The sequence below is a fragment of the Boleophthalmus pectinirostris genome, unplaced genomic scaffold (genome assembly GCF_026225935.1).
Source record: "Boleophthalmus pectinirostris isolate CB_2022bp ecotype Guang Dong unplaced genomic scaffold, ASM2622593v1 HiC_scaffold_4, whole genome shotgun sequence".
In the NCBI taxonomy this organism is placed as follows: Eukaryota; Metazoa; Chordata; class Actinopteri; order Gobiiformes; family Gobiidae; genus Boleophthalmus; species Boleophthalmus pectinirostris.
The window spans coordinates 2,892,623-3,034,725 of NW_026571353.1; the positions used below are offsets into that span (position 1 = coordinate 2,892,623).

Consider the following 142,103-nt stretch of genomic DNA (forward strand, 5'->3'; position numbering starts at 1 on the left):
ACTTCACTGTGCTGTTCTTCTGAGCCAGTGTATTGTTACAAACCGTCCTTGATTATGTGGTCCAGACAGGTTTATTACGAACCTTCCCACAATCACATGATGAGTATGAAAAATGCATAGAGAAAAATGTATTACTCAAGTAGAATTACAAAGTGGCAGTCCAAGCATTTGGGAAAAGTACTACTCAGGTAAGAGTAACTTAAAGAGTAACTGTTTTGATGTATCATCTGAATTATAATTTGAAGTGAATATCATAACAAGGACAAAACTTGAAATAATTCACAAAAAGATACTCAAAATAAATGTAACCCAGTGTTACCCACCTCCGTGAGAATGATTCAAAGCAAGTTCATACGAAATATAACAAAACAAACAAAATCTATTTTTTCTTTAGGTCATGTTATAATTGAGTTACCTTATCAAAAACAGACCTGGAGTTGTGTTTTGTTTCATTCACATATGTTTGAGTAACTCTTTATTAGTCTGTCTACATCTCCAAAGCTCAAAATCATCTGTTCCACCGTGTGATGTCATGTAGTGGTAGTTTTCAAGTGAACAACTACATTTTATATTAAGTTCAATAGAGATTATCCAAATTATTCTAGTGAAGGTCTGTAGACTTTAGAGAAGCACTTTCTATAGACTGTTACCATATGACGTCACAAGGTGGAACCTAGTGTTTTCCGTTTGAGAGAAAAACTCTCTCCTGCCTAAATATGCAGGGTTTGTGTGAGTGAAAATAGAGTAATATGGGCCCTTCAAAGTCAGAGGTGGGATCAAGTTGTTGTTTTGCAAATCTCCAGTAAGTCTTAAGTCTTTGACCTCAAGTCCAAGTCAAGTCCCAAGTCAAATACATGCAAGTTCAAGTCGAGACTCAAGTCACTAGCCCATAAGTCCAAGTCAAGTCCAAGTCGTCTGCTTTGAGCTTTAGGTAATTTCAAGTCTTTAGAATTCTGAAATGTATATTACTTTTATATTAAATTGTTCTTTAAAAGTTATGGTATATTTATATATATGAGTATTTATATAAGAGTTGTAGAAATGCTAGTTTTTCCTTTTGAAATGTCTTGACAAGATCTGAGTGTGAATCATTACAGTCAGAATAGAAAGAATTGAGGTTTAAAAGTGCTTCATAACAGTTATTTTATTGTGAAGGCTGCACTGAAATGGAAGGATCATGTTCTATGTAGTTCCCAGTTTTACTGTAGTGTAATTTATATACTGTATTGTACTGAATATTACTGTATTGTACTGTATATACTGTAGTGTACTGTATTACACTGTATTGCACTTGTATACTGTATTGTACTGTATATACTGTATTGTACTGTATATACTGTATTGTACTGTATTGTACTGTCTATACTGTATATTACTGTATTGTACTGTATATACTGTATTGTACTGTCTATACTGTATATTACTGTATTGTACTATATATACTGTAGTGTACTGTATTACACTGTATTGCACTTGTATACTGTATTGTACTGTATATACTGTATATTACTGTATTGTACTGTACATACTGTATTGTACTGTATATACTGTATATTACTGTATTGTACTGTATATACTGTATATTGTACTGTATACTGTACTGTATTACTGTATTGTACTGTATTACACTGTATTGTACTGTATATACTGTATTGTACTGTATATACTGTATATTACTGTATATTGTACTGTATATACTGTATTGTACTCTCTATACTGTATATTACTGTATTGTACTGTATATTACTGTATTGTACTGTATATACTGTATTGTACTGTATTGTACTGTATATACTGTATATTACTGTATTGTACTGTATATACTGTATTGTACTCTCTATACTGTATATTACTGTATTGTACTGTATTACACTGTATTGTACTGTATATACTGTATTGTACTGTCTATTGTATATTACTGTATTGTACTGTATATACTGTAGTGTACTGTATTACACTGTATTGTACTTGTATATTGTATTGTACTATATTGCACTGTATATTACTGTAGTACATTTGAGGATACCACAGTACACACAGTATTACAGTTCGATCCAGAGTACCAAACAGAAGTGTGAGGGACATGTTCCAGTTTGTTCCTGTAAAATTCAGTGCTGCATTTATCAACTGTAAAGAGAAAAGTATTTTCTAAGAACATATATTTTTTAGGAGAAACATAAGTCTTGATGCTTCTCCTAAAGTCACAGGGCTCAAGTCCGATTCAAGTCCCAAGTCACTGACCTTCAAGTCCAAGCCGAGTTCCAAGTCTGCCTCGAGTCAAAGTCCAAACCTCTGGTCAAAGTAAATACTGCACTGAAAATGAACACAAAATCAATCAACCAATGACAAAAAGGCAAAGGGGAAAAGTTAGAAATCCCCGCCCACTTGTTTCCTGTCCAGACTTTTCACAATAAAAAGTAAATTCATTATTTAATTTTTCAAACCGTCATTATACATGTACACTAATACATGTAATGATAAAAACTGGCATTTACTTATATTTTTGTACCTAATCTCTTTCATGTACGTACATATTGCGAGAGGTACAATGAATGAATTTGACTTTTGTGTTAAACTTTACAGTCGACATTTTTCCGTGTCAACTTCCGCTGTTCAGAAAGCTGCTTACTCCGCCACTCTCTCCTCACTACCTCGAAGTTTGTTCCTCTGATTACGACAAACGGTACATTTTAGCTGTGTTTGTTTTGTAGTTTCATATTAGATGCTGTTTTTATAAGAGAAACCATATATCGTCCACTCGACCGTAAATGGTTGAAGTCGCAAAGCAAAAGTGAAGGGATCTTTTTAAACGAGGAAGTAACTTGATTTTCCGTGGAACAGGTGAGTCTAACCTTACGTAAGTGTGATCAGATGTTGTCTAAAGTGCATAGACGAATTACTTTGATTAAATGAAATAGCATTAGTCTATATTTACATACTGTGTGTGCTAACATTAGCCTGTTGCTCCTCTAATCTCCTTCCATCAGCTGACTGTCATGCTGGAGGGATTTAACCTTCAACTTTTAGGGGAAAAAAGTACTTAAAATATGCATTCAAGGTGTAGGTATTAGACTGCCTTGCATATGTTGACATACTCTGTCTTGATCACTTAATCCGTGCTTATTTGATCAATTTGCTATCTATGAGTAGACTAGCAAAAACAGTACTCAAGTAAGAAGTATAAAGTAGTAGTTCAAGAAATTAGTGAGTAAATTCTGCAGTGAAAGGCCTGTCCATGTACTGAGAATGAGTAAAGCTTGGATGTGTCCTCTATCTGCAGGTTAAGAGTCTGGCAGCACAGGTTACAGTTATGATTGTAGTACTTTAAAGCAGTAAGAGTTAGGGGTGTGCAAAAATATTGAAATATCAATATATCATATTGTTTAATGTAATGATACAGTATCGATATATCACAAAGAGTATTCTTTGGTGTATTTTACTACATTATTTTGTTACAGCGCTACAGTTTTGGTGCTTGTTCAGAGGAAGGAAACTCGTTTATGTGACACATTTGACATTTTTGTTGTTTTAATGATTAAAATGGATGTTTCACATGAACTTTGCACAAGAAGTGGTTTAACAAAGACTTTTGGTGTCACAGCCATGATTTAGACTTTATTTTTTATTGAACCGTATCGATTTGATTTGAAATATATATCGTATCGAATCGAAAGCTCACTGTATCGAGATATGTATCATATCGTGCCCTATGTATCGAGGTATGTATCGTATCGGCAACTTCTTAATGATACCCAGCCCTAGTAAGAGTGCAGACTACATACAGTTCCTTTAATATTGTCAACATAAAACTGTCACTTGTAGAGTTCTTCACAAGGGGGAAAGTACCTAAAACGTCCCATACTTTCCGATCCAACTGACGGTAAATTCAAATTTTAGGTTTTAAATTTGACTTCCTAGTTGGAAATGATGTGATCAGGCTAGGGAATTTCATGAGGGAATTCCATAATTGTTAAGTAGTAATCATGCTGTGGAGTAGGCCAAAACTCCTCTAATGTAAACAGAGGTTACTATTTGACAAATACAATTATGAATAAACTTCTTTATCTTATTGAAATAATGTTTAAAGTATCATAAAAATTTGTTTGTCATGTAAATTGTGCCGAACATTTGGATAGCATTCTCCCAGACTGATGTTATCAATATGAAACTCTCTAAAATAAAACTCTCCATCCTGTAATCCAGAATATAAATCAATTGAACGTATTTTTTATGAATGTATGTTAAGTTTTTTTGGTGTGAAATTAAAAATCTTTGTGTGGTGTGGGAACTAAGCTTGGAAAAAGGTATATTTTATTTATTTTAATAACAATATTGATAACTAATTTGGAAAATATGTTCTTTTTTGTTATAAGAGAAATAATACCATTCCTAATATCTTTCAATTCAAATGCAATCTAAAATATTATTTTAAATAATGAGAAAACCTTCCACATAAACAAGCTAATTACATGTTATCAATTTATGAAGAACTGAAAATATCAGTCTGAATCATTTAACTGCCCCTATGTCTTGTAATCTCTGAGTATATTGTTCATCTGTTTTATTGTATGTTTATAATCATTTTTATGTATATATGCAATAAATTTGATGGAAAAAAAACAAACAAAACAAAAACAAAAAAAGAACTCTACTTCCTGTTAATTCCAACATATTTTTTTAACCTTTCTTTGCAAATTGCTTCTTTATTGGTGTAAAAACTTTCATTTATATTTACAACAGGTTATTTCTCACCATATTACGACTGAGCAAAAAATTTATTAAATTGAATAATCTAATTTAGAGGTAAAATAAATTTGTTTGGAAGAAAATTTTATTTTATTTCTCTCATTTCATTTCTTGCCTTTGAAATTGCATAGTAAATGCAAGAAAGGCTGCTCACTGCATCACAGGGAGCAGAGTTTCTTTCTTCGCATTTTCCTCATGGAAGTTTATCACAAGGCAATGCTGACTGCTCTGAAATCACATCTGCTCCATGTTTAATGCAGCCCCAACACTGTTCGAATGTGTTTGTTTGATCTCGCTCATTAAATGGAGGTTGATTTCTGCCGATGGGTTAAATCACTTCTGATCACTTCTCAACTTAATGTTAAAGTAACACCAGATGCTTTAGTTGCTTTTAGAAAGACCTGTTACGATTTACTTGCACTACAACTTGAATTATACACCTTTTTTTGTTTTGACAATGTTTGCAGAACATTTTTTTGTGGAGAGACAATTTTATTTTTAGGCAAAATCACCCACCTCTAAACCAAATGAAGCGTAAATGAGAGAATCATCCAAACCTGTTATACTAGAGTGACGAGACATGCGTTTGTCTCTGAAGATGTCTAAACTCTTAATGATCTGTTTGAATTCTGTTGTTTAAAGCTGCACCATGTGGACGGATAAACCGAGGGGCATCCGCGTGTCACAGCAGGAGCTCATGTGTAAGAAGTCATGTGGTTTCTATGGCAACCCTGCATGGCAAGGCTACTGCTCCAAGTGCTGGCGAGACCGTGCCCGTGCCCCCGGAGCACACCCACAGGACAGCAGGTACGGGGTGTGTACACCAAAACGCATGACTACCACGGTACAAGTCTTAACCTATGCCTCCGTTTGACCTGTAGAGCCAGTAGTGATGGGACACCAGTCACCTTCTCCAAGTTTGAGGAGAAGAAGAACACTGAGAAAAGCCGTCGCATCCATACAGTGAGAAAGCTGTTCTGGGGAAACCCGTCTTCAGCTAAACCAGGTAGTGGGGTGAATCCAAACAAAACAAAATCACTATTTGAAAGGTCATAATTATTAAATTCCCAAAAACTGTACTTGTTAAAGAAGTGACATAATTCCCTCTGCAAGTAATGAATGACCTGTCTTCTTTTATTCTGTGTAAAAGCTGCAAACCCTGTAGTTTAGACCTCTACAAACGTGTTCTGAAATATCCCTGTGTGTCAGATGCCCTCCCTGTGTTTCCATGGGGTCTTACTCTGTGTAAAAGCTGCTAACTCTGTAGTTTAGACCTCTACAAACGTGTTCTGAAATATATGAGATGCAGTTCAGATTTCAGTCATTCAAATTTAAACCCTACCAGGCATGTTTAAAATTTAAACAGAATCTTTTTTTTTTTAAGGCCATATGTTATGTTTTTTCAAAATAAACTAAATTAATGATAAGCTAAATTAATGATGTTAATTGATGTTTTTATTGCACTGAAAAACATATAATCTTGTACAGTATGGCAATCAAAAAGGGCAATATTGAGCCAACTGTAAAAGCTGCCATTATTTATATAGGGAATATGTGTATATACCGTATCCTACTAAATGCAATCCATTTTAGATGTAAGGAACTTATTTATTTTTATTGGTTTAATTTTTGGTCTCTGTTAACATATATCTCCATTACCTCAGTGCATGTCACATCTGCTGTCCATGTTCAGTCAGGAAGTAAAATGATAAACTTCATCAAATTAAAAAAATAGAAAAACATCTAAAGCATATAATGATGATGATTATGTGACTGTGTTTTAGTGAAAAGACTAGTCTAACCTGTCTTATGCTCTTTCAACCTCTGTGTCTCTGTACACTGGATGCACTGACACAAACCAACACACACTGTGTTGTTTAGTGGTTCATAATTCACTCTACTGTAAATACAATCTATAAATATACATCTACAATATAAATCCAAGTGCAGATATGAAGAACACTTATGCGTTGACATGTGCACACAATAATCTTGTTTTTTACATTTTCTTGCTAGATCCAATAGACATCCGAATCAGCCCACTGAAGGCCTACCAGAGCCTGGAGCCTGGAGACTTCCCTGGTTTCCTCAAGGTTCTACGAAGCCCTCCCTCCCAGCGCCTGCAGTCCCGCTGTACGGCCTTCCTCAACACTATGGAAGCCTATCATGTATGTACCATGTATGGTAGTAGTGCTACAAGTACTACATTTCAAACGTGCCTGTGAGTTTTAACGTGCCTTTTCCTTCTGTACAGGACCTGCCAGTGCAGAAGCAGTCCGATCTAGTCCAGGATTTTTACCAGAATTTTGCTGAATGTTTTAATGGTGAGTAAAGAGAGACTGCACCCAAAGTTTAAAGGGACAGTCCGGAATTTTGGACATAGGGCCTCATTTCCTAGTGAGCCAGATTGTTGGAGATGTGTGGAGACATTTTTTGAAATATTCCGTCCAGTCCTTGTATTTGCAGGGGTTGCTGGTGCTAGGCTAGTGCATGTCAATGGCCATAGTCTTACCCACTCCACAAAACACGCAAAGAATCTCTATTATTACTCCAGACTGTCCATGTGAATGTCTGTGTCGATAGAATAATTTTAGTAGTAAAACCAACCTTGCATTTGAAGGATTTCTGTGTGAGCAGCAGCAGCAGTGAGTTGTACTTCCTGATAGAAAGCTTGGCAGTGGCGGACTATTATCACCTAGTACCGATCTTACCGGCAAAGTAAAATTCTGCTGCTGCTGAGAAAATAGTCCCTCAACATGCAACGATTCATGCGATGCAAGGTTAGTTTTATTTCAAACATTATTCTATCAACACAGACATTCACATGGACAGTCTGGTGTAATAATAGATTTGCTTCAGGTGTTTTGTGGAGTGGGGAAGACTGTTTTTAGTGGCAGGATAACTATGACCATTGACATGCACTAGCCTAGCATCAGCGACCTCTGCAAATACAAGGACTGGAAGGAATATTTTTTAAAAGTGTCTCAAATACTCTGACTCACTAGGAAATGAGGTTTAAAGTGCAGTTTTAAGTGCCTGTAGTTTCAAATCGAACGTGAAAATAGAATTTGTGTCTGGCCTGGCTGTCAAAATGCTAATATAATAATAATTAGGGCTGGTTTGAGGCTAATATACAGTATATATCAAATCATATTTAATCTCTAGGCCTGTCCTTGTGAAACCAATTGCGGAAAGTTTCTCTTCCCTTTTCTTTTGGTATTATTCAGTCTCTAAGATTTTGTTGTTTTCAACTGAAATTACATTAAGCAACAATATTAAAATTGTCTTTGACCAAAAGTATAACAAAAATGATATTGTTCAACATTTGTGGATTTCAATTTGAATATTTCTTTCAAAACAGTGAGGTGCTCATAGAGTTAATAGAGTTATAAAGGTTCTCCATGTGAAATGAAAACATTAACTTCTTGAATGTGGAAAACACAACCTGTTTAGTGTGTTTTTTGTGGCCTTTCCAGAGGTCGAGATTATGTTCTAGTTTATGCTGAGTCTGGTCTCTCTGTCTCTGGGTGATCTCCAGGCCTGCCGGAGTCTCAGGTGCATCAGGTCATGGAACACGTAGAGAAGCTGATAATGACACGCCTGCACAAGTGGGTCTTCTGCCACGACTCGTGTGACGACGAGCAGAGAGACCTGACTCTGCAGAGGAGAATACGGTCAGTCCTACAGGGCACTCACTGTCATACAGGTCACTTTATGAATCCCTTATTTGACCCATCCCTCAATGCTGCTGCAGTACAGTGCTCTGGGACTCATAACCAAATTTTAAGATTGGCTTGTTTTAATCTCCAAGTGCAGCAAGACTTATGCGTCTCAAATCTTAGCTCCTTTTAAGATTTAACACTAGACAGAGTAGACCGGATTCTTTGTGTGAGTATGGATTGTATGATCTTGATAGGGCGGGGCAAATGCTGGGTTCAGATGATCTCTCAACATTCTACAGGCTAATAATATTTAATACAGATGGGGGCAGCTAAAAGTAATACTCTTCAAATGCTGATTAGGGTCTAACATTTGAGAACCTTACCTCATGGATATTTCACAAGAAATTACAATGTAACTCATAAAGCACTGAGTCTTAGAGACAGTTTGGTGTTATGATGTCACTAAAATATGTCTTTTAATGTTGTATATGTGTGTATTGACAGGTCCTTAAACTGGGTCACTCCTGAGATGTTAGAGGTGCCTTTCCCTGAGAGGAAGACTGGAGTCACTGGAGACCCCTTTCTGCCTGCTATCACTGGTAACTTTGCATACACGCACACCAAAATCTGATTATTATCTGATGTTTTTTAAATGCACCTAAATTACAACACCTGATGTGAGTGAATGATCAGAGGAACCATGATCTCAAAGAAATTAGATGATATTACTGTTTACATTTCATTTGAATCATCTTATAGCTCTAAAAAACTTACAATAATCTGATATTGAGTGTGCATGTAATCATAGCCACTGTCTCTCATTCCTCAGTTTAGAACAAATGACACCACACAGACCAGACTAACCATAAAGCCCTTGTTTTTTTCTCAGCTATAATCGAGGTGGATGCCAAGCGCGCCCCTCAGGACAAGCTGGCCTGTGTGTCCAAATGCTGCCACCACATCTTTGAGGCTCTGGCCATGTCCAACAGTGAGCCAGCTAACGCGGACGACTTCCTGTCCGCTCTGGTGTATGTGCTGCTCAAAGCCAACCCCCCGCGCCTCCACTCCAACATGCAGTACGTGATCCGCTTCGGCCTGCCACACAGTCTGATGGCTGGGGAGAGCGGCTACTTCTTCACTAACCTGGTGAGTGCAGAGCTACAATTATGCCTGGCACGATAACATTTTGAAGTACAATACGCGTCCAGTTAAAAGTTTGGACACACCATCTTATTAAATATTTTTCTCTGTATGTTACCTACTTTCTAAATTTTCTATGCTACATTTTCTCTTTCTTTTGTGTAAATTGAGCTAAACTTTTGGACAGAATTCGCTCTAGTGTGATGCCACCAATATGGAACTCTCTGAAATAGAAAGGAATGAAAAATGAAAGATTTCACTGTTGTTTAGTTATGTGTCATGTTTATTCTCACAAGAATCTAAACACTAATTTGATATTGTGACATCTAAGCCTGTAAGAGTGAGAGCCATAAGTGCTACATGATACTGTTGAGAGGAGCTGCAGGGTCTCAGGTTGTTCTGTAAACTTAACTGTAAACTATACTAGAAATGAAAACAGACTTTCTCACCTGCTGTGAATGTCTGTTGCAGTCTTGTGCCGTGGCCTTCATTGAAAAACTGGATGGTCCATCTCTGAACCTCAGCCCAGAGGAGTTTGAAGGCTACATGCAGCACAAGAGAGCGCCCTCTGCTGGACACCGGAGGAAACAGGTGGCTAAAAGCAGCCAGCACTTACTGGAGGAACTCAAGGCAAGGCAGGAGAGCCTGGACCAGGGCATGGATGCCCTCAGCACACAGCTGCACCAATGGATGGAGACAGTTACAGCTCAGATAGATGAGACTATGGCCACTTTCGCTTTGGTTCATAAGGAGATTAGGGCACAGAGCCAAGACTCTCCAAATGCAGAGGAGAGAGGCAGCCCCAGCCCTGCACAGACGGACTGTTAAAATCCCTGTGCTACAGTACAGTGTAGGTCTGTTTGTTAGAGCAGCTCCTAACTTCAGCTGCTCTCGTTTATATTCATGGGGAACACTTCACCAGACAAGCTCCCTGCACTGACCTCACATGGACCAGAACACAGCAGGGAACACTAGATCTTGACCTTTATGGTATTTGACTGGTCCATTAGTGCTAACAAACAGCTTGTACATAGGACTGCGCTGTAAGGTACATGTCCACTTGTTAGAAATTTAACATAGGATTAAAAGCCGAATCTGTTTTACCACTATTTCAAATGTAAAGGTCAGATTGTACAGTCATTTGAACAGGAAAAACAATATTGCACTATTCTATAAAGATCCCTGTGGACTACAATATTTCTCCTAATCAATGTAAATTGGTGTACAGCATATGTGATTAATGTGATTTTGCACGTATCCAAACATAGGTGGGTCTGTGGTAGGATATAAAGGCTTAGACAAAGTAGCTTTTCTAAAACAAAAAATTGCACTTTTTTCGTGGGTGAAAATGAAGGTATAACTATGTAAAAACTCCACAAATGTGATATTTCTCATGATCTCCCTGTGGTGTCAGGGCCAGCCTCTCTGTGCCTTTCCTGTGTCTATAGAAGAAGCAAAGTGTTAGTACTGTTTACACAGTTCATATAAAGTATAGTTTAATTATAAAGACAAAGCTGACTCATTCCTTACTGACTTTTGTGTTTTCTTGAGGATGTTTTCTATTGATCTAATAATAAAATAATATAAACAGCCAAATAATGCTGGTCACTTATTTTGAGCTCTTGTTTACCTTCTCTGTTTGAACATATTTAATTCTTTTAGCTTGGCGAGTGATTTGGACAAAATGGTTAAAATGGCAAACACTCCATACAACACAATGTGAGACTCACTTTGTAACTTTTTAGCCTAAAAATAAAAAGTAAATTGTTTCTATGATTTATTTTTACTTAAAATTTCATGATGAATAGTCAAACTCTGTCAAATTATAGTCATTTACTTTTTGATACATGATTATATTAGTTATCACTTTTCATTTGGATTCAGCCTCAGTTAGTCCCGTTTTCCGTCGACTGGATCTTTTCCGTGTTACGTTTTATCATTTAAACAGTCATCATTAATAGACTTCAAGTACTTCTTTGCACTTTTCCTTCTATATTTGTACGTTCTTTGTTGAAGTACTTAGTCAAATATTATTCGCCTCACCATTGTTGTTCTATTTATTTTTCATAGCATTTGTTTGTGTCTCCACAGCGCCACGGATCTGTCATCCCATCACTGTCTCGTCCCATCATTAACCTTTATGTTCAATAAAAAAGAGTGATAAAGTTATTGTAATAGATCCATGCCACTATCCCAAAGTCCTTCCTAACCTCACGGGGGCAGTGTGTGCGTAAAGGCTGCTTTCTATGTAACTGCGGCAGGACGTACAGGAGAAGAAGAGTGTTGTTTCGGAAGTAAAAAACTGTCAAAACAAAACGCAAAGCACCAAGCTCACGGATCATCACACGGAGATGAGGCTGACCGAAGAAGCGGCCTGTGACCACCCGGACCTGACCATGGATGACGTCCGAAACCTGATTAAAAAGAAAGATGAGATAGAAGAACAGATCAAAGCCTATTATGACGTACTGGAGGACGTAAGTGTCACTGTCTTGACATAAACTGCTAAATGCTAAGCTAATCTCTGAGCTAACTTGTGTGACGTTTGACAGAGTGAGTGACCATGTTTATTGTGTGTGTAACAGCAGGGCGTGGGCGTGGAAGGGCCTCTGGTGGACGCGGAGGGTTATCCCCGTGCGGACGTCAACCTGTACCAGATCAGGACGGCCCGACACCAGATCGCATGTGAGTCAGCGAACCTCTGTGAAGCAGCCACGTTCAGCTCATCTCTTGATCAGACAGAAACCTTATGACAGGGAGGGCTGCAGCCTGCAGTCCACTAAAGAAATGATTCTGTGCTCTGAGAACTGCTCAGTATTTCTATGACGTCTCTAGATGCAATAATAACTATGAAAAGTACTTGTAAACAGCATCTCTAAGTCACATTTCACTCCCAATTGAAGGGAAGGCACCACTGACCGTTTAATAGACTAAAGGGTTAGCTACACGTCTAAGGAGTAGGGAATGGATGGATTAGTGACAGAGCAGAAAGAACAAAAGTTTAAGACACACAACTTTTTTAAACTCCTTAAACATCCATCCACCCATTTTCTTCCACTTATCCAGGGCTGGGTTGTGGGGGCAGCATTCTAGGCAGGGACTCCCAGACTTCCTTCACCCCAGACACGTCCCCCAGCTCCTCTGGGGGACCCCCGAGTCGTTCCCAGGCCAGCCGAGAGACATAGTCGGCTGGCCTGGGGGGCCTCCTTATACATTACAGATGAAAAGTATGGTACCATTTTAAAGGTCCTAATTACACAAAATTGATTTTTGTGAGATTGAAGCCATGTTAGAAAACACTCAAAAACATAGCTGGAGTTGTTCTTGTTGTTCTTGTTGTCTGTGTACATCCCCAAAGCTCAAAATGCTGCTCAAAATACCTTATGATCTCATATAGTGGTATTTTTCAAGGTAACAGCTTCTTTTTACCTTTAGTTCAGTAGAGATTGGGACTTTCAGGTCTGAAATCATCCACGATTCTAGTGAAGCTGTGTGGAGTTTAAAAATACAGTGGTGCACTTTCTGTGTTACCACATGACATCACAAGGTGGAACCAAATGTTTTCACTTTGAGGGAAGAACTATAATTAAATATGCAGGGTTTATGTTTTAAACATGTGAATGAAACAAAACAAAACTCCAGGTATGTTTTCGATGAGGAAACATAACATAGAGCAGAAAATAGTGTAATCTAGGCCCTTTAACTACTAAAACATCAAAGACCAAAACAAAACAATGAAGTAAGAATTCCACCCTCTCTTGTTCATGTGTTGTAGGCCTGCAGAATGATCACAAGGCCCTGATGGCAGAGATTGAGGAGGCCCTCCATAAGCTCCATGCCCAGGAGAAGGAGAAGAGAGGTTCGGGGCCTGCACATGATGACCCCATGGAGCAGGAGCCCAGCTTGCCTGGTGCCTTCGCCAGAGTGGACACTGTCACTGCAGGCTCCCCCGCGCACACAGCGGTCCGTCCCTCTTTTTCTTGTATAATAATAAAATATTTTATTTATTATTAAGTGCCTTTCTGGCACCCAAGATCACTTTACAAGCATTAACACAATAGAAACAGCATTCAAGAGGGTGTGTTATACAAAATCCACATTTGTTCCTTCATCAGCAACATGCCTGCACAGGATTTAGATGTGATTCGTCCATGTCTCAATAATTAACACTCATGCTCCCCCCACAACAATAAATATATAAGAGTAGGATACTAAACAGTACACTCCAACTTCACAACCCTGATGTGATGTGCAGTAGTTTCATGAGCGGGCATGCTGATTGTGTTGTGACAGTGGGGGAAGGGGGAGTGACTTACCCCATGAACATGTGAAACATTTTAATACATAGTTTTTTAGTGAATATAGCATTTTCAAAACAATAAATATGATATGCATTAGCAGTTAATAGAAGTGTAATATTCTACCTTATTTTTTATTTTGTTATGTTTTGTTGTATTTTTGGTTTTACAGGGACTCAGAGTTGGTGATGAACTCGTTGAGTTTGGTTCAGTCAACTCCAATAACTTCCAAAATCTTCAGAATATTGCTTCTGTTGTGCAACACAGTGAAGGGGTAAGGACACTCATCCAAGTCATGTTTTTAAGTGTGTGGAATAAAATGTAAATAAAATGCATGATTGTGAATACTTTAAATGTGAATACAGAAAGCATTACGTGTGGTGGTGGTCCGCAATGGAGAAAGATGTCCAATGACTCTGACTCCTCAGAGGTGGTCGGGCAGAGGGCTGCTGGGGTGAGTGAACTAATCACAATAGAAAAAAGTGAAGGAAAAAAGTAACTGAATAATACTTTTGGTACAAAAACATGTGTCTTGTTTCAGGTGCAACATTGTTCCTGTGCATCGGTAACTGCTGTGATCTCAGTTTAAATAAAGTTTGTTTGTACACTGCAGAAAATGATTAGACAGTTATTGTACCCTTTCAATATTCACAAAATAAAACCTCAACATTTGTTAAAAATTATTTTTGTAGTAGAGGTAGGGCTGTGCATTATTAGGAAATTTTGTGATATGCAATATGGCTGTTAAGAACTGCAAATCGATATTTTTGTGGTATTTTAATCAAATTTAGACTATAATTTCAGTTATAATGAAACAAAAATACAGATGGTTTAATTTACTATTGAAAGTTTTATTTTAACAGAAACAAAACCAGGAATAATTAAGGCTAATTTTGGTATCGACTTTATATTACATATTCTTAAAAAAAAGTGCTGTGTATATGGTGTTTTAATAAGATTATCTACTGTTTATGGTCATTTTTACAGCCATTTTAGAGCAAACTAGGTATAGTAAATATGCAGCTTTCTGGTCAAAATGTATAACACTGTGTGCTGTCCCCAGTGGCCTAAGCAACTACTTACAGTAGTACAAACACCTGGCTACAGGGGTGGAATTTGAAGTGTGGATACCTCTTAAACCTATCACTCTGTTCCTTGTACCTCCAAACCCCGCCTGTCCTACCCTGTCACTCTCCTCTTTAGTAAGAGTACTACCCAGTTTTCACTGCTCTAATGTCCCACTTTAAAAACTCAAACTCACACAAAACCAGCTTTTGTATTTTAATGAAAAAATGTAGCAGTTGCAGTTTTTAAATACCAAAATAAAACAGACAGTAAAAAGTAATGTCCTCCTCAAGACGGCTTTAGCTTCTTCTTCTTGGGCTTGACCATCTGTGGGAGTTGGATCTTGAACGCTGTCCTGGAAAAAATAAAACAAATTGTACAGTTACCTCTCTCTAAAGCAGTCGTTTATTTTCAACATTAGAAAATCTGAACAAACTTACTCGCAGGTTGTGCAGATGGGGCTGAAGTTGCAGAATACTTCAACAAAGAAACACAGTGTAGGTGAATGAGCATTTAAAGTGCGTATGACAGGCTAGACCACTAATTTCTCTGCAATACAGTTAACATAATTATGTTTTAGTTTTAACACATATCTTGCCAAATGTTTTGTAGTTTTAATTACATTTTGGTCAAGTTAATAATTTCACTTTCCGGTTGTACAAGGGAAGCAGACATTAGAATAGTTGTGACCAAGCTAATAAAAAATAAATGACAACACCTTTGTTTTTTCAAAGGTTCTATATTACACTATGTTTTGATCTATGTTAGAATGTTTCTTCACCACAAACAGACCTGGAGTTGTGGTTTGTTTTTTTCACACATGTAAAACACATAAATCCTGCAGATTTATATAAACCCTGCATATTGAGTTCCTCTCTTGAACTGAAAGCGCCCTGTTCCACTTTGTGATGTCATGTGGTAGCACAGGAAGTTCTACACTGTGTTTTTAAACTCCACACACCTTCACTAGAATCACTGGGATCATTTGAGCCCTGGAATTGCCAATCTCTGAATTGGCACTGAACAAACGAAAATGTAGCTGTTAACTTGAAAACTACCACTACATGACATCATAAGGTGGAAACAGAGCATTCTGAGTTTAGTTGGAAAGGATTACTTAAACATGTGTGAATGCAACTCCAGGTCTGTTTTTGAGGAGGGAACAATATTATAACATTGCTTAAAGCTCACAAGAATTTATTTTGCATGATATAGGACCTTTAAATAAGGTTTAAACAGTCATAATAATGAGGTGAGGTAGAGGGATTCTGTTTTAAAATTTACAGCTACTTGCTGTATTTTTATACTTTTTGCCACTTAACTGATGTTAAACTGAGAAATATTGACCACAGGTACTATCCCACCAAATCAAGTCACTATTAGAACAACATGAACCCTGTCCTGTGCACTTTAAAGCAGGGTTGGAGCCTTACTGGACAGGCAGACAGAGCACACGTATCCGATCTCGATGAGGTTGCGGTGGCAGAAGCAAGCTGCTCTGTAATCCACGTGAGCTGGAGGAGGTAACACCAGCTGACTGCGCTGCTCCGAGTCTGGCAGGAACACCCACTGTGGTGCAGGAGAGAAGGGTCGGCTTAGGGATGCTGCCATTATAGGCTCATTTTACCATTAAAGGTGTACTATGGAACTTTTCTCCTGGCAGGCCTGCCACCAGCTTGTCTCCATGGAGATGTACAGCCCCTGACAAAAGTCTTGCCGCTTATCCATTTTGTAGAAACAAAAGCTTATAACCTGACTTTAAATTAATTGATTGGTTTTAGAAATGTTTCATATGAAAGCTAAAACCCTCCCAAATTATGCTCAATATACTAAAATAAATTTGCTTCACTGAAGAAAGATTGATAATTTAATGAACACAGAAAGGTCATAAAAATATGTTGCATAATGTCAGTGAATGAAGTAGTGGTGCTGTGAGATCCATATTTAATATCTTGTATGACTTCCATGAGCTTGAAGGACGCATCCATGCGGTTCGACAATGATTCATACAATTTGTTGATGAAGTCATCAGGAATAGCAAAGAGAGCGTCTTACATGCCTCCCAGAGTTCATCAAGATTCTTTGGTTTTGCCTTCCATGCTTCCTCTTTCATTCTACCCCAGACATGCTCAATGATGTTCATGTCTGGTGACTGGGCTGGCCAGTCCTGGAGCACCTTGATCTTCTTCACCTTGACAAACTTTGATGTAGAGATAGAAGTATGCGATGGAGCACCATCCTGCTGCAAAATTTGACCTCTTTTATGGTTGGGAATGTAAGAGGAGCTAATACTTCTTGATATTTGAGGCTATTGATATTGCCTTCCACCCTGCAAATGTCTCGCACACCCCCAGACTGGATGGAACCACAGACCATGATTTTTCCACCACCAAACTTAACTGTTTTCTGGGTGAATCTTGGATCCCTGCGGGCTCCAGTAGGTCTCCTGCAATATTTGCAGCGGCTGTGATGTAATTCAACTGAGGATTCATCTGAGAAATCCACCTTCTGCCACTTTTCCAGTGTCCATCCTTTTAGCAGGCTGTGGGCCTTGGCAAATGCCACACGGTTTTTTAATTGCCTTTTGTTTAGTGCTGGTTTCTGTGCACTGATTCGACCATGGAGGCCATTTTGAGACAGAATTCTACAAACTGTTGTGGTTGACACAGGGACTTGAGGTGACCAGGCCTGGTGGAGCTCTGCTGCAGTGGAAAAGGGGCTGGCCTTGGATTTTCAAATCAACAAACAGTCCTCCCGAGCAGTTGTCTTGCGGGGTCTGCCGGACCTGGGCTTGTCAAAAACATCTCCAGTCATTTCAGATCTTTTTCTTATTCTTTGTACTTGACGCTGAGACACATTTGAAGGTGTCAGCCACCTCAGCAGTGGATCTGGTCTTCAGATCACACCCACTAATTGATTGATCAGTAACTGATCACAGGTGAGGCTGTAATCTAGGATTGGGTGTAGGGATCGGAATGATTAATCGATTAATCGATAATTGATCATTAAGAATTTCATCGATTACGTTAATTTTAATCGACAAACCGAATGTAGATTGCTGTGCGTAGCGTGACCAAACAGGGGTCCGTACATGTAGTTCTCTGCACTCAGAAGGAGCGAGCAAACACAAACAGTAGGTCAGCCTGCAGCGTGCCAAAGCACAAATGTGTATTTAACGATGATTTGTACAAGAAATTCCACGCTTTCTGTTGCGTTCGGGACAAGTGTGAGGCCATGTGCACAGTGTATAAAGCAGCACATATGTTTCGGTGTCCAGTGGGAAAAAGCTTTACCGGGTGTGAGTCGCGCAATGTCGATGACGACTCCCCACCTCCCTCCCCCCGTACGGTGTCCTGGTTTTGACAAACGCAAATATGGTCACACTAACCTGTATTCCACTGAATCATGTCTTTTAATCCGACAGATATTGACCGCATCAGTGACACAAGAGGTGTAGTTTTATCTTCGCTTAGTTTATGCAAATTAGCGATGCGGTTTTAAGTTTTGTTTCTGTGAGAGTTACACAAAACTGAATTAAACACATTATAATGTCAAACGGGCTGATGTGGCTCTAGAGTCGTTACGGTTTATATGTGATAAAGTTGAATTTATTTATGCAGATTAGTAGTGCAGATAGTAATAATAATGATGATCTTTTTAATATAAAAACGTTAATGATTAATCGATAATCGATTGTTAATTCTTCCGACGATCGATTAAGAAAATTTCATCAAATGCCCATCCCTAATTGGGTGCATCATATGACAAGGCGACAAGACTTTTGTCTTGCCAAAATCTGACCTTTCTGTGTTCATTAAATGATCAATCTTTCTTCAGTGAAGCAAATTTATTTTAGTATATTGAGCATAATTTGGGAGGGTTTTAGCTTTCATATGAGACATTTTTTGTTTCAACAAAATGGATAAGTGACAAGACTTTTGTCAGGGACTGTATTCCCTAGAAAAATGGCTCTCAAACTTTTCACACCAAGTACCATCAGAGAAAAGATCTGGCTTTGCGAGTACCACCAGACCTAAACCAGGTCTATAACAGGACTATTCTAGGACCAATCTAAGACTAAGTCAGGTCTGAAAGTGCACTACATAATTTCCAGTATAGTTCCACTAGGAGGACAAAAAGTGGATAAAGTGGATAAAATGAAGGCAAACTCAGAAACTGAAGTGGAAGGTTTGAGAAACATTGGCCTAAAATGTTATTGCTCAAAAATTAAATGTTCATCACATCTGACCTTGTGTTGCCAGAACCTTAACCTGCAGATACAGGACATATTCAAGTTTGTCTCATTCTCAGTATGTGGACAGGCCAGGCCTCATGTGAAAGCTCAGAACCTCCAGAATTCCCTCACTGAGCTGCAGAGGCTGCACTAGTACTGAACCAAGTTTCTTCTAAAACACAAAATACACATTTGCTCAAAAGCCACATGTGAAGACTCACCAGCAGGTACTGAGCCAGAGCCACTTTCTGAGGGATCTTAAGGTACAAGCCTCCGGTGATGTCACAGGCCTGAAAGATGAGGACTAAAATCAAACATGGTACACTGTGTAGATGAAAGGTACCAAACATTTTTCTCGTAAGGAACAGTAACTCTTAACCATACTTTGAAAAAAATGGTCTTAATACTCATGTTTGTAGTTTACCAGGTTAACTTGCACTGTATTTTTAGAGTAAAACACATAGATGGGTGTAGACTACAAAAAACAAGTAAAATTCCGGTACAATATTTTTCTCCGGGGCGTGGTACCAGTTGGGCCGTGGTCCATTTTTATAGCAGTGGCTGGGGACTCTTGTAGATATTACAATGAATAAGGTGGGTTGTCAAAATGGTTGTTTCAAAAGTATACAAAAGATACTTATAAATATAAAATAATAAAGCAAACAGTGCAGATGTGAGGGGCTGGTTAAGAAGAAAGAGTTAAAAATCAGCATTCATGGTAAAATAGTATCATGGTATTTCAATAGAAATCTTAACAGTACCTGTTGAAGAAGCCCTGAGTCGGAGTCAAGCACACACGCATCAATCAGAATGTTCTGTCAGGAAAAAGGAGAAGATGTGTGTATCATTATTATAAATATTTCCTTTCTTTAAAAGAACCCAAACATTGTGCATACAGCAGCTCAAAGGTCATACCTGTTTCTGAGCTGCAAAAATCACATTCATAAAGTTCATGTACTGCAGAGCACAGTCACCTGCTGCTTTGATCACCTGTACAGACACAAGGACCCGAGGGAGTGAGAGGTGCTGTCGCCTGTTCACAGTCAAACCCATATAAATACTCATATGCATAATGTAGTGCTGTAGGAGTTCAGTTGTTTAGTCGAGTAATCGGTCGATGGTGTCTCAGTCAACCAAACCTTGTATTAGTCGACTAATCACTTTATTAAGTTATAAGGATTTCTATGGAACAGCAGTGGAAAGGAGATGTTAGTGAGGGAGTAAACTCCAGTTTTTATATTTTTTGCTATTTATAAGCAAAAAATATAACTAAACTCAAGAAGTTTAATCTGTCTTGACATAAATACATTGTTTCCTAGTACTTTTTCTGCACATATAGATTTGCATGAACTTCCCCTGCAGGTTTAGTCTTATGAGTGCTTGTTTGGGTCAGATACACCGAGAGCTTCATGCCCCCATTTTAGTTGACTAATCAAATTGCAGGACATGGCTTTAAAAGACCTAGAATTTCTTTAGTCAACTGCAGCCCTAGTATAAGGTAAAAAAGAAACAAAGTTTGAATGTTACTCACAGTTGGAAGCAAGTACTGTTATTGTACAATATATTACTCAAGAAGTAAAAGTATGGTGTCTTAAATATACACTGAGAAGTTTTAAATATAAAATAAATAAAAGTTACTCACGTAAATGTAGCTGTGTAAATGTAAGTACTAGGGTTCTCTAAAGTATCAAAAATCTGATACTAATCCAAACTAAAAATAGAATTGAAACTAGACACTCTAAAAGTAAAAAAATGAACCCTTCCTGAGTAGCTTTAGAGTGATCTGGGGCTGTATCAGAACAAGTACCACTATAGAACCTATCTGGACCACTGAGGGATTACACACATATAAGACCATATGGGAATAGAAAAGCATTTACTATAATTTAACAGAAAATCACATTCTTTTGTCTAAAGAGTGTTTGTTATTATCACTGTGGTATCAGAATCTGTATTGAGTAAAGAGTATATCTTTAGTATCCGAATAGAGTTTGAAATTTTAGTATCGTGACAACACGAGTAACTTTCCACCTCTGTCAATATGCAGGTACCTAAATTAACTACCTACCTAAACCAAATCGTTGCTGTTATCTTTTATTAGCACTATAATTCCAAAAACTCCACAAATGTAAACGAGTCCAATGACACTGTTCGTACTCACCAATATCCTGGACTTGATCTCCTGCCCGACTAGAACAGAGCCACACACAGCACAGTTAGCGCATTCAAACATCTATAGATCAGATTATACAAATGATCCTTACCCTCCATATCTTTGGTCATTCGGTTAATATCTGAACATTTGAGTTAAGAAAAAACAACATCAAAATGAAATGGTGTTTTTCCACCTTCAAGGCACTCAAAGTGCTTTACAACAAGGAACCACTCACCCATTCACACACAGAGTCATACACAGAAACTGGGTGTGACGTGGGTTAAGTGTCTTGGACACAACGATTCATCTGTGGGAGCTGGAATCACACCAGTCACCCTGTGGGTCAATGGATCTGACCGCTCAACCAGTGATGTTTATGTCGAGAGTGGGATTCGAACCTTTGTATCAGGACAAACACTGAGCTACCGTACAGTTCACAGGATGAGTTCTTCTTTTAGGTGTATAAGTCCCAAAAGTCTTTATTCATATTTGAAGGATACAACAAAGTGCTTTAGCGAGGGACCCAGCCAGCATGGTGTCTGTGGAGTTTCCTTTTACTTCAGCTGCAAGCACAAGGACAGTTAAGAACCAGAACTAACTTACATTTGTAGACCTAACCAAAGTATATGCAGTAGAACAGTTAATGTAAACTAGTTATGGCTAATACAAGGTGTCCACAGGTTTGACTACCCCAAATTTAAGACTTTTTTTAGACCTTTTAAAGACCACTTAAATGAAAATTAAGACTAACATCTCACCCATTATGCAGGCGAAAAACACCTGATACAATTTTAATAATGACCAGCCAACTACTATATCTAGAACAGGTTTGCCCACACTTTTTCAGCATCTGAGCTACTTATAAAATGACCAAGTTAAAATAATCTACCGACTACAAAGCCAAACACTCTGCGCCTTTCTTTTGGACCCTCACCCACAGTTTGAGAATCTCTTCTTTAAGAGAACTTCCACTTTCACTTAACACAAAACTGTGAAAAAAGTAGGTAGGGTTTTTAAACCTGTTTTTTTTTTTTTTTTCCAAATTCCAAACTGAAGTTACATTCTCTTACTGGGTGGGGATTGGGGGGGGGATTTAGCCTCTGCACATCGTGACAAATACAGATGCATTTTTGCACTTTTATGAGGTAACTTCAGCTTCACGTTGTTTTTTTTCTTTTCCTCCCTCCATTTATTTTCTTCAGGGAGCTGTTTGTGCTTTGTCTAGAATGTTTCAGTGTGGCATTAAATCTTTCTATCCTCATGGAGAGCAAACCAGACAAAATTTACAGGTCAGATGTGTGGAGAGGCGACCCCGCTCAGTCAGAATGTCTGTTTTTCTAGGTATTTCTAAGGTATAAACCACCTGTAATTGAATGAACATAAAAAAGAGCTGTTTAATGTCATACTGTGGAACATTCCAGGCAGAGCAATGACATCTCCATAGAAACAAGCAGGCGACAGACCCCCAACCAAAAAGTTACATACATAGTATGCCAGTAAAGAGTACTTGTCCTCACATTTGAGCATGACGTTGCGGATCTCGTCGGCGATCAGGTTGTTGGCCACAGAGAGCAGCTCGTACTTCCCGTCTCCACTGGACGAGGTGTCTTCGTCTCGGCCGTCCCCTCCCCTCCAGCTCTTACTGGGGTACAAGAAGTGGCTGGAATAGAAGCCATTTTACATAGACTTTAAAACATGTGCACCTGACCCCATGGAAGACTATTAAGTCACCATAATAGGGTTTAGGTCCTGTTCACAACATTGTACATTAGAATACTGATGTGAACATGTGACAGGGGTCAATCCAATTCACTTTATTTCTATAGCACAGTATACTGTAGCACAGCACAGTTTCCAAAGTGCTGCACAATACAAATAAAACATATCCAATAGAAGTATAAAATAAAGCTCAACTTAGCTCCACTAGTCAAATAAAAGCAAGAATACCAATAAATAATAAAAAGGTAAAAAACATCAAAATAAAATGTGTGAAGAATCCCTCACTCGTCTAGGTAGAATCCATGAGGATAAAAATTCAGTTTGTCGACTGGACAAAAATTAGTTTGGTTGAAGACGTTTCTCAGCTCATCCAAGCTGCTTCTTCAGTTCTGGTCAGACGCTGGTGGACACTTCCTTATATCTGCAGGGAGGAGCTAACTACACTGAAACTAACACACACTTGTTTACACTTTCTGTTTGTTAGTTCGGCCTATTGACCTGTACAGGGTGTGGGGTCTAATTAGCAGAACAATTAATGGCCATAATGAAGCTTCCACACCTCTTGACCTGACCTGCTACAGCTGTTGTTCTCTTGTTTGTTTTGATTTAGGTTTGAGGATGGAGTTGTAAATGGGAGATAGATGGTGTCTGAGGCCTCCATTTCTGTTTAGAGAAGGATTCTCTTTCTTAACAGAGAGAAAATTTGGTTTGAGAGGGGAGTGAAAGAAGCCATTTTTGTTAAGAAAGAGAATCCTTACCCCACACCCTGTCCAGGTCAATAGGCCTGACTAACTAACAGAAAGTGTAAACAAGTGTGTGTGTGTTAGTTTCAGTGTAGTTAGCTCCTTCCTGCAGATATAAGGAAGTGTCCACCAGCGTCTGACCAGAACTGAAGAAGCAGCTTGGATAAGCTGAGAAACGTCTTCAACCAAACTAACTTTTGTCCAGTCGACAAACAGAATTTTTCTACTCATAAAAATAAAATGAAAGACAGAGAGGACCACACAACTCACGCAGTGTGAAAAAAGTGGGGCTTAAGATGAGACTTAAAACTCCACTGTGGGTGCTATTTGGATGTGGGAGGGGCAGAGTGTTCCAGAGTTTGGGGCCGATCCTGTCCTCTCTGGTTTTAAGTCTTGTCTTAGGCCCCACAAGCTGGAGCTGGCCCTCGGACCTCAGAGTGCGCAGGGGTGTAAATTTGGATGAGATCTGAAATGTAACATGGGGCCAGTCCATTCAAAGCTTTAAAAACAAACAATAAAATCTTTAAATCAATTCTAAAATGAACTGGAAGCCAGGGCAAGGATGCAGAAATCAGGGTAATGTACTGATGTTTTTTGCTTCAAGTTAAAAGGTGAGCAGCAGAATTTTGGACAAACTGTAACTGGTAAAGTGCATGGTGACTGATGCCAGAAAAAAGTGCATTACAGTCATCTAAACGAGAGGAGATAAAAGCTTGCATGACTCTTTGGGTGTGTATAGATTGTTAAAACAAATCAATACACATTCATTGACTTCAGAATATATTCTTTACATAGTCCAGTCATTTACCCTTCTGCTGATTATTTTTTACACTTTAAATTTGGAATATTACTTTGTCTCATTACCTGTCCTGACAGTGACTTGCCATGACGCACAGTTTGTTGGTTCTGCTCATGGCCATGTGAGAGTTCCCCATCACCATCACAGCGTCTATGCACTTCGACAGTGTGAACTGAAATACACATGGAACATGTAGTACATCATTATCTTGCATTTATTCAATTTCAGGTGTTTACAAGGCTAAAAACACCACGATCCTTACTTTTCCACAAAGATAATTTGTAACTTGACATTTAACATGCCTTTAACATGTATTTTTACGTGGCTAAAAAATACCAGATATTTTGTGTCCTGTAATTTAACATGGTGAGGCAATGACATTTCACTTTACTGGGGTGACCAGAATTTCAAAATCAAAAACTGGGACACTCTTGCTTTGCGGTGGTTGGTAATAATAATATTGTAAAATGAGTGTGTAATTAAGAAAAACTGTCCTGAACTCTACACTTTCATGACATGTGAGGCAGTGTAGTCACATTTTCTTTGTGTTTTGGTCATTTATAAGCAGCTTTTCTGTATTTTACCTAAAAACTGACAATGTATGCCTCTCTTTACTGCACATCTTTGGGGGCAGGAGTGCTACTTGGATATACAAAAATTATGCAGAATTGTCCTTTTGGTGCTCTTCAGTGTAGGGACACCTCGGACATTCCTTGTATAAAACTGGGACAAATCTGCTGGGACAGGGGACACAGAGCTCAAAACTGGGACTGTCCTGGGTAAATAGGGACGTCTGGTCATCCTAAGTAACATTTCAATGCAATAACATTCTCCATGGAGACAATATGACATACTCTCCAAAAGAAAAGTGACACAGTGCATCTTTATATCCTTATTAGTAGTAGTGCAGTGTAATGTTGGTTGTTGGTTCTACCTCCGGGTCCCGTTGTGCTTGCTGTCCCCACCATATCGGGTTTACATCAACTACAACAACCAGCAAATTCACTTCATCCTCTGCAAAAAAACAAAAAAAACAAAACAAAACAAACAAAAAACAAAGAAACCAACAATTAAAAATCAAACAACAAAATCAAATTCAACTACTTTTAATGACCATTCAGAACTACGTACCCGATGCCATGGTTGCAAGATGGACTTTACGTTGTTTGGTGTTTTTAAAGTGTGTATGATCAAATGTAAATGTGCAGAAGTGAGGGTTATATTTTATTTACTAAAAGAATCCGTGCACCACAGGCGCCGCCATGTTGGAAATGTCATGCGTCATCATCTACGCCACAATACCGCCACCTACTGGAGACAAGTGCCACTCGCACCGCTATGGAAAGAAGTGTAAAATACTGCAATCCTACAGTTTAGGCTCCTCAGTACTTCAGAATGTTTACAGTTCAGTGCCAGCTAAAAACTCCTTGGGCAAGACACTTGCTAATTTTGCCTTTGTAAATACAGTATGTTGCTCATATGTTCAAAATGAGAAAAAAATATTTTGATAACAAACCCTGAACAACCTCCCATCTTTTTGTTCATTTTACCTTCAAAAAACAACACACAAGAACTTTGTGTATTAGGTCTATTAGCCAGCTATGGTACTACTAACTACTATACAAAAGTACTTCACCACTGAGCCGCCACTGAAAAATGATTGAAAGATAGTATTGTAAAAAATGACCCATAGTTATGATCAGTTTAAATAAATTGATAATATAATAATGATCAGTGGTGGGTAGTACTCAGTTACTTCAACTCAGTTACATTTACTTGAATAACTTTAAAAAAATTACTTCTTTTAATAGTTTTTAACCTGCATACTTTTACGTACTTGAGTAATATATTTGACAGTGTGCACAGTGGTTAGCACTGGCTCAACAGTGGAGGTTTGTGATCCTACAGCAAAAGACAGCAACAGTACTTTTACTCTACAAAGGCTTTATGGTGACAATATGAAATGATTTGAACATTTTTGTTTCTTGCACCGCTCCTTCAGATATTATTTAGTTTTGCTCATTTTTGTGTTCTTTGAAAATATCAGATTTTGTGCATGATTTAGTGTTTTGCTTTGTCTTTAGAATTAAATCATCTTCAAATAAATTAGAAGCTGCATCCAGACTGTTACTCCAACAATTACTCTTACTTGAGTAGCTGTTTTCCAAAAACGTATTACTCTTACTTGAGTCATTTCTTTTAATACTACTTACTTGAGTTCTTTTACATAGGCATTATTATTTTGAAGTAACATCCCTCTTGAGTAGAATTTCTGACTACTCTACCTATCTCTGACAATGACTAATAAAGTAATATTAAGTAATAATAAACAAAAATGCAAAAGACGTATATTTTATTATAAAGGTCCAAAATATCCACACCATATTATGTGTTGTTTCTTGTGTGATCTTTACAGAAGGTAGTCCTGTATTTGTCGGTCTGGTACCGGTCAGACTCCACATCCTCTGCGCATGTGTTCAGGGTCACATACACATGACCTCTGACCTCTGTGACTTGGTGCACACGCTGCTTTACGCCTTTAGAGCGCCACTCTGTCCTCAGAGGCCTCACCGTAGGATCCTTCACTGCTTGGTACAGGCCCTCTCCTTCAGCCAGGGTGATCTTGTACTTATGCCATGGACACACGATACATAACCTGCCATTGAACTCCTGCACAAGAAAAAGGGAGGGAGGAGTTTAGCAAATACACAAGACACACATGCGTACTCAAAACACACAAAAGTCTGACACACTACATACTGACCTCTATGTCTCCATGTTGTAAAACACCTCCAGCATCTATGAGGAAGATGGAGAAATACAGTAACTAATATATATATATATATATATATATATATATATATATATATATATATATATATATATATATATATATATATATATATATATATATATATATATATATATATATATATATTGTAGATTTATTTATTTAAAGGAGCTGTATGTAGCCTGAACTCTTACAGCTTCAAAACTATACTACAATCGCAACTGAGCCTTAACCTTGAGATAGCAGATAGAGGACACATCCAAGTGTGTCTCATTCTCAGTTTATGGACAGGTCTCATGTGAAAGTTCAGAACCTCCAGAGTTCCCTCCCTGAGCTGCAGAGGCTGTACTAGCACTGACTCACGATTGGCTGCAGGTCCTGGGGTTTAGGTAGTGACCATTCAAAGCAAAGAGAGGCATTTTAGGTTTAAACCAACTGGATGTCACCATTTTTGGCAACCCAAATGAGAGACTCATGTGAGGCTCACTCTGCTTTCTGATTGGATAATGATCTAGTGAACAAAAGTAACACAAACAATTTGGCCATCTTGTCCAATGTTAAGAATAAATAAGCATTACAGTTGTTATCAGTATCAGATTTGAACATGTTCAGTGTGCATCTGTTCATTAAGAGTCTTGACACCATCTAAAAATTCAGACAGGTGGAGCTTACGGTAACAACGCATGTCCATAGCGTAGAGCTGTCCCTGGTGGTGCAGAACGAGGACATCTCTGGAGCCGTTCAGCAGTCTGGTCACTCTGCCCACTTTTACTATGTCCTCCTTCCTCCCAATGTAGTGAGAGTCTGCAGGAGGAGAGGAAGAGGAGGAGGAGGAGGAGGAGAGAAGCTGTGGAGCGTCTTCATCAGAGGACATTCTTCTAGAAGACCTGAAAATAACAAGGTTAAAGCTATTATTTGACATTTCAGCCAAGAATGACATTACTTCAAAAATAATGTAACATAGATGTTAAGTAGAAGTACAAAGTAGTGGTACAAGAAATTACTTAAGTAAGAGTAAAAAAGTAATCGGGAAAACTACTACTAACATACGAGTAAGGTAAGAAACACAAATTTTCAAATAATTTCATAGTGTCAACATAAAGGTTTTGTCACTTTGTAGACTTACTCACAGTGGGAAGGGGAACCACAACTTTTACGCAGTTAAATATTGCTAATGGTAGGTGTAAAGTGTGCTGCTAGAAAGGTACTCTGAAAAGTACAACTTCTTTAAAAAGTAAATGTTACTGAGTAAATCTGACAAAAGTACTACATAGTTCACACTCACATAGACAAGATTCCTGGAGGTTAGATAAAAGTGAGATTCTTTGAGATCCAGTCAATAAAGGAATTCATTCAATCAATCTACATCCATCCATCGTATCTCAGAAAGAACAAGTACAGAACTATGAAAACGAAACATATCAGAACAACAAACAGATTTTCACAAATGCTAAAAGAAGAAAGAAAACGAAAAAATCAGCTGGGGCCATAAAACTATAATAAAATGATTATAGAAACATGGATATGGCTGTTTTGTTATGTGTTGCTTTTAAATGGCTTCCCCAAGAAACAGAGGAAATGAATTTTGCGTTCCGCCACTGATAATAATGATAATTGTGGAGAATACATTTAAATAAAAAATATTAACGTTATCTTACAGTTTTTTACAAAGCCTGTTATAACGCTAGAGTGAATCTGTAATGCTTAAGGAGTTTGTACAACTTTTTTTTTTTTATAATGCAATTGGCAAATACAGTGAATTATCATAAAACACAACATGTACGGCCAGGTCACTGGGATGTATAATTACATATGCCTTCAAAACAATTGTTAATATATTCATTCTTATTTGCCACTGGCTTGTATTTACTAGCTGCTTTTTTGGTCTAGTATTTATGTTTTATTTTATTGTGTTTTTTTTATGGCACACTATACCAAATTCAGTAATCACCTCAACAATTTCTCATCACATCCACTTTTATCCACTGACAATTGTTTATATTTTTTTAAATATTAAATTTTTGCTCGTCCTGTACTCTCTCATTACATCTGCAGGTGGCGCTAGGCAATTTCTCCCAGCAAAACTCCACCGGAAGTCCAGCTCATCCTCCAGACTCGGCTCCAGATCGTGCAGAAAAGAGCGTGTTTGGTGAAATTTTACGGCGTTATTTCACTCATTCCCTTCATGTCTCCGCGCTGATCCGTTGTTTGGAGCTGAAATACCCCGGTACCATGGCCCACCTCACACAAAACTCCGCCGACAAAGAACGGTGAGTGAAAAAAGCAGAAGATGCCATTAAAAAACAGTTAGCATCTGGCTAATGCTAATGGAAAGCTTCTGTGGGGGAAGCCTTCAAATAGTGAAAAATATGGAGAAAAACACATCATTTTACAATTGTGGGTTATTCCACATTACCGGATGTGATTATGCCTTCATACATTTATTGTAAAACAATCAGTCAAAGAATAAGGTTAAACAGCACCAAAAAAGGTGAGTTGTGCAAAAAAGTCTATATTTGCAAATAACATGTATAACTAATATTACTAGCTAATGTGAAAGGATGGAAGCTAAAGCATACATTATTATTTACACTTGCCTTTTAAAAGGGTTGTTGTTGATGTAGCTGTCGATAAAAATAAGTCGTCAGCTCGTCACTTTAGACTGACGTGTAACATAAGCAGCAGCCAAAATAATAGAGAAAACAATAATAATTAAAGTAAATACTGCAGAAAGTCAGCTTGGTTAATAATGATACCTGCATTGGACTACTCATCCAAAATGCTTACTTTTTCTCTGATCTGTAGAGCAGTACTGGTAGTAGTAGCTGCAGCGGCAAGCCACCCTTCTTGAACACTATGGGCGCATCTAATTTCTCTTTTCTCGCTTCCTTCTCCTTGATTCCTCTCCTCGATTCTGCAGGAAATCAATGAGAAAGGCCCAGCCACAGAGGAGACACAGGGAGAGGCTGGAGGAAGCAGGAACTGAGGGTGAATGGGACAGACTTTTCTCAGATGCTGGTTCTGACCAAAATTACCCTATAATGAGCACTGTACTCGATTATTTTATATTATGGTTTTGGCACTTTTAATTCAGTTATGTCCACAGATAAATGTGTTTTAGCATATGTTTTTATTAGTTTTAATGTTAAATTCATGGTTATGCTACATGTCAAACCTCCTTTGCTTCTGTCCTTAATAAAGCTTCTCACAATTATTTTAATTGATGTCTGTCCCTTGAACCCTCACTCAGGTTTCCTCCGTGGTTTCTTTCCCTTGCCTCCTCTGAGATTTGGGAAACCACTTAATATGGTGTATTTGATTGACAACTGAAAAATGGAGGATCAAGGAGAGGAATCAAGGAGAAGGAAGCAAGGAAATGGAAATGAGATGCGCCCTATGACATAAATGTAGTCTTACTTGATATAATTTATACAGCCTTGTTTTCTAACCCTACCTAACTTATTTTCTATTTGAACAATATAGTTTACATGCCTTACTTTTAATATTTTCTTAATAGCTCTTGAATCTGTGTGTTTCAGGTTTATCTGTTTGTACCCAATTTATATCAACAGTAAAAAGACTTTAGCTGAGGGACGGAGGATTCCCACAGAGAAGGTCAGTTTGAAATATTTGTGCAGAAATTATATCATATGGGTGAAGATACCAGTACTGTCTGCTTCTGAAAATAGTAACTGATTTTGTAGTGACATTACTACTGTTATTACTGTTAATATTACTTCTGTTTTAAAATGTTCTTTCAGGCTGTAGAAAATCCATCATGCACTGAGATCAGAGATGTGCTAACAGCAGCTGGCCTCAATGTTTATGTAGAGGTATGTGTCATTTGATTCAATATATACAAAAAAGAAAATAAACATCTCTTAAAGAGGTGGAGAAATGAGATCCACAAGAACCACAACCTCACAATACAGTGCAAGTATTAATTTATCATAGACAATCATAGTATTAGAAGGCCAGTTTGGGGCTTCTGAGGAGGATATCGGCTCTGGGCTTGTATCCCCTAAAAAAGCCAAAATAATGATACAAAACTGGAGGGACAGCGGGTGTTCTGGGTCAAGGTGAGATGGTATGGAGTGGTTATGTCATTAGTGTTTAAGATTCAAGAACCACTTGAATGAAAGCATATGTAGCAGTACAATCTGACAGAAGTGTGCAAAGGAAAATGAGCATGCATCAGGTGTGGTCCTGAATTTAAGATTGACTATAAAATGCTCTTCATTGGTTGTCATCATAAACACTCCTATCACACTAGCCAGAAGAATAACATCATCTGGAGAAACAAATTGGTTCTCAAACTGTTGTACAGTGCTACATTCTTATTTACATTTGAGTTTGTAGACATTTCTTTGTCAAGTTGTAGATCCTAAACATTGTGTGGAAAGTCATGTATACATAACATTTTTTGTATGTATTCACATTTTTAAATGACTTCTGGGAGAAGGGGGGGTGTTTCCTTTCTGCTCAGGGTACCACCCCCATAAGCACACTCTGCTTGTGCCAAGGCACTGGGAAAGGAAAGGACACTATATAAATATAAGTCTTAGATGGAATAGATATGCTTTTTGCCTGGCTGCTCATATGGAGGGAAGCCATAGCCCCAAGGCTGAGCACCAGTGTTTTAGATAAAAGGAGCTAGGGCAGCCTTTTATCACTGTTGATTTTACAGCACTAGAGTGTGGAGTGTAGTAAGCTACATTTGAAAGTCTTTAATGAGAGGGTATGTGTTTTTGCGTTTCAGAATAAATGCATCCTCGAGAGTGGAACAGAGATGTGCAGTTCAGAGGGAGGGTTCGAGTGCAGCTCAAACAGGCCAGTGGAGAACTGTGCAACGACAAGTTCAGCTCACGTGAGTATTGTTATAAACTACTTTTAGTACTACTACACTTTCAGAGATGTAATGAAGAGGGTTTCTGCTCACATTCTTCTACACTTCTCACTACAACTACTACATAATTGGAGTAATCAGTTCCAAGCCTACAAGATCTGGAGAAGGGTCCCTGTGTGTACTGTCATTGCTCACTGATGAAAGACCGTTATCCCCAGCGTTACTGACGGATGGATCAAATGAAGAAGACTAATTTCCCTACAGGATTCAGTAAAGTTTGCCTTATTAATGCTGTGTACTTTACAGCTAATTTCCTAATGTAGTCATTGAGAACTATACCAGAATGTTACCTTCATGTTTTACATGCACAGGAACTTCATACTTTCCTTTTAACAGATGGTATATTACTATAAAATGTATAAGTAATAGCCATATCCAGGCATGTCTAGTAGGCACATTGTAACAGCTCCAGTGTTTAATGTCCTTCCATGAATGTTTTTCTGTTTCAGGCAAAGATGTGATGTTCTATGTGGCAGAGATGATTCCAAAGTTGAAGACACGCACACAAAAGAGCAGTGGAGCAGACAGCAGCTCTCAACCAGGAGACGGAGGCAAGAAGAGCAAGAAAAAGAAGAAATAAACCCTTGAGCCTCACACTAATTTATCAGCAGCCATCTTTTTTATTTTTGGAGGAAGCAAGCAGACAAAGTCATAGTGAACATTTGAGTTTTTGAAGATTTGATGTGGACTAAATTAAAAGAACCATTTGTTGAACAGTGTGTTTTTGTGCAAGAAATAAAATAAATTGGCTTTTCTGCAGAGTCATGACCAGTTTTAATGTATAATTTCTGTCATTATTCTTTTTTTAAAGGATCATTGATAGCCATATAGGTGAGAGATGGCAAAGAGATGATATATTTTGTGTCCTTACTGTTAAATTTGGCTGTGGTTGTCAACTGACCCCCATCATACCTCTTTTTAGCATTTGTGACCTTTAAACTCAAAGTGTGGTACTCACAAAAGTAGTCTGCTATTAAAATGTTTGATTTTATCATAGATTTTATTACATTATCTTATTTTGATTCATTTATTTAATCAACCAACAAATAGAAATAATCAGGGTGTTCTTTATTTAAACCTGGTTGTGTGTTTTAATTAGTTTTTCCCCATGTGACCTGGAGATCCCCTGAAATTACCCTTCACCCTCGTTGTATAGTATAATATAGGGGTAGGTACTGTTAAATAAAAGTTACTAGGCATGGAGTTTAAGACTTCAATTTTACATCATGTTATGATGTTGAACATACCCTGTTGAGGGTAGTCTTTTTTTTTTTTTTTTTTTAATTCACACAGGCCTATACTAAAGCAGTTCTGTATGATTCACACAGAAGTTGGAAACGCTCTTTCCCAGCTGATGTGGGCCCCCCCTCCTCAGTGCCCCTCCTGCTTTCATCAGTCTGGCAGGCAGCTGCTCTTAGCCATATATAATCTGCTTCAGTCCAGTCCATGCGCCCTCTGCTGTCACTTGTATTTTTCCCATACATTTCTATTTAATGATCCTAGACTCCTGATGCGCAGTGAGCCTGTGACATCAGCCGGCCGCAGTCCCGCCTGTCCCCGCCTGTCTCCGCCGCGCGCCGCCGCTGTGCCCCCCTCTCTCCACTGAAATGCCCGGATGTTATTGTAGCTCACTCTTTTAGCATCACTGCTAACGCTGTGTCTCCGCCGCCTCCGCCGCTCCTCTCTCGGTTTCTCTCGACCTTTTCCCCCCTATCCCCGGACTCCGATCGGCGGTACTTGAGTCTGGGTACCTTATCATGACAGGAGCTGAAGGAACGACACGGTATTTTTAAAACATCAGCGGTGAATTTTCTACCGATTTGGCTGGACTAGATCGGGCTAACAATACGCCGAGCTAAAGGCTAAAGCTAACAGGCTAACTAGTAGTGTGTTTTTTCGGGAGCTTTTTTCGGCGCAATGGACGACAAAACGTTCACAAAAGAACTAGATCAGTGGATCGAACAGCTAAACGAGTGCAAGCAGCTGTCGGAAAACCAGGTCCGGACGCTCTGTGAGAAGGTAAGATCCGTATGATTGATTTTAATTTTCCATTTTCACCTCTAACGTCTCCGTGCTGCGGCCTGACCGGGGAGGCTCGTTCTAATTAACGCAGTAGGTTCGGCCCGTCATCCTGCGGCGATTGCCTCATAAACACGCCTGATTGTCAAAGTCTGCCTTGACACCCGCACTATGCACACAGTATTTGGAGATGTATACAGTTTTTCTCAGTTTTCCGAGTGAATTGGCCCGTGTCTCCACTGGGGCCTTCCGCCGCATCCCTGGCGTTTTCAATGGGAGATAGCCGCAGCCCGTTTCTATAAATGGCGCTGCAGCCTCACCTCTTTTTCACTTCATCTCTCGTTCAAACACGACCCATCTCACACGTCTGCTTTGATTATTGTTAGATTTCAAATTTATTTGTGCGTGATGTTTAGAAATGGCGTTCATAGAGAAACGCCCTGCATCGATCCGTACCGTTCTAAGCTGTCATGTCTCTTGAGGTCATATCACACAAAGTGCGACGGCCGCTGCGTTTCCACACATTTTCTCCTGTTCACTGTGATGTTTTACATTTACCATCGTGTCAGCAACACTCTGTGTACATTGCTCATTCATTGTGTGCATCACAACATGGATGAAGGCCCGATCACGGCCCCGCGTGATCGGGCTTTTATTTATTTAGAGTTCTAATGTGTTCCTGAAGAAAATATTCTTATGATATATTGTTTTATAAAATCATTGTGATGAATATTGCTCATCAGATGTAATGGAAAACGGCAATGCTCAGAATCGAACAGTTAAATGCAAATATATTATAAATCGGAGACAACAGTTGTTTACTTGGCCATAAACAAAAGTGACAGGAGCTGCAATCTTATATTTTCTGTATATTTCAAAAATATGCATTAAGTATTGTCAACGATTATGATTAACATTAAAGGGTGTTACATGTGTCATGTGTACAAGTGACTGATACTTGGATTACAAAAGTACTTCAAATATACACAAATGAATTTATCTGAGTTATACATTATTTTATTTCAGATTCTTTAGTTTCTTGAATATCAGTGGTCAGCATGATATTAGTGTCAAAGAGTTTGTACACTTTTTTTTTCATCTATTGCATTTATATAAAAGCGTAGAGAGTAGAAAGTAAACATAGGATTTATATATTCAGTTGTATTTGTTATTAATATATGAATATGAATATATTAATGTTTCCCTCTCAAAAGACCTAATTCTCTTCTGTTCTGGTTTCAGGCTAAAGAGATTCTGACTAATGAGTCCAACGTTCAGGAGGTGAGTGTTACAGAAACTATACTATACATTTACAAATACTGTGGTCACAGGGTTATGATGTCACCAAAACTCCACCAATCAGAAAATAGTGAAAAACTCATGTTCATTTTATTTAACAACAGCCCTAATATCAAAAAGCTAGCAATAGAATCAGTTACTGTTGTTTCAAATTTGAAGCTGCACAAAACTTGGCAGTTATTGATGGGAAAACAATCTTTAATCATTTGGAACATTACAGTAACTATAGCACTAAAACTCACCAGTGCTAATGTACTGTATTAAACAAAAACTCAAGTATTTAAGTAAAAGTAAAGTACTCAAGTAAAAGTTTTACATATCCGTACAAGTAAGTCAATGAGTGCATTTTAAACTGGATTTTTTTTCTATACTTTGAGAGCATGTGTCTGTACTTTTATTTTTATATTTTCACACTGAAAATGCAGAAAATACAAATCGACAAAAACTACTAGAAACATCAACTAAATCTCTTAAAATCAGCACAACTTTTACTCTTTAAGTACATTACTTAGTACTAAGGGGTACTTAGGTTTTTTCATGTGATACTTTTACTTAAGTAAAAGTACAAGTATAAAAAATACTCAAGTAACAAGATTGAGTACCTTGTCTACTACTGCTTATAATTGCACATTACGGTTTTTCACATTTGGTCGGAATGGGATGGTACCTGTGCTAAATATTTACCATAGTTTTACATCAGTTCATCGACAGTTTGTGGAATAAAATTGAAAAAACAAAACAAAACAACAACAAAAATACAGGAAGTACACTGAGGTATGAATCAGAATCCCTCTACCTATGTCATCAACACAGAAAATTCCATCCAAACTTGGACAATGTACACAGAAGGAAGGCAATTTTCTGATAGCTTAAAACCTTCTTTAACATAATAAAGGGGCTGCCATTTATATAATTGGTCTAAACATGTCCCTGGTTAACATTAGTGTTTCTAGGTAACGAGTATGGAGATGCCTTCAACTATGTCATTCCTTCAACCAGGAAGTAAAATTATAAACTTCACCAAAATTTAAAAGCTAGAAATAAAATAGGAAAGACTTATAGTATATAATCTTAAATACAGTGATGTTATGTTGACTATAGATTTAATGGGATGAGTAGTCTAACATGTCATATGCACTTTAAATCAAACAAAACACAATGATGCCTCCTATGTCCCTCTCTGTCTGATCTGTACTGAGGTTTGTTAAATGTTGACTTTCACTTATGAGATAATAAGCACACTAGTTCAGCTTGGCTGTACCTGTGGCTCATGTTCTTGTCATGTGTGGTTTGTTTTTAGCCCATTCAGCTGATGGGCCCTCGCTGTGAGGAAGTCTACTCACTGTTTCTGTTTCATTTAGTTTGATTTGAATCAGCTGAGGAGCTCCTCACTGTTTATGTGCAGCTCCAGTATCTTGATTTATTTGTATTCAGCATTTGGAATAGGACTGTACCATTTTGGGGGAAAAATGTATTTGCGATTCTCTGACACATTTTGCAATACATGTTGAAAGTGCACATTGTAAACAATTTCAATAGTGTTAATATTTGAGGGAGGGCTGAAATATGAAAGGATAAATTGACATATGAATCCCATGAATTTTCAGAACAAATGGTTGAGATGAGCTCACAGTTAAATGTTTATCGCCATAACAGCCTGCCGTAGTACAAACTAGTTTTACTTAAGCAAGGAGTCATGTTAACATTCAGTTTATGATTCTGGTCAATGAGTAACGCTGCATAGGTACTAGAAAATTTTTTGTCTGTTCTCTCTGAAGTTTTAGTGATCAGAATCAGCTGCTGAGGCTCAGATTCCTCCAAGTTTTGACACCAAACACTCGAATCTCACTTGAGCAAACAGTCACATGACCTGAGCCCTTTTCCTGCAGTCTGTTTGAGAATTTTGTGTAAAAAATAAAAATAATAAAATAAAAAGTGGAACTACCCACGATTCTAATGTCCAATATAATACAAACATGAACTGCAATTTATAAATAGCAGAAAGAGGCACTTGTTCGTTTGTATAATGAGTCATGACTTATTTATTCAACCCTAAGCAGCTCAAATCTTATCAGTCTACACAAATTATGCCTACAGTCAACGAAAATGTCCTTTTGATCGATGGCTGACCAAAAATGTTTGAACTTGAATTAGTACAAAGAAGTTCTGTAGTTACTTGATGAATAAATGACCGCTACAAAACATACCTGGTTATTTTTGTTACTTTTATTTTAGTTTAAAGGAAATAAATGCTGTTTAAAAAGCTGTAATATCAGGATTGTATTGGAACTGAAAAAAACTGTTACTTGGTGATTGATAAAACCTGTGGGTGGTTTGTTTTGAAGGTGCGTTGCCCGGTGACGGTGTGCGGCGATGTGCACGGACAGTTCCACGACCTGATGGAGTTGTTCAAAATCGGGGGCAAGTCTCCGGACACCAACTACCTGTTCATGGGTGACTACGTGGACCGAGGGTACTACTCTGTGGAAACCGTCACGCTGCTCGTCACACTAAAGGTGAGACCCAGAGTCAGGAGAGTGGGAGGAGATGGAAGGGCCGGGAGGCAGGAGAGAGGGAAATGGGGGAGGTAAGAGCCAGAGAAACAGAGGGAGAGCGTGAGAGAGGGAGGGAGAGAGCATGCAGTGAGACTGGAAGGTAGGGTGGGTTGTGATCAGCACTATTCATGATAATCAGCTAATCTGTCTCAACGTCTTGGCTAAATGGATCTGAAATGGTAGTTTAAAATGTCACAATAGCTTCTTTGCATAAATGTCTGCTGTTTGAGGTTAAAATCCCAGATTGTACTGTTAAATCCTGTTGCTTATTACAGGACAGAGTTGTTTGAGTGAAAACAGTGAGTCCTGAGAAAAGGCTGAGTCATAGTTCAGACACTCTCTCTCCCGTCTGTGCTCTTGCTTGACCACTATTGACTGTGAAAGTGGGAGCACTGCTGCTTCTTTTAGTAATGGCATGATTCATGTATACATATATCACCATTACAACTTAAAATAATGCAATATCCCGGATCCACTTTATACATTCTGGTCATTGGACCTCCAGACTTGGTTTTCCGACAGGAGAATGTGGTCATGTCCCCCTCTCAGATGGAGGCAAAAATGGGTATTTTTTTTTAAAGAGCCATGTAATGTATAGTTATAGAATATATCTCCTTCAGCAGTACATTTAAAGACCAGTTGATGTTTGACCATAACCCTATAGCAAGACAGTGCCAGTGAACCCTGTCCAAAGGCTTGGTGTTTGGCTGAGATGCTTGGTGTCAATCACACAGTTGCAGTCGTTGAACTGAATAAGAAGAGCTTTTCACTGTTCAAAGCTGTGACCATTGCTCAGAGTTCCATTGTGTTAATCTTGTCTGTCACAGATTTATTTGTGTGTGCTTGACCTGTAATGAGCCCTTTATGTGTTTGTGTGTGTGCAGGTGCGCTTCCAGGAGCGGATCACCATCCTTCGAGGGAACCACGAGTCCAGGCAGATCACACAGGTCTACGGCTTCTACGATGAGTGTCTGCGCAAATATGGCAACGCCAATGTCTGGAAGTACTTCACAGACCTGTTTGACTACCTGCCCCTCACCGCACTCGTCGACACACAGGTACATGAGCAGGGGGTTAGCGCTCTGCCTCATACAAGAGGGGTCCCACGTCAGGTTCTCTATGAAGTTTGCATGGTATGCAGGTTGACCAGATGAACCAAAGCTTTGGGTTGGGCAGTTCTCTTCAATATGTGAATCAGGTGTAAACATGCTGGCTACAGGGACAAACTTATACTCACAATCTGATTATTCAGATTTTTGGAGTCATACTATATTCATGTGAACATAAATGTCATCAGATTTATTTCTGATTATGGTCTGTCTAATTACTCACATAATATTTCATAGTTTCCATATCATTTCAATAATCTTGGAGGTCCAGAAATCGGATAACAATCAGATGTTGGTGTGCAAGTAATAACATCCACTGTATCACTCACCAAACCCGTTTACGTGTGCTCCATCAGCGTGGTATTTGGGCTTTGGCCTAGTTCTGGAGCTACTGTTTCCTTCACACACTTAATTCTCTGTCTCTATGTCTCCTCTCAGATCTTCTGTCTCCATGGTGGCTTGTCTCCCTCCATAGACACTCTGGATCACATACGAGCCCTGGATCGTCTCCAGGAAGTCCCACACGAGGTGAGCTTTACTGTTGCTGAAAGCGCTGCAGAGTCTTAAAATATTTCTTTGCAGATTACTGACACAGCATGAGACCTAGGATGAGGTTGTGTGAGGAGTGGAAAAGCAGTGGCTTGAGCAGGTTACAGTGACAGTAGTGAGACGTTCTGTGCACAGAGAGAAGTAGGAGAGCACACGCAGGACCATTTTGCTTCAACTACATATTACAAAAATATTAAAGCCATATGACAGGGTAGACTATGCATTTCACAAAAACATAATTAACGTTAAAGATCTGAATAAAGATTTGACTACCACTGTGGCATCTGATCTTACGAGGCTTTGGCAACTTGATATGGCTATGGTTTGCCAAGGTAATAACTGTCACCTAGTAGCCATATTGTGAACAAGGGCCAGAGCTTGTCTAAATGACACAATAGTTATGATTAGACTAATAAAAATATATTACAACACCTTTTTATTTCTGCATTTTGGATGTAATTTTTCTTTTTCATGACATAGGCAGAGGCATTCTGTTTTAGAACTTGGCACTACTTCCTGTATTTTTGTACTTTTCTTAACTTTTTTCCAAAAACTGCCCCTGAACTTATATAAAACTATGATAAATATTTCCCACAGGTACTATCCCACCAAGTCAAATTTAGAAAAACATGACCTGTCATGCACTTATAAGGTCCTCTGAGAGATTTACAGCCTTTTTTTTAGTTCTTTTTTAAGAACAGTAGTGTTCCTTTTCATAATTTCCTTACTTGCTAATCCCTCCATGACCTTGAACAATCCCATACAAAAGTATGTAATGCACTTGACTAAAATGTTTGTCCCCTGCGCTGCTCCAGGGCCCCATGTGTGACCTGCTGTGGTCTGACCCTGATGATCGCGGTGGCTGGGGTATCTCTCCTCGCGGTGCCGGCTACACTTTTGGACAGGACATCTCCGAGACGTTTAACCACGCCAACGGCCTCACCCTGGTGTCCAGGGCCCACCAGCTTGTCATGGAGGTACAGCACCTGTCACCCCCCCCGTCACCTGTCAACTACCTGTCAACTACCTGTCAACCATTCACTGACAGGAGTGGCTCTAAACCCTTCCCACTGTCATACAATCACTTCAACAAACACAAGCTGGCCAATCGGTGTAAAAGGCTGGCCTCTAGACAGCTTTTTTTAAAGATTGAAAATTGACTCCTCTGACCTTGAAGCCATGTTAGAATGTTGTTACCTCCTCAAAAACAGACCTAGAGTTGTTTGGTTTCATGCACACATGTTTGAATAACCCATTTATTATTAGTCTGTCTACATTTCCAAAGTTCCGTTTCACCTTGTAATGTTATGAAGCGGTAGTTAACCACTACCTTTGACCTTTTGTTCAGTAGAGATCAGCAGTTTCAGGTATGAAATTATCCAAATGATTTCTAGTGAACGTTTATGGGGTTTAAAAACACAATAGCGCATTTCTTGTGTTGCCACATGACATCACAAGGTGGAACAGTGTTTTCAGGTTGAGAGAAGAACTCAGCCTAAATATGTGTTTAAATATGTGTGAATGAAACAAAACTCCAGGAATATTTTTGATTAGGAAACATTAGATCAACATAGATTTTAGTATGGCTCCTTTTTAAATTTGGACTCATTCATATTTTTGTCTCAATTGATTACACTCAACTTGGAAATTGTAATTTGTATTACACATTGAGCATTAATCATTATCCACAAAAGTCGAAAGTACTGCTTCCTTTTATAGTTTGCCTTTTTGCTGTTGTCGACTAGAAAAAATTCTCTGTGGTTTTAAGACTTGTGCTGCCAATCAATTAGTCTACTAAGAAGGGAGTGTGGCAAAAGCTCTTAAAACTTTGACATATCTCTGTATCTGACCCAAACTGCACTCACAAGATTACACCTGCAGGGAGAGTTCATACAAAACAACTTTTTTTTTTTTTTTTACAATGAATGTATATGAAGACTTTTTAAACTTGAGAATTATGAGTTTAATCTGACGTTTTACATATACATAAAAAAAAAAAAACTCCAGGTAACTCACTAACGTCTGACTTTACTAACCTTTCTGCTCTTGCCCCATATAAATGCTTATAATCTCTAAATAAAGTAATTGGTCGACTAATACAAAATTTGGGCAACTAAACAGTTAATTGAAAATGTATTTACAGTAAATGTTTTGGGGTAAACTCGAGCTTTGTATTTCTTTCCACTCATGTATGCAGCTGTGTCTGGAGCCGTGTAGTGCTCTTTCTAGATCATTCTTGTAATAATCCGTCTTGTTTTGTTTCTTCAGGGATATAACTGGGGCCATGATAAGAACGTGGTGACCATCTTCAGTGCTCCAAACTACTGCTATCGCTGTGGCAACCAGGCAGCCATCATGGAACTGGACGACACCCTTAAATACTCTTTGTGAGTACAACAATATTTATATGAAAACAATCTTATTGTTGCAGTCGCTCATTTTCTCTGTACTTGACAAAATAATCAAATGGCATGAAACAAAACAAAGGTATTTCTTTCTATTCAGTCAATTTATCCTAGTGACCGGTGTTTTATCCTGCTATATTTCCTAACTATAGATTAGCAAAGACAATTTTCCTGCCCACATCTCAGTTAAAGTACCTAACATTAACAACCTTTAAAATGTGAAAAACAGAACATTTTAAACAGTTTGTAGTGTCCATAGTAGTGTAGTATACCCCAATTTCCCTTTGCATTCAAAGCATCCTATTTACTCACAGTGATGAGCTTTTTACAACTCTTGAAGTCCAGTGCGTAGTCTTGCTGTGATTGTAACTTAGACAAACTTTATTGATCCACAAGGGAATGATTTGGCCACAGGAGCTCACACATCACAATATAATATAAAATATAAATGGTAATAATCAGTTCTAAATATGTAGCAAAACAGAGCAAGAGACAGGTGTCAAATAGAAAAATAAGTAATAAAATTTAAATCTCAGCTTTATACAAGAGGTCATAGGAAGTGCAACAATGATATTATGATGGACAGGACACGGGGTTATCTGTTCCATAAGGGTGAGTTGTTGTACAGTTGTAGGGAGTATTATCTGCTCCATAAGGGTGAGTTGTTGTACAGTTGTAGGGAGTATTATCTGTTCCTTTCCACACTGCAGAGGTATGAATGCGGTAGGGCACCTGAAATACATTCTTATATCCTTTTCTCTCTCTCCCTCAGCCTTCAATTCGACCCGGCGCCTCGTCGCGGCGAGCCCCATGTGACCAGACGCACTCCCGACTACTTCCTGTAAATCCTGTCAATCACCTCTGAGCCCCGCCCTTCCCCATTTCCTGTTGGATGAAGAGAAGAACGACCGAACCAATGAACGCACCAGGGAGAAACCATTTATAAAATACAATTGGCTTTTATTATCTAAAACCTGAAGAGCGCCCCCTGTGTCTCAACGCTGTCATTAATGCTTCTGGAAGAATTCTGTTTCTTTATTTTTGTTGAAAATCGATTATAATAAAAACCGTGGACCAAATGTGCCATAACTCTCCTTTTTCATGTCCTTTTTGTTTTTTTCACCCGTTCACCTCTCTCACTCGCTCATCTCGTTGCTTTTTCTGTTGCTGGAGAAACGTCTCAAAGTGAAAGTGCTTGGCGTTAGAATCAGCCGTGAATTTTAGCTGGCCACAACTATTACTGTATTTGACTAAAGACAGAAGTATGAATAAAATGTCCTATTGACAAAATAACAGCTGTCTCTTGTGCTCTTTCTCTGAAAATGCTATTGTATCATTTCAAATTACTGTATTTACACAACGTTCTAAAGAGGGTTATTTTCTTTCACTTCACTGAAATAACGACTGGAGTAACATTGATAGTTCTTAATACAACTCTGGAGGTAATTCTGTTGTGCTCACACATCACAGCATAAAAAGATCACATACATAACAGTTCACAACAGGTGCTTTTGAAGTGAGCTGAGGGTTGGGAGCAAATAAAATAAACACTTTGGCTACACCTCTGTGTTTATTCCTGTTTCCATTCAGCTCCTAAAGGAATTGGAAATAAATATTTTGTCATAATTTCTCAAGAGGGTTATCCACTCAGAATGTAGCATGAACCTCACTGTGCTGAAATCCAGTTTATTTATTTATTTGAGACAGGGACAGTGCACAATTTTTGCATTTACCTTAACAGGAGAGATGCATTGTACATCAGATTGTAGCATCAGTGTTAATTTCCACCTGTAGTCCCTGGACAGGTTCATTGATTGATTGTATTTAACTGACCTTGACTATCAACTGTTCTTGGAGACATGTAGCATGTTTTGTTTAAACCTAAAGGGCACTCTGACCAGAAGCCCCACTAACTAAACCCCAGCACCTGCAGCCAATCCTGAGTCCATGCTAGTGCAGCTTCTGCAGCTCAGAGAGAGAATTCTAGAGGTTATGAGCTTTCATATGAGGCATGGCCTGTCCATATACTGAGAATGAGAATGATAATGAGTTCAGTTGTGATCTTAAATGGTCTTACTGTATGAGCACAGACTACCTGCGGGTCCTTTGAACATCTCTGCATCTATTATGTTCTAATGACACTTGCTTATGAATTAACTTATATTTAGGGATTTTAGTGGACTTTAGATTCTGTCTAGGCTAGGGTGACTAGATGTCCCTATTTAACTAGGACAGTCCCACTTTTGAGCCCTGTGTCTCCTGTTCCAGCAGATTTATCCAGAACCATCTATTTCTTTGAACCAATTTGATACTTGTCAGGTGTAAAAAGAGGCATAAATTGTCATTTGTATAGGTAAAATTTAAAAAATCTGCTGAAAAACGACCAAAACCCAAAGAAAATGTGACTATACTGACTCACATGTTAGTCATGAATGGTCTCTGCATAACAGTTTTCTTAATTACGCACTTACAAATGTATTATTACCAACCTCCAGAAAAACGGGGATGTCCCAGTTTGTTACTTTGAAATTCTGGTTACCCTAATTCTGTCAGAAATAGTTTAGTGTTGGAGTAAGAGACCAAAAGTGTCCGCAACTGCGCACAGAAAATAAGTTAAGAGCTAGGATCTGCGGACGCGGAACCTTTGTGCGAAGCTTGTACCGACACGGACCTGAGCTGAACGCACTGTTTACACCGGACCGCGCATGGATCATGGATCTATTAAAATAAGGTACCGTGGGCCACGCTTCAGTTTTTAATTTTTGAGCAGATAATAATCCTACATCTCACGGATCTGCTTTTCAATATTACGATATGCGTTTGACTAGCTGATGAATTAGAAGTGACCGAAGGAATTTTCAAATGAGTGAACTGAGCCGAAGGCAAGACATAAACAAACATAGCATGTATACTCTCAACCAGTGTTGGGAAGGTTACTTTTAAAATGTATTCCCCTACAGATTACAGATTACATACCTCAAAATGTAGTTTGTAACGTTATCCATTAAATGACTTAAGGTGAGTAACGTAATCTGAATACTTTGGATTACTTGATATTGTCATGCTTTTTAAAACTACATGAATGTATCAACCACATCCTGAAAATTCTTGTTTGTTCTCTTCAAATTGTCTGTTGAGCCCAAAGTCTCCATGAACAGACTTTTGTTTGCTGTAAAGTAGCAAAGACTAGAATCTTAACATAAAATGTTTTGTCTGCTAAAAGACAATAAAAAGCCTAGTCTTTCCTTAACCAAATTAAAAATATTATTGATAGAGAAATTATTTTTATATGAGATCACTGCTGCCTTAAAATATGTCCACCCTATTGTTAGGTGTCATATTGTTTAGACCTGGTTCAGTCCTGGTTTAGATCTGGTTTTAGTCCTAGTTTAGTCCTGGCTTAGACCTGGTTTAGTCCTGATTTAGACCTGGTTAATCCTGGTTTAGACCTGGTTTAGACTTGTTTTAGACCTGGTTTAGTCTTGGTTTAGACCTGGTTTAGTCTTGGTTTAGACCTGGTTTAGTCTTGGTTTAGACCTGGTTTAGACCTGGTTTAGTCTTGGTTTAGTCTTGGTTTAGACCTGGTTTAGTCCTGGTTTAGACAAGGTTTAGACATGGTTTAGTCCTGGTTTAGTCCTGGTTTAAACCTGGTTTAGTCCTGTTTTTTGTCCTGGTTTAGCCCAAAATGTGAAAACAGGAAAATACCGCCATGTAATCCATTTATTTCAGCAAAGTAACTGTAATTCAATTACCACTCATTGAAACAGTAACTGTAACTGAATACAGTTACTCTTAATTTTTACTCTGATTACGTAACGCCGGTACCTGTAATCCATTACTCCCCAACACTGCTTTCAACATCCTGGCCAGTCAGCGACACAAGTGAAGCTTTTGCACTACATTTATATGACATTCAACTCTGCAGTTTAGTTTTGATTTGTATTTTTTTTTTTTTTTTTTGCCACAGAGTTGTATTTGTTGTTCATACAAATTGTTTGAAAAAGAAAGGCGTAGTATCTATTTACACTGTGGTGTAAAAACCCATTAGTCTTTCCTGTCAGTGGCTGCTCTCTAAATGTGATTATTATCCAAGGTTTGGAGTTATGCGACTATTAAAATGACAGAGAAACATCAAAATAATCTACTGCTACTGTTTCTTTAATGACGTGTGGTTTACATGTCATTAAAAAAGGTTCAGAAATCAGATAATCCGAAAGTAATATCCAGAATAAAACCGGAAGAGCTCCACTGTGTTTTTAAACTCTACACACCTTCATTAGAATCATTTGGATAATGAGGCCTTGAATTGCCGATCTGTTCTGAACTAAAGGTAAAAGGAGCTGTTCAGTTGAAAACTACCGCTTCATGACATCGCAAAGTGGAACAGAGCATTTTGAGCTCTGGAGATGTAGACAGACTAATAATAAAGGGTTACTCAAACATGTGTGAATGAAACAAAACACAACTTCAGATATGTTTTTGTGGGTTCTATCATTCTAACATGGTTTAAAGCTTGGGGTCCTTACAAGGTAAGGTAAGGTAAGTACCACTAGAAGGTGCTCAGGAAATGTACCACACTTTGCGAATCACAAAAAAAAAGTATTTGTGATACTATTATATTGTATCTATTGTATTGTATTAAGGAGATAGCTATGGACATTTGAGATGCTACAGGCTTTTTACACCATATGTGGCAGCAAATGTGGCAGAAGACCTTCCAGAGAAAACACTTTGAGGGAATGGACTATTTAATCATCACCCGAAACACAAGAGCGGAATAAGAATGAGACCTTTCCTGTTGTGGTCACCTGGCGCCCCCTGGACACTGCTGTGATGCTGGAGAACACAGACGAGGGACATTTTTGGCTCTTCCTCTCCTCAAACTGCCCTGACACAGATCTGCTGACCCTCCCTGACCAGTCCTCCTTTTAAACTGCACCGAGACCTTTGACAGAAACACAAAGGCCTCACGACTGCAACAGTTGGCTGCAGCAAAACTTGAATGATGTTATGATTTGAATGGCGGCACATGCAGACGTAGCGCCCTCTTGCTCTCTCAATCGTTGTCTAAGCATGGGATAGAGAGAAACGTCATTTTAATTCCTTTGGATGTCTAGCACATATGAAGAAATTGACAATAAAGCTAACTTTGAACTTTGAACTATTGTATCTTATGGTTAAGATACATTTTCTTCTCGTTTTTTCCCCAGATATTTTAAGATGGACCTCTCTTCACTTCTGTCCTCCCTCCCCCTGCCCCAGCCTCTGTCTCCAGCTCAGCCAGTCACAACTCTGCTCTCTTCTCTGAGCGCTCTGATTGACTCGTGCCCTGACAGCGCCCTCCTTTCTGTCGTCTCTAAAGTGGAGCAGCTTTTGTCCTCCGCAGATTGTGATTGGCTGCTCTCCTCCACCACTCACAGCGTGGCGTCAGAGCAGGAGGTGGAGCTGGGGTACCTGTTGTTATCGCGTGCTCTGATTGGTCGCTGCTCCCTGCCACTCGCTGATGATGACATCAGTTCAGTGGCAGAGTCGCAGTACGACGCCATCAGACCAAGAGTTGAAGCTGTGAGTCACACCCTCGTTACCCTGCTGAGGATTCTGGGTAAAAGCAGAGCAGAGGGTGGGGCTGAGTGTGAAGGAGTTGGACTTTCGGAGAGAATCCTGTTCACTGTTGCTCCGGACATCTGTGTGTTCGCTGTCACTCACTTCCAGGTAAAATACAAAGTTAAAAATGTAGATGAAGAGGTAACTTTTCTGATGGAGGGTACTTGCTTGTCTCCATGGAGATTATGCTTTAATTTGTTTATCTCTATGGAGAATAGCAGGTGACGCAACCAGGGATGCACCAATCCACCTTTTCAGTTCCAATACTGACTGTGATACTAAAACTTTAAATATCGGCTGATATCAACCATCATCAGAGCAAAGAGAGCTGATAGGTTTATTTAAACTAAAACAAAATAAGACAAAAGTTATCCAAATGTGTTATGCAGCTGTTATTTATCACTCAAGTAACTACACACAACAACTTTGTGTTCATAAAGGAAAACATTGACTTGAACATGAGACCATCTGGGCCATCAGTAGATCACAATTACATCAATTTATTTGTATAACCAGGTTATCGGCTGAACCAATGTTTGGAAACCAATAAGTGATCCACCAAATTTGACCAGTATCAGATCTTTGCATCCCTAGATGCCACCAGGTCAAGTTACCAGGCAGATCTGTTATTGAATAAAATAATATATAGGGCAGAATTATGTTATTATTTTCCAGACAGTAGAATTTCCTTATGTCTTGATTTGGTCTAAGCCTGAATTAGTCCTGGTTTAGTCATCGTTAAGTCCTAACCACATGGACTCATCATAAACAACCATAAGGAAATGCATTGTTGTTGTAATTATTAGAGGTTTGATTAACTGTCTTGTCTAACACACAGATGGCACCATGGAGCAGCCCGTCGTCCAGATCCGCTGCACAGGACGTGATGGGAGCGCTGCTAGAGTCTGGACCATGGACAGACTCCGCCCACCTACTCGTTGGGGACAGGAAGCATAAGGAAGATAGGCAAAAGGGCGGGGCCAAGGGGATTTTGGGACCAATCCTGGACCTGCTTCAACCTCAACTCAGCAAGTAAGACTAAGAACTGTTTACACGGCCACAAGTTTTCAGCAAATCTGCGATGTTGGATTAGTCGCATTGGCCACTCATTTACACTACAGCAAGCTACGTGTTCATGCAATCTGTATTCTGTCACCAAAAGTCCAGCTGAAAATGCTGGAGGAGGTCCTTTCTTGGGGGCGGTAGCCTGTGCTGAGCTTTTAAATACTGGACAAACCAGTTCTCTCATGGAGGTAGTTCTGATCTGTGCAGTGATTGGCTGTGTGCATGCAGCATGCAGTGGGTCCGCAATCTCAAAAATGTTCTTAGGCCTCAGAAGTTGATGTCTACACAATTGTGTAACCATGTATAATTAATTGTGTTAATTATAAAGTCACTGGGTGGTGCACAAATATGTGTACTGCATTTTTCCACAGCTAAAATGGTTTCTCTTCATAACTTGAATTGAATTCAGTGGGTATGTAACGTTTTCCTGGCCATTGTTGCCATGTAAACAATGGCCATAGTCATGCAAAGGCTGGACTAAACTAGGGTTTAACCACGTCTAAATTGGGTCCTTTTTGATTTCAGAGAGTCCTTGTTCCACAGTGAATCGGTGAAGCTGGTGTTCTCCTGGGCTCTGCTGCAGGTCAGTTCTGGGTAAAACTATGGGAGGGACTCTGTCCTGGTCTCTAGTTTGGCAAGTGACTTCTTTTGGGCAGGTGACACGCCCTGACCTCTCTCAGCACCTGCCTCGCCTCCTGCCACCAGCGCTGCTGCTTACAGACCATTACAGACCAGAGAACTGCATTCTGGGAGTCCGCTGCCTGCATCACATCGTCCTGCAAATGGTTTGATCCTGATTGCTCTTTGTAACTTTTCTAGTGGAGAGTTTACCCACCTGCTTGTACATACATTTTTACTGTGAGCAAAATTGTCTCTCAACAGATCTGACCTATAACTTAGCCTGGAACATTCTTGGCAAAGCAGTAATGGGCTGGTCTCTCCACCAAAAAAGTGACACAAAGTAACTTTAAATGTAACAGTGTGTGTGTTCCAGGCTTGTGCAGATCTGCGACAACTGAACAGAGCGGAGGTCCTGTATCAGGCTGTGTTCAGACTCCTGTACAATGGCCAGCCTCAGGTCACTCAGGTCAGAACTCACTGCTGCTATCTTATTCTAGTGTTGCTACTTTGATGCTAAGAAAATCCTAATATTTACAGACAATGGTAAATAATGCTACTACTAGCATGAACTATTCTGTAAAGGTCAAATTTGTCCTACTTGCCCGAGGGCATGAGCTCAGTATCAAGGTTTAGATTTGTGTTTGTGGATCACAAACATCCTAGTCACTATTATTCTAAACACAAACAGATCTTTCAAGTCTCTTCCAGCAAACCTAGGTTCAAATGTCACTGTTGCCAATTTGAATCATTCCATTCACAGACTATTCACAGGCATAGGTGTTGAAGGTAGAAGTTGTATAACAGTATATGCAGCCCAATAATGTTCTTGAGATCATAAAACAAACTGTCAATGATTTAACTTAATAGTTATTTTAACATGTAAACCAAAAATCTAATCATGATCTGATTTCTGGAGTTAACACATTAATGAAATATCAAATTCCATCTCATGTGAGTAATGTGGTTTCTTTATGATGACAACTTGCACAACTTTTCTTGAACAGGTTTTGACAAGAAAAGCTGTGCAAGGGCAAACTAATGTGTAAAAGACAATTCTCCATAAATATAGAAAAACATGATACAAAACTGTACACAGCAACTTCACAAACCTGATGCGATGTGGATTAGTTTCATTAGTGGGATGCACCCTGATGGTTGTGATAACGAAGACTTTAGTACAAGGAGCAAAGTAAAGGGAGACTCAGAAACTCCAAAACTAAAGGGAAAATGTTTAAATATTGTTAATATAGTGTTTTGAGAGAATATAGTATTTTCAAAACAATGAAGGGTAACATGGTGATCTAAATATGTTATGTGTCAGCAGTTAATGTCCCACAGAAGTAAAATACCTCTTCTTTAAAGAAAGAAAGAAAAAGTTATTTGAAATTCATTGTACTTTACTCTACGGTTACTCTAAAAATCCATTGATTCACTGACACATGTTTTTAATGATGAGATTTCTCTTGCGTTCTCATATAAACCAAACAAAAATAGTGTAATTATATTAGTTATCAGATTTTTACTGTCAGTCTTCATGTAGCCAGTGACAGAGATGAGTAAGACTCTGTGATTTCTGTCTCCCTCAGTGTATCCTGGCCTTTCTGATGGACCTGCTGCTCGTTCTGGAGAAGCCCCCCTCGTCCCCATGCTCCTCCCGCTCCCGCAGAGCTGCCAGTCGCCATGATGATGTACTGCGATTGGTCCTGACACAGATGGAGGCGGAGCATAAACTGGCGCTGCGGCGGGTTTATGCCTCTGCACTTCCTCTGCTTGTGGACAGGTGGCTCTTTCTCACATGATTCCAAACCAGGAGATATTATATATTATAATATTAGTCTTTAACCATGTTATAACAGTGCTTCCTCATCATTAGCTTATTCAGAGTTACATGAAAATGGGCTTCTTGCTAGCGTGAAATGTAGGATGCGGAATAATTAGCTGAATTGTGTAACGGTTCCATAATATCGATTAAGGCAATATTGTGATTGAGCCTTTAATTCACAGGTGTCAAACATAAGGCCCGGGGGCCGGATGCGGCCCTCCAAGACCTTTAATCTGGCCCTCGGCTGATTTTCTACTAAAATATTTTAATTATAGTTTCTATTAAAATACTGGTAATTTTTTGCGGTGCTTAGCATAGTGGCCCCTCCCACCAGAGCAGCACAAATGAAGACTTGCCTCTTTCCAAACGCTCTTAAAGGACGATCGTTTTGACCTCATCAGCAAAATGTCAAAAATGAGAAAAGTGGACACCAAGTGCAGGATTTTCCAAGAAAAATTTACTTATTCCTATTTGCATTCAAGTTAATGTTAAAACATTGTGTTGAAATTGCATTTTTCTTAAAGTTTCAGGTTGTTCATAATATTATAATGTTTTGTAACAGAAAGAGTTAATCAGTTAAAAAAGATTTCTGTAATCGATTTGTGTTTCTCTGCACAAATATTTGAACTTATTGTTATTTTTGGGGTATAAATGACATGAGTTTTCTGATCCGGCCCCTTTGGGATCAAAGTTGGTTGGATACGGCCCCCAGACCAAAATGAGTTTGACACCCCTGCTTTAATTGGATGTAATAAGACAGGCCAAAACAGGCTGATTTTGGCCTTGACTGTCTTAAACAAAGCTGTTCAGTAGTTACTTGAAGAATAAATAACAGTTACATCAAACCACTGGATCTGTTACCTGTGTTTTAAGGAAATAAGTGCCATTTTCCATCCCTACATTGGTATCAGTTGATATTTAGGCAGATTCTTATATTCAAAGTATCGATTCAGTATCAGAACTCGGTGCATTCTTGAGTGAAATACAACTACAAAGTATAAATTCTGCAATTTTGAAGAGGATGTTCTTGGACCTGTTTCTGTTATTAAGGTGTTTTAGATCAATATTGCATTTTATGTGTGATATAGTTTGATACTAAATATAGCTAAAAACCACAATATGTCTTCTTTAACATAAATTTTAACTAAAAACTTAACTTTAAAAACAACAAAACAATTACACATAATTTTCGCAAAACCCCCAACTGTAATGTCATGCCAGCATGCCCTCTGCTGTCCAGGTTTGGTATTGCAGTGTGCAGACACTTGAGGCGTCTGGAGAGAGTGATCCTGGGGTACCTGGAGCTCAGTGACCCTCCGGATGAGACCAGCCGTATCCAGATCCTCCTCACCCTGAACCGGACTCTGCAGACCGCCTGGCCCCGGTGAGACCTGGTTTTGACATGTCTTTGTTGTGTAGTTTAAAGAGATAAACCGGAAATAAGTGGCAAATGCAGGGCTGTTTCACTTCACAGTCTGAAAAAAAAGCTGTGCCTTTGTCTGAAAAAGAATACATGTGGTGGATATTAAAGGTTCTTTATGATGCAAAATTGACTTGTGAGCTTTAAGCCATGTTATAATGTTGCTACCTCATCCAAAACAAGGCCAGAGTTGTGTTATGTTTCATTTACATGTTTGAGTCAAACTTTATTATTAGTCTGTCTACATCTCCAAATGCTTCCACCTTGTGATGTCATGTAGAGGTAATTTTCAATTTAACAGCTACCTGTGACTTTTTGTTCAGTAAGGATTGGATAATTTAAGCCCTGGAATTGCTAAATGATTCTTGTGAAGTTTAAAAACAGGAGATGAGGAAACAGATGAGGAAACATTACAACATCGATCAGAAAATAGTGTATGCATGTAATGTACAAAACAGATTTAAATACTGACTTCCTCCTGCTGTGTGAAAATCAGGTGCCCCAGTTTTAAGTTGTCTTAGATCAGTTGCAAGCAACAAAATATAAAATAATGTTCTACGTTATATTACATCTTGATACAATATACAAAATAATATATCATCTTTAAGTTCTGGTTAAGTCCTAGTTTTGGTCTTGTCTTTGTTAAGCCCTTCAGATTTGACTTAGGTCTGGTTAAGACCTGGTTCTGATCTGCTCTTGTCTCCAGGGTGGACCAGAGGAGAGGACTGCAGTTCCTCAGGGCAGTGCTGCGTTTGCTGATAGATGTTTCTTCAGACTCAAATCTCAAAGACTCAGTGAAGCAGGAGATTTTCAACCAATCAGCCACAAGTATCCGACTGCTGGATGCCTGTTCCAGTGGGACACTACAGGTACTCGAGTACATGTACTGATACTGAACTATGGGTCAGATGCCCTCCCATGCTCCTACTCGTGTAGTGTTAAGATGAGTTAAAGTTAAGATGCAGAGTTTGTGGTGGTGTTCAACACCTTTAGCAGGATAATGGATCATATCACTAAAAAAATTTAGGATTTAGATTTTACTAATCTAAAGAAAAACAGGCTCCAGGTCTCAATGTCCAGTAAAATACTACATGTGTAGTTGTAGGAGGATGAGTTTGTGAATAGCCACTTGTTGATAAACCACAGCCAGCTGCAACACTTTAATCAGAGCTTTTTTGGCTTTGGCTTTGCTTCTTACTCATTTTGGTAAAAAAAAAAAAAAAAAAATCTGTTACTCGCTAGTGTGATGTGCAGCTATCCATACAAGGGGCCCACAGCGTGCCGCACTTTGTTGTGATGACGTTTACGGCTACGCCATCTTCAAGTTGGCCGACTTGTTTCTTTTATTAAGTTGTTTTAGATCAGTATTTTGATCATAATGATCCATAGGTGTCATAGTGGACACAAGCACAATAGATCTTCTTTAACATAAGATTTGTCAGTTGTAAAGGCACAATTTCAAAAAATAATTTTACAAAGTGTGTACATTTCCAGACAATGGTTAAACAAAAAAAATTGTCAGTTTTTTGAGTTAAAGTTAAATTCAAAAATAATAACACAAACTAAATAAGAACTTAAAGTAGAGAACACTGCAACTTCTACAAATACCCAAACCATTGAAGTCTTGTAACCAGTAACAGACAATGTAGTGTGTTGTTTAAGTGGAGCCTGTTCTAATGCAGCATCTGTCTTGTCTCAGTGTCTCCTCCTGCAGGTCGGCAGCAGTCACTGCAGTCCTGATGTCCTACAAATTTTACACTCAGCAATGACCAAAACACAAACGTGACACTAACCACACGAGGGACAAAGATCTAACAAAGAACTGGACTGAAAACTGGACCAAGCAGCAGCCCACTGTCCCCACTTAAGGCCCACAGCAGCAGGGATGGACTCAGCCTCCAGAACAAGTGAAGAAGAAAGAGTCAACACAAGGCAAAAAAACAAACAGTGTAATCCGCACAAGTAAATATCTCCTTAAATGTTTGTAGTAATGCAAATAGAAATACTGTGCAGACACATACACTAGGTGAAAAGATACTGTTTTATTAAAAAGTTGTAAAAATATAAAATTTTTCCTTTCCACAAAAGTGCAATACAGTAACAGTGATTGTCTCATGATAACGTTCTTTCAGAGAACAGTGAGAGAGGCTCTGAGAAGGCTGCACAAATTGAGGAAAAAATCAAATGCATTAGTTAAAGAGTTGTAGTCTATTACGTAGTATATTTACTTAATAATTGTGATAGTTCATATAACAGATTCATTTCAGTATTCCAATATTCCAAAACAGCCCTTCTGTCCAATCACACTGTGAGTGAATAATCTCTTTACTTTAAAACAGGGGTGTCAAACATACGGCCCGGGGGCCAGATCTGGCCCTCCAAGACCTTTAATCTGGCCCTTGGTTGATTTTCTACTGAAATATTTTAATTATATTTTCTATTAAAATATTGTTAATTTTCTGCGGTGCTTAGCAGAGCAGCGTCTCCAGCGTCTCTGTACGTGGCCCCTCCCTCCAGAGCAGCACAAATGAAGACTTGCCTCTTTCCAAACCCTCTTAAAGGACGATCGTTTTGACTGTTGACCGTGACACCCTCATCAGAAAAATGTCAAAAACGAGAAAAGTGGAGCCGAGTGCAGGATTTTCCAAGAAAAACGGACTTATTCCAATTTGCATACAAGTTAATGTTAAATGCAATTTCAACACGATGTTTTTTTCTTAAAATTTCAGGTTGTTCATAATATTATAATATTTTGTAAAAGAAAGAGTTAATCAATTAAAAAGATTTCTGTAATAGATTTGTGTTTCTCTACACAAATATTTGAACTTATTGCTATTTTTGGGGTATATATGCCATTTTTTTTCCTTTCCAGCCCCTTTGGGATCAAAGTAGATTGGATACGGCCCCTGGACCAAAATGAGTTTGACACCCATGCTTTAGAAGCTGTAGTGACTAAATTCTTTTAGTCATTTGTGCTCACATCAAAATTTGATATTTTTGCAGTTTTACCAGGTTCTTTGACCCAGTAATCAAAGAGGTATTAACCATAAACCAGGACACAACACATACAGTTTAAAGGCAACTTCTACCAGAGAATTCTGACTATGCCTTACTTCAGTTTTCAAATTGTGCTTATTTAGAATGTTGTAACTCTTTAATCTGCTAGAATATACTTTTAGAAGCCGTAACAGATCATGAATACATAAAAATATAATAAAATGTTAATGACAATGAACAGTTTTATAGATGCGAACACTGCAGTCCTGACCTTCTGAAGTCCCTCAGGGTGTGGGGACTGGTGACATGTGCATGGTTTATTTCAGAAGAAGGCTTAACACTCTTACAGTAAACATATGGAAAGTTCGGCTATGCTCTTTTTGTTATTTTTTGTTTTATCCTGTTTTTGCTTTGTATGAAAAACATAATAAATATTTGAATTATTAAAGCAATACTGCAGTGTTTCTTTTATGTAATGTTCACTATTATCCCCATAAAGACATAGCTTTTCTGCATCTGACAATACAACATTGGTTCTTCCATTGTACACTAGTCAACTAACCTCAAATTTAATAGTTCACATCCAACCCAATTACTGCTGTCCATGGGCAAGACACTTCACCGAGCGCTTTGTATGAATCATGACAAGGGGAGAACATACAAACAGTGTAGAATAAGCTGAGGACTGAATTGGGAACCTTTTCACTATGGAGGAACTATGCCACGGTGCTCCCTGGTTCTATATAAAACCGTTACATAGTGAGTGTTATTTGTGTATTTTAGCCCTGAGCAGCAGAGAATCCAGACTGTCCACCCTGTGCCTCAGTCCCCTCAGGCTCTGCTCCGTCTCCAGACCTCTCTCCTGAAGGCTCTGGTCCTGGGTTTGTAAGGAGCAGCGAAGTCTGGCCTATAAAAAAATAAAATAAAAAAAATAACTAGAAAAGCACTCAGAGCGCAGACCTCCGCCAAGGACTACCCCCATTTTTTATATAAATTGCGATAAAATCAGTCTTCTGGATCAGATCCGGATCAGCCTTTGGAATATGAAAGAGGATCCCATTGTCCATCCCTGAGTCAAATTTCATGGGGTTTTGTCAATAATTAACCGAGATATTGAGAAACAAAATTTTTGGCCCCATTTACCACAATGTTAACTAAAATTTCAAAGTGATCCAGAATCCAGGATTTCTTCCGGATCACCCCCAAAATGATCATGAATCAGTTCTTCCTTTTCACATTTCCAACAAATCCAGAAAATTTCATCAAAATTGGTCCATAACTTTTTGAGTTATGTTGCTGACAGTCAAACAAACAAACAAACAAACAGACAAACGCCGGCAAAAACATAACCTCCTTGGCGGAGGTAATAATAAATAAAATATAGTGGGTTAATTTAATGCCCTCTACTCTCAAGCCAACTAATGTTCTGTTTAACTAAGTCTTGTCTTGGTCTTTGATTTTATTGGCAGCCTGAACCCCAGGATTTTTCAACAAACTTTGGCTCTGCTCCTCTGTCTTCTGCTCCTCTGTCTCTTCTGCTCCTCTGTCTCTTCTGCTCCTCTGTCTCTTCTGCTCCTCTGTCTCTTCTGCTCCTCTGTCTCTTCTGCTCCTCTGTCTCTTCTGCTCCTCTGTCTCTTCTGCTCTCTGTCCTCTGTCTCTGTCTCTTCTGCTCCTCTGTCTCTTCTGCTCCTCTGTCCCTTCTGCTCCTCTGTCCTCTTCTGCTCCTCTGTCCCTTCTGCTCCTCTGTCCCTTCTGCTCCTCTGTCCCTTCTGCTCCTCTGTCCCTTCTGCTCCTCTGTTCCTCTGCTCCTCTGTTCCTCTGTTCCTCTGTTCCTCTGCTCTCTGCTCCTCTGGCTCTGGCTCTGGCTCTGCTCCTCTGGCTCTGGCTCTGCCTCTGCTCCTCTGGCTCTGCCTCTGCTCCTCTGGCTCTGCCTCTGCTCCTCTGGCTCTGCCTCTGCTCCTCTGGCTCTGACTCTGCTCCTCTGGCTCTGACTCTGCTCCTCTGGCTCTGACTCTGCTCCTCTGGCTCTGACTCTGCTCCTCTGGCTCTGACTCTGCTCCTCTGGCTCTACTCCTCTGCCTCTATGCCCATTTCAAACACGGTGACTAAAATACAAGTCTCTTACTTTCAGTGAGTCTTGTTTGAGCTCAAGTTTGTCTGTTTCCAGCTCCATTCTCCACCTCTCCTCCTGGACAAAAAAATTGAATCAGATCAGAAACATGCAATCAGTTAGAAACACTGACAGTAGCACAGGAAGGACTTTCACACTCCACTCAGAGAGATCAGGAGTCTAACCCACAACCTCCTCACTGAGATGAAGATGAGACTGAGATAATCCACAGTTAAAGGGCTCACACCTCTGGGCTGGAGGCTGATCTGAGACCGGCTGTGGACAGGTAGAACTCTTCGCTGGATTCTTCATCCGAATTCTGAAGACAGGAGTTAACAAGGCTTGAACAATGTCTTAAAATGTCTTAAACCATGAAAATTATTCCTCACTAATGCATACTTAGCATTGTAATACATTGTAGTACTTTTCACAATTTTCTGAGGCCAGAGCTGTTTTGCCAATACAGTAAAGTAAACCAAAACTAGCATGCTTACAGTGCACAGCAATTCTCAGACAATAACATTTTTGACACAGACAGTATACAGTGGTCTCCTTTTTTGGCCATATATAAAATCTATCCATATACTCACGACCAATGCACTTGGCAGCTCCTCCTCTTTTGGCAGTAGGTCCATCTCTCCCAGTGTAAGCTCTTTCTGGTGAAGCTCCTCTTCCTTGTGTCTAATCTCCGCCTCTCTCTGCAGCAGGTTTCTCTCTCGCTCCCACAGCTCATCATCTTCAGAAAACAAACATATCAACACTAAAACAAAACTTCAGTCAGCTCAACTCAAACCACTAGACAGAGCTACAGTATTTTACCACATATCGCTCTCGCTGGTCCAGTGTTTTTCCTGTTTGAGCCTAAAAAAAAACTGTTCCCCCAAAAGCCCCTCACAAACATTTACAAGCGCTCCCACCTGTGCTGTCGTGATACTAACGTTTAAAAAGTGATTTCAATACTAAGGAATAAACTCGATACTCAATACTGACTCCAATACCATGATGACAATAAAAACACTAGACAATATGCTGTGATTTCCAACATTAAATGGTAGTACTTTCTTTTCTATTATCACATGGCCTTATATGTGCGTAATCCCTCAGTGGTCCAGTAGGTTCATATTGGTCCGTGGGTGTGTACTAGTCTATGTGCTCTTATACTCAGGGTATCCCCAGGTTTGACTACTCCAAATTTAAGACTTTTAAAGACCTTTTTAAGACCAGTTAAATGAAAATAAAGACCAACATTGCACCCATTATGTGAAAAACACCAGATCCAATTCTAATAATGACCTTTATTCACTGCTTTAAATAACAAAAAATACTTTTATTATAAAATCTCATTCAGAATGCATTTATAATTGCCTGTAAAATCATTTAAAAAAATCATTTATAACATTCTAACAAGACAAACTAACCTTTCACATTGTCTTTCTCACATTGTCTTTCAAAGAGCTTCAACCATTTCACATTTTCAACAACAACAAACTGTTGTAACACTCTGCTGATTGTTTACTCATTGCCGCCAGAAACCAAATTAGACGTTCATTTATGTAGTTTTTTTTTCCTTCCTATATTTAACATTGCACTACAGCCCGGTTCAGTTTACAAAAAACAATCTAATGAAATTTTGTGCCTTTGAGAATATAATAAAATAATAAGACTTGGGCAACATAATTTAAGACTTTTTAAGGCCTTAATTTAAGAATATGAAATTCAAGGCCTTTTTAAGACTTTTAACACTCCTCAGCTATCCTGATACTTGTTCTGATACAGCTCAACATCATTCTAAAGACATTCAGGAAACATTCTGCTCTGTCCTGTGAATGGGACATTTTTTTTAGTATGGATACCTGCTCAAATGAGGATCTAGTTTGGATTCTAGTTTTAGCTTCACTCACCGAGTTTGTGCAGGTGATCCTGGGTCACATGGCGCCCCCTGTCCTCGCTCTCTGTCACTGCAGCTGAAGCCTGTAAAAGAAAAGCCTTTATCTTTGGTCTTTTAACTCAAGTAGTGTCCTCTAGGTTGTGTGTTAGCTGTACCTGTGCTCTGAGCTCCAGCTCCTGCAGCTCATTGTGCTGCTCTCTATGCTTCTCTCTGAGCGCTAACAGCTCCTACACACATTAAACACATGACATTCAAACAGTATTAACATGAGAGTGACTAAAATCTAAAGTGTGCTCTGAAGAGGACAAACCTGTTCCACAGTTCGGAGTTGGACTTTCCTCTCCTCCACTTTCTCCCCGAGGAAACTCAGCAGCTCAGAGCTCTCTGAAAAACACACACGCAATAAGTGTTACGACAACACATATCGACACGAAATAGAAGGACTCAAGCTCAAACCTCAAATGTTTAATTTTTCTTCACTTGAGCTCTCTGGGTATTATTGAATTGGCTGATTTTACATATATTACTGTGCACTGGCAGAGTTTGTGTGTGTTTTGATGAAACCAAATAAAATATATGGAGAAAAACTACGCTACACAATAATCATTATTCATTTCCTCCACATTTGGTGCAAGTACTACTTTAACATGACCTCTTATGTTCACACATGGGCAAAGTGGGTGTTGCCTAAGAACACAATGAGATGAGTGCTCTGGCCGCTCAAACTTCTAAGCCACTGTTGCGCCATGCACCTGTCCATCATCTGTCAAACAAAAAGCTGCTACAAGTGTCATCCGCTCATCATGTTGGCTACTCCAGTCTCAGTGCCAGTACTTGGTACTGGGCTGACCAAATGCAAAGGACAAATGGTCTTACCCGGACAATAAAGTCTGTTATAAATAAAAGAGAAATCTAAAGCTGAATTCTGAGCTTTTTTACGCTGAGCATGGACTGTGTAGGTTTGCCTGAGCTCAGCTGCTTTCACATTCGCTCTACTGCAGAGTGACAGAGGAGCCACTGAAAACACCGCTCTTAGACTGGCACTTGATGGTGCTGCACATAATAAATAATAATAAGTCTAGGGAGGAATGATCTATTTTAGACTCTCAAATCAAGTAGCAGTATTACTTACCATTAAGCTTCTCCTGATTGGCAGCTGTCTCCTGCATCACTTCCTGTTGAGTGAGCACTGATTGGCTCTGCTCCTCTTTGAGTTTCTGAAGCTCTGCCTCCACTGCAGACAGACACCTGGCTCACAAATGCAGGGTTTAAAAAAAAAAAAGAAGTTTTTAAACAGTTTTTTCAGTTGCTTTGTTTTACCTGTGTGCATGTCTGAGTCTGTCCTCCAGGTGGCGACACTGCCGCTGCAGACTGCCACTCTGCTCTTTTCTCTGCTCCACCTCCTCCTTCACCTCCTGAAAAAAGCACTGTCATAAGAAGTGTGCTGACGGATACCGGCTTTAGACCTGGTTTAGTCTAGATTTTGCTGGTTTAGAGCATAGACTGTATATATCTCAAAAGTCGCTGCTATAACTGCAAGTCAATGAGCTTCATTTGACTGGAGCCACTTTCTTATACAGTCCTGGGGGAGACTAACAGAAGCGATGCCAGTCTGCTCCCCAGAGACCCCTCCAATCACCAATCCCATAGACACCGCACGCAAAACACAATTGGTCAGAGCCAAGATCAAACCAAAAACCTTTGGGTTGGTGGGCAATGGCTCTAACCTTTAAGCCACTGTTGTTTAAGTGTTTCCTGAAGACCTGAGCTAGGATGTCAGCATTAATATTGTTTTATGATTGAAGACTCACCTGTAGCTCTCTCGTCTGCCGTTCTGTCTCTTTAAGACATGACTCTGCCTCCATCCTCCGCATCTCCACTTCCTGTTGCAGCTCCGTAAGCTCCAACTGCTTCCTGTCCACCGCAGCCTGTGATTGGTCCAGTTCCCGCTGCTTCTCCATCACTTCCTCCTCCTTCTGTCTCACTTCTTCCTGTTTCATGAGAAGTTCTGACTTGGTTCGATCCAGCTGGTCTTCGGCCTGGTTCAGCTCGATCTTGACCTGGCCTGCCAGATCTGTAGTGCGGTCAAGCAGGTCCTGGGTCTGATCCAGTTGGGTCTGGGTCTGGTCTAGCTGGACTTGGGTTTTCTGAAGGTTCTTGAACTCTCTGGACTGTAGTGTTTTCAAATTGACCAGTTCTTGTCGTTCTGAGAGCACCTTGTCCAGAACCTGCTTCAGCTCTAGGGCAGAAAACAGGACTCATAATTCATCTGGTACAATAAATCGTTACTACTAGAGCTACTCTCTAGAACACTCTACTAAGAGATATCGGGGGTCTAACCCACAACCTCCTTACTGAGAGGAGGAGACAGGATAACCACTCTGCCACAGTAGCAGTAGTATCAGGGTTCAATACCAGTTCGGATTGAGTCCAGCTCAGACCGAAGTTGCTCCAGTCCTTTTTCCTCTTCTGTTGTGGTTGAGACCAAAGAGCTCCTCTGAGACAACAGTGTCTCCTGCTCTTGCACCAACAACTGCCCAGAAAACAACACAAAACACTCAAAGGAGACATACTGTTTGACTGAGTCCTTCTCATTTACCCACTCCAAGTTGTATTTAGAGTGATTCACGCAAGTTTGAGTACTGGTAATCTTTATGCTCCTGCATTCAAGATGCCACTGCTCTGAAAAATCACAGTTTTCATCTGCCATGACCTGCTGACAATACATGCCCACTCTCAGTTTCTTTTTCTTTAAAGGCAGAGTTGCATGGTGCAAGTGGCTCAAGTGGGGGAAAAAAAAATCACTATTCCCAACTGTAAATTGCATCTATTCTGATTCTGATCCATAGGTGGGCCGACAGCACGGTCTGGCAGAGTTAAACTTGTGTGATGATGTTTAAAATATAAAATAATGATCCACAGGTGTCCTTGGTTATAACTATATAGCAAATAAAACCAGTGTGTTTAGTTGAACCTGAACCTTGAACCTTTGGTTTGGTTATGTCCTAGTTTAGTGCTATAGAAGTTACCTGTAGACTGGTCTTGAGTCTGGTCTCTTGGTCCCTCAGCTCCTGTATTCTCTGCTGCATTTGCTCCTCCTACAAACACATTACACGAATTGAGGTTTCTAACTCTATATACAAGTGGACACACCCCAGTCACTGAGTTTACACCAGGCTAGACATAGAAGAAACACTCTGTAAGGACATTCAGATTTCAGATATCCCATTTCTCAGCCAAACAATCAAACGACATCCATGTTTCAAAGTAACAACCATAGCATCTGCTCCAACAGCCTGGTGGAAATTCCATAAAATCACACGTTTAACTATCTCACTATCTAACTTCACCCCCATCTGGAATAACTCTGACCTTCTTAGCAACAAAGAAACACTTAATTTTCACTCTTGGGTGCAAAAGGGCATCACACATTTAAAACACATCTTCCATAATAACACCCTGGTATCATTCCCATACCTGGTCCAGGAGTTCGGCATCACGAGTAATCAGTTTCTGGAACATTCACAACTCAAATCCTCGGTACAGTAAAAAATTTATACTAGTACAGCAAATCTATGCCTTTCCCCTGCAATCTCAGAATTAATCAATATCCCCAACCCCAAAAAACTCATATCAAAGATTTATAAAATAATATCTCACTCCGACCAAACTATATCATTACCGTCAATAAAATGGGAACAAGATCTCTCCCTCACTCGTGATGCCAACTTCTGGACCCAGATCTGTAAAAACATTTATCTTATGACAAAAAATGAAAATCTACAACTCATACAATATAAGGTACTCCACAGAACTCACTACACTGGTCAAAAAACGCTGAAAATGGGATTCGCATCAGAAATTAACTGCACAAATTGCACACAAAACCTCCCCAACACTTATATTCATGCCTTCTGGCATTGCACACCCATCAGGCACTTCTGGGAAGAAATCACGGACTCACTATCCCACTTCATGGCTTGTCGCATCCCCATGTCCCCCTCACTCTGCCTTCTAGCAGACCTTTCAATAATCACAATAGATAATAAAAAACATAAACCTCTCCTTGTGGCCCTAACTATCGCCAAAAAAACTATCCTCATGAACTGGAAATCAAGACACAACATACATCTGACACACTGGAAAAACCTACTCATTGACCATATCTCTCTGGAATACACATCTACTACCCCCGTCAGCACAACAGCACCCCAGTCACCCTGGTCCACCTTCCTCCATTTTCTACAAATGTAATTTCATATTTGATTCTTCTTCTTCTTGTTCCTTAACTCTTTTCTTTGTCTGGTAGTCAACCACCTTTTGCCTGACATGAAAATAGATGAAGTCCTGAGAGTACATACACATGCACACATGCACACACACATAACACACCCATACACACTCACACATAACACCACTTTATTTTATAAAGAAACAGGGATGGGATAGACAGGCTATATAAAACAGTACTGTAATAGACTTAGGAATACAGCACAAAAGTTGTCTGCCTCAGGTCCTTAGCGGGCTGGGCCCTCTCTGCTGTCGCCTGGGTGTTGGGTGTGGGGGTCCGCTTACGGGTGCCCAAGTGCGTGCTCTCCCGTCCCCTCAGGGTCTCCCCTCTGTGCTGGCTTCACTCTCTGGTCTACCCCCAAGCTCCTTACCTCCCTGATACTTTTAATGCATCACACCCAGCTTTTTTTTTAATGCATCACAAGTCAACCAGGGATGAATGTGGGTTCATGTGTGTGAATTGTGTGAGTGTGTGTGCAGGCTTGTGTGTATGTGGATGTGCGTGCACGTTCCTGTGCCCACACCCACGCACACACATACGCATATGCACACACGTACACACATACACATAAGGTTCACACTGTCACCAACCCCTGTCATCTTTGTCCCTATTTGTATGTAATGTTCAATCGTAATATCTGTCTTGTATCTTGTATATTGTTTGGTTCCTATTTGTTGTAATCTATGTAGTTTGCAAAAAACAAAAAACAAAAAAAAGAAACATAGAACTATAATAAAATCTGGAAGGTGAGACCAAAAAAAAAAGAAAAAAAAAAGAGTTTCTAACTAACTCTGGAACAAAAATGAGACATAACTCTATACAGCAAACTCACTTGGTTCCTGAGTGAAACCAGAGGGTCGGAAGACCGGACCTGGTCTATGTCTGGACTTAGGATTTTGGCTCGTCTGGACTTCCTCAGAGTCCTCATCTCGTCCTGAAGGTCCCTGAAAGACATCCAATGAATAAAGTAGCAGTAGTGAAAACCTTACAAACTTTAATGAGGTAAAACAGTGTTTTACTTGAGTTGTAGTTGTGTCTGCTGCAGACAGGCGGCACTGTCTTTTGCTCGGCACTGCCACTCTTCAGCTTCACATCGGGCCTGAAGAAAATGCAGTAAATATATTTATAATTTGGAAGTAAATGTAAACATATCTTGAATCATATTAACACAAAAATAGTCACATTTTTAAGCTCTGATCAATTGCACACCCCTAATCAGTTTTATTGTTTCAAAGTTTCTGCTTTTTAACTGCTATTGTGAGGCCCTGTAAAATGAAGCTGAGCAAAAACAAACACAAAACTGGGTTGCTAGTTTCAATACTGAAATCCAGTTGATTTATTTCTAAAATGCCTCTTTGATCTGAATGGTCACTACCTAAACCCCAGCACCTGCAACAATCCTGAGTCAGTGCTATTGCAGCTTCTGCAGCTCAGGGAGGGAATTCTGGAGGTTCTGAGTTTCTACATGAGCTCTGTCCCTAAACTGAGAATGACAAACATTTGTCCTCTATCTGCAGGTTAAGGAACTGGCAACCCAGGTTCAGTTGAGTCTGTAGTACGACTCCCAGTTTACAATCAAACAGCTACAATTATTAGATTAGAAGGAGACTAACCCAAAGATGTTGGTACAATGAGCAGACAGGTGTGGGCATATGTGTGTGTATGTGTGTATTTGTGTGTGTGTGTGTGCATGTGTGGCATTGGACCTGTGCTGTAGAGCTGTGGGCCTCCTGCAGCAGTCTCTGAGCCTGACGGAGCTCTGCTCTGCGCTTCATCAGAGTCTGCTCCACACACCACACCTCCTCACACACGCCCAGAACATGTCTACAAAACAGAAACACATGTACAGGTGACACGTCTCTAAATGTCCCCACATACACACACGTACAGGTGAAATGTCTCTAAACGTCCACAAGTTCTCACCTGTGTTTTTGAGAATCCTTTGGAGTTTTTCAGTCTCTGATCGAAGCCGGTCCCTCTGAACATAAACAAAATCATCATTATAGAGCTTAGAACAGCTAATAACCCATATAATTTCTTCAACTATATTAACTGTCATTTCAAACCTGTGTGTGAGCGCCCTCTGCTGGACCAAAACTAGAAGAACAACGATGAGTTCCAGTTTCCTCCTCACTGTGATCTGGGGAAACAAGTGTGTGGGTTCCATTGGATTCACACAGGTTTAACACTGCATATTTAAGCCTTGTTCTTCTCTCAAACAGAAAACACCTCCTTCTGATGTCATATAGTAATACAGGAAGTGCTTCCACTGTGTTTTTAAACTCCACACACCTTCACTAGAATAATTTGAATAACTTCAGTCCTGGAATTGCTAATCTCTTCTGAACAAAGGGTAAAAGGAGCTGTTCACTTGAAAAATATTGCTTCATGACATCAAGGTGAATATCATAAAGCAATACACAACCCAAGGTATGTTTCTGAGGAGGTAACAACGTTCTAACATGGCTTAAAACTCACGTGTCAATTTTGCATAATATAGGACCTTTAATACTTCTCTGCGTGTGGTGACGGCGGTGCTCCTTCATCTGTGGGATGTTGAGACCGTTCCCTGTTGCACCTGTGGGGGGTGCTCTCTCTGGGGAACTGAGCAGGTGCAGGTCCAGACCAGAGTCGTGAGCGCCCCCAGACCCCATACTCACGTTCTGGACGGATGAAGAGACAGGTAGTTTAGCTCCTAAAGCCATCACCGATTTCTCTATATCATTCTTGACACTTCACATGTTTTGTGTAGATTTTTTTTAATATGAATACACATTCAAGTGTAACAGTGAATACTCTGCTCTATCTGACCACCTCCTCTGCATCCTTTACTCCATCTGCCCCTCTCCTCTACATCCTCTGCTCCATCTGACCCCCTCCTCTGCATCCCCTGCTCAACAAATTAATCTCATGTCTTCTTTCACTACTTGCATAAATCTCCACTTTTTGGCTTCCTCCTGCCTCCTTTTCCCTGCATTTATTCTTCCTCCTCTGTACTATATACTCATGGTCTCTTCCTCTGTACCATATATTCTCTCCCTACAAAATGCAAAAAACAAAAAAAAAAATGTATGTATGAATTAACTACTGTATTTTTCGGGCTATTAGGCGTTCTGGATTATAAGGCGCATTGTCATTAAATGGTCTATTTTTGAACTTTTTTCATAAATAACCCGCACCGGACTTTAAAGGAAACACAATAGTTGGATGGGTGAGTGGGACTTTGTTTGGCGCGTTCATGGTGACTCTGGGCTTTGTTCAGTTGTGGCGTGTAGGGAGGGTGCTGTCTGGGACCAACGGATTGTTGGCGTGTTTGTAGTGACTCAGTTGTTCAGCTGTGGCTCAGAGTGGCACATTGCACTCGCTTTTTCGGTTCGTTCCTCCGTTCCGTTCCTTGTTCACGTGGAGTGATGAGTGTGTCTGCGGGTGTTTTTCGCTGTGCGGTCACTGTCTGCTCCGTGCGTGTTTGCATGTTCTGCGGGTGGTGCGGCTTTGTAGTTTACTGAAGTCGTGCTGGGACACCTGAATGGATTCGTGTATAGGGCGCTCTGGATTGTGTTTTTTGATGGGTTGGAGGCTTAAGAGCGCGCCTAATAGCCCAGAAAATACGGTATAATTCATCGTTTAGTGTCATCTTACATTGAGTCTGATGTGATCTTTGAGGCCTGCCCACTGTCTTCTCTCTCTTCTGGATTTCCTCCTGTATCCCCCTCTGTCTGTCCTGGGTTTGGATGATGGCTCAAGTTCAGTTTTAACTCTGGTTCTCTCCATTTCTGGCTGTATGTCAGAGAGCTTGTCATGTTCAGACTGGTCCTGAAAACACAGTTAAAAGATATATAAGTGAAAGAACTGAGGGTGTGCTCATAATATCGATATGACTATATATGGTGACAGACTTCTTGACAATTATGCATCTTGACACATTTATGTACTGTACTGTGAACTGTATATTGTGTCAGAATTAAAAGACCCATATTATACTTTTTTGTGATATATGTTATGATGCTTCCTCATTACGAATACACCTGGAGTTGTGTTTCGTTTCATTCACACGTTTAACACACAAACTCTGCATATTTAAGGTAGTGTTTTTCTCTCAAACAGAAAACACTCTACTCCACGTTGTGATGTCATGTGGTAATAGAGGAAGTGCTCCACTCCGTTTTTAAATTCTATTCACCTTCACTAGAATCATCAGTCCTGGAATTTCCAGTCTCTACTGAACTAAAGGTAAAACGAGCTGTTAGCTTGAAAAGTACTGTTTAATGACATCACAAGGTGGAACTACTCAAACATGTGTAAATGAAAAACACAACTCCAGCTACATGTCTGATCAGGTAAGAACAGTAGAACATGGCTTAAAGCTCACAGGAGTCCATTTTGTGTAATATACGGCATTTAAAGTCCATAAAAACAGCTTAGCAGTGTTACCTGGAAAGTGTCCAAGATGCAGTTAAGATCCTTGAGTTGATCCACGGCCCACTGAAGCTGTTCTCCTGACAGGGCATCTGACTCATATATGACCCTCCTGAGCTCCTGTAGCTTCCTGTTCAGGAGACTGAGCATCCTGTGCTGGCTGTCGCTCTGTGAACACATCCAGACAGAAGAGGGGATGAGCTCAATTTCACACATCAGCTCCTCTCTGTATCTTCTGCTTCACCTGACCCTCTCCTCTGCATCCTCTGCTCCATCCGACCCTCTCCTCTGCTCCATCTGACCCTCTCTTCTGCATCCTCTGCTCCTCTGACCCTCAGAAACACATTTAATTTAATATACAATATATAAAAGTGAGTAGATGGCTAAGCCCCACCTTTCCCAATACTGTGTCCATCTATCGTAGATTTGGCTTATGATTTACATGGAACAATAAACATACATTATTACTTAAGTAGTAGTAAAAGTACGGTGTCTGAAAACTACTTTAAGAAGTACTTTTTAAAAGTTTGAGTATTCACCTCTACTAAGGTTCCATCTGAGTCTGGGCTTTGGCTCTGGGGCTGATCCTGGCCCTGCACACAGCTGTGAGAGAGAAGAAAACAAAAACAAAACAAACAAAAAAACAGATGGAAATGTATCAGTGACTCCATTTGATTGTCCTAGTCTGATAATTACAAAAACACTAATCCCAGGTTTCCTCCTCACCCACAGGTCCTGGTGCTACTCCTTACATTTACCATTTACATGAGTAACACATTTCTATTATTGGGAGTAGTTTTCCAGCACTGTACTTTTACTCTTACTTAAACATTCATACTCTTCATATTTTAACTGAAGTAAAAGTACTCTTGAGTAATGGGTTTGGTTTCTCTTCCCATTTTGGGAAAGTGGTAGAATGAGTACTAAAGTAAAAGTACAGTTACAGCTAAAAATTTAATCAATTACAAGTACTGCTAACAAAACTGTATTTGAAGTAGAATAGAGAGGAGCAGGGGCAACAGTTGTGCATTATAGTCTACTCAGAAACTCATATGACTATAAATATGACAAAGGAAAATTATATGGCTAGAAACACACTCAAGTACAAGTACGGGCTCTACTCACAAAAGTACTACTCAAATAGAGTAATGTGAGTGTATGTAATTACTTTCCACCTGTCTACAAATGACAAAAGCTTTATGCTGGCAGCAGCAATTCAGTAACAGTAACATTAGTGGGGAAATATGTGTTATTTAAGTGTTTCATTCTAAATATTTATTACAGCTGATGCTTTTTTAACAACATTGAATTTTTTTCTGCAACTGTTCTAAGATTCACTCATTCACTGTATTGTACCTTTTGTGTTTTTCATTGAGATGTCTGCTGTTGGATTTCACATCTCCTTTGTGTGATCATCCTTGCCTGTACTCAAATGCAAATGTAAGGTGTTTCCTCTCTGAGCTAAGAAAGCCAAACTGCCAGCCAGACTGAGTTAAATGTGCAATAAATTGTACTTGGGGAAGGACTAACATCTCTTACCCCACTGTTCTGATACCACTGCATGTTTATGATGAGGAAACAACATAACTATAATACTCTGATCTGTAACATAGGTCAGAAAATAGTGTATTTGGGCCTTTTAATCAAGACCAACCTGTATTGATCTGAGTGTTGTGGTAGAGTTAAGTTCCCCAGTCGGGTTTCAAGCTCCAGAATCATCTGCTGCAGTAGAAGTGGGTCACTCTAAAGACACAGAACCACAGTTTAAAAGCAGTGGAATCAAATGCATAAGACAAATGAGACTACACATCAATAATTACATCATTATATTTTAAGAGGGGGTATTTGACTTCTAAAGGGTATTACCTGCTAACACATAACATATTTAAGTCAGCATGTTACCTTTTATTGTTTAGAAAATGCTATATTTGCCGAAAGCAATGTACGATCATGTCTAATATGTCAAATATAACTCCCCCTTCACAGCGTTATTACATTACAATCGCTGTGTGTTGTGTGTGTCACTGTGTGTGATGCTGTGTGTGTTGCTGTGCGTGACTATGCGTGTCGCTGTGTGTTCTGCTAATGAAACTACTGCATATCGCATCAGGTTTGTAAAGCTGTAGTGTTTTGTATCATGTTTCATTTATATTTATGGAGAATTGTTGTGTGGGAGCATAGGTGACGTAGGCGTGTAAGCTGAGACTTGCAGCTAACCATGAGCAGGATTCAGGATTCAGATAAGGCCTTGGAAAGATCACTAGATTACTCAAACATGCATTGAAAAACCTCTTCAGGCATGTTTTTGATGAAGGAACAACGTTACAACATTGTAGAAAGCTCGAATAAGTCAATTTTGCATAAGATCATACAAAAATTGCCTTGTATTTTCTAAAAAAGATGTAGAATATTGATATTTTTGCACTGCATCTCTTAGCTTGTACTGTATTTAGCCAGACTGCCAATACTGTATGTAAAACAAGCGCATATGTGGGGTTACCCAAACACTACCTGTGGAGGTCCCATGATGACACCAATAAACTTTGACCTCTACAGTTTTTGCTAAGGTGCTAACAATACTCAAAACAGAGCACAGCTTTAATCAAAAATATATAAGTGAGTTATAAAAGGAACTGAATTTGGGATGTGCTGGGCTGTGAAATGTGGTATGACATATAGATATTTACTGAGCTGCAGCTGGCTGGATAAAGTTGATAGAATTGTATTTATGTCCTGAATAACTGCTTTTCAAAATCAGGTACCCCACCCTAGCCTCAAGGCACTGAATTAATAAATAAATGAATAAACCTGTTTATGCGCTGTGGCCTGCTCCTCCAGTTGTTTGCAGTATCTATGTGTATCCTCCAGGTGGTGACGCAGAGTCTGATTCTCAGCCTGAAGCCTCTGAACGTTCTGCTGAGCTTGACTTGTCTGAAAAACAGATTAAATACATGAGACACAAAGCAATGGGTGCATGCTGGACTCCACCAGGGCTGCCCTTTGTCACTGGTTCTGTTCATTGTGTTGATTGACAGAATTTCTAGGTGCAGTCAGGGTGTGGAGGAGGTCTGGGTTGGGGACCCCAGTATCTCATCTCTGCTGTTTGCACATGATGTCCTGATGGCTTCATCCAACCAGGACCTGCAACTTACACTGGGGACAGGTCTGAACCAGGACTAAACCAGGACCTGCAACATGCATTTGTGTTGATGGAAGATGGAAGTGAGGTTGCCAGTCTGCACAATCAGTCCCTCACCACCACCACACACACCACATTCATTCTAGGCAGGGCAGGTGAAATGTTAGAGCTGTTAGACAATTAAAATTCTTAATCATGATTAATTACATTATTGTTCTGAATTGTTAACAAGCTTATAATTGTAATTAATTGTATTTAAATAATCAATTGCACACTTAGCTTTTAATAACACATATTGCATTTTCTTTTATGATTGCTTACTTCACTAACAGCTTTCTTTGTAGGCATTAACACTACAAATGTGTTTTGTAAAAAAAAGAGCAGTGGCATTATGAGTCTTAATATTAGCTACTGGCTGTTGTGCTGTGGTTCAGTTTCTCTTGTATCACTGTCTGACTCTTTCACAATATAGATCTCTTTCTGCAATGGAACTATAGAAAGAGATTTTTAAAAGAACTGAAGGTGTCCACTGTGGCATTTAAAAATATAAATCATAGGTTTAAAATGTAAAAATAACATATTTAGACTGTGCCGTCTGGCTGGTCTTTGAGATGTAAAATTACCAAATCACCTGGGCTCTGAGAGACTTATAATACTGCTGCAGTCCAGAGACGATTCCCTCCAAGTCTTTTCTCAGAGCCTCATTGGCCAGAATTTGACCTGTGTTCACAAAGAACAAATGAAACAAATAAAAATAATAAAATCATAATTACAACACACTTTTCTATCATGATCAACAACTTGGCTCATCCAACCGTCCGTTAGCTGCTGCTCCAGCTCTTTGATCTCCTGTGTTTCCATGGCAATGCGTGACAGCATGTCTTCAAGACGGTGCTCCATCCTGCACTAACTCTGGTCCACCTGGTCAGCATCTGTCAAAGCTGAGAAAAGCTTCATTTCAACCATGTAACAAAGCCATTTGAAAAATCTTGCATTTAGGTGCCTCTCTCTGTTCAGCATAAAAACAGAAATATAAACATAAACAAACGTAAAGTAAGAAGATAATGTACACTTAAAACAAGACACAAGAGGCCCTCACATTTCACTACAGCTGGAAGGGAGACCCGTCATGACTCAATACACAGCCATGTTATTCTGAAAGGGTATTATTACATCCTGCTATGGGCCGCTGCTCGTATGGTCGAACCACGTCCCCTACACCTCTGTGTGGACTTGATATTCATACTTGTGTCCTCTCCAAAGGCACGTTTGGGAGAAGCGGCCTGACTGAACTGGTTTTGGGTTCATGTTCATTCAGGTACTGGCACCCCTGTCAGAGGCAGCTTTGTGTGCATGGTTGTTTGCTGTTTGGGAGAGACAGCCTGTGTGCCACTTCCTGTCTGTACTAAGTGATTAAAGTTTAATTATATAGAGCTTTTTGCAGACATAGGTCACACTGTGCTTCACATGCAAAAAGATAAAAAAAAAAAAACTCTATAAAATAAATTTATAGAATATGTTTATATATATAAACGAGATGGGAACACTTTTTCAGCTGCTTTTTAAAAGCATCTACACTATCTCCAATGTGTAGGTGAGGCCAGTTCTTTCCTGAGTTTAGGGGAGACAGGATCTTGTAGTGCACATGAAAAAGAACAGGGAGCCAATATGAGGATGTTAAGATGGGGGTGATATGAGCTCTCCTGCTGGTGCGGGTCTGAAGCCTGGCAGCAGAGTCTGGACCATTTGCAGCCACATAAGTTCCTTCTTACTCAGGCACGTAAAAAGACTGTTATATAGTCTGGTCTCATGGACACAAATCGATTAGCATCTCTAGTTCAGCTTTAGAAACCATCATACGAAGTTTGGATATGTTTCCCAGTTTTCCCAGAGTTCCTTAGAGTAGATCAAAAACACAAGCTGTATTTGGTTGATTATACAGTTATCCATCTCCTCTCTACTGGTTACAAATAAGGGTTTATTTAATTTAGGACAGAAAAATTTAGAACGCTTCACGATTGTACGTGTCATCCTTGCGCAGGGGCACGCTAATCTTCTCTGTATCGTTCCAATTTTGACATATGTGTTAGTAAACAAACACAACATTAACACGCTGCTGTCTCTGTTATATAGGTGTGCTGAGGTACGGTGTCGTCACTCAAGGTTGAATATTCGGAGCTGGATAATCTGGACTTGGCTTTCAGAGGAGCTCTGGGGTGGAGTTCTTTTAAGGCTAGGAAAATGTCTGCTCCGCCCCATGTAAAAAACAAATGAGGTGACCACCTCAAGTAATGTGGAGTAGTATATACTGTTATCCATCTTTTACTATGTATTTGTTGTGCATAAACATTTTCTCTCTGCTGGTTATGAGTAAGCTTTTACGTAAATGAGAAACGCTTCACGAATTTGTGTGTGAGATGCTGGATAATCCGAGTTGGTTTTACAGATGATAATGAGTTCTAACGGAAGTATTTTGTATGTTTTAGAATGAAAAGACAACTGTAACTTAGCTTGATGTTAGCCTTAATGTTTGTTTTTTTGTTATAAGCACATTTTTGTGAAAAAGCTTTTGTACTCACAGTTCAGACACATAACTGATTTATAGGATTCACCCCTCCCTTGTTCATCCACACAACTCCACACCAATTGTTTCCAGGTTTTGCGCACTTCATCGTTGCCTCTGTGCTGACAGAAACTCACTCCTCTGCTTCAGTCCCTCAGTCTTTGGCCTACAGAGGAAATCTTTGAGCGGACCAATCAGAATGTCCACACTTCTCCTCTACCGGCTGTGTGGAAAAGAAGGTCAAAGTTCCTTAAAGAGACAGGGCTGTGTATTCTTTCATTTGAACCAAAGTTCCTCTGTTGAACCCATGAATCTATTCAAATATAGATATATATATAGATATAATAAAATATGAAAATATCTGAGGGTTAATAATAATAATAATTATCATCATCATAATCATAATAATAAGACACATTGGGAGAAATATTTCCACAATATAAATTTCCATCACAATGACATTAAACAGCTCTATCTTACATTTATTCAATTACAGGTGTTTTTATAGCTCAAAAATACCTTTCCCCAGATCTGACCTGTAACTTGGTCTAGTTTGGTCTCCATGAAGAAAAGGTTTAATGCCATACTTTGAAACATTCCAGGCAATAACTTTCACCAAAAAAGTTACACAATGCACCTTTATCTATGAGCTCATCAGAGTAAGTCATTATACAAGTACTTGGATTCATTTGCCAAGCTCATTACCAGACAATTAACCAAGAAAAAAACATTACAATGCACTGGAAATTAAGACTTGAAGCAGCAAAGGCACAATGGTCAAAACATTTCACATGTTTTACATTAATCAATTATTGCGGTAAGAATTACAAAACCCTATTCAGTTTCATAGAAACTGACCACATTGCATTAAAGATTAAAGAGTCTTTCAACATTTACAAACCAGACATTTCATTTGTATGGAAAGGACTGTTATTGTTTAGGAAATGAACTATATTCAGTTACTCTCTTCAGATTGTGCAAAGCCAATTCACCTTATTCTGGAAGTCATCATGATTTAGGTTGTATAATTTTGTATGTGGCCGATCTTCACAGTAAATAAACCTCACAGCGATATAGCCGTTTTAAAGCCCCTCAGAGTATCAGTGCAGTGTTGACCTTTCGGTACACATGAAAACTGAACATTTTACACAAAAAACAACTTTGTCATATTTAAGATGCAAAATGTTTCCCAAATTGTCTATTAACATTAATGGGATCCTTGAAAAAAGTGCCACCACAAAAAAGAACAGTTTAGGAGTATTTAGAGACAAAAGTGGGCGGGGCAGAATAAGGTGGATAGGCGCATGGACCTGGTTTATGCTGGAAATCCAATAATCACTACATTACTGGGAAAACATACTAAAGTCCTGAAATATCTGAAGAGTCCAGTCCCAAAAATTTTTAGTCTGTTCAGCTGACAAATGATTTGGGAGTCATTAAAAGACTTGAGGCAAACTCCTCCGTTAACAGTGCGTTTGCAATCAGGCCCAAAAACGTGCTTTGGGATTCTTCAAATAGGGACGCAGAGACTGTGGAAGGCCACTGTTTCGGCTGGAACCCCCAACCTGAAATAAGAGACAGGAGCAGATAACAAAGCAACAATATTTTAGTATCTATAATAAAAGTGTAACCCCTTCAAACTGTAGGAGCTCTCTTCTCTCTGAGCATACATCTGTTGTCTCATCTCTGAAAACCTCATTTTCACATTAATGGAACTGTAGGTAGCAAAGGTAAGGTAGGTAACAAAGTACAGAAGTAAAATTACAGTACTCAAGTACAATTTTTACATATCTGTACTTTACTTAAGTAAATTTTACAGTGGATATTTTTTACTTTTACTTCACTACATTTCAGAGCAGGTATCTGCACTTTCTACTCCACTACATTTTAGATCTGGACTGAAAAGTTAAAATTACTTTTCTTTTGTGACCTGTTGAAAACGCGGAGACTTATTTCTAACACATTTAATTTCCAACTAAGAGCGAATCAAATACACAAACACAAAACAGAAGAAAAATTTAGAAATCAGTTAAATCACTAAATTAGTAAATCAAAATCACCACATTTGATGCTTTAATTGTTCTAAAAATTCTCTGCAAAATACTTACTTACTTACTTACTTTACTTACCTTTACTTTTAAAGTACACTTTTAAACAAATACTTCAGTACTTTTACTTAAGTAGATTTTTTCATGTGATACTTTTGCTTTTACTTGAGTTTACTTGAGTAACTTTTTGCCCCTGTATCTGTCCTTTTAAGTAACAAAATGTAATACTTCATCCACCACCGATTGTATGTAGTCTGTGCTCTTACTGGGTTGTCACTGTCCAGAGCTCATGTGAAAGGTCAAACCCAGAAAGATTTCAGTATTAAAACTTGCAACCCAAATGCTTTCTCATTGGATAATCGACTTGAGAATCAAAACACCAAATTATGACATCAATAAATACGGCAGCATAATTGGCATAAGAATTGTTATCAGTAATAGTTATTAATTCATCTTATTAATTTTAGCCTTAAAGGTGCATTGAGTCACTTTTCTGGTAGAAGTTAAGTCAAATGCTTTTCTTTGTCTGGAATGTTTCATCACATGATATTAACCTTTCTATCGTCATGGACACCAAACCAGACCAAGTTACAGGTCAGAATGCCTATTTTCTAGGTCAGGGATCTCCAACCTTTTTTCTTCAGTGAACTACTACCTTTACAAAACAAAAATGCCAGAGAGATACCAATTTCAGCAGTCGCAAAAAAATCTGAGTAAATATAAGAGCCTTAGATGGGGAACAGTTAGATGCTTATAAAACATTAACCATTATCCATTTATCAGTGCAACAAATTAGACATCAAAATGATAAATTTACAGTGGTAATTAACCCATTTACACCTAAAATGCCTGCAAAAACCACCTATAAAAAACCTATGCTATTCTAGGGTAAAGGTCCTTATCTCCTGAGGGTTTTTGAAGAATTGTCAACGGCTATAAAAACCTTAATATCTCAGCCTGTGAAGCAGATAAAAACATAAAATAAACTGAGTTTAATCAAATTGTACTTATTATGCACAATACATAGAATTCAGAAATCCCTTGGTGCGCTACTTGGAAGGAGATGGAGAGCTACTGGTAGCTCCTGAGCTACAGGTTGGAGACCCCTGTTTTAGGTATTTCTGAGCAATAAAACCACATATAATTGAAAAAATGTAAGGTAGATCTGTTTAATGCCATACTGTGGAACATTCTAAGCAGAGCAATGACATATCCATAGACACAAGCAGGTGACAGACCTCCAAACGAAAAGTTACACAGTGCACCATTAACTCTGAAGTGCTTCTATATTATCTAAAAGCACTGAGACGCACCTAGGTGAGCTTTGCAGCGTGGGCACGTGGCTATGGTCCACGCGAACCCTGGAAAAAACGAGAAGCGGTCATCGGCAGGCCAGTGCAGTGACACGTCCGCCCTCCTGAACGTGATGACCTCAAACTGTCTCCCGTGTGGGTTTTCAAAGCTGAACACCGACCCTCCTCCCTCCGAGCAGAGTGTCATTACGGCTGGACAGAGCGAGGTGACTCTGTATGAAGCGGGTGTCAGAGCCGTTGGCCACTTCATAACCACAAGCCCTGGAGATGCAGAGACCAGAAAGACAAGGAGCTATTCGTGGGGAAAGTAGGCATGATATGATTTGGGGTTGCAATTATTATGACCAAAATAATTACGATTAATGATAATATCACAATAATTATTGTAAAAATAAAGTTTGTATGATAGATTTTTATGATTCTCTAATTTCTACTTAATATAAATATATATAAATGATAGTTTAACATGAATCAAGAAGCAATTTGCAAAGAAAAGTTAAAAAATATGTTGAAAATTACAGGAAGTAAAGAGTTTCCTGTAATGACATCACACTAGGGGAAAATTTTGTCCAAAAGTTTGGCACAGCCACTTTTTCAGTTTCTTTAAACATTATTTCAACCAAATAAAGGTGTTTTCTTGTGTTTAATTAATTTAATTACGATTACAATTTCTTGGACTTAAGAGCAGTTTTGGTCCAATTACATTATTAACAGTTATGGAATTCCCTTGTGTGACATCATGACTTCCAGCCAGGAAGTAATATTTTATGCCTAAAAAAAATTGCCCAATTGAGAAAGAAAAGTAAAATCTTAAACATAATGATCTTAACTGTGTTTTGGTGAAATGTGTTGTCCAACCTGTCATAGGCACTTTAAAGTTGCCAAGAGTTTGAATAGGCTCCCTACCAAAAAACAGTTATAGTATTGTACTTTATTATTTATTACAAGTGAAAACAAAAATAATTTTGAAGAAAACATCATGGATAAGTAGCTTCTTAGTGCACATTCTGGTGACATAATGGTGATTATCTTTGTTGGTGATTATCATGAATATATAAAATGTCCCACAAAAAGTTACTGTGTACCGTTTTTATCACAATTAATGATATTATTGTTAATTGTCCTATCCCTAAGGAAATGTCCTAGCTTTGAATGGATAAAATAGCACTACCAATCATATATTTACATGCAAGGTGAGTGAGGTGTCTTGCCCAACGACACAACAGTATGCACAGAGCCAAAGGTGGAATCCAACTGCAAATTTTTCTGTTAAGGACTTACTGTTACCAAAGTGTGTTAATTTACATGTTTTTGTTGTTGGAAAAATGGCTATGTGACATTTTGGAACAATAGACGGACAGGGTGTAGGTGGAAACTGAACTTTCCTGAGCACTCAAGCCTCAAATGCAGGACTATGCAGGAATACTAGAGTAAGCTAAAGATGAGGACACACTGTTATTATAAAACTAATAAAAGTCATAATAAAATAAGTAAGAACCACTTCCCTTGCACTAGTATGCACCGGTTTTCCAAAACTTTATAATCATCACCTACTACCATAGGCTCCCCACCTGCATAGCATCAGTGTATCTGAGCTCACTCCTTTCTCAGCTTTCGGACCACACGCCTGCCCGAGCTGGAGACATGGATGGATGATGAGAAGGAGCAGGAGAGGGTACGGAGCGGGGCAGGTGAAGAAAAGACCCACGCACACACGCTCCAACAGGTCAACCAGCGCTGAAGCCATGCTGCTACTACTGAGGCACATGGAAGGCAAACCAAAACAATCAACCAAATAGCCTTATTCTGTAGTCTGTACTCATTTGATCGCAATAAAAACTAGTTTGAAGTAAGCTGTATTCACTTCCGGAAAGGATAACAAGCAAATTGTGTAAATAGAAAAAATAAATTATTTGATAGTTTAAGAACAATTTAAAACAGCTAATGAAGCTAAGCTAACCGGAAGCTCTGGATGGGAAACAGGAAATGCATTCATTATGTATTTAATGTTTATACTTTATACTACTAGAAAATAAATACATTCTGAATCAAGCTATATTCAAGCTTTTATGTAAAAATGAATTATTGTATTAAAGAATTAGGTGTTTAAGAAACGTAAAGAACTCTCTACTACTTTTTAGTTTGAGATATATTTATTATGAATTATTACTCATTATTTGAATAACCATGAACACAGATATTCTTACTTTTTAAATTTATTCTTATGTCAGAACTGTCTGTTGAAAGCTTTTGTGGTAACTAGGGGCAACGCGAAACAAAAGCCCACTTTAACCAATCACAAGCTGAGTATGTCCAAACGAACCAATCGGAATCCTCCTCATTCGTTCGTTGATCCCGCCCACCGTACGCACAACATCAGAAAGAGAAGTCGAGATTTGTCAAGAAAAATGTAACTTTCGCGTCGTATAATGGATCCGTAGAAGCTAATGTATGTTTGCTCGGGTAGGTAATGCATCCAAGGGCTCCGTGAAGGTGTTTAGGTTGTCGGGGAACGATGAACGGCCGGGAAACACCTCCTCCGCCGGTTCATGTCCATGTCCCTGGAACCACTCCGATCCACGTCCATATGAAAAGAAGTCCCAGCGCCAGCAGAAAGCAACAGGTAACAACAGCTGATCCACTGTTTCCCACAGGTTTTTACTCACAATATGGTGGCACAAGTTGTCCACATTTCAATCATTTTATTTAATAGAATTCAGTAGCGTGCAGTGACTCTGATGGGTGGGCATTGGCAAATAGACTTGGGGTGGACATCAATATTTAGTCGGTAACAATTCAATAACACCTATTTTAATACAAACTACATTGCAAATTAGTATATTTATTTTTACTCATATTAATTGCATATATACTGACCCTTTTTTTGGAGTCAAATTAGAGACACCTAGACTATATAGTTTATTAATATTTGTATATAATGGACTGTATATGACACCCTCTTTGCACTAACAGGGCTATTTGTGGGCTATTTGTTTCTACTCCTACACTTATTTAGACAGCTGAGCCTTCAGTACTATTGTTATCTATGGAATTATTATTATGCATCAAGAAGGAAAACAGAATTATTTGGATATTATTAAAATTATTATTATTATTGAAACTATTTAATTATACTTTTGACATGTAATAATTTTTGATTTTCTTGGGCAACCACTGCTTGCCGTGATTGCCCTGACTGCATGTCCCTGATAGAATTGTTAGTGTATAATTATCACTTATTAATGTTATAAGTCTACTAATCAAAAAAGTACCGATTACAGATTAAATATAAGTAGCTAGAATATAGAAGAAATATCATTAAAACAGATTAGTTACTTTTAATATGTTTATGACGGTACTTCAGGCATAAAGTATTATATTGTAAATCTTACCAGATTTTTGTTTTGTTTTTATTAGACTATGGGGGCAAAAATTGGACTGTGGGAGGTCACTAAAGTCTCTTTTTGTTTTAGTTTTAATGGGAACCACTGGCTGATCAGGAAAAAATAGCAGCATTAGTTTAATATTTATCATTACCACTAGATAGTGGTGACTATTAGGTAGAAACTAACTTTATAAATCAATGGACAATGGACATAGATAACATTGATACTTTTGAGAACTAGTAATAGAGATAGTAATAGCTATCACTTGCTGTTAGGTCTTATTGTGTTCAGACTGATTAACAGTGTTTTCTTCTCTTTTTCAGGGGAAGACATTTGACCCTCAGAGTAAAGATGGCAGAAGACCCAAAGCTCCTCCTTGGATTCCTCCTGGAAAAACTCCAACGCGACGAAATATGGACTCTGCTTATGATAGTCAGGTAAATTAAAGATAAAGGTGCACTGTGTAACTTTTTGGTCAGGGGGCTGTCACCTGCTTCTTTCTATGGATATGTCTTTGCCCTGCCTGGAATGTTCCGCAGTATGACATTAAACTTTACTTACTCTACTTTACATTTTTAAAATTACTGATAGTTTTATGGCTCAAAAATATCTAAAAAAAAAAAAAAACATGCATTCTGACTGTGAGTGGGTTAGAAAGGTTTAATGCCATACTGTGAAACATTCCAGACAAAACAATAACACGTCCATAGAGAAAAGCATTTCACGAACTCTCCACCAGAAAAGTTACACAATGCACCTTTATGATTTGAAATAAGATTAGTTAAATCTAGACAAAGTTGTTTCTCCATCTCCCATGTTATGTTATAAAATTTTAATTGACTAATTTGCTTCCTAACTCCAGAGAAGCCGATCTTTGTGCCGCTCGGGCTCTGGTGTCAAGGACAGACCTGAACTGGATGAAGAGGATGATGGTGTGGCTCCTGTCTCGAGAAGTCTGACAGTTTTACTCAAAGAAGAACAGGACGCCAAACGCAGACTCTCCAGGAAGTACGCACTAGTTTATTCGGAGAGCAGGTTTTAAGGGAGCAGCAGTAGCTCAGATGGTAGTTTTCATCCACTGAGGAAAATCTCACAAGATAATTTTCCTCATGTGTGCTCGAGATCTTGTCCCATCCCCATTGACTGTGATGTTTTATGTGTTGTTTTTGCAGGTCTGAATGTGGAGCTCAGTTCAGAGACACAGATGAGCTGCTCAGAGCTTTGGTGGAGGCTGACATCGATGGAGCCGCAGTAACCAATCAGCTCTCAGCTCTGAAGGAGACAGTGGACGGGCTCTCCACGGTACAACCGCCTGACCCTCTTCATCCTCTCACACGAACTATCCCCAATTCCTCACACAATTAATGTTGTCACGATACGTAATTTCAAACTCGATTTTGATATTCCGATACCATGATGATAATTTAAAAACTCTTTACTTAGACTTAGAATGTGGTTTTCATCACTAAATTGTTTTTTTTTTCTATTCCCATGTTTCCTTATATGTATGTAATCCCTCAGTGGTCCAGGTAATGTAATTGTAATCCCATAGTGGTCCATGGGTGTCTCTTATACTTGTTCAGATACAGCTCAAGATCATTCTAAAGCTATTCAAAAAAGGTTAATTTCTTCCTGTAAATGTGACTTTTTTAGTATCGATACCTGCTCAAATGAGTGTCTAGTTTCAATGCTATTTAAAGTGTTGATTAATATGAAATTTTAGATAATTTTGACAGCCCTACACACTGTAATAAAGTAGTAATGTATGTAAGAACAATAACAAACACAGGCTATAAGGTGTCATGTTATTGTTTTTGGTCTGGTCTGTAGGTGAAGCGTCTGGGTAAAATGCACACCACGTCTCTAAACCGGCAGCGAGATTTACTGTTGGAGAAGATTGAGATGTTTGCGAGCACCAGCCACAGCCTTCGAGCACTGCTGCGAGAATGGAGCGAGCAAGAGGTGAAAAAGACTCTTCACAAACTTATGTATGTTTTATAGGAAGAGATTTCTGTTCTACAGGTATAAAGTCCTAGTACATATGTGCCTGGCAACTCATCCAAGGGTTCCTGCTTTCAGTGCCTTGAAGGTGGAAAAGCGCTATATATAAATTCAGCCATTTACCAAATTTGTCCTCTGAACGTGTATAAATGTACTTTTGTAAATAGTAATTACATTTTTCACTTTGTATGTTTTGTTTTCAGAGAGAGTCACTGCTGTGGTCTGAGGAGAGAGAAGCTCTAAAGAAAAGACTCACTGACTGTGAAGCAGAGAAAATTGTATGTGATCACATCAACTTTTCAAGTTTTGAACCTCTGAGGCCGCTGTAGTTTGAGTTTTATGTGCTTATCTTGTTTCTGTTTCTTCCAGAGGCTTACAGCCAAGCTCTCAAACAAAGAAAAAGAAGCAACAAAACTGGCTGCGTCCCTGGACTTGGAAAAGGTAAAAAATAAAAAATTTTATAATAAAAATGGAGATAGTGACATTGATGAATATAAAAGTAGTACTGTAGTATATCCTATGAAATATCTTTAATTGTAGGAAAGTAACCAGACATCGGAGGAGCTGTCTAAACTCTTAGAGTCGACTCGTATCCATTTGGAAACTCAACTGGACCGAGCTCAGACAGAAAACGCCCAACTCACCTCTCAAATCCAGGTTGGTCAGACCAAGTTATGAGTCAGATCTGTGGAAAGGCGACCCTGCTCACAGTTAGAATACACGTTACATGTTTTTGACCAATAAAACCCCTGTAACCCCGACTAAATGCATGATAGATACTGAAGAATTTTACAAGCAAAACAAGAACATCTCCAGGGAGACAAGCAGGTGGTGAACCCTCCATCAAAACAAGCTGCGTCTTTAGGTACTGAACTGACAGAAAGACTGAAATCTAAACTGACAAACTTAAACAAGAATTGCATTTCAGATTAAACTCCATAGTTAGTTACACCTTTAAGTAGTGCAGTTTTAAGTATTATTTAAGACTGAAGTTGTTGGAAGATATGACAGGTTTACAAAAATATGTTCAGTATAAGAAGCCCAGATTTTATTTACCTAAATGTCATGGTTAATCCTCGTTTAGTTTATTTCTATCCCCAGGCTATAGGTGAACTTAAACTAATAGTGCCTTTATGTTGATGTATCCCACAGTGACATCCATATCCTCCATATTCTGCATGTCAGGGGTCTCCAACCTGTAGCTCGGTAGCTCTCCACCCCTTACAAGTAGCGCGCTAAGGGATTTCTGAATTATACTAGACTTAGACAGACTTAAGCTTGAGCGGTCACACAGCAGCTCACACATCACATTATATTACAATAACTAAAAAGTTTAATAAAGTTCTAAATAAGCAACAATCAAAAATAGCAAGAGATTGGTATCAGTAAGACATTTACTGTACATACATTTATGTAATTTAACATTGTAATTAAATGCAGTATATCAGTTATATACTATTGTAAATTTGTTATTTTGAACTTTATGCACTAAATAATGGTTTTATAGGCATCCAACTGTACAACATCTAAGGCTTACCCTTTTATATTTAGTAAAATAAAATATTCGATTATTATTGTGACTGCTAAAATAAGTAGCTCTCCAACTTTTTCATTTTGTAAATCTATCTCACCGGATGCAAAAGGTTGGAGATCCCTGAAGTATATAATAAAAAATTATATTTATGAACATTAGTGTTTTAGCTTCGTTAGAATTTCTTTTGGGATCAGTAAAGTATTTATTAAGGATGCACTGTCACGTCTAGAGCAGAAGTAGGACCCAAAATGCAAAACTGCATTTCCAAAGTTGTTTAATGAACAAACACAAATCCAAAACAGACGCGAGAGTCATAATGACAATCACCCAACAAAGGAGTACACAGGGTATATATGCACACACATGAATGAGACACAGGTGAGACACATTAGGGCGAGGCAAACAATCAAGACAGGAAGTAAAACTCAAAACTACAAGCAGACAAAACAAATGTCAAAATAAAACACCAAATACAACCACTACAAACATGAACCATGACAGCAAAGGTACCCAAATCTCTCTGTACGATATTTTTACGATATTTATTGCAATCTTTTCTGGACAAAATAGCAAATATGCTACTTTTTCTTTTTAAAATACCTTGATAAACCAAGTCATAATTCAAAGACTGTTTTTTTTAGCTACTGCTGCACCAAAACTATTAATTTAAGCAAAAAAACATGTAGTTTTGATATACTGAGATGGTCCGTGATATTACTGTAAGAGTTTTGGTGATACATGATATTTGGTTATTGTTATATCCCTAGTTTATCTGCTGCCACAAAATTACAGAATCAGGCTTAGGAGCACATTAAACAATCTATTAAAACTGGTCTAACCCTTTTTGTTTGCTGTTCAGAGGATGCAGCAGACCCAGGAGCAGATGCAGGTGGAGATGCGTTCACTGACGGACGAGTTGTGGACCGTGAAGCGTTTGAGGGACGACGAGGAGCGGGAGAGGAGAGAGCTGGAGATCGAGCGAGCGGAGCGTGCCGAAGAGGAGATGAAGAGACTCTCAGAAAAGCTACAGCAGAAGGTCTGGGCTATGTTGTCATTTATTTACACAGTAACAGTATAAAGTACATGTATTGATTGCTTGTTTGTGTAGGAGCTGATACACAAACATAGACATAGGCTAATTCACAACAGCAGTCCACAGACGGTCTTCTAAAACTGTTCACTAAAAAGCAGTGAGATTGTGATTTGAATTTGAATTTATTTGTTTGGAGGATAAGCCCCTTGAGATGTCTCGCCATCTCGTTTTCGAAGGGGTCTCATAAATGCAACAACAAAAAACAGATACAGTAGGGCAGACAGTAGGATACAGAAATTCAAAAAAGCATCAAAACAACAAAATCAACATAACCACAAACACACACACTCACACACACACACACACACACACACACACACACATGACTGTTTGACACATAATAAAACAAATTTGAAAGAAAAAATAAATAAATACATAAATAATAATAATAATAATAATAACAACAACGACAACAACAACAACAACAATAATAATAAATAAATACATAAATAAAAATAAAACAGAGTTCAAATATAATCACAGAATACAACAAGATGAACAACAAAATTCAAAAAAATGATCAAAAACAATGACAGAGCATTTTTAAATGAAGCGATAAAAGTTAAAGCTCGAATCCATGAGGGAAGATTGTTTCAATCAGAAGGAGCTTTATATTTAAATTAGTGTTTTCCTATTTGTTTTTAGACTCTTGTGACAACAAAAAATATGTGATCAGCGTGACGTAAACTGTAAGAGGATCTGAATGGAATTAAATACTGTTTGAGATATTCAGGATAACTGAGATTAATAAACTTAAAGATAAATAATAACAGTTAAGTTGACGTTTCGAGGACAGAGTGAGCAGGACAGTTTGTGATACATCGTACAGTGGTGAGTTCTGAAGGGACAACGGAGAATGAATCTGCACAGACTGTTCTAGATAACATTGAGTGGTTGGAGAATAGAAGTTGTAGTATTTTGATAAATGATATCGCAGTAATCTAAAATGCGAAAAATTTGTTGTGAGATCATCTTTTTCCTAACAGAAAAGCTAAAACAACTGATGAGATTGCTGGATGGAAAAAGCAATAAATACAGTGAATGTCTCAAGAGAATCAAATATCAAAGTAACACAAACATAGAAACATTTACGTTTTACTCTTTCTCATCCCCCTCTCTCCCCTTCCATCCCATTCTCTCTTTCTCTCTTTCACACACACAGTTTACACCTGGTGACACTGCTGCTGCTGTGACATGAAAGTAAATAAAATTAATGTATTGTCTTTTTAGCTTTGTTTGCTGATATTTGTAGGGCCGTAAACCTTTAGTCCTTTAGTCAGTTAATCATTTGACACAATTGTTTTGGCTTGAACTCCTGTGAGCTTGTGGAGAGCAGTCTGGGTTGTGGCACTGAGACACTTGTGAGTTTTGACGGTTTATTTCAGTGCCACATCTTCTGCAATAACAACTTGAGCAGAATGATTTAGGAAAAATATCAAATTGCGATTTTTCATTCTGACTGTGAGCATGATTGCATTTCCACAGATTATTTATTTATTTATTTATTTATTCATTCAATTATGTATTCATTCATTTATTTATTTATTCATTTATTTACTTAAAAAGATGGTCTATGCCAGATTTAGATACAAGCTCCTTTCCATCTGCAGTCCTCGGGCAGGTACAAAATACATTAAAGAAACATTAAACCAACTCTAACAACATTTCATCAGTAACAGTGTTTTCTTAAAATGACCACAATCCACTTCATCATTAAACATTTTAAATAATCCAGATTAATTCATTCTAATTTCCCATAAATACAAGATTTCAAATTCATCATTATCTTCTAAAAATGCCCAAATTAATTGTCATCATTATTCTTTAAAATGTACATTTACCAAATGCATCAGTATTATTATCTTCAAAAATACAATTCCTCAACATTACCATCTGGACAAATATCATTAGTCAAGCACATTTACATCTACACAAAACATCTATAGTATCAGTAATCAGTCAGAATGTTTAAACATTTGAAGATGCCTGATGTTGGCATGCCTGCTGCTCTTTAGCTCATGAGAGAAAGTGTGGTAGTTAGTGCAAGTTTTAAGGTCAGCTAGAAGCGTGTTCCAGTTTAGTGGTTCAGGTTTTAGTCCCGTTCCAGATCTGACCTGTAACTTGGTTTGGTTTGGTTTCCATGAAGGCAGAAAGGCTTAACACCATACTTTGAAACATTACAGACAATAACATCTCCACGGAGAAAAGCATTTGACAAACCCTCCACCAGAAAAGTTACACAATGCACGTTTAAATGACGCAGCAGTGCGTTGCTATATGAGAGAAGGATACCTGGTTATGTGTGTACAAGGCAAACCCGGTAATGTTCAATTCTGTCCAAAGGTCCGCCCGCAAGTCTACATCACCCATGCTCCCACACGACAATTCTCCATAAATATACAAAAGTAGAGTACAAGACAATACACCACAACTTCACAAACCTGATGCGATGTGTAGTAGTTTCAGTTTTTGGAGAATATAGCATTTATACCATTTGCAAAACAGTAAAAGGTAACATGGTGATCGAAATATGTAGGTAGTAGTTAATATCCCACCCAAGTAAATAAGGCTATGTTAAGACTACAGGGCTTAATGCCGAATTCCGATTTTTTTTGTGAAATCCGATGTTTTTTCGAGGTCGTTCACATTTCCAATTAAATGCGACTTGTATATGATCTCCAGTGTGAACATTAAACGGCCCAAAAGTGTCCCGCATGCGCACTGGAGACACGATGATGTCAACCGCAGCGAGCGTGCTCTGTGTTTACGGAAGGTGTCCAAACATGGACGCAGCATTGAGCACCTGGAGATTTTAAAGTTCCTCTCGTACCTGAGCCAGAACATGAACTTGTTTTAAGGAGGAGATTGAGAAGGAGAAGGACGAGGTTTTTGGCCGTGGCGTTTTGTGGGACAGTCCGTTGAAAGGAACGTGTGGATGTGGAGACGTAGCCAAGAGTGATGAGTGGTGATGCGCTTCCCTTCAGTGACATGGAGTTCATTAACAATTTTCTCCTACTTCAGTGCAGAATTATGACGTTTGTGGCTTGTTGATAACGTGTAGGTGGATGAATGCTCTTTGGCCGTTCACACTGAAGTCACATGTCAAAAGATCAGATATGTATCGGTTTTAGGAGCACATATCCAAGTGTCCTGGGTCACATTTGAAAAAATCGGATCTGTGTCATTCAGACTGTCATTAAAAGATCAGATACAGGTCACATAGGGGCCAAAAAATCAGATTTGGGTCACTTCAGGCTGCAGTCTGAACGTAGCCTAAGATAATCGAAAGTGTGTCAGGTTCAGCACCATGGACAGCACCATCACACCAGTCATAAATATGTAAAGGTTAAAACCATACTGTGAAACATTCCAGACAAACCAATATAACATTTCCATGGAGAAAAGCATTTGACGGGCCTTCCATTAGAAAATTTACACAATGCACCTTTAAATGACGTAGCAGTGTGTTACTATATAAGAGAGGGCAGAGATCCGATGCCAGGTTGTGTGTGTACAGAGCAAACCCAGCAATGTTCAATTCTGTCCAATGCTCTGCACACAGCCTACGTCACCCACGCTCTCACATGATAATTCTTCATAAATATACAAAAGCAGAGTACAAAACAATACAATACAACTTCACAAACCTGATGCGATGTGTAGTAGTTTCATCTTTTGCTGAAAATAGCATTTCTACCATTTGCAAAACAATAAAAGGTAATATGGTGGTCTAAATATGTTGTAGAAGTAAAATGCCCCCTCTTTAAATAAGCAAAAGTGTATGCTGTCCATGGTGCTGAACCTGATAACCAAAGGTGTATCAGGTTCAGCACCACGGACAGCACCACTTCGCCATATTACAAGCACATAGGTAGTCATAAACATGTAAAAGTTTAATACCACACTATACATTCCAGATAAACCAATATAACATCTCCATGGAGAAAAGCATTTGACAGACCCTCCACTGGAAAAGTTACACGATGCACCTTTATTTCAAGTCTTATAAGCTGTAGATGATGCGGTATCATCTGATCTGAACTGCCCTCACAGATGTTTCTCTCGCAGGAGTTGCAGCTGACTCAGGCCTTGTCCTCGTCCAGTGAATGGTGCATTCGACACCAAAACGAAGTCTCGGCCAAAGAACATCTGGAGCAGGAAATCCCACTGCTCAAACGGTCAGTCACAGGAGACTCATTTTTGATTCTAAAAGCAAAAGTCTGATTATGCAGGTGAAAATCGACTTGTTAAAATTGAAAATATTAAAGTAGTAGTTTAAAAATGTACATAAAGAGTAAAAAGTAAAAGTATTTTGTGCAGATTTTGAGATCTAATAAAGCTCCAAATGTAGTGATTTGTGCTGAATTTTGTTCAGTAGAAGTAGTTGTGATTTTTAGCTGTTTTTATTTTTATGTTTGTGTTTGTTCAAACTACAAAGTCTTTTCAGCATATTTCAGACACTAATAAAACATACTTTCACTTTTCAGTCGTTTTCAAAAATGTAGTGTAGTAGAAAGTACAGATACCTGCTCTCAAATGTAGTGAAGTAAAAGTAAAATGTATCCACTGTAAAATCTACTTAAGTAAAGCACAAATACCTAAAAATGTTAATTAAGTACAGTATTTTACTACTTTTACTTTGTTACCTTCCACCATTGCTAATACACAACATCATCCAACATTTTTAAAAGGTTTTAATGTCATGTTCATACTGTTCATATGTCATACAGGGTAACACTAGCAAGGAAACCATTAACCAAAAAAATATGTTAAAGGTCCTATATTACACAGTATTGCCTCTTGTGAGCTTTAAGTCATGTTCCAATGCTGTTACTTCATCAAAAACATTCTTGTAGCTGTGTTTTGTTCCATTTACATATGTTTGCGTAATCTTTTATTATTTCAAGTAATATTTTTCAAGTTAACAGCTACATTTTACCTTTAGTTCAGTAGAGATTGGCAATTCCAGGGCTGCAATCGTCCGAATGATTGTAGTGAAGGTGTATGGTGTTAAAAACACAGTGGAGCTCTTCCTGTATTACCACATGATGTCACAAGGTGGAACAGAGAGAAGAGCTCAGCCTAAATCTGCAGGGTTTGTGTGTTAAACATGTGTGAATGAAACAAAACACAACTCCAGGTCTGTTTGTGATGAGAAAACAACATTATAAAATAAAAATAGCGTAATATGGGTCCTTAAAAAGTCCTGAATATTTGAGATGGAGCCTCGGAACAACAGTACTGTGTGAAAAACTTACCTAGACCATTTTATTTTGTTGTTTTGATCTAAGAAAATGCCAAATATGTAGAAATTAACTGTGTTTTTGCTGGTGAGCCCACTTCCAGCCATACTCTAATGAAAGTTGTCCTAAAACATGTCCAGTAAAACTCTGCGTGACTTTTGTTTTCAGTCGTGTTTCTGAGCTGGTGGATCAGCTGCACCTGTGTGAGCAGCAGAACCTGAGTGAGCGAGAGGAGCTCCAAGCACAGATTAAACACATGACTGAACAGAACGCCGCTTTGAACACAGAGAATCACAAACTCAAGGTTGGTTTTTATGTAAACCTGCTTGTTTCTATGGATACGTCATTGCTCTGCCTGGAATGTTCCACAGTGTGACATTAAACAGCTCTTCTTTACATTTATTAAATTACAGGTGGTTTTATAGCTCAAAAATACCTAGAAACCAGGCATACTGACTTTGAGCAGAGTCACTTCTCCACAAATTTTTAATAACATTTACACGGAGCAAGGCATTTGACGGACCCTCCACCAGAGAAGTTACATGTTAACTACCGTATTTTCTGCACTATAGGGCACACTTAAAAGCCAATTTCATCAAAAAATGACTGCGTGCCTTATAATCCAGAGCGCCTTATATATGAATTTATTGGGGTGTCTTAGTACGACTTTAGTAAATTACAAAGCCACACCACTTGCAGCATTACGACTCCCGTAGTCAGGATCATCATGAGTAGTACATACTGTGATTCCTTTTAATATCAAAATGAACCTGTCAAGAGACACACTTACAACACCCACTTTAAACTCAAGGCTGTTATAAAGTGAAAGTGTGAGCTGGGTGGGAGCAGTGGATGAGGGAAGGAGAACACACATTCACCAAGACAAGGAGACAGCGCCGAGCGACTTACGCCATGATCTACCAACGGATCATGGACGCCCGGGCTAAGGATCAGTATTAACTTTGGTCCGAGCTTTCACCAAGACCGGAATCATCACTGAACTGCCAGGGAACAGTAACCACACTGACTCAGATAATGACGAGAGGGATGTGGGCGTGCCGCCGGAATCACCCAACTGTTTGAACTATTATGACTTATTGTGAATACTCAGCAACAATTTAGTGTCTCAGACAGTATTTTTTTTATGCGTTACAGTTGAACAAAGTTGAGAGTTATAAAGTTTGACTGACTTATCTAACTGTTGTGTTTTGTTTAATGCGCTTTGTAATCCAGAACGCCCTATAGTGCGGAAAATACGGTTATCAGTTTTTCTAGATTTTTGATGTTTTGCATGCATCTAAACACAAGCAAATGCCCATTAGTGCTGAACGATGTAATAATAAATTCTAAATTTAAGTTTTCTGACAAACGTTTCTGTTCGAAGTTCACATTTTCTTTAAGCAGATCCAGAAGGTCTGACAAAAAAGACTGAAATATGAACCAACGAACTAATACAAGAATCACATTCCAGAACATGAAGAATATGACAGAATATTTAGTTGTTTGTTGAGGAAATTATGGGACTTCAAAAATGTCATATCTAATTACGGATTGCTCCAGTTATAAGATTTTTCTGGTGGTATAAATGAAACTACTGAAACTGTAAAATTGTGTGGCATTATTTTATGTGTGTTATGTTTATGTCTTTATTTAAAGGTGCACTCAGTTGAGGGTCCGTCAGCTGCTTGTTTCCAATAATAATAATAATAATAATAAATAATAATAATACATCGGTTTTATATAGAACTTTTCATGGTAACAGAAGGCATTCTGACTGTGAGCAGGGTCGTCTCTCCACAGATCTGATCCGGTCTCCATGAAGATAGAAAGGTTTAATGCTAGACAAAAAAATAACATCTCCGTGGAAACAAGTATTTGATGGACCCTCCACCAGAGTCAGTCAATACTATTTTAAAATGTTTTCTTTGTTTTCCTGGGTCTTAGGGCGAGTTGTCTGCATCAGAGGAGAGATTCAGAGATCTGCAGTCTGAAGCTCGAGGACTCAAATCCCTCCTCAGAAAACATGAGAGCCAGGTGGAGAAATACAGGAAGAAGGTAACAGCTTCCTCTATCGTGATAATTTAAAAAACATAACTAAAATATAAATATACTATACTGACACTGGTCCAACGTCTTTTCTCACTTAGTCCATCCATTTTGGGGACAATTACAATTAGTTTACAAGCGCTTTTCACATCCCTCAGAGTGGAGTTTTGCTGTGGCAGTAAGACTAACAACATTTAACATGCTAACGCGCACTTCCTTTTCCCCCTCCAGCTGCAAGAGAGCCGTTTGGAGTCGGAGCGGTTTGTCCAAAAGCTGGAGGAGGCTGAGGCACAGAGCAGAGAGCTGAAGATACAGCTGAGTCTGGAGAAGGAAGGACAGAAGCGCCACCTGCACAACCGTCTGCGAGAGCTCGAGGACCTGCCCGAGAAAATCAGACAGACCGAGCAGCGCCTGAAGGCAGCACAGCAGAGCGCTGAGATGCACGAGAAGAGGAACAGTGAACACACCACCGCACTCGCCCAACTACGACTCAAGGCAAGACACAGAACATGTCACTCTTGTTTTTTGTAAGGTCTGCCTATAATCATACCCACAAAAGGCCATACCAGCTCATCAAAACCTGATCCTGTCAGATCGCTCAAGCTCAGCAAGGCCAGGTCTGGTTAGTACTTGGATTCGAAACCACTGGGAAAATCAGGTGCCACAGGGGGGCGCCAGTCACAAAAACTGTCCATGTGTCCATAGGCAAGACACTTCAGCCACATTCCCTAGTATAAAAGTGGTGTGTCTGTGAGAGATGGTGGTCGGAGGAGCCGATGGCGCAGATTGGCAGCCTCGCTTCTTTCATTCTGCCCCAGAGCAGCTGTGGTTACATTAGTAGCTTACAACCGAGTGTGGAGTGAATGAATAATGCTCTGTAAAGCGTCTTTGAGTGTCCAGAAAAGCACTATATGAAACTCCATTATCCATCCATCCATCCATTTTCGTCCGCTTATCCGGGGCCGGGTCGCGGGGGCAGCAGCCTAAGCAGGGACTCCCAGACTTCCTTCACCCCAGACACGTCCTCCAGCTCCTCCGGGGGGACCCCGAGGCGTTCCCAGGCCAGCCGAGAGACATAGTCCCTCCAGTGTGTCCTGGGTCTTCCCCGGGGTCTCCTCCCGGTGGGACATGCCCAGAACACCTCCCGAGGGAGGCGCCCAGGAGGCATCCGGAACAGATGCCCGAGCCACCTCAACTGGATCCTCTCGACATGGAGGAGCAGCGGCTCTACTCCGAGCTCCTCCCGTGTGACTGAGCTCCTCACCCTATCTCTAAGGGAGCGTCCAGCCACCCTACGGAGGAAACCCATTTCAAGCGCTTGTATCCGCGATCTCGTCCTTTCGGTCACTACCCAGAGCTCATGACCATAGGTGAGAGTAGGAACGAAGAACTCCATTATCATTATTATTATTAGTAGTATTATTAATATTAAAATTAAGCTGATTTGTCATCAGTTATATTATGTTTGTAATCACCAGATTCAAACCCTCTCTGTAAAAGAAGAACAAGAGAGAGAGAGAACAAGAACAAGAATGTGAATACTTTTGTTTCTAAATAAGCATTCTAGTATACTTGGTTGGAATGAAATAGAACTATACACCAGTTTTCATCTGTTCATCTGTTCATCGGCTCAGGGACAGCAGGTTAACAGTGCACTTAAATATTTTGACCTAATTTTACACCCATAATGCATTATTTTTAAACTGAAATTTGAATATGAGGTTTGAAATGGTCCCTGTGAGCTTGCTTAATAGCACTGGTTTCAGCTGTGGGTCTGTTCATTTCAGGTGGAACAGCAGGGGGCGCAGTTGGACCTGGCTCAACAGAGAAACACACTTCTACAAGATGAAAACAACAGCCTCCACAAGAAAACACAGACTTTAGAGCGGTACCAGCATCTTTATGTACTTTATGAATGGCAGTAGCTAGCAGTAGCAGAAGGTTATGAAGTACAAGTTGTAAAATACTGTATTTAAGTAGATTTTAAGGTATCTGTGCTTTGCTTAAGTATATTTTACATTTTACAGTGGATACTTTTTACTTTTACTTCAACAGATTTGACAGCAAGTATCTGTACTTCTCCACTACATTTTTTAACATGACTCAAAAGTAAAAAGTACTGTTCATATGATTTTTTGGGGGTTATTTTGACCCTGTTTGCGGTAATATCACGACTAAAGGTTTTGAGTTCAAGCTTCAGCTTTCAGCAAACAACAATAAATGCACACAATTCATAAGAAAAAATAAGAAATTGATTTGTATTGACACTGCTGACCAAAATCTGCAATAGTACTACATTCAACACAACAAATAAACAACAAAATATGTGAGAAATACTTTTACTTTTTACCCTTAAAGCACATTTTTAAACACTTACTTTAATAATTTAATTATTAACTTAATTACTTAAGTAGATTTTTTCATGTGATGCTTTTACATTTACTTGAGTAATATTTTGCCCCTGTGTCTGTACTTTTACTTAAGTAACAAAATAGAGTTCATCTTCCACTGGTAGCTGGTCAGACTCCAGGTGTGTGGCATGTCCTCAGGGGGCAAAGTCTTTCACAGTAGTAATTTTGTCTTGCTCACCAGTCATACCTATTTATCTGAAATGATGATTACTTTAGATGCAAAATCAATTTTTATTGCCATTGTCAGTGCACAAACTTCACAAACTATGAACTTGCTTTGGCGTTATGGTGCAGTATTAAGCTGCATTGTGTAAGTTTTCTGGACTGTCCATTAACCCTCTCAGGCTCAAATAAAATTTTAGTAATAGGAAAACATCTGATATTTGGGGAAAATGATCATATGGGGTAGTAATATACAATCCTGACTTTTTTTTTTTGAGTGAGACCTTCACATCCAGTGTGTTCTGGGATGTTGCAGATTTGCAGCATTGGTCCAGTGTGGTAAATTAACACTGAAGGCTGAAAATGATATGAACACTAACTTTATGTGTATACCACTTTTCATAATAATGAAAACATAAAGCACAGTGTAACAGCTTTACAGTGACAGAACAACATCACTTTTTCGTGTGGTACTCCAAGAAACAATTTTTATCCTTCGTAAACAACACTAGTACTTTGCACTTCTGGCAGGCCGTTTGTGTGTTGCCATTCTTGCACAGTCTGCATCGCCCACGTTTAACAGCATGGATGGGAAACAAGGCTCCTGAGTAAAAAAAACTAATAAAATATGTATGTGGAGTAAGTAGGTAATTGGCATTTAGCTGTTGCAAATCTGCATTGCCTGCCTGGAGAGGGATAAATGCTTTTCTCTGGGGAGATGTTATTGCTTTGTCTGGAATGTTTCACAGTATGGCATTAAACCTGTCTATCTTGGAGACACTGAGACCAAACCAGGCCAAGTTACAGGTCAGATCTGTGTCGAGGCGACCCTGCTCACAGTCAGAATGCCTGTTTTTCTGGGTATTTTTGAGCTATAATATCACCTGCAATTGAACAGATGTAAGGTAGAGTTGTTTAATGTCATACTGTGGAACATTCCAGGCAGAGCAGCGACATATCTATAGAAATCAGCATGTGACAGATCATCCACCAGAAAGTTACACAGTGCACCTTTAAAAGTGCCTTAGGACTACAGTATAAGAGAGTAAACTTATTCCATTATTGTGTGTTGTCAGTAAACTGGAGGATCTGAAAGTCCAGTCCACAGCTCAGTCCCAGAACCTGGTTCTGAAGGAGAGTTTGGTGTTGAAGTTGGAGAAGGAGCTGGAGGAGCGAGGTCTGGAGGTGTCTGTTTTAAACTCCAAACTGCAGCAGAGTCTCCAGGACGCCAAGAGACAGACCGAGGAGGAAATGCAGAGGCTCCTGTCCAAAGAGCACGTGTCCCAGTCCAAAGCTTTAGATTTACAGAGTGAACTGAGCCGAGCCAAGACAGAGCTCAGCCTGCTGCAGAGGAGCAAACAGGAGGTACGCACAACGCTATCAACTCTACAGCACTGGCATTCAATAAAGTTTTCACACCAAGCAGGGGTAAAGTACAAAATTGTTAGCCTGATTCATCAGCCGGTTTCTCTTCGTGGAAACCGTCTGACCGTCTGCATTAGGATTCATTCGCTCGACGGTAGGCGGGTACTTTTTTTATTTAACCAATCGCTGCTATTTGGTTGTGATGTATGTAATGTGCCAAATCCCGAAGGAAGAAGGACAAGCAGCTTTCCCCTTGATAAAATTCACCAAACATTCTCTTTGTTCCGGCTTTAATTCCTCAAGCTTGGGAATCGTTGCCAACACAGAATGTCTGTCTTCGTCTACATCCATCTCAACGCTTTTACTGTTGTGCTGTTCCACAAAAGGGACACAGACAGACGCGACGAGTTTGACATTATGGCTTCACAGTTCACAGCTGATTGGCCGGTGTACGGTCTACAACTTCCAGGGTTCTTGCAAACCTTCTAGTGTATTCTGATTCCTGACCTAGTCACTGGAGAGAAATGAAATTGAGCAGAGGCACTAGGTGGCGCCAGCCTGTCTACAAAATTGTAGGCGCTGAGTACAAATCATGTTGGTTGGCCTATATTACATGTTCTCTATATGAAAATTGCGTATTACAGATTTTGTGAAGGGTCCCTCCCTGCTCTGGGTCCGGGGTAAACTGTACCCTTTCCCCCCATCAGCCTGACGCTCCTGACACCAAGTACCAAGATAACTAGTGTTTCCTATAGATTTTTAGACTCTAGTGGCACAGATAATATTTGTAATTTACAGTCAGTCACATGATTTGTTAATGCAAAATTGACTCTTGTGAACTTTAAGTCATGTTCGAATGTCGTTACCTCCTCAAAAACAAACCTGGAGTTGTGTTTTGTTTCATTCACACACTTTTATTTTTAGTCTGTTTACATTTCTATAACTCAAAATTCTCTGTTCTATCTTGTGATGCCATGACGCAGTAGTTTTCAAGTTAAACAAGTCAGCCTTTCACCTTTTGTTCAGTAGACATGTGCAAGTCCAGGGTTGAAATTATCCAAATGATTTTAGTGAAGGTGTATGGAGTTTAAGAACACAATGGAGCACTTCCTAAGTGTTTTCTGTCTGAGAGAAGAACTCAGCCTAAATCTGCAGGGTTTCTGCATGTGTGAATGAAACAACAAAACACAAATCTAGATATGTGACATTATGAACATTAGGAATAGATTAGAAAATTGAATAATATGGCTATATATCTAAAATTTTCCCTCATGGCACCATAAAGCACTTTGAGTTACGAATTGTGATACACAAATTTAAATAAAAGCAAATACAATTCCCTTTCTATCCATTCTAAATAAGGATTAACCCAAAAAAGGACATGAACATGAATAGATCTGGCTCTAAATAAAAATATATACTCTAAATGCAGAGAGTCTCAATTACCACAACTACCATGAATACCTTTAGCTACTGGTTGCAACATAAGTCTGAGATAAATGAACTTCATGCGAGTTAAAACGTACAGCACGTAATTTGTTTGGTTTATTTTTATTCTCAGATGGAGCGCCGGTTTCAGGGGCAGCTGCAGAACCTGAAGGAGAGACTTGAACAGAGCGACTCAACAAACAGAGCTTTGCAAAACTACGTCCACTTTCTCAAAACATCGTACGGAAACGTGTTTGGAGAATCTTTGATGCCGAGTCACTGACAAAACCACACATAACTCACAATATGGTGCTCAGAGATGCCTTTGTACCAATATGAAGTTTTTATATTGATTTTTGTAGTGTGTTAAATGTATTTATAAGTGATAAATAAATGGCTTTGATGATTTAAAAAAAAAAAAACATTATTGTTGTTGTCATGTTGGTGACTTTTCTTTTAGAGTTAGTGATTAGCTATACCTATTTTACCTCTGCTTGACTACAACATGTACATTTCAAACTGAATAATAGTATATTATAATATAATATATATTAATATATATTAATATAATTAATATAGTATAATAACAGATAAGTTAACCCAGTGTTTCCCAAACTTTTTTTCTGGGGATCTAAATTTTAAAAGTCACAAACATTCACGACCCAAGTCAATAAACATTTTTCATAAATCATAAAATAAAGGTGGATTTGAGCATTATTGAACATTAATGAGGATATTTTATTGTGGACTGAGTGATCGTGTCTCTGAACTATTAGTATTACTCAGGTTTTAAGCAAAGAAAAACAGTTGAAGCAGCAATAAAAGGATCCATAAGTCGGCTATTTGGACATTAAATGTAATACATTTCTTTTTCTTTTCAGCATTCAATTGAACCAGCAATACTGGAACAAAATAGTCAATAAAATAATTACAAAAAGATTAGAAATTATACAAACATCTCTTAAAATTTCAACATTTCTAGTGAGATAGGTGGTCCTGTGTGTGTTTTTGTAGCGTGTTCAGTCCAGGTGCAGGAGGAGACTCAGCAGCAGATCAAGCGTTCGAGTAACACATAATACAGTCAGTATGAGATGCTGCTCTTTTTTTGGTTTCTGGTAGTTGTAGTACAGTAAAATATGGGATATTCATTCAGAATACATGTTGAGAGTTGATGGAAGTTTGTATGTAAACTGTAGGCTTCAGTTGTCACAGAGTCACAGGGAGAGGCAGTGTGTTGCCAGATCAGTCCAGCCACATCCTCATTTATGTACTAACTGCCTTCAGCTTCTCACTGTTACACAGGTTTTTACACATTAACATCAACTATTTCATTTCTCAACATGTCCACCAAGGGTTAAAGCGATTTTCATGACAAAGAAGTTCCAAAGAATTCCAACAAAAATAGATACATGTACATGGTAATATAAAATCAGTTTAACATGAGCGACAAAATGTACATTAACTGTTTATTTATCATAAAATAAATACAATTATATTACTTCATTTGCTTTATCTTACCCCCCAAAAGACAGAATTTCACTCTGATAAATGATTGTAAAACTATTACCCACAGTGTCCAGATCCTTTTGAAATAAAACATTTACATTATTAAGTTACTTTTGATAAAATTACATCAGTCTATTAAATCTGAAACATGGACATTTGATTTAAAATCTATTGAGCAGTGCGTATGTCCACAATGAGGAGGGGCAAGTTTCACGTCAGTGATACTTTCCACAAATGTCACGTTTTTCTTCTTGTTCATAACACTTCTATATTTGATCATTTTTATTTCAGTTATTACATATGTCGGCAGTTAGTTACAGTCATTTAGCTCTTAGTCCTTTTTATGATGATCTCTATTGGAGAACACAGAAGTGAAAGTGAAAGTGAAGTGAACTGACGTCCTTTTCTAACAGCACTCAGCATCATCACGATAGCGTCACATTTCTTGTCTTTTTTTGGGTTGGGAGGGTATTCCTTCCCACAACATTTTCGATAGTATTAAACGGCGTAACAAGTGGCTTGTGGAGGTAAGGTTTCATCGTGCAGGCGCAGTCCGTATTTGAAGCTCAGTGTGAATGTGAGTACAGACTGTTCTGTTCCGACGTGCCGCTATTTACACTTTGACGTGTAATTTACGTGAGAGTCTGTTATAATGCGCGCTCCATATATCACCAGAGGCTTGGGTCAGTGTGAAGCTCTTGATCAGAGAATACTTGGGCCACAGAGGAGATCAGACAGAGGGACAATGTCCTAACTGAGCCGTGGGAAACACTCATCTAAAACAGAATCTGCACGGGCCTTTGTGCTTCATTCTTTTCAGCACGTATCTGCGCAGAACACCACATACACATACACATACACATACACATACACATACACATACACATACACATACACATACACAGACACAGACACAGACACAGACACATACACATACACATACACAGACACACAGACACACACACACACACACACACACACATACACATATATACATATACATATACATACACATACACACATACATACACATACACATACATACACATACACATATACATACACATACACATACACATATACATACACATACACATACACATACACATACACATACTCATATACATACACATACACATATACATACACAGACACAGACACATACACAGACACATACACAGACACACAGACACACACACACACACACATACACATACACATACACATATATACACATACACATATACATACACATACACATACACATACACATACACATACATACACATACACATATACATATACATATACATACACATACACGCACGCACGCACACACACACACACACACACATACACATACACATATACATACACACCCCCATACACACACACATACATACACATACATACACATACACGTACATACACATACACATACACATACATACACATACACATATACATACATGTACGTATATACACACACACACACACACATACACGTACACATACATACACACACACACACATACACATACACATACACATACATATTTGCATACACATATACATACACACACACATATACACACACATACACATACACACACATATGACGGTGACATTTGATTGTGTAGTATTAGGCCACTGTTTTTTTTGACCAGGTCAGTTTCCTCTCGGTGGCTCAGGCTCGATGGCGCATTTCAGTTTGGACACAGACGTTTGTGCGTGTTAAGACGTAAAATAGATATTAGACTGATAGAAGGGAGGGGTTGTAGACATAGGCAAATTATATATGGAAAAAAATAACCAGAATGGTTCAATCGCCCCAAAGCTCCATGGAAATCCAGAAGTGAGAGGCATTTGTTTTCAGGGTGTGGAGGTCTGATTTCCTTTTATTATTGTCCTAGGCATTTGAGGCACATCGGCTTTAATCTGCCTCTAAAGACCTACCAACAATAACTGACTGATTCTTGCGTATAAAAACTTCATTTATCAGACGCATCAGACTCAGTTTTGTCTCCACATCAGCCTCACAGACCTCACCGCGGTTCAGTTGGTTTGATATTTGGATATTGGATATTCAACACATTCAAAGACATTTAACTTGTGATACATACCACAGATTTTTTTTCAAACAACTTGTGACGTCTTCATAATCATCCAAGGTAAATATCACAAGAAAAATCATACTATGAGCTGATTGAATGCATCTTTGTGAATTCAACACTCAATTAACTTGTGATGTAAATTGACAATGGTCAATGGTAGATTTTTTTTTTTTAAATAATTACTGTCTTGTGATATATACCCTGGATGATTATGAAGACATCACAAGTTGTCCAGTATCCAATATCCAACCAATTCAACCGCAGTACCTCACAGGAGCATGGCTATAGAGCAGGGTGGAGATTTTCATTAACTGCATTAGGCCTACAAATGCTCTTCAAGTCCTAATTTTAACTTAAACAGATCTGATCATTTATAGAAAAACGATAATGAAATGAATATTAGCCTCCAGAAAACTGTTATTCTGTCTCTCAGTCAGTTTCACCTCACAGCTGTGATCATCTCTGAGATTGTCGGGGATCTGTTTTATTATAGCAACTGTCACTGAGCTTTGTAGTCAACAAAATGGACAAATGTGACAAGTGTAGCCTCCTGTATCGTTCAGAAATGAAAGTTGTGGCGGTTCCGTGACGTTGGAAATGCAGAGCAACTGACAGCAGGCTGCACCTCAGATACACTTCACTCTTCTCTCTTTAAAAAAAATGTTTTTATATACTGAATTTTCCCTTGGGAATCAGTTAAACTCATCTATCTGTCTGTCTGTCTGTCTACCTGTCTGTCTGTGTGAACTCTTCCTGGTATATTCTCTCCAGATGTTTCATGCACAGGATTCAGTCACAGTGTCTCTTTCTCTTCTTTTTTGTGCATGCAGGACTCTGTATCAACCATGGAGAACAGAGCCTCACAAAATGTCAACATGGATGAACCGACCAAAACAATTTTATTTGAAAAAGAGCAAAGTGGCATAACATACAGGATCCCTGCACTCATCTACCTGCAGGAAGTCCAGACTTTTCTCGCCTTCGCTGAAAAGAGGTTGTCGTCCAGTGACCATGAAGCCAAGATCCTGGTAATGAGGAGAGGAACAATGACAGAGGACGGATCTGTTGAGGTAAAATCAACAATTTGACTTGAATAGTCTATAAATTCATAATAAAGGTGTTATTGATTAGGCCTGGTGTTTGATGAGATTAGAGCAGCCTGTTGTCTGTATCTTACACATATGCTCAAAAATGTTTTCATAAAGCTCAAATGTGACAACATGAGGTGTCACTTTCTTCAGCCTTTTTACAGCAAACAAACAGAACAAACAGTCGCCTAAATTTTATAATTAAATCTAGATTAAAATCAAAAATTTTTGATAATATTTTTGTCTTTATCAGCATCTGTAACTGTCAAAACCTGTTAACTGTTATGATGAACCTTCCTGAATATTTTGAATAGTTGTATTATGCGACCATCAGAGGAGTGGCTTTATACAGTCATTACACTCAGCAGTGACTCTGTCATGTTTTTCTCTTTAGTGGTCGTCAACACAGGAGCTGCAATCAGCCACTTTACCAAACCACCGCACAATGAATCCCTGTCCTGTGTACGAGAAAAAGAGTAACACAGTCTTCTTGTTTTTTATTTGCGTCTGGAAGAGCGTTACAGAGCAGAAACAAATCCACACAGGTAAAAACCAAACACGACTGTGTTATGTGACCAGCACTGACAATGGCCAAACATGGAGCAATGTGACAGACTTAACAGAGACTGTGATTGGTGAGACTATCAACAATTGGGCCACTTTTGGGGTTGGTCCGGGCCATGGGGTCCAGCTGGAGGACGGGAGACTGATCATCCCAGCTTATGCCTATTACATTCCACAAAGGGAAAGTGGCACTGTCCCACGTGCCCTGGCCATATACAGCAAAGACGATGGCAAGACATGGCGACTGAGTGAAATGCTGAGAGAAGACTCAAGTGAATGTGAGATGGCAGAAATAATTGACCATGAAGGTAAGAGCCATCTTTACTGCAATGCTCGCTCCATAACAAAAGGCCATCGATGTGAGGCTCTGAGTGAGGCTCTGAGTGAGAACAGTGATGTGTCTTTTGACCAAGTGCACTTTGCCAGTGAGCTGGTGGAGCCCCCTTTTGGTTGTCAGGGCAGTATCATTGCCTTTCCCGCTCCAGAATCTGCCCCAGATACCCAAACATGGCTCCTCTTCATGCACCCCACCCATGAGTGCTGCAGGAGAGATATGGGGGTGTATTTAAACCGTTCTCCTCTGCAGTCATCTGGATGGGAAACGCCTACGATCATCCACAGTGGACCCAGTGGCTACTCAGACCTGGCCTACCATGGGGATAAAAATACATTTTCTGGTTTGATGGAATGTGGGGAAGAATCGGAACTTGAACAAATCGCATTTGTCACTTTTTCTCTCAATGATGTCATGCAGCAGGAAGGACAACAAGATGAAGACTGAGATAGAATGAGGATTCTCCATCTTTCCACAAGTTATTGGCTCTAAGTACCATCTTTAATCTAAATGTAATCTAAAACATAGCCTAGTTAGTCTTGACTGACTAAACTGACAAATCACATATGGATTAAATATTAATTACTAAACAAATAATGAAAAATCACAACAATATGACCAAGTTTTATAATCCTTAATGAACAGTTTTCTAAAATGAAAATGTAGGTCCCAACCAGAACATCTATGAAGTGACTTAAAGTGTGCCACCAGAGGAAATCAAATGAAACTGGTTATTTCTCCAGGCTACTGTCAAAGAATAAACCACTAAATATGCTGTGAATGTGCTGTGACATCTAACAAAACGTCTGTCTGTATGCACGAGTTGTATGATGTTATCTTTAAAAAGAAAACAAACTTAATATCAATATGCAACTGTGCAGATGTGTAAAAGAAAAAAAAAAAAAAAACTGATATAAACTTTACATTCAATACTTGATCAGATTAGATTCAACTTTATTGTCATTACACATGTATAAATACAAGGTAACAAAATGTTTAGCATCTCGGCAAGGAAAGTTTATTTGTATAACACAATTCGTACACAATTTAACAACATCTGTTACAGCTCACGGCCGGTCTCCAGCTCCGCATCGCCTGGTGCTCCTATTTTGTATTACCGCGTGTATCTTCCATATTTGCATGTCCTGTGTGGTACCTGACGTCTGATTGGTGGGGCGTGATTCCGTCGCTGTGAGCTGGTTCCGACGTCCAGTTTCTCCAGTCCCTTTCCTACACATCCATCGCCTCGACCAATAAAAGTGCTGTGCGCCTGTCCCTCCTGGCGGCTGGATGGCAGTTTCAGTTCGCCGCTCTCACTAACAGACGTTCTCTAGTTGCCTCTCTTTTGTTATTGTAAAGTGTGTGTTTATAGGCGTCCTTACCGACCTATAATTTTTGTTAGTATTGCCAGTTTGGCTCGGCCCTTGGGCAGTTGTTTTTTTTGTTTGATGTTAGCTTACCCTAGTTTAGGAGTTGTTTATTTAACTTTGGAAATTCTGATTTATCAAATGCAAAACATTTTGTTTTTTTGTTGTTGTTGTACTTACTTACATTCACTTTATAAAAGCCGTTTACTTCACATCATATCTGGTTTGTGTTACTTTGCTTTGTCCCTAGCACTGGGTCGTAACATATCTAACAAATTGAGGGCTCGTCCAGAAGCTTAATACCCATTCCCACCTCAAATTAATTGGAAATGTTTGATTGATAGGTTTGTATTAGGTAAGTTTTGAATTGGTTTGTTTTATTTAAAAAAAAAAAAAACTGCCCAAGGGCCGAACCAAACTGGCAATATTAACAAAAATTATAGGTCGGTAACGACCCCTACAAACACACACTTTACAATAACAAAAGAGAGGCAACTAGAGAACGTCTGTTAGTGAGAGGGGCGAACTGAAACTGCCATCCAGCCTCCAGGAGGGACAGGCGCACAGCACTTTTATTGGTCGAGGTGATGAATGTGTAGGAAAGGGATTGAAGGAACGGGACATCAATCCTCCAACCACAGCACAATGGACGTCGGAGTCAACCACGGCCCACCAGTCAGATGTCAGGTACCACACAGGACATGCAAATGTGGAAGATACACGCGGTAATACAAACGGGGAGCACCAGGCAATGTGGAGCCGGAGACCGGCCGCGAGCTGTAACAACGTCTAATCAGAAGTGCAAGGAGCAGAAAGTTCCATATGTACAGAATGTAGAGTATATACAATATAGACACTATACAGTATATTACAGTGTAGATTGTGGCAAATACATATAAGATACAATATACAACATACAAATAAATATGACAGTATGAACAAGAGGGAATTAGGTATAATACACATGGGGGAGATATAATCAGATGTATTGTAAACAGTATATACTATGAACAAATATACAGGGTGTGCTATAGAAAATATAAATATATGTATGTATGACATATATAAATGAACAAAAGACATATATGAACAAGTACACTGTAAATAAATACATAGAAAGTTATGTATCAGATATAATACGAACATGTCATTGATTCATTGCAGGAAGATGAAGAGGGAGGGGGTGAGTGGGTGACACATTGGACACGGGTGCTCAGTGGGAGATAGAGTTCAGTAAGGAAACAGCTGTGGGGAAGAAACTGTTCCTGAGTCTGCTGATGCTTTTGACTCCACTCTCTTATGTTCATTTGTGCTACAGCCTGGAAAATAGTTTTATACAGTTGTTATACGCCCTGACCCCACCCCCACTGGCTGAGAAATGAAGGTTTTGGTGCCAGCCTTATTAAGAAAGTTTTGTTATTCATTTGATATTATTAAGAGTGTTTTATTTTTCATTTAGTAGCTTTTAGAGCATTAGTGATTCATAAAATGTAGTAAAATAATTGTTATAGCACTTAGTGGCATTTTTATGATTTATATTAATATGATTTATCTGATTTTGCTTTTATAACCTTTTATATGCAACAATGGACTGTGATAAAACTGTGCACATGAACTTTGCAGTTTGCAAATTATGTACAAAATCCATGCACTCTGTACAGGAGGCTTGCACCTTGCTAGGTGGGCGACTGGCCTGCAGAGCAAAGTATGCAGTTTTTGAAGCGTCCTCTATCTATCTATATACTTCACAGTAATGCTATGTGTGAAGACTGATCACTCTGCATGTACTTGGGAGGAGCCCTGTGGGATCTATAGTATAAATATTAGGTGAAATTCTCTGCAAATTTAGATCCTGCATCAGTTTTGTCATTGACCTCACTAGCGTATCCTTTGCTAGTAAAGCAGATCCCACATTTGAACTAGGCAGCGCTCTGCAGCAGACCTAGTCACAGGGTAAATGCTCCTAATGTACTTGCATAGTGATTTGTCCTAATTATTTTGTATTTGAGCTTTTGAGTAAAATTGTAGTCATCGAGTAGCTGGGAACACGATACCCTGCTGTGTATTGACCAAGGTGATTACTTGAGTCAATGAGCTTGCACAGCGACGAGCTGGTATTCCCCAGTCACAGAATGACACAGTAAAACCTGAATAAAAAGCCGAAAAATAAGACAAAGACAAATCACTTGTTTGGATTCTTTGTTGAGTTTTCCCTTAATTTCATCTCTACAACAAGCAAGTCCAGCTAGACTAGACGAGTGACATAACATGATGCAATGTTGGAGGATATTTAATGGCATGTTTGGTGCGATATTAAGCATATGTAAAAGTGTAATGCAATGTTAAAACTAGGTGAATTTTTGATGTGATTTTAAGACTAACCTGTTATTGTGTCAGTGGCATAAAATAGTTTCAGTATTATTTTTTATCATCTATAATTTCTTCAGCAATATGCTTCAAAATGTATTATCACGGCAGGCTTATTCATAATGGAATTTCTATGTTTGTGTTCTCTTCAGCAGCAGATCAGATCTATTTAAGGGCTGGAAACAGAAAGATCACAAAAACAAAAGTTAAAAAAATATAAAAATATATCTTTGTAAATCTGCACACACAGACCAGTAGCTGCTCTTTGACACAAATACACCCGCAGCATAAACTGGGAGTTTTCAGGAAGCTTCAACACAGAACACAAGAGGGAAAGAAGAGAAACATGCACCATCAGCCTGTGGATACCTCACATGAACACTCAACAGGAAGAAAGAAACCAAAAAGATGAACAAAAAGAAACAGAACCCAGAAGTACAGGCTGTATCTGTCCCATATGTGTCGGATCTGTCTGAAAAACTGCAAAGGATCTTCATACAACAAAACATTCATCTGTATTTAAACCAGTCAACACACTAAGACAGAAACTGGTTCAGCCCAAGAACAAGACGCCAACACAAACAGAGTCATGTAGTTTATTCAGTTCACTGTGGGACAGAGTCAAACTAATCCTTGTTAAGTCGAGGTTTGTTTGTGTTGGTGTTTACATTATTAAGCGAGAGCCAAAACTTGCCTGGAAAAAGTTGTACTCATTATTACAAAAGGAGATGCCTACATGTTTCAATCAAAAAGGCCATCAGGGAATTGTAAAATTTAGATTATTATTTTGAAGTTTGTACTAGGGCTTTAAACTGTGATAGTGACGGTGCAAAGTCCCTTGAGTGTCTCTCATGCAGGCTTCATATCTGTTTAAATTGACCCTATAAAATTTGTTTTTCAGTTTGGAAAATTAAGAGCAAACTATAAAATGGAGATAAACTTAGATTAAACTATTAATAACTTTATTGTCCCACTAGTGGAAATTTATCTTGGGTGTAAACTGCAAAGTCTATAAACATAAAACAGATACAGTTCAGATGACAGCTGCCCACTTTATCCATGTGATTTTGCTCTCGGTTTAACACGGCAAAAATAATAAAACGATTTACCAGGTACATTTTAAATGATGAACTGGTTGTGTGAAAATGCTTCTCAATTGCCCCATATTGAATAAACTAAATACTTGTTGAAGACGTGTTTATGACATATTCTAGTTCTTCCACCATCACAGTGCCTGTCCATTGTAGGTGTCTGTCATGTGCAAAGAGGAATTATTCTTAACCCTGGATGCCTCAGATTGTTTTGTTAATGATTTTTCACTACTATTTGTATTCACTTCACTTCTGCAATGTCAATGATCCACCACAAGTACAAGAGTGTATATTATTATATTTTAATATTTTAGACTATAGCCTGAATTACAAGGGTTCCTTTGTCTTATCTTGTAGGCCTGTTTGAGTAGACCGTTTACCCTGTTAGTGTTGTTAAGCCTGTAGTCCCATTAAATAAATCGGCTATGGGTGTTATGCAAAATATACAATGTTATAACATTGTTCCATCGTCAAGAACATGTTATTAAACATGGTCACAAAACCAAATTTGATCACTTTATTTCAGTAATGGAATGAGCACATGTGTCCTATAGTCTGTATAAAGAAGTAGACTAAGTGAGTGTGACGTCTCCACAGCGTTCAGCTCCACTCAAATGAAGCTCTTGTTGCCTGTTACTGGCTGTACATGTGGAAATCTGACCGAGTATCATAACAACCACAAGAGCCAAACATGATGGAGGTGGTTAAATGTCCTGCCCTTCTCACCAGAAAGAGGGAAGCTTACTGACCAACGAAACACACAAGCTGTCAATCAAACCTTTTGCTAACGCCAGCAGGAGGGACCTCGGAATCCAGAGTCGCAGCTTCAAAAGAAAATTTAAGAGTAAAACAACAAGGCCACAGCAGCAGGTCAAGAGAGAGGAGCTCAGGTCACAGCTCCTCAGAGGAGCCACGAGATCCCAGTGGAAGAGGCAGAGTCAGAAGGAGCCGGAAGAGCACTGGAGCACTTCCTGTTTGGAACGCAGCGGCTACAGTGTTAGATATGAACATTTATATTTCATGTATAACACAATACCTGAGTAATTTGACTTGTGTAATCTGAAATTAGAAACTATAAGAGCAGATTAAGAGCAATTAGACTTGAACATTGTGCCATGTTTTGTGACACACACGTTTCACTAGTTCTCTTCTGTTTAAACCCCAATATCGACAAAAACAAGCGAAACAAAAATGCTTCAACAAATATGACTTTGTCTTATCTATGACTTTATCACTACCATAAACATAACGAAATTAGTCGAGTTGTAGTGGGTGGCACTAGTGTTATTTTTACTCCAGTGATATTATTGCATTGCTATAGATTCATTTTCTTCTTGACAGACAGACAAGAGAACCATCATCAGTGGCTTTTGTTCCTGTAAATTCATAAATGTTTCAGAATATTCAACATGACAGCATTGATATTATCAGTAATAAGATAAGACCTTACTCCCTGCAGTTTTGTTTAGTAGTGATGAAGTCAAGGACATGTAGGGGGGCGGTATGGAGTAACAGCTAATTATTGGGGTTCCCACAAACTTTTGTTAAAAAATTCCAAAAAAAGTTATATTATTTTGACTTACAGACATAGTTTTTGCAACTAAACAAAGATAATTGGGTACTGACAGGTCTCTTGATTTCCGGCTGAAATGGCATTTAACTCTAGAAAATACAAATACACCGGAGCTCTGACTGCTAGGCCTGGAGCCGAGGCCACGCCGGAAAACATCAGCGTTAATCCGGTTGATACCGCTAGCGCAACTGAGACAAGAAACTCCAGCAAGGAGCAGACTGCCATCAGTGAAATCGCAGCTGCTTTTGTCTCTTAAGGAAGACATCTCCTCCGTGATAAAAGAGGAACTAATAAAAGCACTCGTGGAAGATTTTGGCTCCATCAAGGATGAACTGCAGTCAGTAAGAAGTGAGATTGTTAGGTGCACGGAAATGACAAGCAAGGCTGTGGCTCAGGTGAATACTGAGATAAAGGAGGTCGAGGATGGGCTTTCTACCTGGAGCGATGAAGTGACCACGCTGCAAACAACAGTAGAGGATCTCAAAAAGGAGCTGAGCGATTTGAGAAACAAAAGTGAGGACCTGGAGGGCAGGATGCGGGGATGTAATATCTGTATCACTGGAGTATGGGAGGGGTCAGAGTCAAGCACCACCACAGATGTGTCAAAGCTGTTGAATGAGGTCCTGAATATGGGCAGAGATGTCATCATCGATCGCTCACACAGATGGGAGGGAAGCCACGAGTCATCATAGTGAAGCTGCATTACTACCAGGACTGTGTGGAAGTGCTGCGCTGCCTGAACCCAAGCACCTCTGCAGTTACAAGATTGCCCTGTGGCTATTTTCCCCGATTTCACCGCATCTGTGTCCCGGTGTAGCGTTTTCAAACTACCCCCTTCAAAAATTAATTAGGGGTTAGGGTTGGGGTTAGGGTTAGGGGTTGGGGTTAGGGTTAAGGTTAGGGTTAGGGTTAGGGTTAGGGTTAAGGGGGGTATCTTGAAACCGTTTTCAAATTACCGGGGGGTAATTTCAAACCAGCTTCAAGCTACCCCCCGGTAGTTTGAAAACCGGGGGTAGTTTGAAAACGCTACACTGGGCTCGTGCTGCCTTTGCTGATGCCAGGAGGCTCCTCCACGATCAACAGAGTCTCTGTTTTGGTATAATGTATCCAGCGCGGCTCCGTATTACGCACAACGGAGAGGTGAAGGAGTTTGTTGACGCTGTGGTTGCCATGGAGTACATCAAGAAATATGTGATTAAAACCTGAGGTCCAGAACAACATAATAATCAATAGGAGCAACGCGATTCCATCACTACTCTCATTTGCTATGGCAGTGGGTCACTGGTAACACAGTATATAGTTTACAATGTGCAATATACTATTTATTAAGTATTTAAATATTTTACTTACGGGCAATATGCAATATACTAAAGAATTTTACCTTTGAGGGCATGTGCAATACATTGTAGAAAACCTGACCAGGACAGACTTAATGCAGTCATCAACGCTCCTGCCCCACATGATATGTCTTCTCTGAGATCTTTCCTGGGTCTCGCGTCCTGGTACAGTAAGTTCATTCCAGCTTTTGCTACAGTTGCTGAGCCACTGTGTGCAGTGCTCAGAGACTCCACTGATTTGAACTTCAGATGGTTGGTCCAAGCAGAGACTAGCTTTACTGCACTCAAAAGACTGATACTTAATAGTCCTGCCTTAGCTCTGTATGACCCTGAGTTGCCAACCTATGTTACTACTGATGTTTCTGATTATGGACTGGGTGCAGTACTGACACATATACTTTCAGATCAAAGTGAGAGAGTTATAGCTTTTGCATCCAGAACACTCTCCCCTGCGAACGCAAATACTCTACTGTGGAACGTGAAGCACTTGCCTGTGTCTGGGCTGTGGAAAGGTGGAGGACCTACCTCTGGGGACGCCGTTTTGTCCTCCACATAGACCATCAGGCACTTACAACCCTACTCACCTCCAAAGGCTCTGGCCGTGCTGGACTGAGAATCGCCAGGTGGTCAGCACGACTGCTTTGCTTCACCTATGATGTCACTTACCGCCCAGGTCATCTGAATGTGACTGCAGATTGCCTCTCTAGGCTGCCACTTCCTGTTGCAAATGAGGCTACAGATGAACCAGATATGATTACTGCTGTCTTTAAAGAGTCATTGTGCACTATTTCTCTTTCAGAGTTCACTGCTGCCTGTGAAAGTTGTCCAGAGCTTGTACTGTTACCGCAGCAGTTTGAGAAAGGTTGGCCCAAATCCAAAAAAGCCCTACCAGAGAACATTACACCATATTTTCAGGTACGAGACGAGCTTTCAGTACATGATTCACTCATTTTGAGAGGGATTGATCGCTTAGTTGTTCCCATTTCACTTCGAGCCAGAGTAGTTGATTTGGCACATGAGGGACACCAAAGTATTGTCCGTACCAAACAAAGATTGTGTGAGCTTTACTGGTGGCCACTGCTAGACAGGTTGGTGCACTCTGTCATTGCCTCTTGTGTTACCTGCCAGTTCAGTGATAAAGTTGCTGTTACTGCTCCTGCTCCACTTAAACCAGTTGATCTGCCAAGAAGGCCATGGGAAAAAGTTGCTATAGACATTACAGTTCATTTGAAAATGCTTCTTGGGATTTCTGCTATGCCATTGTACTCACAGACTACTACAGTAAATGGCCTGAAGTTGCATTTTCCTCTACTGTCACTGCAGATGTTGTAATTCGATTTTTAGCCACTGTGTTCAGTAGGGAAGGTAATCCAAATTTCTTAGTCTCCGATAATGGATGTCAGTTTACATCTCATGCATTTGCAAATTTTCTAAAAAAGAGATACAGCACCTGAGAGGTAGTGTGTACCCCCCAAAAGTAAATGGTGCTGTTGAGAGATTTAATAGAGTACTGAAGGAGTGCATACAGACAACTGAAAGAAGCCGCAAACCGTGGAAAGAGAGTTACAGAGTTTTTGCACAACTACAGAGCCACTCCACATGCAACTACTGGTGCAACTCTATTCAAGCTACTCCGAAACAGGAAAATGCGCACCAAACTGAACATTCTTCCCGTAGCAAATAAAAACAAAACACATGCGCAAATCAAAGAGACTTTGAAAAGGAAACAGAACCGAATGAAAGAATACACCGACAAGAGAATGCGAGCAAAACCACCAACATTCAAAGTGAGTGACACTGTTCATGTTCACAGATCAGAACACGTTTTCAAAGGATCACCAAAGTTCACAGAACCAATGACCATGATGAGAAAAGTTGGACGAAACACTTACCTTGTGAGTAAGAGAACTGAAGCTGATACACATCTCATGCCTGCTTATTTTTGTACTTTTAATTAGAGCCCGACTGATATATCGGTTGGCCGATATGAGCAACTGGAAGCGTATCAGCTATCAGCCGATATGCTTGCTGATAGGGGCCGATATTTCACGTGGGCACGTTATACCTTGTTAAAAAGTTTAGACTCTCTACATTATGTTAATTTAATCCAATTTACAGACAGATAAATGTCCTAATATGTGGCTCCACATCAGTATTTATCTGCGGAGTCATTTGTGTGTGTGTGTCCATACTGTCCCTGAACACACCACAGAGTCTCGTCACTTCACTCACGTGCCTTTGTTTACACCCGCAGACATAGATCCATGTGCACAACACTGAGATTATTTTCTTTTTACGGACAATCGGTTTGAGTCTGGATTAAAAGGACATTTATTAGTGCAGACTTGTGATGCGCTGAGTGTTGGAAATACATCTAGTTTTGGTTCGTTCTGATAGGTTAGCGATTAGCTGCTGTAGCTCCCACACATAAACAGGCTGTTTTCTATTGGTCTATTGTAAAGTGACTATATTGACCGTATATTTGCTACTGGACCTGCATTGATATGTAAATGAGCTGTGAATAGACGTGTGAATTATGACATTTGCGCATATAATTAATTACCGCGGCGCGCAGCATTTACGGCTAAAGGCTAATAGCGATTGATTATTTACTAGCTAGGCTAGTAGTGACGTGTCGGTCGCGAACGAAGAGGCTCTTAGAGCCGGCTCTTTGAAGCGAACGATGGGAGCCTCCTCCTTATTGGGATTGGGAGCCATGTTTTCTCTTTCTCACTTTTTTCTCTTCACACCGCGTGAAGACTCTTGGTAGTTTGACAGCGGCAGCGGCTAAAAACGAAACTTTCAAAAATATGCGTGTGCATAGGATAAAAAAACGTGCATATATATATACAGCATAAAATAAATAAACCAGGACTTATCTTTGGGTCGAGAGAGGGAGAGAGATAGAGACCGAGTCCCGACACTCAATCCTGGTTCAGTTCTGGTTTAGTCCTGTTTTACACATGGTTTAGATCTGTTTTAGTCCTGGTTTAGTCCTTTTTCAGTTCTGGTTCAGTTCTGGTTCAGTTCTGGTTTAGTCCTGCTTTAGACCTGCCTTAGACCTGCTTTAGTCCTAAGACATATCATGTAAAGAGGCAAAATAACAATAAATGTTGCCTAAATAAACCAGTTTAAAAACCACCAGAGCCAAACCTAAGTTTTTTTTTAATAATTCAAGACTTACAGTGAATTTTTACATCACGAAATATATCGGCTATCGGCAGCTCCAACTCCCAGTATATCGGTATCATATTGGCAACAACAAAATCCATATCGTTCGGGCTCTACTTTTAATGCTACGATACCACAATGTGATGAGTACTAACATTCTGCTTGGTAATCTTAATGTATTTTTACATATTTGAATCAACCACAAAACATTATATTCACTCAGTTTTTAAAGGCTAACAGTATTCTTTGTGTTTTTCAATAGGCGAGTTTCATTGTTGACAAAAGTGCGCGTTGCATGCTGGGAATTATTTTGGTCGGTGGCAAGAAACACTAATTCAACATGACGGACGGAGCAAGAAAGCACGTAAAGGGTATTGATCCCGGTTATTTATCCACTCTAACGGCAGAGGACCCAAGACCATTTGACCAGAAATTGGTCATAAGCATCGACAGATGCCAAATCACCCTTTTCAACCCCTACAAAAGGTGGACCAAACCAAAGTTCTGGTCAGAATCACCAACTACCTGGACAAATATTCACTTGGGTGATATCCACAATGACTTGGTGGAAACTCCTGGGCCATTCACAGCAGAAAAGATGAAAACCTCCAAGAGTCTCGATGTGTTGTTGAACTTGTCCATGGTTTGCTAGGATCTTCTAAGTTTTCTCTGCAAATGTTTGAAAGCCGTTTAATTCACCGTTAGCTGTTCTTTTCACTCAGAATACGAAAAAGACATTTTCCTTCTTCCGTGCTTCTATTTGTGTATCCGATAATGCAGCAGGAATTTACCATTATCGGAGATAAATACGCGAGGTTACGCACTGTGTTTGACCGCTATCGTGTTTCTTGCCTCTGACCAAAATATTTCCCAGCATGCAACGCGGGCTTTTAATAACAATGATGTCAGCTGAAACTCGCCTATTAGAGTTACACTTTCTGCTTTGAGACTGACCTTGGGAATGTCCTCTGTTGGAGCTGCCAGTGCATCATGTGTTTTGCAGATGTTTTCAGTATTGCACTCAAAGTATTAGTGATGTTTGGTTTCCTTTGCTTTGCTCTTTCAGCGCTGCACTGTTGGACACAAGGTCACTGCTGTTGTCGCCCCCATTTGATTGACCCCAGAGGTGTCAGACATAGTGAGGTGCTATGAGAAAGCTGTCAGTAATTATGTATCCAGCCCACAAATGTGGTCTATAATATCCGTAATAGATTCTACACAATATTTTCCTGCATCATAGTGCTCAAAATGTGTACATTATTTAATTTGACTCACAGCAGCACATTTCGTACAGTGTTCATAATTCACAAGTGTTTTCAACTGCCTTACTAAATGCATTAGAGTCCATGTACAAAGTGTGAAGTGCTGTTTGTGCTCAAAGTACATTACACTGCACCAGATACATATTTTTTGTGAAATACTGCAAGTCAAATGCCTTTTATGTCTAAGGCTGTAAGAAAATTTGTTCTTGCATCTAAAATTCAGATCAGAGCTGTGTGAGTCTTCAACCGCTTCTCGAACTTTAAATCCCTTTATACCTCAGTGAGACTCAAAAGCCGCTGGGGTTTGTGTTCAAAAACAAACAAAGAGATCTCCTTTTAGTGAATGTTATGCAGTCATGAATGATATATTTTGTAAGATGCAGTTCTCTCCTCTGGCTGGTTTCTGTCATTTATGAAATGCAGAAAATGTTCTCTAAGACACTGTTTCCCAAAGACTTGAGTCACAACCCTCAGGTGGGTCACAAGACATTTTTTTGGAGTTGCCTTGTAGGTTGAAATGTTCTGACATGTTTTGTATAATTTCTAATCTTTTTGTAATTATTTTATTGTCTATTTTGTTCCAATATTGTTGGTTCAATTGAATGTTGAAAAGAAAAAGACTTCTGGATCCTTTTATTTCTGCTTCAATTTCTGTTTTTCATTGTTTAAAACTTGAGTAAAACTAAATGTTCAGAGACACGATGACTCAGTCAACAATAAAATATCCTCATTAATGTTCAATAATGCTCAAGTCCACCTTTATTTTGTGATTTATGAATAATGTCGATTGACTTGGGTAATGAAGACATGGACAGAAATAACGAATTAGTTGCCAGTTAATGTTTTATTCAAATGTCCATAAAGCCAATGCAGTGCACAGGTCAAAATCCAAGAAAGAATCACTGGAACGAATCATGATGGCAAACTCAAAGAGGTTTATTCCAAATCCAAACTTATCATGAAATGAAACTGAAAAGCGACCATTGCTCAAGTTAAAGATGTTGAAACAAGTTTCAGAAAACCTCAGGTGTGAATCCCAGTAAAAATAATCAAACAGAAAATGGCTTTTACCAAAACATGTGCTGTTTCCTTTGGCTTAGACATGTTTGAGTAACACATAATACAGTCAGTATGAGATGCTGCTCCTCTTTTAGTTTCTGGTAGTTGTAGTACAGTAAAATATGGGATATTCAGACAAAATACATGTTGAGAGTTGACTGAAGTTTTTATGTAAACTGTAGGCTTCAGTTGTCACAGAGTCACAGTTGCCAGATCAGACCAGCCACATCCTCATTTATGTACTAACTGCCTTCAGCTTCTCACTGTCACACAGGTATTTACACACAGAGGAGATAAGACAGAGGGACAATGTCCTAACTGAGCCTTGGGAAACAGTCTTGCATTTTAGAAAAGGGCATAGGTCAACCTATTTGATTGTGTAGTATTAGGCCACTATTTCTTTTGACCAGATCAGTTTCCTCTCGGTGGCTCAGGCTCGACTACGCATTTCAGTTTGGACACTTCACCTTTCCGCGACACAACAGAAGTCCGTGCGTGGTAAGACATAAAATAGATATTAGACTGATAGAAGGGAGCAACGGAGTTGTAGACAAATGTTTAGACCTAAGGAAGTCTGACTTAAAAAAATAACCGTAATATTTTAATCACCCCATGGCTTCGTGGAAATCCAGAAGTGAGAGGCATTTGTTTTCTGGGTGTGGAGATCTGATTTCCTTTTATTTTTTCCTAGACCTTTGAGGCACAGTGACTTTAATCTGCCTCTAAAGACCTACCAACAATAACTGACTGATTCTTGCTTATAAAAACTTCATTTATCAGACGCATCAGACTCCGTTTTGTCTCCACATCAGCCTCACAGACCTCACCGCGGTTCAGTTGGTTTGATATTTGGATATTGGATATTCAACACATTCAAAGACATTTAACTTACCACAGATTTTTTTTCAAACAACTTGTGACGTCTTCATAATCATCCAAGGTAAATATCACAAGAAAAATCATACTATGAGCTGATTGAATGCATCTTTGTGAATTCAACACTCAATTAACTTGTGATGTAAATTGACAATGGTCAATGGTAGATTATTATTTTTTTTAATAATTACTGTCTTGTGATATATACCCTGGATGATTATGAAGACATCACAAGTTGTCCAGTATCCAATATCCAACCAATTCAACCGCAGTACCTCACAGGAGCATGGCTATAGAGCAGGGTGGTTAACTTAAACAGATCTGATCATTTATAGAAAAACGATAATGAAATGAATATTAGCCTCCAGAAAACTGTTATTCTGTCTCTCAGTCAGTTTCACCTCACAGCTGTGATCATCTCTGAGATTGTCGGGGATCTGTTTTATTATAGCAACTGTCACTGAGCTTTGTAGTCAACAAAATGGACAAATGTGACAAGTGTAGCCTCCTGTATCGTTCAGAAATGAAAGTTGTGGCGGTTCCGTGACGTTGGAAATGCAGAGCAACTGACAGCAGGCTGCACCTCAGATACACTTCACTCTTCTCTCTTTAAAAAAAATGTTTTTATATACTGAATTTTCCCTTGGGAATCAGTAAAACTTTTCTATCTGTCTATCTGTCTGTCTGTCTGTCTACCTGTCTGTCTGTGTGAACTCTTCCTGGTATATTCTCTCCAGATGTTTCCTGCACAGGATTCAGTCACAGTGTCTCTTTCTCTTCTTTTTTGTGCATGCAGGACTCTGTATCAACCATGGGGAACAGAGCCTCAAAAAATGCCACTATGGATGAACCGACCAAAACAATTTTATTTGAAAAAGAGCAAAGTGGCATAACATACAGGATCCCTGCACTCATCTACCTGCAGGAAGTCCAGACTTTTCTCGCCTTCGCTGAAAAGAGGTTGTCGTCCAGTGACAACGAAGCCAAGATCCTGGTAATGAGGAGAGGAACAATGACAGAGGACGGATCTGTTGAGGTAAAATCAACAATTTGACTTGAATAGTCTATAAATTCATAATAAAGGTGTTATTGATTAGGCCTGGTGTTTGATGAGATTAGAGCAGCCTGTTGTCTGTATCTTACACATATGCTCAAAAATGTTTTCATAAAGCTCAAATGTGACAACATGAGGTGTCACTTTCTTCAGCCTTTTCACAGCAAACAAACAGATCAAACAGTCACCTAAATTTTATAATTAAATCTAGATTAAAATCCAAAATTTTTGATAATATTTTTGTCTTTATCAGCATCTGTAACTGTCAAAACCTGTTAACTGTTATGATGAACCTTCCTGAATATTTTGAATAGTTGTATTCTGCGACCATCAGAGGAGTGGCTTTATACAGTCATTACACTCAGCAGTGACTCTGTCATGTTTTTCTCTTTAGTGGTCGTCAACACAGGAGCTGCAATCAGCCACTTTACCAAACCACCGCACAATGAATCCCTGTCCTGTGTACGAGAAAAAGAGTAACACAGTCTTCTTGTTTTTTATTTGCGTCTGGATGAACGTTACAGAGACCGAACAAATCTGTACAGGTAAAAACCAAACACGACTGTGTTATGTGACCAGCACTGACAATGGCCAAACATGGAGCAATGTGACAGACTTAACAGAGACTGTGATTGGTGAGACTATCAAAAATTGGGCCACTTTTGGGGTTGGTCCGGGCCATGGGGTCCAGCTGGAGGATGGGAGACTGATCATCCCAGCTTATGCCTATTACATTCCATACAGGTGGTTTTCTGTTTTGGCGCCCATTTGTGGCACTGTCTACCCACGTGCCCTGGCCATATACAGCACAGACATTGGCAAGACATGGCAACTGGGTGAGATGGTGAGAGAATCCTCATGTGAATGTGAGATGGCAGAAATAATTGACCATGAAGGTAAGCGCCATCTTTACTGCAATGCTCGCTCCATAACAAAAGGCCATCGATGTGAGGCTCTGAGTGAGAACAGTGGTGTGCGTTTTGACCAAGTGCGCTTTGCCAGTGAGCTGGTGGAGCCCCCTAAAGGTTGTCAGGGCAGTATCATTGCCTTTCCCGCTCCAGAATCTTCCCCAGATACCCAAACATGGCTCCTCTTCATGCACCCCACCCGTAAGTGCACCAGGAGAGATATGGGTGTGTATTTAAACCGTTCTCCTCTGCACCCATCTATGTGGGAAACGCCTAAGATCATCCACAGTGGACCCAGTGGCTACTCAGACCTGGCCTACCATGGGGATAAAAATACATTTTCTGGTTTGATGGAATGTGGGGTAGAATCAGAACTTGAACAAATCGCATTTGTCACTTTTTCTCTCAGTGATGTCATGCAGCAGAAAGAACAAAAAGATGAAAACTGAGATAGAATGGGGATTCTCCATCTTTCCACAAGTTATTGGCTCTAAGTACCATCTTTAATCTAAATGTAATCTAAAACATAGCCTAGTTAGTCTTGACTGACTAAACTGACAAATCACATATGGATTAAATTTGAATGACTAAATAAATAACGAAAAATCACAACAATATGACCAAGTTTTATCATCCTTAATGAACAGTTTTCTAAAGTTGGGATGGGTCCTTTTTGCAGTAGTGGACTATTATTAGACATTTGAAAACTTTCGTGTCATTCTACATCCTTTGAAGCAGTGGAGGAAATGTGACAACCTTTTTGTTGAGTCTGAGGAGTTTGCCCCTGATATAAACTTTACAGTCAATACTTGATTAGATTAGATTCAACTTTATTGTCATTACACATGTATAAATACAAGGTAACAAAATGTTGTTTAGCATCTCGGCAAGGCAAGTTTATTTGTATAACACAATTTGTACACAAAGTAATTCAAAGTGCTTTACAGAATAAGAAATACATTAAAATCACAATACAAACAAATCAAAACATACATAATCATCATAAATTTAAAGAGAGAGAGGCACTGAATTAGAGAGCAGAGTGCAGAATGAAAAACCTTTCAGTCATTGGCAATTTCAGGCCTTTCAGCATCTAATCAGAAGTGCAAGAAGCAGCAAGTGCCATATATACAGAATGTAGAGTATATACAATATAGACACTATACAGTATATTACAGTGTAGATTGTGGTGAATATATACAAATAAATATGACAGTATGAACAGGAGGGAATTAGGTATAATATACATGGGGGAGATATAATCAGATGTATTGTAAACAGTAGAATACTATGAACAAATATACAAGGTGTGCTATAGAAAATATAAATATGTATGACATATATAAATGAACAAAAGACATATATGAACAAGTGCACTGTAAATAAATACATAGAAAGTTATGTATCAGATGTAATATGAACATGTCATTGATTCATTGCAGGAAGATGAAGAGGGAGGAGGTGAGTGGGTGACACGGGGGACACGGGTGCTCAGCGGGGGATAGAGCAGAGGGAGGGGGTGAGTGGGTGACACGGGGGTTCAGCGGGGAGATAGAGTGCAGTAAGGAAACAGCTGTGGGGAAGAAACTGTTCCTGAATCTGCTGATGCTTTTGACTCCACTCTCTTATATTCATTTGTGCTACAGCCCCTTGCACCTTGCTAGGTGGGCGACTGGCCTGCAGAGCAAAGTATGCAGTTTTTGAAGCGTCCTCTATCTATCTATATACTTCTCAGTAATGCTATGTGGGAAGACTGATCACTCTGCATGTACTTGGGAGGAGCCCTGTGGGATCTATAGTATAAATATTAGGTGAAATTCTCTGCAAATTTAGATCCTGCATCAGTTTTGTCATTGACCTCACTAGCGTATCCTTTGCTAGTAAAGCAGATCCCACATTTGAACTAGGCAGCGCTCTGCAGCAGACCTAGTCACAGGGTAAATGCTCCTAAGGTACTTGCATAGTGATTTGTCCTAATTATTTTGTATTTGAGCTTTTGAGTAAAATTGTAGTCATCGAGTAGCTGGGAACACGATACCCTGCTGTGTATTGACCAAGGTGATTACTTGAGTCAATGAGCTTGCACAGCGACGAGCTGGTATTCCCCAGTCACAGAATGACACAGTAAAACCTGAATAAAAAGCCGAAAAATAAGACAAAGACAAATCACTTGTTTGGATTCTTTGTTGAGTTTTCCCTTAATTTCATCTCTACAACGAACAAGTCCAGCTAGACTAGACGAGTGACATAACATGATGCAATGTTGGAGGATATTTAATGGCATGTTTGATGCAATGTTAAGAATATGTAAAAGTCTAATGCAATGTTAAAACTAGGTGAATTTTTGATGTGATTTTAAGACTAGGTGAATTTTAGTGTAATGTTGAGGCTATCTTGGAGGTTATGAGGTGCAGGCCATATAGTTTTAGCCAGGGATTTCAACAACAGTACACTTTATTTTGCTACCTGTCAAATTAAGAATAGTTAATGTTTTTTAAAGTTCAGTTTCTGTAGGATGGCACACATTCCTCACACAATCACATGGTTTACTTATTGCTAGACTTTGTCCCTCATCAGTTTTGTAAGTGTAATGTGCTGTTATCACACTTAGCATTTCACAAAAAATATTTGTATATTCCCTTTAGGATTTTGCACATGTAAAACCAAGTGACTGACAAATAAAAGTTATATATAGATTTATTATGTGTTTGTTTTTCAAAGCATCAACAGCTGCATGAAATCTGTATTTTAGTAGAAAATAAAATGATGTGTATCATAGTTTATTTATTTATTTCTATAGCACATTTAAAAGAACTTTAGCTGACCAAAGTGCTTCACATACAAGTCAAAACAGAAGAAACACTTACATATACATATATACAGATAACATGTGAAAACTACAATAAAAACACCAAGATAACCTGAGTAGCTCATACTAAACACCAGGGAGAAGAGGTGAGTTTTCAGTCTCGTCTTAAACTGTTACAGACTGAGAGGATCTGACAGGAAGAGGAAGGCTGTTCCACAGTTTGAGCGCTGCCACAGAGAAGTCTCTGTCACCTCTTGCCTTGAGCCTAGTTTTGGGCTCGACCAACTGGAGCTGGTCTGATCTCGGGGCTCTGGAGAATAGGGCTGCAGTAACTCCCTCAGATACACTGGACTCATAGAGTGCAAACACTTGAAAACAATTAACAACATTTTAATTTGCACTCGATAGAAGACAGGAGCCAGTGCAGGTCACACAGCACAGGTGTGATGTGTTCATGTTTCTTAGTATTTGTGAGCAGACAAGCTGCAGTGTTCTGGACGTGTTGTAAGCGCTGCAGGAGCCCTAATCTAACCATGAATACAAAGAATTACAATAGTCCAGGCATGATGTTATGAAAGCATGGATCGCTCTTTCCAACTCCGCCCGTGGGAGATCGGGCTTTACTTTAGCGAGGAGCCTCAACTGAAAGAAGCTGGACTTGATCACAGCTATAATGTGCTTGTCCAGTTTAAACATGGAGTCCACAATCACCCCAAGATTCCTCACTGCAGGGAGACAATTATTATAGTTTGATATAGCAATTAAAGGTTTACAGTTGAAGTTGATAAAGGCCTGTTAGAAGAATTACTATATTGACTTATCATTTAATGTATGATAGCTGGAACAATATATTTGGGGCTCAATATTTATTGTGTGTATATTTTCTTAGCAGTAATAGTGGGATTTGTGTTTTTTGTTGTTGTAATATGTACAGTATAATAAATTGCAAACCACCCCCGTACTGTAGGGGGGAAAAAAGACGTATGTATGTATGTACGTACATACATACATATCTCTCCACCCCTCAGTCCTGCCATAACTGAACTGGACTTTGCCTTGATGCAACAGCAATCCCATCTGCACTTTATACTGTATATACCTCTGATGTTTTGTGTTGTTGCTATGTTTTCTGCAATTAAAAAAAAAAGGTTTCATGATGGCTGCTTCTGGTATTTCAGCATAGAACCGAACACTTTTAGTTTTAGTGTCTTCTGTACCATCATCACACTTTTTAAAAATTAATTAATTTATTTATATTACAGAAACAACACGACAAAACAGCAACTGTAGACACAATATAAATTGCATACAGTATTGTTGCATAAGTCGTCATGGTTTTCTTCTATGAAAGTCTTTTTTTTTTTCTTTCCTATTGCAGAAAACATAACAATACAAAACATCAGAGCTACATACAGCATAAAGTGCAGATGGAATTGCTGTTGCATCAATGCAAGATCCAGTTCACAGTTATGGCAGGAGTGAGGTGTGGAAAATATACATGTACATACATAGACATACGGGTTTTTTTTCTACTGTGGCGAGCGGGGTATATGGGAGGGGTGTATAAGAGAACCCCAAAGTAATATAATCAACATAAGACCAACAACGCCACTGGGCATTGCCCAGAAACTAAAACTAAATTTACTAAACTAAAAGGCTCACAGGTTCGTTAATTGACAGAGACAAGTGACTTACAAAACATGAAGTAATTTATTATTGCCATAATTCATTTGTTTCCTTTTGTTAGATTAACTTTAAGAGTAGACTATTCACTGTTCACACAACTGCCGATAAAACGGTCACAAAAGCAGCTGTACGGTGATTTTGTCCTTAAAATATAAAACACAGTAAAACAAAGCAGCAGCTCGTTCACAGGGCCACCGCTCCACCAGATGACATGCCGAAGACCACCCTGGACCCTAAAATGAACATTATATTTTACCTTTCACTTGGTAGTAGCCCCATACATGAACCTAAACCAGTGACCAGCCAACGTACCACAAAACACACACTTCCACATCCACGACACTTGACGCCGAGCGGCCGGGGCATCTGACAGCAACACCGACCCAACACCGACCCAACCGTGGACAGCGGCTAACAGCGGCACTTGTGGCGATAAACAGCAAATACACACAGGAGCTTTACTCACGAGCCATAACTTCGATCGGGCCATCGGGACTCTGGGAGCGGTGGCACTACAATAAAGCCACACATTAAATTATTAAATTGCAATTGTAATTAGAGAACAGCGGTTGTTTACCTGTGCGCGACAAGGTGGGGCCCTAACCCGGAAGTGCGCCGAGGTCAGGGAACGAGACGCTACGGAGAGTGCCCTTTTATAAACCCAAGCGCCACCTGGTGGCAGAAGGCAGCAGGCGCGCACTGCTACACTACAATATGGGGTGGTTTGCAATTTATCATACAGGAGAGCAGAAGGAATGAAACCAAAACTAAACAACAGCAAAACAAACAAGCAAACAAACAAAATAATGTCATAAATTAAATAAAGCTATACTATACTTCTTATAGATATTGTAAGTTTTAACTGCTTTTTTGTTTTGGACCTGTTTTATTGTTTGAAAATATTGTTAGATTTCGATATTATACTGATGAATATTTGGTTTATTTTGATCATCATTACACTTGTGTAGATCCGTGAAAACAGTTTTAAGTCAAAGCGGAACGACAAACCATCACCTTCTGTTTCTCCCCGGACTGCCTTTAAAGCGGACTCATGTGGCGGTTTTGTCGCTGCTAAAACACATTTTTATTTTATTTTTTTTCTTCTTTATCAAAATGCAATCAGACAGTCGCCGATGGGAAACGCTAGAAGCCTTGAAAAACTCTCCAAAAGGGAAACTTCACTATGATCCGCACTGGTCTGACAGAGGAGAGGTGAGAAAATGCTGAACTTAGTTTCTATTAGCTGTTTGGCTAAGTTTATAACATGGACATATTCACTAGTTCTGTGATTTAATCTTTGTTTGAAAACGTGGGCAATCAAAGCAAAATCTATATATGTCTTAATCACCCAGTCGTTTTACATATGTACGTTTGGCAGTAAGTCATACCACAGCATTTTTCTTGTAGCATTCTTCTAGCATAGCATTACTTTCTATTCTGGCGTTGATTGAGTAGTTTCCCTTTGTAACTCACTGTCTGTTCAGTATGAATTTAAAGTGAAGTGCTCTATAAAGACTTCATATTATCTTAGCTTGTAGGCAGTGTTGGGAAGGTGACTTTTAAAATGTATTCCCCTGCAGATTACAGATTACACACCCCAGAATGTAGTTTGTAACGTAATCCATTAAATTACTTAAAGTGAGTCACGTAATCTGAATACTTTGGATTACTTGATTTGCTGTAGAGAAGCAAAGACGAGGAAATCTTCACATAAGATGTTTTGTCTGATAAAAGAAAATGAAAAGCCCAGACTTTACTGAACCAAATTAAAAATATTATTGATAGAAGAGGAGGAGACACGGTCCACACAGCATGATTTAGTCCTGTTAAATCCTGTTAATTCCTGTTTTAGTCCTGTTTTAATCCTGGTTTTAGTCCTGGTTTTAGTCCTGTTTTTAGTCCTGTTTTAGTCCTGTCTGTTTTAGTCCTGTTTTAGTCCTGTTTTTAGTCCTGTTTTTAGTCCTGTTTTTAGTCCTGGTTTTAGTCCTGGTTTTAGTCCTGGTTTAGTGTCCGGCAATGAGTGGAATTACCGAAAAAAAAAGGGATATCACCCAAAATGTGAAAACAGGAAAATACCGCTGTGTAATCCATTTATTTCAACAAAGTAACTGTAATCCAATTACAACTCACTGAGACAGTAACTGTAACTGAATACAGTTACTCATAATTTGTATTCTGATTATGTAACTTCGGTACATGCAATCTGTTACTCCCCAACACTGCTTGTAGGACATTTTGATCCAATGGTTTTGAGCCATAAAACTTTTTCGCATCAGCATAATTTTGACTCTCTTCAGTGGAAAATAATCAAACATTTAACTCCACAAACATGTAGTATCAATGGCTGTGATGTTAAAATGGCAATTATTAAATTCAAGGATAATTTTAGAGTAATTTAACTGGGCCCAAATGACGTAAATAGAATCTGTGGATTGCAGTTTTGTTTACCTGGTCATTTACATTAAGGAGTTATTGGCTATGTTTACATGGACATGAAAGGCTTCAGTTGTCAGATTATTTATGACAAACTGCACGGTAGGGCTGTCAGAAGTATTGAAAATCAGATTCGAATCAAAACTCAAACTAGATACTTATTTAAGCAAGTATCGGCAAAAAAAAAACAGTTCTTGAACAGTTTTACCTTGAGTTATATCAGAACTAGCGTAAGATCACATCATATAATTAGCAAATACTATTATTTAATATCAAAAATAACAATATTGTTTAAAAAAAATACAAATTTTGGTGTCAAAATCAGTATGGAGTATCGAGTCTATTCTTTAGTTTCAAAATCAAGTTTCAAATTTTAGTATCATGACAACACTACTGCAAATTCCAAATTTTGCTGTTTTAAATGTCACACTCATTTTCATAATCGGACGACTTCAGAAATCTTACACTAATTAGATTTCGAGTGTCCAAGTAACCAGTGACTTGGCCAGTGTCTCTGCTGTTTTTACCCAGTCCCCACATAGTCTCCACATTGCGATCATTTTGTTATATTAATGTTATAGACATATACAAACTTTATTGTTGCAAAAGGGAAATTATTTGGACACAGTAGCTCACAGCATATGACAACAAAGAGATATGGTATAATAATAAATTCTAAATAAGTAGCAAGAGACGTCAAATAAGACATAATTATATAAATGTATACAGTATGTTATGATATTATCTGAAATCCAGCAGCATTGCACCACTGTCTCTTCTTTTCTAGGACATTTTGGCAGGTTACGAGGAATCCCCCAGCCTCTCCTCGTACTCTGCTTCTGTGGTGGAGCGCCTCAGTTCGCTCCATTTAAACAAGTCGAGGTTTAGCTCCGGATCCGGTGATTCGAGTCCGGGTTTCTCTGAGAATGCCCACAACTCCTTCTCCTCTTGCTCCATCCTCAGCCTCATTAACAGGAATCACAATGGGCTTTCCACAGTCTCCTCAGCCTCCCCCACAAAACAGGACACGGAACAGGTAAATGGATGAAATTGTATTACTAGTTCAGTTTGTTTTTGTAAGTAACTAGTAATATAGATCTGTCATGGCCGATTGTTTAGAATCTAAAGAAACCAATGGCCGATAAGCTCTGATATTTTTGGAAAATTTTTATAATTATAGATTGACTACAAACTCACCCACAACCCTTTTTTACCACAAACCTGTGAGAGCCATGTTGTCACGTTTTGTGCTTCTCTTCGTAGTTAAGTGTTCAATAAAACTTTGTGTGTGTTGTTTAGGCAGGTCGGACATAGCAAAATATTGGACTGTGCAGGTGATTTAATGTCAGCAGGATATCTGTTTTTCTTCTACCACCTCTCCATTCCCAATGATCTTGGCTTCCTCATTCAGCTTCATTCATTCATGCTGGCCAAATATCATATGCACAAGAAAAAATTTACTCAAAATAAACCAAATGGTCAGCACTATAATAACGAAATACACCATTTCCAGACAATAAAATGATAAAAAACAACAACAAAAAAATAAATTAAAACATACTATTTCGACAGGAAATATGTATAATTTAACAGTATTATTTTCTGTTGCATTTTATTTGATTTTGTTGAAGCGTATTTGTGTTTTCTTCCCGTGTTGTTTGTGGGATTTTGACAGTCCTGGTTGTCCCCTGCCTTGGTGTTTGTGTATTTTGATTATGTTGAGAAAAAAAAAACTATACCTCTAAGTCCAGTGGGGATTTAAAGATCTTCATAAATACTAAACAGTGTTCATCAAAAGTACTCTGACCGTGTAGACTGATAGATGTATTTACCAGACGTGACCCAACATCTTATTGGGTTGTTCTATGTTCTATTTTTGTTTTTTTACATTGTTATTGCTAAGGCATTTGTATGGACTTTTGGCATATTGATAGATTGATAAATACTTTATTGATCTTGAAGGAAATTCATTTTTCAGCAGCAACAATGGAGCATAATAATAAATAAATAAATAATAATGCAGCAGTAATTCATCATTTATAGTGAACAGTTGTACAGACGTATGGCATGTAGACCAAACGAATTCCAGTCTGTGGAGCTTTTTGGAGAAATTGTAACATACATTTTTTGACGTTCGTGCTGTATTGTGGCATACTTCGGATCATCTCTTGTCACAGGTGATGAGAGTAATACTAATCTGTGTAATGTTTTTAGGTGGTCAGTGAACCCTCCATAGAACCAGAGCCTCCTGCTGAAGTGGTGCTCAGTCCCCCTCCGACCACGGGGCTCCTCCTAGTGTCGCCCAAAGAAATAAAAACGGCCGGACAAATCATTCGCTGCCAGGAGGAAATGAGGGAGAAAGCCAAGGTCAGAACTAAACTGTGCACGGAGTGACTAGGTTTTGTGGGGCAATTTAATGTTTTTTTTTTTTTTTCTGTGAGAATACTTACACGTTAATTGTTTATTTTACTTACTTTAGTCATGTAGATTTGATAATTAGGGAGTTCAGTTCCGTACCAATTTAGATACTACAGATTTAAATAGTTGATATCGACCGATACCCGATATCAACTAATATCAAAGCAGAGACTGAAAACAGCATTTATTTCCTTTAAACAAAAATAAAATAAGACAAAACTGCTTCAAATGTGTAATGTAGCTGTTATTTATCTCACTAGTAACAACTGAACAGTTTTGTGTAAATAAAAGTTCAAAGATTGTGATCCAACTATGACCAGAAGAAACCGAAACATTTAGGCTCAACTAGAATTTTCTGTATCGATGCTGATACGCGCTAACATTTTTGGATTGGTGCATCCCTACCAATAATTGTATACGTTGCTGCCACTGTTGTTATAGGCATTTTTTGTAACTTTCAAAAGTCCTATAGAAGTTCAGTTTCATTGCAAGTTCTCAAATAATGTTTATCTCAACATTGGGATGAAAAGTTGAAACTAAACCATGTTCCTGAGTCTTGGTTTGAATCAGGTAAGGCCCTGTAAAAGGCAGCAACATTAAAGGGCCTATATTACGCTATCTTCTGATCTATGTTATAATGTTGTCGTCACAAACAGACCTGGAGTTGTGTTTTGTTTCATTTTGACAACGTTTGAATGACTGTTTCATTTACACATGTTTGAGTAGCCCTTTATCTCTAGTCTGTCTACATCTCCAAAGCTCATAATGCTCTGTTCCACCTTGTGATGTCATTAAGCGGTATTTTTCAAGTTAAGAGCTACATTTTACATTTTGTTCAGTAGAAATCGACAATTCCATCCCTGATATTATCCAAATGATTCTAGTGAAGGTGTATGGAGTTTAAAAACACAGTGGAACACTTCCTGTATTACCATGTGACAACACAAGGTGGAGTGTTTCCATTTGAGAGCCTAAATCTGCAGGATTTATGAGTTAAACATGTCGGAATGAAAGAAAACACAACTCCAGGTCTGTTTGTGTTGAGGTAATGTCATTATAACATAACTTTAAGCTCACAAGAGTCCATTTTGAGCTTTAAAATTGTGTGTGTGTGTGTGTGTGTGTATAGCTGGCGGTGCGTAGGAGGCAGGAGGAGCAGGATAAGCTGGTGGCGGCGGTGGTGAGCTCAGAGACGGAGCAGCTCAAACGCTTCGAGGAGCTGATGGAGCTGAAGCAGAGACAAGACCTGCAGAGTGTGAGGGACATGATGGACAGAGAGTGAGTCTAGACAAACACACAACACACACACAAATGCCAATGTTTTCCAATCCAGTCCACTTTATTTCTATAGTACATTTTATTGACAAGGACTTTTTTCCAAAGTGCTGCACATAGAAAACAATAACAAACTACAATTTAATACAATAAAAACATAATAAAAACAAGTGAGTAAAAACAAATAAATAAAACTGTAAAATATACACTAGTTATAACTAGGGATGTAGTCAAGTACATCCCTGGTACAAGTACTCAGTTTTCTTAAAGGTGCATTGTGTAACTTTTCTGATCTGTCAAATGTTTTTATTCATGGAGATGTTATTGCTTTGTCTGGAATGTTCCTCGGTATGACATTAAACCTTTCTATCTTCATGGAGACCAAACCAGACCAAATTACAGGTCAGATCTGTGGAGAGGCGATTGTGCTCACAGTCAGAATGTCTGTTTTTCTAGGTATTTTTGAACTATAAAACCACTTGTAATTGAATAAATTTAAAGTAGAGCTGTTTAATGTCACACTGTGGGACATTCCAGGCAGAGCATTGACATCTCCATAGAAACAAGCAGGTGACAGACCCCCAACCAAAAACTTACATAGTGCACCTTTGACGTTTTTACATAATTGACTTGAATAAATTGTTTGTCAATGATATATTCATAAAACACTTAAACCCTTACTTCTTATCAAGTATTTGAAGACATTGTTAGTAAGTTTGACTAGATATAACATATAAACCATCAACCAGACATTTGCTTATCAGGTTTCAAAATATTGATATGTTATGGGTAAACTGAGTAATTTTTTTTTTTTATTACAATATTAAAGGCACACTGGAGGTCTGTCACTTGCTTGTTTCTATGGATATGCTATTGCTCTGCCTAGAATGTTCCACAGTGTGACATTAAACAGCTGTACTTTACATTTATTCAGTTACAGGTTTTTTTTATAGCTCAAAAATACCTAGAAAAACAGGCATTCTGACTGTGAGCGAGGTCGCCTCTCCACAGATCTGACCTGTACTGTAACTTGGTGTGGTTTAGTCTCCATGAAGATAGAAATTTGGTTTAATGCCATACTGTGAAACATTCCAGACAAAATCCCATGGAGAGACAAGTTACACAATGCACCAGTGTATTAATAAACACTTATTTTTACTTGTTTCAGAACAAAGGAAAGCATGGGGCGACAAGAAAAACTTAAAGAGGAACAGCGGCATCGAACAAAGGTATGAGATGATTTCACTTAACAAGTTCTAGTGAATGAAACAAAACATGTAAGATGCATGTAAGATTTTTGAACAGCAGAGTACCATGCAGTTCTTTTTAGCTTGGGTATGCCAAGGAGAATGTAAAACAATTAATAACATGATTTTTTAAAAGCCAGATCACAGAACAGAACCCGTCTTGAGCCTGGATTTAAACATAATGTATTTTTCCAGCCAAAAAATGCATAAAGAAGAATCAAAAAACATACATAAGTCACACTGGACTATAAGTTGCACTTTTTGGGAGAAATTTATTATGAATTTAGGAGGTGGGCCAAAGCACGGCTCGGTTCCTCATGTACGTGCACATGCACGACTTTACTATACGACCCCTGTGTGTGCGCTGATGTTACTCATGTGAGGAAAACAGCAAATAAAGTGACTGCAAAACATATAGCGAATACGCGCTAACCTTCAATGAGAACTGTGGACAGCCACAGAAGTTTTGCAGCCTCTCTCCTCCTGCTGTCCTCACTCCTCTGCACTGTTGTTAAATCAGTAAACTCGTGTGAGCGTGTATCACAGCAGAGCTCATATCTCACTATTTTATATATTTCATGCTGCTGGACTTGTATTCTCTGCTAAAGTGATGGCACTACTGTGCAACATGTAAACAAACCGCACCATGTGATGACGTCATGAGGTCGTGGCCCAGTTCAGTTGTGCACGTGTGAGTGTGGGCCATAGAAACCAGCGCAATCGTGCTTGAACAGGGCACGGTTCAAAAGTCCCAGTGTGAGTGTGCCCTTTATAAGGTTATATAAATTTTTCTATTTTCAATGTTACAGGCATAATAGGAGTAGCAGATACTGACACACAAGCCTAGAGTGCCCTCTCATGGCTGTTGGTGTGAAAATTATGAACATGTGAAGTTATATATTTTAATATATAAGTCGAAGGACAACCCAAACCATGAAAAAAGTGCAACTTATAGTCTGAAAAATACAGTAATCAAAGTAGGCTTATCTCATATGTATAACACACGAGAGATGCATTTGTACATTTGTTAAATTACCTTGCAACAATAAAAAAACATAAAAACATCTTCTTTCTCACCCAAACCTTGTCAAAATGTCATTGCTTCCTCAGATTTTAAACCTTCGTCTCCGCGAGGCCGAGCAACAGAGGTTGAGAGAGGCGGAGCTGGAGAGGCAGAGGCAGGCAGAGGGCAGGGAGCGTCTCCGAACTCTAAACTCCATCCAGGAAGAAGTCTTACAGCTCAACCAGGTCCTTAACCAGGCCTTGAACTCCCCCAAGGACCCCAAAGACCCCAGCGCACAAGTCCTGGTGCAGAGTCTGGCCGCGCTGTGCCAGAGGGGGAACCAGCTGTGCTCCCAGGTCTCTGAGGTGGTCCGGAAAACTGCGGAGGTATGTGATAATGTCGCTAGAGTCCTCAAACTGGGACTAACCATTAAAACTATTAGTTTAGACTTGAAATGTAGTGTGTGTTTTTTGTGCGTGTTTTGTTTTGCACAGTATCTATTAGGGATGTAACAAAACAACAAACAACTGAAATATTGTGATATTGTATCATCAAAAGTCTCACAATAATATCGTGGGCCATCACAATATATAGAATTACAAGCGTTTTTGGTTAAATTAATTGTTTTAGTACAACAACAGCTAAAAACAGAGATAAAAACATAGACCATGATCCTTTGCTCTATTCAGTTCAATCTATATGAGGAAATAACTGTTATTAAGCACTTTTCAATCTTAAAAATTTGGATTATGACAAAAGAAAAGTAGCATATTCACAGCTTTGTTAGACTCCACAAAATATTGCAATAAATATCGTACCATGAGATGTGTGTCATGAAATGATTTTACAGAGAGATCTGGATATTGTTACATCCCTAGTATCTATCCAAAATGGCCATTGCTTCCTAGATAAACCAGTGCTATTGGTGGTTTTCAGATTCATGTTTACAGATGGACGGGCAAGAGACAGATTACTTTACATTACATTGTACTTTCCCATGAAGTATCACAAATGTTCCCTGTCCACATCTATTAGTAACCAGACCCTAGAATATTACACCAACACTTAGCATTTTAACAATATTAAGTTTAGAGACTGAGACTGTGCACAAGTGTAGTGTTTAAATATCGAGTGTACAGTCCCTGACAAAAGTCTTGTCGCTTATCCATTTTGTAGAAACAAAAGCTTATAACCTGACTTTAAATTAATCGATTGGTTTTAGAAATGTCTCATATGAAAGCTAAAACCCTCCCAAATTATGCTCAATATACTAAAATAAATTTGCTTCACTGAAGAAAGATTGATCATTTAATGAACACAGAAAGGTCAGATTTTGGCAAGACAAAAGTTTTGTTGCCTACAGAAAATTGAACAAATAATTTACTTCAAATACAAAAATATGTTGCATAACTTCAGTGAATGAAGTAGTGGTGCTGTGAGATCCATATTTAATATCTTGTATGACTTCCATGAGCTTGAAGGACGCATCCATGCGGTTCCACAATGATTCATACAATTTGTTGATGAAGTCATTAGGAATAGCAAAGAAAGCGTCTTACATGCCTCCCAGAGTTCATCAAGATTCTTTGGTTTTGCCTTCCATGCTTCCTCTTTCATTCTACCCCAGACATGCTCAATGATGTTCATGTCTGGTGTGACTGGGCTGGCCAGTCCTGGAGCACCTTCATCTTCTTCACCTTGAGAAACTTTGATGTAGAGATAGAAGTATGTGATGGAGCACCATCCTGCTGCAAAATTTGACCCCTTTTATGGTTGGGAATGTAAGAGGTAGCTAATACTTCTTGATATTTTAGGCTATTGATATTGCCTTCCACCCTGCAAATGTCTCGCACTCCCCATACTGGATGTAACCCCAGACCATGATTTATCCACCACCAAACTTAACTGTTTTCTGGGTGAATCTTGGATCCCTGCGGGCTCCAGTAGGTCTCCTGCGGCGGCTGTGATGTAATTCAACCGAGGATTCATCTGAGAAATCCACCTTCTGCCACTTTTCCAGTGTCCATCCTTTTAGCAGGCTGTGGGCCTTGGCAAATGCCACACGTTTTTTTAATTGCCTTTTGTTTAGTGCTGGTTTCTGTGCACTGATTCGACCATGGAGGCCATTTTGAGACAGAATTCTACAAACTGTTCTGGTTGACACAGGGACTTGAGGTGACCAGGTCTGGTGGAGCTCTGCTGCAGTGGAAAAGGGGCTGGCTTTGGATTTTCGAATCAACAAACAGTCCTCCCGAGCAGTTGTCTTGCGGGGTCTGCCGGACCTGAGCTTGTCAAAAACATCTCCAGTCTTTTTCTTATTCTTTGTACTTGACGCTGAGACACATTGAAGGTGTCACCACCTCAGCAGTGGATCTGGTCTTCAGCCTCTTGATAATTAACGCTTTGGTCTCAGGGTGGATCTTAGGCATGTTGTCAGAGGTTAAGTTGCAGTTGATGTGAAGGTCTGTTGTGCTGGGGTTCTTTTTATACACACCCACTAATTGAATGATCAGTAACTGATCACCGGTGAGGCGGTAATCTAGGATTGGGTGCATCATATAACAAGGCGACAAGACTTTTGTCTTGCCAAAATCTGACCTTTCTGTGTTCATTAAATGATCAATCTTTCTTCAGTGAAGCAAATTTATTTTAGTATATTGAGCATAATTTGGGAGGGTTTTAGCTTTCATATGAGACATTTCTAAAACCAATCGATTCATTTAAAGTCAGGTTATAAGCTTTTGTTTCTACAAAATGGATAAGCGACAAGACTTTTGTCAGGGACTGTATATAAGTGTTTAAATAATCAATTTTCATAATGTTTTTTTGTATTATATGAAAATCTTTATGAATATAGTGTTCAAATAAATAAAATACTCTGACCGGCCCATTTAAGATCATTTGAACTTACAAAATAAACATATTTTATCATTTTACTTCATGCATGGACTAAATCTGCATTGGTTTTATTTTGGGAGTGTTTTTTTAATGACATTTTTTGTAAGGCAGCCTCATGTTTTCATTGCTTAGTCATAACATAAACTTTAACCAGTCTCAACAGCACGTCAGAACAATGATATTTACTGCTCTTATAAAGAAATACAATTCATATTATGCAGAATTGAGTTCAGCATTTTGGCCCTTCACAATATTTTCTGTTTCTCATGTGACGCCATGGAAAAAATAACTGCTTACTCCTGATATAGACTAAACTATAGACTCTTTAAAACCTAAAATGCATTTAGGCACAAAAGCATAATGAATATGACTTTAAAATGATAAAAGTGACCAAATTGTCAATACATACCAATACAATCACAACACAATGTATATTTAAATAAACTGAATATCATGTGACCAAAACTGTGAGCTGATTCTGTTATTTTGGTACAGAGTAAATCATTTAAAAATCTTGTCTTGTTTTGTTCAATGTTAGAGCACTATATACGTTTTTAGGTGAGGGTCCAAAATTTTCTCTAAGATGATGATATTGTTTTTGCTTCGAATGTTCCACAGAATGGCATAAAATTTCACAATCTCCATGGAAACAAGCGAGTAACACCACCAAACCAAGTGTTTTTTGACATTAAACTCCTTTTAATTTCATATGGATTATATAGTTTACAGCATTCTGTGGAACATTCCAGGCAAACAAACATCATCTCCAACTGTGAAGCAGGTGGCGGAGAAAAGCTGCATCGTGCATCTTTTTATTCAAATCACCTGCCTCTAATATGGATTAACACAGTTTTCAGTTTTAATCCAAGTTTAGCCCACTTCCTAACACAGTCTTATCAACTTTTGTTTTCTTATTTTCTTATTTTTTGTTTTTTCAGGGTGATTTCCCGAGTGTGGAGGACATGACCATAGCCGAACGCGCCCTCCACAACATGAGAGCTCTGATCCATCAGCAGCAAGAGGAGGTGAACAGAGCCGAGGAGAAGAAGAAGAAAGAGGCAGAGCTGGAGGAGCAGAGGAAGAAAGAGGCGGAGCTGAAGGCCAAACAGGAGGCAGAGAAGAAGGCAGCGGAGACGGCCAAAGAGAAGGCCAAGAGAACAGGTGAGTCAAGATGTGTTTTAAATTTGAGGCGGGTGGATGGCCCTATCCCTATACTATACCGTAATACCACAAGATCCACTTTTATCATCATAGTGTGGGCTGGTGGTTCTTTGTGTCTTTGGGCAAGACACTTAACCCACCTTATTCACAGCTTCAAAAGAAATTATAAAGAGCTTTTGCTTCTATGGTATAAGAGTGACAGCACTGAGTGATCTTAAAAAAAAAAACTACACAGATAAAAATATAATTGTAAAACATAATACATGCAATACAAAGAAAATAAAGGAAATGGATTAAAATGGTTATGTTTATAGCACATTTAGTATATATATAATGCGTAATTTATTTAGCTATATTTAAATATTTTTGTGATCAAATTTGTGATCAATGTACCATATGTTCCGGGCTATTAGGCGCTCTGAATTACAAGATGCACTGTCATTAAATGGTCTATTTTCGAACTTTTTTCATAAATAAACCACACCGGACTTTAAAGGAAACACAACAGTGTGATGGGTGAGTGGTTTTGTTTGTTTGTTCGCGTTCACGGTGACTCTGGGCTTTGTTCAGTTGTGGTGTGTAGGGAGGGTGCTGTCTGGGACCAACGGATTGTCGGCGTGTTCACAGTGACTCAGTTGTTCAGTTGTGTCTAGAAGTGGCACATTGCACTCGCTTTTTCGGTTCGTTCCTTCGTTCCGTTCCTCGTCGACGTGGAGTGATGAGTGTGGCTGTGGGTGTGTTTCGCTGTGCGGTCGCTGTCTGCTCCGTGTGTGTTTGTGTGTTCTGTGGGTGGTGCGGCTTTGTAGTTTACTGAAGTCGTGCTGGGACACCCGAGTGGATTTGTGTATAGGGCGCTCTGGATTGTGGGGTGCGCAGTCGTTTTTTGATGGGGTTAGAGGCATAAGAGTGCGTCTAATAGCCCGGAAAATACGGTACATAAGCAACCACATCATTTTTGGAACTATGTGAATAGAGGTGGGTTAATGTAAGTTTTCTGTATAATTTTTTGTCTCTTGGCACAAACTCAAAATAAAAACAAAGCAATCAATCAAACCTTTTCCCAAGTGTTTGCGTACACTGGTGTATGAATGTGTGTGTGAATGGATGAATGGTTTCTTGATGTAAAGTGCTTTGCATGAAAAGCATTTATATAAAAACATGACCATTTAGACCAACTGAAGTACTGGTACCAAAATGTGTGAAGAATCCCTCAGTCGTCCAGGTAGAATCCAGGGCGAGGAGAAAATTCATTTTGTCGACAGGACAAAAGTTAGTTTGGTTGAAGACGTTTTGCAGCTCATCCAAGCTGCTTCTTCAGTTCTGGTCAGACGCTGTACAGTACAGAAACTGTAAACAAGTAGGTGTGTTATTTTCAGTTAGTTCGCTCCTCCCTGCAGATATAAGGAAGTGTCCACCAGCATCTGACCAGAACTGAAGAAACAGCTTGGATGAACTGCGAAACGTCTTCAACCAAACTAACTTTTGTCCAGTCGACAAACTGAATTTTCTCCTCGTACTGATACCAAACAAAAAACCTTTTATGAAAACTGGCTGCTCACTACAGTCAAGTGCTGTTAGGAAAAGCCAGAAAGCTGACAGTATGGTCCTTTGTTGTGGTGATATTAAGACGTTGAAGGTAAATGTAAAGTAAGAAAAATTCTACAAAATGAAAAGTAATGAGTTACACGTGTGATAGATGAACACTAATACCAGACAAAAGCATTTAATTCTATTCTATAGCTTTGAATAACAATAGTGCTGTCCACTGTCAGGGCTCCAGAGCGTCCCAGAAGACTCCACTCTGAAATGGTACAAAGAACTCCAGGACTCTGCCGACGCTGTGGCCCAGTCCTTCGAAGAGCTGAACTCCACCAAAGACGCCAAGGTTTGGACTTCACATTCTCTTTGTATTTGTTTATATCATATTTTTATCTTTATCTATGATCTGTGCCCTTTTTCGCAAACATTAAGTGAACATAATTATGAACTTTTAACCATGTCAGACCTGTGTTTCAGTTAACTCATGAGTAATACAAAGTGTGTGGGCGTTTGTGTGTGTGCAAAATGGCAAATAAAAACTAAAAGAAGTTATTTAAAATCAGCTGCTTGTGAAATGCCACTATAATTGTTCCATAGTTAGTTGAAATTTCTGCATTTATAGTTATTTAAAAGTGCACTATGTAACTTTTTGGTTGGGGTCACCTACTTGTTTCTGTGGATATATCATTGTTCTGCCTGCAATGTCCCACAATATGACATTAAACAGCTCTACTTAACATTTATTCAGTTACAGGTGGTTTTATAACTCAAATATCTAGAAAAACTGTAGAGAGGTGATCCCCGCTCACAGTCAGAATGCCTGTTATTCTATGTGTTTTTGAGCAATAAAACCACCTCTGTTTGAAGAAATGATAGGCAGAGTGGTTTAATGTTGTACTGTGGAACATTACAGGCAGAGCAGTGACACTGCAATGACCCGTCCCGCAGTCTTACATCCTCAGCAAGGATGTGGAAAGGATGAAGAAATAAGGCTTGCACCAGTAGTATAAATCACTTCTTGAAACCCATTTTTATCAGTTGACCTTCCTTTAGCTGGTTTTAGCACAATTTTATTCTATTTTATTAACTTATTATATTTAATTGGATTGTTTGCTTCATTGTTTGTTTGTTTGCTTTCTGGATGCTATTTTTTTGTTTTTAAAAGTACTTTATAAATCAAGATTTATTATTATATATATTCACAGAAACAAGCAGGTGACGGATCCCCAGCCTCAAAGTTACATAGTGCACCTTAAGCTGCTTCTACAGGATGAAATCTTATCAAATTCCTGTTTTGTCTGACAGTTGAAGAAGCTGAAGTTGAATTTACTGAAGGCGTCTGTGATCCCCGTCAGTCAGATCTCCACCAACTCTGGCTCCCACCTCCGCGAAATCTTTGACAAAATCGACAAACTTCTGAGCGGCAAAGTGGTGCAGTCCGGAGGGACGTCTGTGTCTACAACACATCACCCGCAGGGACGTCAGTTCGCCTGCTACAAACTCGCGGAGAAGTTTGTGGTCGGTCACATTTACCTTTCACTTTGGTTTTGTTGTGCTCATTGTTTATGACTTGGTTTAGTTTACGAATCTGTCAAGCTTTAGTCCACCATGATTTAGTTTAGTTTTATCCAATTCAATCCATTTATTTATATAACAAACACATTTTATAAACATGACAGTTTCCAAAGTACCGCACAGACAAATTAAAACTGTAAAAGGCAGTAAATTAAACAGTAAATAAAAGCAATAAATGAAAAGCATTAGAATACATAAAGCTAAAAATTGTTTAAATTATAAAATAAATAAAAATCTAATTAAAATAAAATGCAAATAAATAAAAGACACAGGACCACACAGCTCACGTGGTGTTAAAAGCCAGAGAATCAAAGTGGGTTAAGATGAGAATTAAAACACACTGGGGGGGGCTGCTCGGGTGTGTGTGTTTATGTGTTTGTGTGTTTGTGTGTGTGTGTGTGTCCAGTTTTATCCACGTAAATCCAGATTTAGTTCCTATTTCTACTCCTGGTTGTGTGTTCTGGTTAGGTCCTGGTTTTGTTCTTGTGTCGACATGAATCATGTCAACACATGATTTCTGGTTTAGTCTGTGCCCATAGGCTTTAACCTGGTTGAGTTCTGGTTTAGTCCTGGTTTTATTTCAGTGCTTGCATCACAGACTCTATAAAAATGTGGACTACGTGAGTGTGACGTTACTCATAGTGTTTGGCTCCACTCAAATGAAGCTCGTGATACTGTTACAGGAGTGAATTTGGAGCTTGGCTTTATATTATGAATAGGATTTTTTAAACAGACAAAATAGTGGATAAAAAACAGGATCATGTAGAGCGGGTTAATACGAACATTTTAAGACCAAAAATGTCGAGGCTCACAGCAGAAGTGTTTAAAAAGACAAATCTGATGTTGGGAATGGCACAGACTGGGGCAGATACAAAGAATATAGTACAGTGAACGTGCTCTATTCACACATGCATGGATGTTAGGCATTAAGGGACTCATCTTTACATTTATTTAATTCATGAATGTGTTTTTATTGCTATAGATGTGAAAATGTGTTTGTTTATTGATTTTACTGCTGCAGTTTTGTTCTGTCGCAGTTTTGTTGTATATTGTACAATGACAATAAATCTCATGTAAATCATATTTTAGTCATAGGATCATGACCTGCTTTAATCCTGATTTAGTTCTGTTACCCCGTGTCTTTATTTCTTAAGACACTTAATTTTAGTAAACATAAAGTCTCCAACTCTTGAGTTTTTTTTTCAGATGACTTGTATGTTTATATTTTTAAGTATGCAATTAAAAATCTATTTCAACACTTTTCAATCCAGAAACAAGGCGAGGAGGAGGTAGCATCTCACTTCGAAGCGGCCTTCCCCATCGCAGCCGTGGCCTCGGGGATCTGGGAGCAGCACCCCATCGTGGGAGACCTGTTCCTGGCTCATCTCCACAGGAAGTGCCCCTTCTCCATCCCCTACAGCCCCCGGAGGGAGGACGCCACCTCAGACGTAGAGCACCAAAGGTCAGACAGCAGGGGGCAGTCACGGTCTAGAGCCGCTTTTATTGCGGATGGAGGGCAAATATTGGTCTGTGGTTGATTCACTGTTCTGCGAAATCTGCAAATGGAATTGACTTGTGCTGTGTCTGATTTATTTTGGTTAGTGGTTGGCTCCACAAACATATCAATTTAATTTTATAACTTGCTGTACCTGATTTTTACTCTCAAAAATGGGAAAAATTGAAAGTGTTCATTTTAAAGCTACTTTCTGCTTGGGGGACCTGCTTGTTTCTATGGAGATGTCATTGCTCTGCCTGGAATGTTCCACAGTATGATATTTGATGATGGGGTCTAGGCCTGTAATGATAACAGATTTTGCTGGATGATTAATTGACCAAGAATTTATTGCGATAAACAATAATATTAACATTTTGAGACCAATTTCAACTAATATAATGACCATGGAGTAAAAATGCAAATACACCCTTTCAAAGATCAATAAACCTTACTTTCTAAATAACAACATTTAACACAGGAAGTGTAAGACAACCAAAAACAACAGGCCTAAATAAAACAGACTTGTTAACACAGGACTAGTCTAATGTGTCTGTCTCACAGCAAGAACTTGTTCACAAAAATACACTTGAATAAACCACTGTTGAACCAAACATAACCAAAGCAATAAATAAAATGGATTATTAAGTCTCTGTAACAAAATTGCCCTAAAAATTATTTTAGTTACTGACTTACATTGGAATATTGTGTCTTGTCTCTCTGTGGCTGCTGCTGT

The 142,103-nt window shown here is 39.0% G+C and overlaps 12 protein-coding genes, 1 long non-coding RNA gene and 1 other non-coding gene across 23 annotated transcripts in view; 9 read left to right on the forward strand and 5 right to left on the reverse strand.

The window, feature by feature from the left end:
• Positions 1-2,593: 2,593 nt before the first annotated feature.
• LOC110172449 (rab5 GDP/GTP exchange factor-like) lies at positions 2,594-11,147 on the forward strand. Its single transcript, XM_020938319.2, has 9 exons — positions 2,594-2,841; positions 5,389-5,553; positions 5,628-5,752; positions 6,763-6,914; positions 7,001-7,070; positions 8,285-8,420; positions 8,913-9,007; positions 9,298-9,554; positions 10,020-11,147. The coding sequence occupies exons 2-9, from the start codon at positions 5,396-5,398 to the stop codon at positions 10,374-10,376; spliced, it is 1,350 nt and encodes a 449-aa protein (XP_020793978.1). The 5' UTR covers positions 2,594-2,841; positions 5,389-5,395; the 3' UTR covers positions 10,377-11,147.
• A 671-nt stretch (positions 11,148-11,818) lies between these two features.
• Positions 11,819-14,463, forward strand: psmd9 (proteasome 26S subunit, non-ATPase 9). The gene is made up of 6 exons (XM_020938382.2): positions 11,819-12,025; positions 12,134-12,233; positions 13,324-13,511; positions 14,019-14,120; positions 14,212-14,300; positions 14,388-14,463. Exons 1-6 carry the CDS (start codon positions 11,900-11,902, stop codon positions 14,413-14,415), a joined length of 633 nt encoding a protein of 210 aa, XP_020794041.2. The 5' UTR covers positions 11,819-11,899; the 3' UTR covers positions 14,416-14,463.
• Positions 14,464-15,114: 651 nt separating this feature from the next.
• Positions 15,115-25,876, reverse strand: gtf2h3 (general transcription factor IIH, polypeptide 3). Its single transcript, XM_020938364.2, has 13 exons — positions 25,693-25,876; positions 25,496-25,575; positions 24,627-24,733; positions 22,818-22,960; positions 21,801-21,863; positions 21,410-21,439; positions 21,307-21,335; positions 20,061-20,135; positions 19,907-19,960; positions 19,367-19,435; positions 16,345-16,480; positions 15,352-15,388; positions 15,115-15,266 (listed from the first exon to the last, which is right to left on the reverse strand). Exons 1-13 carry the CDS (start codon positions 25,700-25,702, stop codon positions 15,200-15,202), a joined length of 900 nt encoding a protein of 299 aa, XP_020794023.1. The 5' UTR covers positions 25,703-25,876; the 3' UTR covers positions 15,115-15,199.
• Positions 25,877-26,897: 1,021 nt separating this feature from the next.
• On the reverse strand, positions 26,898-30,408 carry LOC110172400 (Rieske domain-containing protein). Of its 5 annotated transcripts, XM_055161914.1 has the most exons (5): positions 30,140-30,407; positions 29,950-30,014; positions 28,025-28,239; positions 27,326-27,360; positions 26,898-27,231 (listed from the first exon to the last, which is right to left on the reverse strand). In XM_055161914.1, exons 3-5 carry the CDS (start codon positions 28,224-28,226, stop codon positions 26,947-26,949), a joined length of 522 nt encoding a protein of 173 aa, XP_055017889.1. In that variant the 5' UTR covers positions 28,227-28,239; positions 29,950-30,014; positions 30,140-30,407; the 3' UTR covers positions 26,898-26,946. The 5 variants fall into 5 exon arrangements, with proteins under 5 accessions (XP_055017889.1, XP_020793919.2, XP_055017890.1 ...); XM_020938260.2 differs by lacking the exon at positions 29,950-30,014 and having other exon boundaries at positions 30,140-30,408; XM_055161915.1 differs by lacking the exon at positions 30,140-30,407 and having other exon boundaries at positions 29,950-30,033.
• srp19 (signal recognition particle 19) lies at positions 29,419-33,026 on the forward strand. The gene is given in 5 exon segments (XM_055161917.1): positions 29,419-29,622; positions 30,892-30,967; positions 31,114-31,185; positions 32,090-32,219; positions 32,708-33,026. Coding segments are annotated over 5 exon segments (447 nt in total). The 5' UTR covers positions 29,419-29,584; the 3' UTR covers positions 32,839-33,026.
• An 854-nt stretch (positions 33,027-33,880) lies between these two features.
• Positions 33,881-43,487, forward strand: LOC110172513 (serine/threonine-protein phosphatase 2A catalytic subunit beta isoform). The gene is made up of 8 exons (XM_020938398.2): positions 33,881-34,277; positions 35,520-35,558; positions 37,922-38,092; positions 39,016-39,189; positions 39,679-39,768; positions 40,605-40,766; positions 42,058-42,176; positions 42,967-43,487. The coding sequence occupies exons 1-8, from the start codon at positions 34,176-34,178 to the stop codon at positions 43,037-43,039; spliced, it is 930 nt and encodes a 309-aa protein (XP_020794057.1). The 5' UTR covers positions 33,881-34,175; the 3' UTR covers positions 43,040-43,487.
• Positions 43,488-44,846: 1,359 nt separating this feature from the next.
• Positions 44,847-56,171, forward strand: tti2 (TELO2 interacting protein 2). 2 transcript variants are annotated; one of them, XM_020938395.2, is made up of 10 exons: positions 44,847-44,925; positions 47,405-47,906; positions 48,637-48,830; positions 49,389-49,446; positions 49,520-49,648; positions 49,858-49,950; positions 51,071-51,264; positions 52,547-52,690; positions 53,433-53,595; positions 54,426-56,171. In XM_020938395.2, the coding sequence occupies exons 1-10, from the start codon at positions 44,900-44,902 to the stop codon at positions 54,510-54,512; spliced, it is 1,590 nt and encodes a 529-aa protein (XP_020794054.1). In that variant the 5' UTR covers positions 44,847-44,899; the 3' UTR covers positions 54,513-56,171. The 2 variants fall into 2 exon arrangements, with proteins under 2 accessions (XP_020794054.1, XP_055017887.1); XM_055161912.1 differs by lacking the exon at positions 44,847-44,925 and adding an exon at positions 44,934-45,212.
• Positions 54,749-66,717, reverse strand: LOC110172399 (centriolin-like). Its single transcript, XM_055161472.1, has 18 exons — positions 66,525-66,717; positions 66,079-66,152; positions 65,936-65,990; positions 65,719-65,870; positions 65,032-65,111; positions 64,845-64,956; positions 62,751-62,819; positions 62,137-62,254; positions 61,533-61,960; positions 61,042-61,136; positions 60,854-60,969; positions 60,032-60,105; positions 59,877-59,948; positions 59,735-59,804; positions 58,424-58,569; positions 58,081-58,152; positions 57,849-57,911; positions 54,749-56,630 (listed from the first exon to the last, which is right to left on the reverse strand). Exons 1-18 carry the CDS (start codon positions 66,715-66,717, stop codon positions 56,490-56,492), a joined length of 2,130 nt encoding a protein of 709 aa, XP_055017447.1. The 3' UTR covers positions 54,749-56,489.
• A 6,846-nt stretch (positions 66,718-73,563) lies between these two features.
• Positions 73,564-73,668, reverse strand: LOC129411397 (U6 spliceosomal RNA). Its single transcript, XR_008633288.1, has one exon. It is a non-coding gene; the product is annotated as a U6 spliceosomal RNA (small nuclear RNA).
• A 5,374-nt stretch (positions 73,669-79,042) lies between these two features.
• Positions 79,043-98,520, forward strand: LOC110172397 (outer dense fiber protein 2-like). 4 transcript variants are annotated; one of them, XM_055162036.1, is made up of 17 exons: positions 79,043-79,182; positions 79,959-80,114; positions 81,201-81,314; positions 81,740-81,885; positions 82,050-82,179; positions 82,708-82,839; positions 83,082-83,156; positions 83,248-83,319; positions 83,419-83,535; positions 85,272-85,448; positions 89,574-89,683; positions 90,917-91,052; positions 92,693-92,803; positions 93,026-93,289; positions 94,582-94,682; positions 96,444-96,732; positions 98,294-98,520. In XM_055162036.1, the coding sequence occupies exons 2-17, from the start codon at positions 80,007-80,009 to the stop codon at positions 98,441-98,443; spliced, it is 2,232 nt and encodes a 743-aa protein (XP_055018011.1). In that variant the 5' UTR covers positions 79,043-79,182; positions 79,959-80,006; the 3' UTR covers positions 98,444-98,520. The 4 variants fall into 4 exon arrangements, with proteins under 4 accessions (XP_055018011.1, XP_055018012.1, XP_055018013.1 ...); XM_055162037.1 differs by lacking the exon at positions 79,043-79,182 and adding an exon at positions 79,268-79,382; XM_055162038.1 differs by lacking the exon at positions 79,043-79,182 and adding an exon at positions 79,268-79,382 and having other exon boundaries at positions 81,745-81,885.
• A 1,540-nt stretch (positions 98,521-100,060) lies between these two features.
• Positions 100,061-105,350, forward strand: LOC110172479 (sialidase-4-like). 2 transcript variants are annotated; one of them, XM_020938361.2, is made up of 3 exons: positions 100,061-100,193; positions 102,611-102,850; positions 103,263-105,350. In XM_020938361.2, the coding sequence occupies exons 2-3, from the start codon at positions 102,626-102,628 to the stop codon at positions 104,211-104,213; spliced, it is 1,176 nt and encodes a 391-aa protein (XP_020794020.2). In that variant the 5' UTR covers positions 100,061-100,193; positions 102,611-102,625; the 3' UTR covers positions 104,214-105,350. The 2 variants fall into 2 exon arrangements, with proteins under 2 accessions (XP_020794020.2, XP_055018074.1); XM_055162099.1 differs by having other exon boundaries at positions 100,083-100,243.
• A 12,009-nt stretch (positions 105,351-117,359) lies between these two features.
• LOC110172489 (sialidase-3-like) lies at positions 117,360-121,997 on the forward strand. The gene is made up of 3 exons (XM_020938372.2): positions 117,360-117,491; positions 118,666-118,905; positions 119,318-121,997. Exons 2-3 carry the CDS (start codon positions 118,681-118,683, stop codon positions 120,278-120,280), a joined length of 1,188 nt encoding a protein of 395 aa, XP_020794031.2. The 5' UTR covers positions 117,360-117,491; positions 118,666-118,680; the 3' UTR covers positions 120,281-121,997.
• Positions 121,998-124,331: 2,334 nt separating this feature from the next.
• LOC129411354 (uncharacterized) lies at positions 124,332-124,979 on the reverse strand. The gene is made up of 3 exons (XR_008633267.1): positions 124,904-124,979; positions 124,639-124,838; positions 124,332-124,559 (listed from the first exon to the last, which is right to left on the reverse strand). It is a non-coding gene; the product is annotated as an uncharacterized LOC129411354 (long non-coding RNA).
• A 359-nt stretch (positions 124,980-125,338) lies between these two features.
• gle1 (GLE1 RNA export mediator) overlaps positions 125,339-142,103 on the forward strand; it is a 22,604-nt gene continuing 5,839 nt past the window's right edge. Inside the window, exons 1-10 of the mRNA XM_020938333.2 lie at positions 125,339-125,538; positions 127,547-127,795; positions 128,974-129,126; positions 130,307-130,455; positions 131,621-131,681; positions 132,810-133,088; positions 136,539-136,761; positions 138,534-138,646; positions 139,606-139,818; positions 141,147-141,337. Of these exons, the coding sequence (XP_020793992.2) occupies positions 125,440-125,538; positions 127,547-127,795; positions 128,974-129,126; positions 130,307-130,455; positions 131,621-131,681; positions 132,810-133,088; positions 136,539-136,761; positions 138,534-138,646; positions 139,606-139,818; positions 141,147-141,337 (1,730 nt within the window). The 5' untranslated portion in view covers positions 125,339-125,439. The remainder of the gene's footprint in view (positions 125,539-127,546; positions 127,796-128,973; positions 129,127-130,306; positions 130,456-131,620; positions 131,682-132,809; positions 133,089-136,538; positions 136,762-138,533; positions 138,647-139,605; positions 139,819-141,146; positions 141,338-142,103) is intronic.

Excerpts from the sequence above, each read along its gene's own strand:
- tti2 (XM_020938395.2), top strand. The coding sequence starts at position 44,900 with ATGGATCATGGATCTATTAAAATAAG. Across the intron at positions 44,926-47,404 it reads CATGGATCTATTAAAATAAG|ATATTTTAAGATGGACCTCT; the intron begins GTACCGTGGGCC and ends TTTTTTCCCCAG. Across the intron at positions 49,951-51,070 it reads GCCAGCCTCAGGTCACTCAG|TGTATCCTGGCCTTTCTGAT; the intron begins GTCAGAACTCAC and ends TGTCTCCCTCAG.
- LOC110172449 (XM_020938319.2), top strand. The coding sequence starts at position 5,396 with ATGTGGACGGATAAACCGAGGGGCATCCGCGTGTCACAGCAGGAGCTC. Across the intron at positions 6,915-7,000 it reads ACACTATGGAAGCCTATCAT|GACCTGCCAGTGCAGAAGCA; the intron begins GTATGTACCATG and ends CCTTCTGTACAG. Across the intron at positions 7,071-8,284 it reads TTTTGCTGAATGTTTTAATG|GCCTGCCGGAGTCTCAGGTG; the intron begins GTGAGTAAAGAG and ends GGTGATCTCCAG.
- LOC110172479 (XM_020938361.2), top strand. The coding sequence starts at position 102,626 with ATGGAGAACAGAGCCTCACAAAATGTCAACATGGATGAACCGACCAAA. Across the intron at positions 102,851-103,262 it reads CAGAGGACGGATCTGTTGAG|TGGTCGTCAACACAGGAGCT; the intron begins GTAAAATCAACA and ends TTTTCTCTTTAG.
- LOC110172397 (XM_055162036.1), top strand. The coding sequence starts at position 80,007 with ATGAACGGCCGGGAAACACCTCCTCCGCCGGTTCATGTCCATGTCCCT. Across the intron at positions 80,115-81,200 it reads GCGCCAGCAGAAAGCAACAG|GGGAAGACATTTGACCCTCA; the intron begins GTAACAACAGCT and ends TCTCTTTTTCAG. Across the intron at positions 93,290-94,581 it reads TCGCCCAACTACGACTCAAG|GTGGAACAGCAGGGGGCGCA; the intron begins GCAAGACACAGA and ends TGTTCATTTCAG.
- LOC110172513 (XM_020938398.2), top strand. The coding sequence starts at position 34,176 with ATGGACGACAAAACGTTCACAAAAGAACTAGATCAGTGGATCGAACAG. Across the intron at positions 40,767-42,057 it reads CCCACCAGCTTGTCATGGAG|GGATATAACTGGGGCCATGA; the intron begins GTACAGCACCTG and ends TTGTTTCTTCAG. Across the intron at positions 42,177-42,966 it reads GACACCCTTAAATACTCTTT|CCTTCAATTCGACCCGGCGC; the intron begins GTGAGTACAACA and ends TCTCTCCCTCAG.
- LOC110172400 (XM_055161913.1), bottom strand. Across the intron at positions 27,361-28,024 it reads TATGGACATGCGTTGTTACC|ATGCTGGAGGTGTTTTACAA; the intron begins GTAAGCTCCACC and ends TCTTCCTCATAG. Across the intron at positions 27,232-27,325 it reads TACAACATGGAGACATAGAG|GAGTTCAATGGCAGGTTATG; the intron begins GTCAGTATGTAG and ends TTTCTTGTGCAG.
- psmd9 (XM_020938382.2), top strand. The coding sequence starts at position 11,900 with ATGAGGCTGACCGAAGAAGCGGCCTGTGACCACCCGGACCTGACCATG. Across the intron at positions 12,234-13,323 it reads GGCCCGACACCAGATCGCAT|GCCTGCAGAATGATCACAAG; the intron begins GTGAGTCAGCGA and ends CATGTGTTGTAG. Across the intron at positions 14,121-14,211 it reads TTGTGCAACACAGTGAAGGG|AAAGCATTACGTGTGGTGGT; the intron begins GTAAGGACACTC and ends ATGTGAATACAG.
- LOC110172399 (XM_055161472.1), bottom strand. The coding sequence starts at position 66,717 with ATGGCTTTAGGAGCTAAACTACCTGTCTCTTCATCCGTCCAGAACGTG. Across the intron at positions 66,153-66,524 it reads CCGTCACCACACGCAGAGAA|ATCACAGTGAGGAGGAAACT; the intron begins GTATTAAAGGTC and ends TTGTTTCCCCAG. Across the intron at positions 65,871-65,935 it reads AAGGATTCTCAAAAACACAG|ACGTGTCACCTGTACATGTG; the intron begins GTGAGAACTTGT and ends GGACATTTAGAG.
- LOC110172489 (XM_020938372.2), top strand. The coding sequence starts at position 118,681 with ATGGGGAACAGAGCCTCAAAAAATGCCACTATGGATGAACCGACCAAA. Across the intron at positions 118,906-119,317 it reads CAGAGGACGGATCTGTTGAG|TGGTCGTCAACACAGGAGCT; the intron begins GTAAAATCAACA and ends TTTTCTCTTTAG.
- gtf2h3 (XM_020938364.2), bottom strand. Across the intron at positions 19,961-20,060 it reads TTTTTGCAGCTCAGAAACAG|AACATTCTGATTGATGCGTG; the intron begins GTATGACCTTTG and ends TTTTCCTGACAG. Across the intron at positions 19,436-19,906 it reads ACTCAGGGCTTCTTCAACAG|GCCTGTGACATCACCGGAGG; the intron begins GTACTGTTAAGA and ends CTCATCTTTCAG.